The sequence below is a fragment of the Lissotriton helveticus genome, chromosome 10 (assembly GCF_964261635.1).
Source record: "Lissotriton helveticus chromosome 10, aLisHel1.1, whole genome shotgun sequence".
Lineage (NCBI taxonomy): Eukaryota > Metazoa > Chordata > Amphibia > Caudata > Salamandridae > Lissotriton > Lissotriton helveticus.
In genome coordinates this window covers 313,435,593-313,579,771 of record NC_136071.1, presented here as the reverse complement: position 1 = coordinate 313,579,771, position 144,179 = coordinate 313,435,593, and positions in this window count along the sequence as shown.

Here is a 144,179-nt window from a genome sequence, read left to right as displayed (position 1 = left end):
CACACACCCACTGCCTAATATGTCCTACCTCGCCTCCTACGCCTCCTCCAAGATTCACTCTGACTAACCCACCCTGTGACTTTGTATGCTGAGAGGTGCTGGGCATAACACACAACATGCTCCCAACCCAATCTACCCCCACATTTCCCCCTTGGAGGGTATTGCCACTACTATCTACCACATGACACCACTACACATACACCACAACACTACAATCAACCCTGAAACAGTACCCCCAGCACGACCCCCTACACTACAAAAATACACTACATCCCCCTTACCTCACTCTCCTCGTGGTTCCTCTCTCCTCCTGGGACCTTCTTGAAGTCATCTCCGAACAGCGGTGCACATCGTTGTGAGGAATCAGCCTCAGTTTCCTCACAATGACATGGATCGTTTTAAAAAATAGTTCTTTAGCGCATACCATTACAATGTATGCATTGTAACAACGCTTGCGATGTAACAACTTGCGTACTAATCGTACATGTTGTAACATCGCAAGCGTAGTAATGCTTGCGAAGTAATGGTTTGCACAGTAGCAGCCGCGCACTAAATGCTGTTTACCATTTATAATCAATGATCATGAGTCCACCTTATACTTGTCACAATCCTTGTGGCAATTGTTTCTGCTTGTTACTTTCAGGATTTCCTGGGGTAGATCTGTTTAGTTGGGAGGAGAAGCTATACTTAAAATAGAGAAAGTTTTAGAATTAAAGACAAAAGGTATATTTCTCAGGGGATTTCTCAACCTCATTTAAATGTACCAGTACGATATTTGGCATTAGTATACATCTATCTGGTAAAGTACTTTTGTATACCCAGGGAATTGAAACTAAAAAGATAATAGTGCTTAAAACTAATATTCATAATCCAGCCACGCTGTTGGATTATTTAGAGTGAGCATAATATGGGCCAGTGAAGAACAAGCTGAAAAGTGACCTTATGAACAGAGGATGGGGACAGGCCTAACAACTATGATGTGCCATGTGCACGTCTAATAACCATGCATTAATATACTGTCAGAAAAACACTGGAAGGTACTGAAGACTTCAGTTACCATAGGCAGGAATTAAAAAACATATTGTTAAACGTACAATAAGCTGCTTTATAGAAATTGAACACAAAAAGTTATATTACCTCATGACAACTGCAGAAATATCACACAAATGTACAAGAATACCTAAGACCTGACTTGAAGTTTGGCAGACAGGGCACTCCACCACTCCACCACAAATGTGGCTGTGAACCCTGTCCACCAAACTGATGATCCTCCAGCTCTAGCTAGAGTAGGGAAGATCCTCATGTTTCTGACAGCAGTGCCGCTAAAACCCTACCTTGACGCACTGTGGAGTTGAGGCTGTTAATGTAGGTGCATCAGACCATCCAAACTGTTTAGAGCAGGTGGCCCGATGTACTAGGCCCCCTTTCACGCTATGGTTAGCATGAAAGGGGTGGGCAGTGGGTGTTGCGGTGGGTGTTCCACCGCAACACCCATTGATTTTGGCGCTGCCCCCTAAGTACAAGTGCAGCGTTCATGGGAGGCAGTGCCAAAATTAAGGCTAGGAAAAACCTGGGCTTAAATTGGCGAAACGAGGAGAAATGCATTATTTCCCAGGCTGGAGCTCTAAATAGGTTTTATAAGATCTGTGGGAGACATCATTTTATTCACGTTCTGTCAATATTCAAGGTTCAAATCCCCCCAACACTAACGTATGCTGCAGAAGTTTTGTATATGAATTACTGGCTCTCTTTTGATAAAGCTGAAGGCTGGTTTTTCCGTCAAATTTGTAATTTGAATTCTTTGGCTGCCCCACATGTCCTTCGCTTGGAATTCCATTTAGTTTCTTCTTATATTTCTTCTTTGGCAGCGGTCCTGAGGTGGGGGAACTCCCTCTTTTGGGGGGATGAGGGCACTTTAAGGGCCGCCTTGAAGTTGGAAATGTTTGCAAAATTAAAAGATAAATCAGCCTTTTTTAGATCATTCACTCATGCTAACCATTCATTTGGGCTTAATTTAAATTGTAATTTACCCATGCCAAAGCCTGTATTGAAGTCATTTCTAAAGAAGTCAGTAAGCACGACTAGTACAGCAAGAGATATAGCTTTAAGTCACCTTAAAACCCTCAATGAGGTGATCTGTGTGAGTGCGACGGGGAGTAGACCCCAGCACTATCTTTCATGGAATGTCCCACACGGAATCAGAAGGCCAATACTACTTTTAAGAACTAACATGTTGCCCCTGAGGGAAGTAACGGGCATTTGGGAAAAAACTCCTAGAGAGGAGAGATTTTGTGAACTGTGCTGTTCCCAAATACAGGATCTCAATCATGTGCTATTTGTGTGTCCAGAACTTCTAAGGGAAAGGCAAATGTTTTTGAGACCTTTATTTATCAAATTTAATATTCATTCTGCTCAGGAGGCCCGATCTTTTGTGTTGTCCCCTCCAAATGAAATGACTTGCCATAGAATATTTAAATTTTTTAAAACATTCCTGGCTATTTATTAGAATTTCTTTTTTTAGTTTAGTTGTTATGTGTATAGTTATGCTGACTGTTTAAGGTAGAATTTAGTATTTGTTATAAGGCATGTTTCTTTTCTTTTATTGTATTGGTGTATTTTTGTGGACCTCCGCAGGAGTTCCGTAACAAATAAACTAATTGAATTGAATTGCATTATTTCTCCTCATTTTAGCCTTTTCCATGTGTGCTGCCTTGTGCAGCACACATCGAAAAAGCAAAATGCCATGGATTGTTGATGTACAGGAAGGTCCCCCTGCCTGAAACAATCTATAAAAAAATGTGCAGCACACATGAAAGTGACAAAATGGCATTCCAGGATTGTTTATGTTCAGGAAGGGACACCTTCCTACACATAACCAATCCTCCCCTGCACACAGACACCCTTGCACTATGGTGCATGGGTGACTGCGTTGGCTCTACACTGCTAAGTGTAGCGCCATCGCAGGGTGACACGCAAGGCTGCACCATATCGTTGTAAATATGGTGCAGCCTTGCGTTTCTGAAGTGGCAGAGTGAGTTGGGCAGAAGTGTTTGTTGTGTATAAGATTGTAAATAATGGTTATTATATTTTAGTGTACTTTGGCCCTTCTGTCCTGAGGATGCCCATAGATACGTGTTGCTGAAACGCGACCGCGACTGCGTCAACATTCAGTGGAGGAGTCCGTTTCAAATGTGAATTTGTGCTAGATTGTAGCATAAGGGCCGGTTGAAATAATTAATTTGGGGTAATTGGTTTCCCCTGGCGCTGTTACATAGGACTACCTGGGAGTGTAGCATTGAAACTCAGGAATGCACACATAGATATATGTGTTTTTGTGTAAAAAAAAAAATTTGGTTTTTATTTTTGTAGGGCTGTGTGTTGTGAAATTCGTGTGTAAATATGTATATGTGATGTATATGTTGTATATTGTATTATATGGAAAGATTGAGTACAAGTGAAGGTACTCTCGTTGTATATAATCATTTGTTGATTTTTTTGTGTGCTCCACCTAGTTGTTTGATATATTTATGCGACTGTAATTTGTGTATTCATTACTTAAAAAAATCATTTTTGGATATATCAGGGTTTTTAATTTAACCTTGATTATAAATAAATACTGAATCGATCCCTCTGTGCTTCTTTGGATTTGTATACATCTTTTTGATGTCATGTGCTCATGTACAGGAGGGTAATTTGGGCACAACCCCCCCTTTTTTTCCTAGAGTGAGATGTTAAGCCATGATGTCTAACGCCTAATCCGCCACTTCATTGTACATTTCCCCCTCAGTGTCTTCATGGGTGCCACCATGGTGACGGCTCCTCTGAAGATATATAGATCTCTGCAGGGCCAGCAGAGATATGGAAATATGGTGGGCGGTAGTCCAGCCAGGGTAGAGGAGCTAACTAATTCTGACAGAGGCGGGTCACCCACCACACTCAAAATGGGTCATGCATCCGTTAACAACAGCAAACAATTTGTAAAATGAATTTATATGATGTATCTGCACCTAGTTCCCCACTGAAAACTTATTTTGTGGTTATGTCATGATTATTATGTGTGGTAATCAATTTATCGATTTTAAGTATTACTGCAAAAAAATCGGCCAACTGCGAACGTGCCTCTGCAGATTTGCTATCAGCGCATATTCACATACACATTTTGTTTCACTTCTATTTATTGATACATTGAAATACTCACGTGTGCAAATGTTTAAATATGTATTCCTGTTTTCATGCAGCATGTTTATTTTGTATACTCTTGTAGTAAGTTGCCATGATGTCTGCTTTGCACAATGTCAGTGATGAAATAGAGGAGAAAAAGGCTAGTATTTCTAGTATTATGTGTTATCCTCGGTAAAAAAACACAACAAAAAAAAACATTTGAGGTTGACAACGACGCATCTAAGAAAAGGCCTGTTGTATTTACTGATTGCCTGTTGACTTCTTAAGGCCTTGCACTGCAATTTGAGGTTCAAGAGCTGTGACCCCAATCACAGCCCCGACTGCTGATATGTTATTAGGGAGTTGAATCCTACGGAGAGTAATCTCTGAAGTGCCACGCGATGAACGAGGAGCAGCATGGCAGGCATTACAAATACAGTTTTGCTGTGGCTTTGTAATCAATCAGGTCTCCGCAGCCAGCATTATCTTGTCAGGCCTGGTGATTGTTGATCAAGAAAATTGGCAGCATAAGAACAAATGCTCTGTTTAGTGCACATGACTTTAATAATGAAGGCTATAATTAGCCTCTAAATTTTGAGTCGCAAGGTTTTTTGGTATTACCAGCTATTTTGTTCTCGATTTCCCTTAAAATGTATTGAATGAATTCAAGTCCTTAAAGAAACGGAGATATAAATACAATCTTTAAACTGCGCGCTGTATTATTAAACGATAAAATAGAAATTACTATTAAGAGCCTATGTTGGCAAAAAAAAGGGTTATTTAAGGGTTTGTAACCATACAATTTATACTATGCTCTGCTGGGTGGTGGTGGTATGTTGCGTAGTGTCAAGCACTGAGCGGTGTGTTATTGTGAAATGTCTCGGGGTAAGAGTTTGGAGGATGTAGTGTGCTTGATTGGTGTTTAGTGTGACTGTGTATAGGCTGCCGGTGCCGTGGTGCCCATGCCCCGTTTTGCTCTTGGATTACAAATAGTGGTATAGCATCGCGTGGAAAGTTGTGAGGACTATTGTGGGATATTATAAGGTGTTTTCTTATTATTTTGCTTGTTTGATTCTCCGGTGAAGTATTCTGTTGGATGTGTTAGGTGTTGATTATCCTCTGTGTGTGCCTGTGTTCAGTGTGCTGTGTCATGTATATGAATTTGGCTTGCAAACCTCATGGCCCTGTACTGCTGTTATTTCCTTTTTACTTCTCTTGCTATTTGGTGTAAACAACTAATTAATTATGTTGACAAATGTTTTTTCAGAGCATTGGGCATTAGCTATTTACATTTTTGGGGTGAGCCAATGCCAAAGCCCCAAAGATGTTTTTTCAATAAAGCTTATTAAGAAGACAAGAAATGGGTGGGGATCTGTAGAAATGAGTTTGAAAACTTTTTGGAGCAGAATAAAGACTCCCCCTCTGTGACCGTGGTCTAGGAAGCCATGGAAGCTTGTTTACCAACTTCCCAGATCTCTAGATAGATATTTCAGTTCAAATCTTTAACCCTTTCGCTGCTAGGTCTCCCCCTGTGCTAAGCATTTTTTGGGCTATTTGGTGTAGTTTGCCCATAGGCCCCTGTAACATTTCTAAAAAATAGACACCCGTGAGAGTCCAGGAAGGTGTGGCTTGCACTGATCCCCTAACATTTTCCTTTGAGGAATCCCCTGCAAACCTCAAATCTAGCTAAAAAGTACAATTTTGCTTTAATATCTGTGTGGGAAAGTTGTAGGATCACAGCACGGCCCAAATTTCCTACCACTCAGCGTTCCCCTCAGTCTCCCGGTAAAAATGATACCTTACTTGTGTGGATAGGCCAAGTGCCTATAACATAGAAGGAGTATCGCCTGGAAAAGCTCAAGAAGCGATCTGAGTGGGAAGATTGAATGAGAAGCAAGTCCTTCTTGGATTATAATAAACCCCTCACTCACCAACCTAGTTGGTGACATGCTTCATCATCGGGGTCCACCCTGATAGCCGAATGCCATCAGGGTGTGATTCGACACCTGAATTACAGTGGAGCGGGTTTATTTGTGTGTGAATAGTGCAAAAAAAGGGTGTTAAAAATTGTCCTGGTATGACTATTGTTAATAAAGTTTATTTCTAGACTACTGGACAATATTAAAAATGTGTGAGCGATACAATTACAGTTTGTTATGACCATATGTATCTATGTGTTGGAGGTCTACATGTTTCAACCCGCTAAAGCAAGTTGCCGGGTTTTCTTCAGGACCAACGGAAAATGGGTGGTCAGAGTGCACTAACGCTCTGCCAATCCTAGATTCCTTCGAACTACTGACAAAAATCTGCAGTAGAACAGTCTCTCAAGCACAGATGGGTGAGAGAGACAGAATAAAAAAGACTCCTGTGTTAGGGTCTCTGAGCTTCACGGGGTAGGGTGGGAGTTGGCCTCTGGTAGGGACATATTAGTTTACCAGAAAAGAGCGTAACCGATTACCTACATGCCTATATGTCCCTACCAGAGGCCAACTCTCACCCTACCCCGTGAAGCTCAGAGACCCTAACACATGAGTCTTTTTTATTCTGTCTCTCTCACCCATCTGTGCTTGAGAGACTGTTCTACTGCAGATTTTTGTCAGTAGTTCGAAGGAATCTAGGATTGGCAGAGCGTTAGTGCACTCTGACCACCCATTTTCCGTTGGTCCTGAAGAAAACCCGGCAACTTCCTTTAGCGGGTTGAAACATGTAGACCTCCAACACATAGATACATATGGTCATAACAAACTGTAATTGTATCGCTCACACATTTTTAATATTGTCCAGTAGTCTAGAAATACACTTTATTAACAATAGTCATACCAGGACAATTTTTAACACCCTTTTTTTGCACTATTCACACACAAATAAACCCGCTCCACTGTAATTCAGGTGTCGAAGCACACCCTGATGGCATTCGGCTATCAGGGTGGACCCCGATGATGAAGCATGTCACCAACTAGGTTGGTGAGTGAGGGGTTTATTATAATCCAAGAAGGACTTGCTTCTCATCCAATCTTCCCACTCAGATCGCTCCTTGAGCTTTTCCAGGCGATACTCCTCTTATGTTTATTGATAGTTAGTCTTGGGGACTAGGAGTACTCCCCGTTCACAGTTTCTGTGAACAAATTCCCTTACTCTCTCTTGTGGTTATTTATATAACATAGAAGGGCCAAGATTGAGATTGAGGGGGGACCAAAGCATATCCTAAAGAGCAGTTTGTTTATACGTTTTTGGGCTGAAGTTACTTTGGGAACCCACACAAGGGAGGTGTCATTTTTCTCAGGAGACCAAGAGGAATGCTGGTTAGTAGGAAATTTGTGTCTGCATGGTGATCCTACAACTTGCTCACACAGACATGTGAGGAAAATGTGACTTTTTAAGGAAATTCCAGGTTTGCGGGGGATTCTGGGTAAGAAAACACTGGGGTTCCATGCAAGACACACGACCAGCCAAGAGTCAGTAGACGCACACCACCAGTCAAGCACCATCCACGCACACCGCCAGCCAATCACCATCCACACATACCGCCAGCCAAGTGCCATCCATCAGCCAAGCGCAATCCATGTACACCGCCAGCCAAATGCTATCAATGCACATAGTCAGCCAGGCAATATCCATGCACACCGTCAGCCAAGCCCTACCAACGCACTCTGCCAGCCAAGCGCCATCCCCGCACACAGCCAGCTAAGCAGGGCTGGATTGGGAACAGCAACCAGCCCTGGCAGATTGCTGCTCAACCCACCATAGAGGGTGGGGGGGAGTGCTAGTAAAAAGTAGGACTTCTGCCTTCGTTACTTTGGCCCAATATTGCAGCACTGCTGCAAAACCAACCCCCAGTGACAAAACTGCCCCCAACGGCCAGAAAACCGACCCACACCCCTCCGGCCCACCAGGAAAACACCTGGTGCTTGCTACGGCCAGTCCAGCTATGCATCATAAATTTACACAGTCAGCAAAGCACCAGTTCACATACACGACCAGCCAAGCGCCACTCTATGCACACCACCAGGCAAGCGCCAATCTACCTATACTGTCATCAAGCCCGAGTCCACGCAAACCATAAGCCAAGTGCAGGTCCACACACACCGCCAGCATAATGCCAGCCTAGGTCAGTACACGCAGACCTTCAGCCAAACTCCAGTTTACACACACACAAACTCTCCCTGGTTTCTAGTGGTGTTCTGCCCCTGCTTGGGTGCAGATGAGATTCTCCCCTTTCTAACAATACCTCGCCTGACTTTCTACTTGCTCAGTGGGCTGAGATAGCCTCCTGAGCATGTAGAAAGTGAAACTGAAATGAGCCAAAAGGCTCATTTCAGTTTCGGTTTTACTGAACTGACATCAGTGCAACATGTGCGCAAATCGTCATTTCAGGGAAACAACAGGATCAGCCTCGGGAGCTGAGGAAGCTCCCCGAGGCTGCTGGGGGGAAAATAAATCGCTCAGGTGCCCGCACCAGAGGGATTTCACGTGCCATGTGCGAGGACAGCAGCAAGTGGTCCTGCGCTCACAAGCACTGTGGAGCAGAACGGCTCCCAGATGTCTTGCACATGGAAGAGGTTAAAAGAAGAGAAATGTTACCTTGAGAATCAATTTGATAACAAGATCTGTGTTCTACTTGTGAGCATTTCAACTCTCACAAGGTCAAACTTTAGCAACCCACCAAGCACTTCAAAGAGACACATCCTTGCGGGATCATGAGAGATTGGGAGGTAGGTTTTTAAAGATGAACTAGATGTTGATTGGATACCCATTAGTGACCAACATCTCCCTAAAGATGGGAGTATTTTGAGCATGCTTGAGTTGCCTAAGTGGTAAGGAAAGTCAGATCCCCTAGGTGTGCAGACAAGGTGGGGTACATTTTCATAACTGACACAGGACCAGGACAATAATCCACAAAATTAGAAGTAAAATCTTTAGTGGCCATACATGGATGATCACATGTTCATGCATGTTAAGTTGTCCATACTGTATCCGTGTGCCCAGCTGTGCGTCCAACATGTAGCCGTGTGTCCAGCCTGTAGCCATGCGTTAATCCTGCAGCCATGCGTCCTTCCTGTAGCCGTGCGTCCATCCTGTAGCCATGCGTCCATCCTTGAGCCGGGTACCAAGCCGTGCGTCCAACCTGTATCCGTGTGTCCAGCCTGTAGCCGCGTGTCCAGCCTGTAGCCGTGTATATAACCGTGCATCCATCCTGTAGCCGTGCATCCAGCCTGAAGCTGTCACGTGCAAGTTAGCTCCTGCTTCTTCAGACGTGTGCACGTGCTGCACGCGCACCGCTGCCGAGCTTCTAATGTGAATGCGGCACCGGAGATGTACGTGAGCCAAGTCTTTCACGTGTATATCTCTAGGCCAGCATGTTCTTTGACTCTCAAAATCCTACCACCAGCAACAGCGCAGAGCCGTGAGGGAAACAGCTGGGCATTTATTTCAGCTTCCATCGTGCCGTGAGGGAAACGGCCAGGGAGACCCGGTGGTGATACTACAGATCCCAGCAACCCGGGACACTAGGTGCACCCGTGATGCCACAGCCTGCGCCCAGAGGCGCTTGAAATTCGGCAAATGCGCCCCGCAGCACAGGACGCTCAAAATCCTACCGCCAGCAACAGCGCAGAGCAGTGAGGGAAACGGCTGGGCATTTCTTTCAGCTTCCATCTTGCTATGAGGGAAACGGGCAGCGTGACCCGGTGGTGATACTACAGGTCCCAGCAACCCTGGGACACTAGGCGCACCCGTGATGCTGCAGCCTGTGCCCGGAGGCGCTTGAAATTCGGCGAACGTGCCCCGCAGCGCGGGACGCGCGCGGGACGCGCCCGGGCAAAGCCCGGGCCAAGGGCCAGCCCGTCCTTGCACGTCACTGGCTGGAGGTGGCTGGGCTGGGCCACCCCTCTTGGCTTCTACCTTTGGGAGTAAGGAAACTTTTTATAATGCCTACAACTAGTGCTCCCCACTCGTACCCAAAGAAAGCGTGCATGTACTGCTACAAGGCCTCGTACTAACCCAGACACTTCCTCAGTAACCTTGCCTACAGCAATTGACTTAATGTTATAAAAGGCGATTGGGGTAGTTACTACGGAAATTGAACTTACGGAAAGACATTTATCTATTACTCCTGACTTCTCCCCCTTGGTAACATCGACTTCAGCCAATGTTCTAAACCCCTCTGAATCATCTGTACTTGAATGTCCCCCTTTGCAAGACTCTGTGCTAACGTCCTCATCTAAAGCAGAACCTGCTAGAGAGGCTACTGTCAAAACACTTAAGAGAAAAGGATAACGTAGCAGCGTTTGCACTCAGTAAGCTAATTCAGTTGATTATAACAGGTTATTCTGAGCGTGACGACTTAACAGTTGCGTGCAACAGTCTAAGGGGTTCTGCTAGGACCCTAAATTTGTAAATATCAATGAAGTTCCTGGAGTCAGTCCAGGCTACTGTTGCACTGCTATGATCACTCAAAAACGAGTGTAATTCCAAAATATCAAAAAAGTTTCCAAGCTTATTTCATATAAATTCATTGCTTTTACACATTGTATTCATGCATAAGTTCACAATTTAACTCATTATCATTTTATTCAATTAGTAGTTTCATATGTATATTTACAAGAGAGCACAATATGTAACGTTGTTGCGAATTCACAAGCATCTACATATAACCAACAAATTGATTATGCGCATCCCAATGCATTTCGGGCAGATACCAATGCCCTTCTTCAGGGGAATCTGTGAAATGATATAGCGTAATGTGAGTATCTGTAGGCGGCAGTATATACAAGGAGACATCAAAATCAATTTTCTGTACCAAAGTGACTGAACCAATGTTAACAAGCATAAACAAACGAAATGTGATTTGACCTATACATTATGTAGATAGTGATTACTTCAACGCAAGAGCTTAGTGACTGTCATTACACCGAAAAAGGTGTGTTGTGTCCAATCTTAGTGTGCGTGATGCAATAATTATTGTGTGCCAATACTGTTTCATGCTTCGAGTGACTCAAGTTTGGTGACATGTGAATATAGACTTTAAAAAGACGGTGTTAAGCAACGGAGTTAAACAGTTGTGGTGGCCCACGGTGAGCATGCAAACAGTATAACTTGGACGTTTATGCTAAGCCTTACTTCAGTGCGCTAATTCGGGGTCCGGATATCAGTAGATATCCTTCTGCGATTCCAACTCTATTAGGGAAAGAAACCCGACGAATATTAGCTAGTAGCCTTAAAATGTGTTCCCGTAGTCCAAAACAAACAAGCAAGCAAGCGCATTTACCGTTAAGGTGAAGGTTCTCAATCCTCTGTAAACAGAACGAACAAAACGGGTCAGTTAGTTACCGTGTGCTGTTGGAACAGTGCTCGACATATGCCGTGTGCCATTGTGAAGCTTACCGTTAATGTTAACCGCGGGTGCTCATCAGTGTGAACGCCGGTGCCGGTATGGTAAAAAAATACTGACAGGAAGTGCCTATTTGAGTGGTGTATCATAGAAATGGATGACGGACCATGGTGACGCCATGTTGAAGGAATGAATGAAACTGCGATGTTAGTCTAACATGTAAACTGTGTGAAATGTAGGAGCCCGATAATACACCCTGTGTTGAACAATGTCCACTTCGTTAAAATGAGCCCTGCGAATAATGTCTGCCACTCGAGCGTGTGCACAATCTACATCACTAAATTGAATACTGGGCTGTCTGTCATGCACAAGTGAACACTAAAGACAGACTATTAAAAATTGAACGAATGGATGGAAACATTTTGCCTTTTAAAGCATTGTATTACTATTGAAAAAAAGAAGGAAAAGGGGAAAAAACAGAGAGAAATTGGTCAGCCATTTAAGTGGTACAGAGACTTAAGGAATGAATAAGTTAAAGAAGTCACAGCAGAAAACACGAGATTACTAGTATGCCACTAAACAGTGTTGGTATGTCAACATGGATCTACAAGGTTTGACATTTCAGGAAAAATACATTACAAGCCACTTTCTGATTAAATGTGAAAGAAACTGCCACTGTTGGTGTGCACAGTCTAAATATTAGAGTACGACAAGTCAAACTTGTCATTATAAGGTTACATGAAACACGACAATTCAAACTTGTCATTAAGCCCTGTCGGTGTCAGTGTTTGTAAGAACCATATCCAGTGTGTTTCGCGTTGCGACAATAATTTCGCTCTGTCGTGTTCTGGACTAGATTCAATGGTTTGAAGGACCCCGAATCTGAGTTGAGATATGTTGTGCTTAGCTGTAACCCAATGCATAGCCAGAGGGGAAGTGATGTTCTGAGTGCGTATGCGGCTTTTATGCTCAGTGATTCTTGTTCGCACACTTCGTTCTGTTTTGCCAACATAATATAAGTCGCACGGACATTTGATATAGTACACTACGAAGTCACTATTACAGTTTGTAGTGTGTGAAAACGTGATGGTTTTGCCCGATCTTGGGTGGTTCATGGCCTTGCCAGTCACTGCGTTGTTGCAATTAGAACAATTGTAACATTTATTGAACCCTCTGTGCGCAACTTTAGATTGTGGTTGTTTTTTGTTCAAAATCTCCTTCAGATTACTTGCCCTTTTATATGCAAATAATGGAGGAGTATTGAATAATCCAGCAAAATCAGGTTCCGATTGCATCAAACTCCATCGATTAAGAATAATCGTTTTGACTTGTCGTGATTGGGTTGAGTATGTGGATACAAAAACTTCTCTAGATGAGGTCTTTATCATTCGTTTCTTTTCAAGAAGTGACTCCCGGGTCACTGTTGCTATTCTGTCAGTGGCTTGTGCTAAAACAGGATCAGGGTAACCTCTCTGCCTGTATTTACTTTTGGCGACTTCAACCATCTGCAAGCCCTCACTATTTTCTGAGTGGATCCTTTTGATTCGGAGAAACTGGGAATACGGCAGATGTTTTTTCAAAGGCCAAGGGTGAAAGCTATGGTACTGTAAAGCATTATTCCTGTCAGTAGGTTTAGTATAAACGGAAGTGGTTACCTTGGAGTCTGATAATTTGACCATTACGTCTAGGAATGCTATTTGTTCGTTTGAAATATGGTGAGTGAACTGGATACGAGGGTTGATGCTGTTGAGGTGCAAAATATTTTGTTCCAACTCATTTTTGGTGCCCTGCCACATGATGAAGATATCATCAATGTAGCGCTTATAAATAAGCAAATTGGTGTTCCACTGTGGTCGGGAGAGAATATTCTCCGACTCGTACTTCATCATGAAGATGTTCGCGTAGCTGGGGGCTCCGGAAAACCCCATTGAGGTGCCATTGGACTGGAGGAAATAACATTCCTTCCACTTGAAATAACTATGAAACAAACAAAACTGTAAGATTTCCATCAAAAAAATTTTGTTTGCTTTCAAAGCGTCTGATTTCAAAAGTGCCCATTCTACCGCCTCCATACCCTCTGAATGTGGGATGGAGGTGTAGAGGGCAACAACATCAATGGTGCACAAGAGGATATTTCTGTGATCAGTGATGTCGATGTTTTTCAGAATATTCAAAAAATGAGTTGTGTCCTGTATGTACGTGTCTCCTGCTTGGACAATGGGTTGTAAAAACGTATCCAAGTACCGTCCCAATGAGTCGTGAATCGAACCGCACCCTGAGACAATGGGTCTCAGAGGGGGGTCCTGTAAAGATTTGTGAATCTTTGGCACCATATACAGCCTAGGCCGTCGTGGAAATGTGGTGTGTAAATACTCCTTGGTCTTAGGACTTATCCACTCCATTTCTAATGCATGCTCTAAGATGGTATTCAGAACAATCTGAAATTCATGGGTAGGATCTTTGGTTAATGGTAAGTATGTGTTGGTGTCAGCTATCATGGTCTCAACTTTGGTTTCATATCTGTCTTTGTCCATGATCACAAGTGCCCCTCCTTTATCTGCCTTGGTGAAATGTAAAGTATGGTTGTTCTGTAGTGAGCGTAAAGCTGACTTTTCACCTAGAGTCATGTTAGGTGAAGATTTAGTTTCTTTAGGTAATTTAGTGATGTCTTGTTTAACAAGAGACTCAAACATATCGATGGTCTTATGTGAAATGGGAGAGATAAACGTGCTTTTAGGTTTGAATTCTTGGTATTCTGTCACTTTCTCACTAACATTGGTAGTGTCAATGGTGGAGAAGAAATGTCTTAATCTCAGTTTTCTAGTAAATTTAAACACATCTATCTGTGCCTCCAAGCTCTTTGCTTGATTTGTGGGTACAAATGAACAACCTTTTTCTAACACCTGTATTTGGAGTGGTGTGAGTGATTTAGACGAGATGTTTACTACTAACGATTCTTTTTTCTGCTGGGCTTTCCTGAACCTACCGCCTCTCCTTGTTTGGTGTTTGGCCCTTGTGGTGGTTCGTTTGAGGCTGGGCTTTTCGCCAAAAAAGCCGGTTGGGCTGTAGTTGAGGTTGTCGGAGGATCCTTAGTTACGTTAGGTCCTACTTTGGGTGGTGGGCGTGTCATGCGGGTGTCACTATCTGATGCTACACTTTCCTCTGATGAAGTTTTTTCCGGTTGATTCCAAGTTCTTTTTTGCGCGTAGACCTCAGCCCACGAGTATACCTCGTCCAACTTATAGTCGATGGTGTCTCGACGAAATTTTCGGACTTTACGTTCGTGAATGTCTTTAGCGTACCCATCTAACCTGTTGTTGATCTCTTCTAATGTGGTTTTTAAATCGTCACTTTCCATGCGCTGTGAGATTATGTTTTGTAAATCTTTAATTTCAGTCTCTAATCCTGCTAATACTTGGGATAACTCCTCAACTATTAAAAGGATCAGGTCAAGTGAACACTTGTTCAAAATGGCGTACCATTTATCCATGAATTTCTTGTTCATTTTGAACAGCATGGGCTTAATGGCCAGGCGTAATCCTCTGGGGATGCGACTGGCTCGATGATATTGAATTAATGTGGTGGCGTGCAGACGTTGGTTGATTTCGCGTCTCATAAGATATTCCAGTTGTTTTAACTGTTGTTGAATTGGACCTGCTGTGACATCAAATTTCCTGACCTCTTTGATGAGACCATATATATCTGTCGCCTCTTCTGTTGAGTATACTTTAGTTTGTGCTTTATTTTCTGTGAGATGTAAAATATCCTCAAAAGTAGCCATGTTAAAACTCTATGCGGGGTGGTGCAGATGCTGTCTACTAGGCAGTATGCGTGAAACTGAAAAGGATAACGTAGCAGCGTTTGCACTCAGTAAGCTAATTCAGTTGATTATAACAGGTTATTCTGAGCGTGACGACTTAACAGTTGCGTGCAACAGTCTAAGGGGTTCTGCTAGGACCCTAAATTTGTAAATATCAATGAAGTTCCTGGAGTCAGTCCAGGCTACTGTTGCACTGCTATGATCACTCAAAAACGAGTGTAATTCCAAAATATCAAAAAAGTTTCCAAGCTTATTTCATATAAATTCATTGCTTTTACACATTGTATTCATGCATAAGTTCACAATTTAACTCATTATCATTTTATTCAATTAGTAGTTTCATATGTATATTTACAAGAGAGCACAATATGTAACGTTGTTGCGAATTCACAAGCATCTACATATAACCAACAAATTGATTATGCGCATCCCAATGCATTTCGGGCAGATACCAATGCCCTTCTTCAGGGGAATCTGTGAAATGATATAGCGTAATGTGAGTATCTGTAGGCGGCAGTATATACAAGGAGACATCAAAATCAATTTTCTGTACCAAAGTGACTGAACCAATGTTAACAAGCATAAACAAACGAAATGTGATTTGACCTATACATTATGTAGATAGTGATTACTTCAACGCAAGAGCTTAGTGACTGTCATTACACCGAAAAAGGTGTGTTGTGTCCAATCTTAGTGTGCGTGATGCAATAATTATTGTGTGCCAATACTGTTTAATGCTTCGAGTGACTCAAGTTTGGTGACATGTGAATATAGACTTTAAAAAGACGGTGTTAAGCAACGGAGTTAAACAGTTGTGGTGGCCCACGGTGAGCATGCAAACAGTATAACTTGGACGTTTATGCTAAGCCTTACTTCAGTGCGCTAATTCGGGGTCCGGATATCAGTAGATATCCTTCTGCGATTCCAACTCTATTAGGGAAAGAAACCCGACGAATATTAGCTAGTAGCCTTAAAATGTGTTCCCGTAGTCCAAAACAAACAAGCAAGCAAGCGCATTTACCGTTAAGGTGAAGGTTCTCAATCCTCTGTAAACAGAACGAACAAAACGGGTCAGTTAGTTACCGTGTGCTGTTGGAACAGTGCTCGACATATGCCGTGTGCCATTGTGAAGCTTACCGTTAATGTTAACCGCGGGTGCTCATCAGTGTGAACGCCGGTGCCGGTATGGTAAAAAAATACTGACAGGAAGTGCCTATTTGAGTGGTGTATCATAGAAATGGATGACGGACCATGGTGACGCCATGTTGAAGGAATGAATGAAACTGCGATGTTAGTCTAACATGTAAACTGTGTGAAATGTAGGAGCCCGATAATACACCCTGTGTTGAACAATGTCCACTTCGTTAAAATGAGCCCTGCGAATAATGTCTGCCACTCGAGCGTGTGCACAATCTACATCACTAAATTGAATACTGGGCTGTCTGTCATGCACAAGTGAACACTAAAGACAGACTATTAAAAATTGAACGAATGGATGGAAACATTTTGCCTTTTAAAGCATTGTATTACTATTGAAAAAAAGAAGGAAAAGGGGAAAAAACAGAGAGAAATTGGTCAGCCATTTAAGTGGTACAGAGACTTAAGGAATGAATAAGTTAAAGAAGTCACAGCAGAAAACACGAGATTACTAGTATGCCACTAAACAGTGTTGGTATGTCAACATGGATCTACAAGGTTTGACATTTCAGGAAAAATACATTACAAGCCACTTTCTGATTAAATGTGAAAGAAACTGCCACTGTTGGTGTGCACAGTCTAAATATTAGAGTACGACAAGTCAAACTTGTCATTATAAGGTTACATGAAACACGACAATTCAAACTTGTCATTAAGCCCTGTCGGTGTCAGTGTTTGTAAGAACCATATCCAGTGTGTTTCGCGTTGCGACAATAATTTCGCTCTGTCGTGTTCTGGACTAGATTCAATGGTTTGAAGGACCCCGAATCTGAGTTGAGATATGTTGTGCTTAGCTGTAACCCAATGCATAGCCAGAGGGGAAGTGATGTTCTGAGTGCGTATGCGGCTTTTATGCTCAGTGATTCTTGTTCGCACACTTCGTTCTGTTTTGCCAACATAATATAAGTCGCACGGACATTTGATATAGTACACTACGAAGTCACTATTACAGTTTGTAGTGTGTGAAAACGTGATGGTTTTGCCCGATCTTGGGTGGTTCATGGCCTTGCCAGTCACTGCGTTGTTGCAATTAGAACAATTGTAACATTTATTGAACCCTCTGTGCGCAACTTTAGATTGTGGTTATTTTTTGTTCAAAATCTCCTTCAGATTACTTGCCCTTTTATATGCAAATAATGGAGGAGTATTGAATAATCCAGCAAAATCAGGTTCCGATTGCATCAAACTCCATCGATTAAGAATAATCGTTTTGACTTGTCGTGATTGGGTTGAGTATGTGGATACAAAAACTTCTCTAGATGAGGTCTTTATCATTCGTTTCTTTTCAAGAAGTGACTCCCGGGTCACTGTTGCTATTCTGTCAGTGGCTTGTGCTAAAACAGGATCAGGGTAACCTCTCTGCCTGTATTTACTTTTGGCGACTTCAACCATCTGCAAGCCCTCACTATTTTCTGAGTGGATCCTTTTGATTCGGAGAAACTGGGAATACGGCAGATGTTTTTTCAAAGGCCAAGGGTGAAAGCTATGGTACTGTAAAGCATTATTCCTGTCAGTAGGTTTAGTATAAACGGAAGTGGTTACCTTGGAGTCTGATAATTTGACCATTACGTCTAGGAATGCTATTTGTTCGTTTGAAATATGGTGAGTGAACTGGATACGAGGGTTGATGCTGTTGAGGTGCAAAATATTTTGTTCCAACTCATTTTTGGTGCCCTGCCACATGATGAAGATATCATCAATGTAGCGCTTATAAATAAGCAAATTGGTGTTCCACTGTGGTCGGGAGAGAATATTCTCCGACTCGTACTTCATCATGAAGATGTTCGCGTAGCTGGGGGCTCCGGAAAACCCCATTGAGGTGCCATTGGACTGGAGGAAATAACATTCCTTCCACTTGAAATAACTATGAAACAAACAAAACTGTAAGATTTCCATCCAAAAAATTTTGTTTGCTTTCAAAGCGTCTGATTTCAAAAGTGCCCATTCTACCGCCTCCATACCCTCTGAATGTGGGATGGAGGTGTAGAGGGCAACAACATCAATGGTGCACAAGAGGATATTTCTGTGATCAGTGATGTCGATGTTTTTCAGAATATTCAAAAAATGAGTTGTGTCCTGTATGTACGTGTCTCCTGCTTGGACAATGGGTTGTAAAAACGTATCCAAGTACCGTCCCAATGAGTCGTGAATCGAACCGCACCCTGAGACAATGGGTCTCAGAGGGGGGTCCTGTAAAGATTTGTGAATCTTTGGCACCATATACAGCCTAGGCCGTCGTGGAAATGTGGTGTGTAAATACTCCTTGGTCTTAGGACTTATCCACTCTTTTTAAAGTCTATATTCACATGTCACCAAACTTGAGTCACTCGAAGCATGAAACAGTATTGGCACACAATAATTATTGCATCACGCACACTAAGATTGGACACAACACACCTTTTTCGGTGTAATGACAGTCACTAAGCTCTTGCGTTGAAGTAATCACTATCTACATAATGTATAGGTCAAATCACATTTCGTTTGTTTATGCTTGTTAACATTGGTTCAGTCACTTTGGTACAGAAAATTGATTTTGATGTCTCCTTGTATATACTGCCGCCTACAGATACTCACATTACGCTATATCATTTCACAGATTTCCCTGAAGAAGGGCATTGGTATCTGCCCGAAATGCATTGGGATGCGCATAATCAATTTGTTGGTTATATGTAGATGCTTGTGAATTCGCAACAACGTTACATATTGTGCTCTCTTGTAAATATACATATGAAACTACTAATTGAATAAAATGATAATGAGTTAAATTGTGAACTTATGCATGAATACAATGTGTAAAAGCAATGAATTTATATGAAATAAGCTTGGAAACTTTTTTGATATTTTGGAATTACACTCGTTTTTGAGTGATCATAGCAGTGCAACAGTAGCCTGGACTGACTCCAGGAACTTCATTGATAAAACACTTAAGAGAGACAGGAAGAGAAAACAGCGCAAAGTTAGGGGGTCTAAGGGGAAAAAGGCAGCGGGGGGCAATGCAGAAGGTACTTCAAATGGTCCCAGACCCGAGAATCGTTTGGGCAATAACAATGTGTCTCTGGCATCTCAACTATATCCATCTTGGGCCCAAGCATTATTATCGGATCTCCTCACTCAATGTAGGACCATTGTGAAGGAAGAGATTGTCCCACTTTATGACCATGTTCAAAACCTAGTGGCTGGTGTGGGTAAAATTCAGGCTACCAGGCAACAGAGCACTAATAGCAACTCACTATCTAGACACCAAATAAGGGCTGAGATCCACCAGAATCCTTCTGAGACCCAACAAATTCAATTCTGTCCAGAAATTACTCCGGCCCCGGCTCCAGTCATCTCTAAAGAGGTAGCTTCTATTACTGAAAGGGTAGATAAGACTATCCCTCAATTGGCTGGGCAAGCCTCGATAGAGACCCATTCCAAAGCAAGGAGGGAGAACCCAAAACAAAATCAGTGTATTGGGGCAAACCCAACTTATAATGTGGAAATGGGTAATATATCCACAGAGGGTAATAGAGATTGGGTCTCCCCACATAGGAAAACACAAAAACTGTCTCTTCCAACTATCAATCTACCTCCAGCGGAAGCATCTTATGTACTTATTCGTGCTGGAATTCCCGAATTTAAATATGGCCAAAATGAGTCTCAACTAGACCTTAGAATTAAGATATTGTTCTGGTTGGCTACATACAAACAATTCCCCTATATTAGGGCTGGTGAGATCTTAATGGTGCGTAGGGTGGCTTGGGTGGGTCCCACAAAAAAGTGTGGTTATTAATTTCAAGTAACGGTGGGCGTAGTGGGAGTAGTGGGGCTTCGCGAAGCTACGCGAAGTGGGCGAGACACTACGTCCACCTACGCACTTCACGGAGCCCCACTACGCGCCACCCACCTCCCTCCCGCCCTCCCTAAATTCCTAAATTACATTATAGAAATGATTAAAAACCACTTACCTTCTCCGCCGCGTCCCCGGGGCTCCCTCTCGCCATCGCGCGATTCGCGCCGCCGTCTTGGAAAGTAATGCGCAAGGCCGCCCGCGCATGCGCATTTCTCGGGCCAACACACTGCCATCAGAGCCCTTTCTTTAGACTCTTTTTATCCCTCTTCTCGAAATTTCGGTGACGTTTATTTCCCCCAGGACTGTGGCAGCTGGTGCGTGGATTCTTATATGATGCCCCCAGATGTCCCGTCTTTATTCAATATACGGGTGTCAACTAAGTTTGCCCCTTTAGAGAATGTGGACTGACTGAGAGGCCCGGAAGTTTTTAATAATTATAAATCTGGAGTGCGGACGTTTGAATCTTTTTTTGATTCAACCCAGGCCCAGAGACAGGCTATAGCTCAAATGGGAGAGGGTATGGAGCTACAAAAACAGGATACTTCCCTCTGTGAGAGGTCACACAAATCTGGTGGTTCCCACATGCCTATCTATGCTGCCTTAGCCCCTGTCCCTTTGTATTCTCCGGGGGAGGAAATTTCGCAGATGAATAAAGTTAAAATTCTGTCCTGGAATGTAACAGGCCTAACTAACAAAATTACTTGCCCTGATTGGGGGTCTTTTATAGATCAACATGATATATGCCATACTTCAGGAGACGTGGGCAAGGGAGGAGACAGTAAGACTGGGTTTTGCTTCATTTAACCATCTGGCATTGATGGGGGAAAGGGGTAGACCCTATGGGGGTTATCTATATTGGTAGCATCACACTTGGGCTGCACGGTGACACAACTACCCACTCCAACTATAGATCTTCAATATGTCACACTTAAGTTTCCATCCAATCTCAGGGTGACTTTTATTAATGTGTATTCTCGTCCTGTAAGTATAGGGAAAGAATCTGTAACATTGGCCCTGCTTGATACTTTTATACCCACCGTTTCTGGTAATAGCCAACTGATTATTGCTGGTGAATTTAATTGTCAATACGAGCCCTTACCTGCCATTGGAAACTCTATTAATATAGAAGAAGACGAGCAATGGTCTAAACCCGAGCTCCAAATTACCCCAATTAAGGCTTGGTCACCACTGGCTATCCAATTGAATTATGGCCCATTCTATCAGAGCCTGCAATGGCCGTACCCAGTCCGATTGTGAAGGAAAGGCCACGTTTAATCACATTGGCCAAACATCCCGGATAGATTATATCCTGGTCGAGACAAGGTCATGGCCTATGGTCACCGATTTTGAGATTCTATCCCGATATGATACTGATCATAACGCTTTGGTTTTAAATTTGAGAGGACCTGACACTGGCATCTCCGATGGGAGTAAACCAAGCCAGAATAGTGAATTGAATCTCTCAAATAATAGGAGAAGGCTTAAATGGCCTGCGGTAAAACACTCTTTAGATACAATTAGTGCCTTATATTCAGCTGTTTGTAAGACCTTTATGGAGATTAGTGGCTGTATTGAGCTTGGACAAGAAGAGGTGGCAAATAAAATCGCTAAACTACATCTGAGGTTGGTGGCAGCATAGGCCGATCTACTCAATCCGGGAGTCACTAGACATAGGACAAATCAGAAGACTCAGTCATGGTTTAATGATAACTGTAAAATGGCGAAGTCTCTTTTATTTGAGTCAATTAAAGCCCCATCCAGGAGTCTAGTCAAATTGAGGAGGCAGGAATATAAGCAGGCTATTGCAGAGGCCAAGCAGCAATGGGAAAACAATAGATGGGATAGTTTAAAAAGTGCCCTGGGTAATAGGAATATGCGGGAGTTTTGGGCAATCGTGAGAACTGGCAGCAGTTATGGATATGTTGCAGATGAGCCAAGTATTGCACCCGAAAGATGGATGGAGCACTTTGGGGTGCTGTATTCGAGGAAAGCAGGCTCTTCTATGAGCATGGGAACCACCCAGAATACTCACAATGATTTTCAACGTAGATACGAAGATGCCCCCACACTGATTACGCTTAAACCAGCTCTAGACATAAAAATTACACTGTTGGAGGTGGAGGGTGCGATAAGAAGACTACCAGCAGGAAAAGCCCCTGGCATTGATAAAATCCCTGGGGACTTTGATAAGGATCAACCTGAGATTTGGACCGCGTATTTCTGTCTGATGTTTAATGCCATACTTCAGGGTTCCCCTATACCTGAAAGTTGGCTGGGGCGGAAATTGTCCCAGTATTCAAAAAGAGCTCCCCACTAATCCCTGCAAACTACCGCCCAATCAGTTTGATGGACGTGAATCAAAACTGTTTGCACAGATTATTCTTGATCGCCTCCAGGCTTGGATGGAGGAATCGGAGATACTGAGCCCTTACCAAGCCGGATTTAGGGAAATAACATCTACCGTTGACCAACTTTTAAGATTGCAACTCTTATATTGGAAAACGGTTAAAGTAGAGGGTGGCAGCTTCTACTTAATTTTCGTTGACCTTAAGACGGCATTCGATCTGGTACCCCGGAATACCTTGTGGGATGTTTTGGCGGATATGGGGATTCCAACTTACCTCCTTAATATTCTTAGGAGACTCCATTATAACAACTTTGCGCAGGTCAGAAGCGGCACAAGGGGTGCCTTAACTCCTAGGCTTGTGGTCAACAGAGGAGTGAGGCAGGGATGCGTCCTGGCACCCACCCTTTTTTGTCTTTTTGTTAAGGCCTTAATTGCCCATCTCAAAGGGGTCAAAGACATTGATGCACCTAAGATACGTGGTGAGCAGGTAGTGGCACGTATGTTTGCTGATTACACCCTCCTTTTATCCAAATCCCTATTGGGAATACAACGTGCCCTAGATAGTTTTGCCAGTTTTTGTGAGAAAAGGGGGTTGGAGATTAACATCTCAAAAACAAAGTACATGATCTGTAATCCACCAAAGATCACTAGCTCCAATCCTTCTCTAAATGGCACTGCCCTGGATAGGGTCACTGTATTCGAGTATTTGGGCATTACCCTCAACAACACTATGGAGTGGCCCTCAGATAGTCAAGGCCAAACTTAGGCTGGTGCAGTTGACAGGGGGTGTTCTAAAATTGCACCGGGATTCAAACCATTTGCCTCCGTCCTGGAAATTTATAAAGCGCAAGCCCGAGGAGTAAGCATGGGCGGATTTTGCGGATCCACGATTCACGAATTTGCGGATTCACGGATCGTGGATCCGCAAAATCCGCGGATTTTGCGGATCGGCGGATTTGGGGGCGGGGCTTCCTCGAGTGTGTGGGCGGGGCCAAACGGACGGGGCTTCCATGCGAGCGCACATGCCTCTTGTGTATACAAAAGGTCAGAGACCGATCAGAGCAGCAGATTAAGAGACAGAAGCCCCTGGTCACAGGAAAGGCACGGGGATTGCACTCGTGAAAGTCAAAGATGCAAATGCCTCTGGCCAGCATCACGATTTTTTTTTGCCTGATGAATGAGTCACTGCATTTGCGCTTCAACTAGTTCCAGCGACCAAGTGTGTGTTGCTATGCAATCGCGCCGAAGTGCGCAGGGGTCCCTTGATTGAAATGTCCATCATAGTGGGTAATGGCGGGAAGACGGTGCACACCTCGAGTGTGTGGGCGGGGCCAAACGGACGGGGCTTCCATGCGAGCGCACATGCCTCTTGTGTGTATAAAAGGTCAGAGTCAGAGACCAGCATCACAGCGGATTTTCGATGGTATATTTGGGAACAAGGCACACCTGCCCAGCCTCCACAACGCTCACGATTATTTTTTGGCTGATGAATGAGTCACTGAATTTAAGCTGCAACTAGGGCACATGCGTCGTGCCAGAATGAACCCTGCCCTTCAGACACCATGTAAATAATTTACGATGGCGCCGGCAAGCTGCCAGCGCCATCCTGCAAAAGTTACTTAATTAGCTTCAACAGGAAGCTCCAACTGATAAAATAAAGCAGGCGCTCGAGCCCCTGCTTTATCTTATCTGTTAGAGCTTCCTGTCGAAGCTAATTAAGTAACCATTTGAGGATGGCGCTGGCAGCTTGCCGGCGCCATCGTAAATTATGCAGGCTTGAACTTTTGACCGCAAAATCCGCTCCGATCGCGGATTGCGGATTCTCGGTAAATCCGCGAGAGTTCGCGGATCGCGGATTTACCGAAAATCCGCAAAATCCGCGATCGGAGCGGATTTTACGCTCATGCTTACCGAGGAGCCATTTTGTACAGGGCAGAACTGTGGGGTCATTGCCCAACTGAACATATCCTCAAGGCGGAAAACTGCTTTCTTGGACCTCAGCTGTCCCTTCCAGCTAGTACTCCCCTTATCCCTCTAAAATGGACCTAGATATCAGACCCATAGACGAGGTAATTGGTCTTCGCCCTTTAGTATATTGGCGTAGACTATGGGTAACCCTGAATTGAGGTACTTCAGAGAGGAAGTCAAAGAACCTATGAGACTCCCTGGAACAGACAAAATCCAATGGTTTGCTCATCAAAGAAAGTAAGAGGTTGGGCTTCCCGGATCTCTGGAGCAAGCCTGAGGTAGCGTGTATGAAGGTGTCCCGTGCAGACTTGGTGAAATTCCATCGTAACCAACAACTGGAGGATGTTGTCACCAACTCTGCGCTGGGATCCCTAACCTTAGACTTTCTGAGACACAAAGATGAGCACAAACTTGAGCCTTTTTTGGATGAGATTGTCCCTAGCCAAGCAAGGAAACTCTACGTTCAATTCAGGCATGGCACACTACCAAATTATGGTTTTCTCGCATAAATGGTCTGATAACAAATCGCTAGAATGCCCAGGGTGTGGTGCAAAAGAGGAGTCTGTGCCCCATGTCCTTTTTTTTTGCCCATCTTATAAGAATCTTAGGCAGCGATGGCTCACTCAATTATGTAGACATTTGGGACTCCAGCAGTACCACCAGGCACTCAGGATCTTAAAATGTGATACTTCCCAACAAGTTGTATTCTCCTTTTCTTGTTATTTATATGCCATGTGGCGAAGGCGCTGGTCATTTATTAACAACTAGTCTCGTGGTCAATGTTCTGCCTAGTCCCGCCCGCTGTGTGATATCGTTGTTCTGATTATATAATATTCTTAACATGTACATATCCTTTTTATCTTTTTAATTCCTTTTTATCCTTTTAGCTTTCGTGAAATGTAATTTGTGTACTTTTGCAATTAATGGAGTAACACATATTATTTGTCATGATGCTTTTTACTGAGTGTATTTTGTATTTTGCATCTTTAAAGGTCTGACCGAAATAAAGATTACTTGACTGACTGTTAAGTGGGATGAAGGTAGTAATATCATGAGTGTGGAAGATTAGGTTAAATTGAAGAAACCAAAATGATGTAAAAAAGGTGAATCATGTTTTCTATACCCTTAGAGTGATCAAAGCTGGGCTCATATAAGTGTAGCTAACAACAATTCGTGGTGGCTTCTAAGAAGAGTGGTAAGATTTCAAATCATGAAGAATTGGCTGAAGATGAGATTGATGGGGGTGTTCCAGATTCTTTAAGAATGAAGAATGATATCTTCTTGCAGCCTGGCACTACCAGATAGACCAGCTTGAAAGAACAAATGGAAGCTCTTTCTCTTCTAGGAACTTCAGAGATGGAAATGATAACTTTCTAAAAATGACTTTTTAGTCATATGAATTAAAAACCTGACTTGCCATTAGATGAGATTTCTAAGAACTATTAATAATAGTTGTTTCTTTATATTTTCCAGCTGTTTCCAAACTCAAGCTAGCAGAATGAATACTTTCTAGTTTTCTAATATAACAGCCAGGGTCTTCAACTGTGAAAATAGCTTTTGGGGGCTGGTCTATGCAGGCACACGGTGCCATAAAATATCTACCTGTCCTTTTTTAAATAGTATGCACCCTCCCTTGAGGGCTACAAAGCCTAGATATGGGTGATTCATAAATGTTTCAAAGAAAGTGTTTTCTCTGCCAAAAGTGTTATTTTGACAGGTTAGGCTGCAGGTTAAATTGCAGCAGTGTGGCTATATTTGAAGGCTGAATCTATTTTTTCCTTGTCTCACTAATGGATGGTACTATAACTGCTCTATACCACTGGTGACATTTACATTTCTACGCCATAGGTGTATTTTCATCAGCATATAAAATGGCCTTATAAGTTAAAAGAGGCAATTAGGAGTTAGACAATTTAACCATGTTTAAGCAGTTAGATCTCATGCACTGGGGTCTGGACAGCAGTGTCCCAGCACTCAAAGTAAAATAAACAGCAGCACCAGCCCAGAAAAAATGGGGATGTGCATGTTAGAAGGGATACTTCCTCACATGGATATACTTGTCATTTAGGGAAAACTCTGCCTTGAAGAAAATATGGTATAAATGTGCAGCACCCTTGATTGATAACTAGATTGCTTGTTGATATTAGAATAATGCTATACATTACCATGTTATGCACTATACATCCTTTTTTTTATGATAAACATGTTGATCACTAGATAATGCTGCAAGTGTGGACAACTGTTTGTTGTGGAACTAATTGCAGTTTTAGCCGTAAGAGGAGGGCAATTGTGTAAAATTAAATATAATAGATTAGCATAGATTGTGGTTGTGACAAATTAAAGTGCAGGCAGGGACTTTAAATCGTTGATGGTGATGTAAGATGTCAGTGGTGTTATAAAAGGAAGAGTGTGGCCAGTGCTATAGGTTGTAATTTGCAACATGGAGTGTAGGCAAAGGTGTAGATTATAGGTGATGGCTTAGGTAAAATATAGGTGCACATTTAAGGTGGTGCAGTGTGAGGTACAGTGATTTTCTCACTCTTTTGTAGAGGTAGAAAGTATGCTCTTAATTCTTGCCCAATGAGCCACAACTGTATTACAAATGACACATTGTTCCTTTTTACCACTGTAATACAGGTAATGTGCTGTCATTCCTCAATGAAATCCATTCTTTGTATTTTTCCAAAAGGTGCAAAAAATGATCTTGTAATCTGGCTGCAATTACATCTTTATTAAACTCACCACTTGTAGACTGCATCAGCGCCTGCTGATACAACATCGCCAGTGCATCCTTGACTCATTGAAACCTCAAGGCCAGCATCAAGTTGGTCAACTTCTACCCTTCCTTCTAAGCCCTACCTAGAAATGACAAATGTAAGCAACATCAGCCCCACAACAACTATATCCTACTTCAAAAGATAATTGTAAGATAGAAATAACACAAAACCATAATCATTTTGGGCAGAACAAATCTAGATTCCAACCTACGTGCAGTCCATAGTTGACTGTATTGCAAATCATCGACAATCCACTTAAAGAAATAAGCAGAGGAGAAACATTCTGTTATATACTAAGTATTACATTTACATGTAATCAGCCTAGGTCCTCCTAGCTGCTCAACCAGAGTGAGAGATGGTGACAGAATTGGTATGACTGTGATAAATGGAATGCCTGGGTGCCTGTGTGGATGAGTGGTGACAGTAGAGATGGGCTGAGCAGCTAGGCAGGCAGCTCCTTGTGGGGCTGGTGTAGGAGATGTAAGAGCTGGTACATGGCTGAACTGAGATTGATACTACCCTGAACTGGAACCAATAAAGAAGACTTTGAATAATGCTACAAGGCTACCAGTGTCTCTATGTACAGGGTACAACACTTATTTTGGCGACGAGCGGACCTGGACCCAAGCGTACTTAAGGACAGTACAGAAACCATGAGACTACTATGGGATTCAAGTAACCAGCGCAACTACAAGAAAAAAAGCAAGTACATGAAGCAGTATGGAGTTTCGGGCAAGCCAGCCCCACCAGTGTCCATCGCATCGGACGGCTCCAACAATTGAGTGTGTCCTGCCTGATCTTGCTCCATGGACTTGACCACAGGTATGGTCTTTATGTTAGGGTATGAATGTTCTAACTTTCACCCTACCACTTCCTCTTGTATCTGCCGTATGGATGTATCTACAGCCGTAAAGGAGCTGTGGCTGTTCAAGATGTGAGTTATGGACTAACTCAGTGAAACTAATTCACGGGTGCCACACAGGAGTGGTGTGGCTCTGCTAAGATTGGTGCTTTTATGTAGGGGTGGGCAAAATTTGCGAAATTGACTATCGCAAACTGTCGCGAAACTGAGCAAAATCTCCGTGAGCATGCAAAACGTTCGCGGAGATTGCTTTTCACGCCCGTTCGCGATGTGTTTTTGCGTGCTCGCGGGGAAATGTACCTCTAACTTGCCCATGAGGTTGCTAATGGGCACGGCCATCTTGCTCGCGTTGCTTATTTCCTCTTTCGGGTCGAATGACGTGTTCGCGATCGCAAACTCACGCGGGATAGCGCGACCGGTTACCAACAATCCAACATCTCGTGGCGCTCGCAATCGGATAGGAAAACTCATCAGCGAACGCAGGGACACGGTAAGTCGCTACAGTGCGCGCAAGAACACATTTTTAAAGCACGAACAAGAAAAAACTTCAGTTTAACAGCAGATTGTGAATGTTTTCACATTTTCGCGGTCTCCGCGGAACGCAAAATGTCAAAATATCGCAAATTCCGCAAGTGTAACAAAATTTACTGCCCAAGCCTACTTTTATGGCACATAGAAAGTACAAGCATGGTGATTGAACAATGTGGAAATAATGTGCCTGGAAGTTATTATACAAAGCAACATTTTCCACACATCTGGATACTATTTCTACAATTTGTTTACGCTCCAAATTGGAAAGTCAAATCTTTTAAAATGTCTTTCTAATTGAGTATACACAGCTCACCAAATAGAAAAGCAGTCATCTAGCTTACAACATTTATGCACATTCAGTTGTTTGGCACGTGTTTGGGCACTATGATGTGAAACTGCTCAGAAGGATATAGTATTGGTGATTGACTTCACATTGTTGCAGATAGTTCTCTCTGCAAGTCATGCATGTTTTGGCTTATACACAGTAATGAGATGTTCCATGCTCTGTGAAGAAGGTGTGTACATTAAGTTTGGGAGTATGTACTTTGCCCACACTTGATCGTCTGGGCACTGTTTCCAACAGTTTGTTTTGGCAACGTTTGCAAGTTATGAGTTACGAGTCAAGAAAGGCCAGAATTATTTTTTTGTCGCTCATTGTTGGTCTCTGCTGAGACATCGAGGCTCTGAACATTTTTTTTTAAACTACTGTGTTGCTGTTAAAAATAATGAGGCGCATGTCACTTCTAGCGTGCGCACTCCTACCTTCATGATGACGCAGACCTTCTGACTTCAAGCTCTTCATGAAGCTCTGTGACGCCTGTCTTCGCCCAACTTTTTCTCTTCTTTGGAAGTTTTGGTGCATGCACGCACCGTGAACCACTCTGCACCAGCGTGATACTGCATGCCACCATATTGGGATTGGTGTATCTCACCAAGCCTGTATGCTGTGTCTATTCTGCTTCGCCAATCACGTTGTTCATTCTACATAAAGCTAATTCAAACTTCAGCAGATTTGCAGCATTAACATCAGCGATATTGGCTCCTGATTTCATGGTTTGTCGGTTGACACTAGACAATCCAGATACTTTTCTTTCTTTGGGTTTGTCGAAACGTGTCTGCACAGTTGGGGGGATAATATATACCTTTCTTGGTCACAATGCCCCGAAGACTTCCATTGCTGTCTCGCCTCTGCTGAAGGTTCTGGGTTTGCAGTGACTTCCGCTGATACCATCCCATCCTGATGACAATGCCCTGAGACTTTCATTGCCTTTATGCCTTTGCAGAGGTTTTTGTCTTTGTTGTGACTTTTGAATGCACATATTTAGTTTTATGCTGTAACGTGTGCTGCCATAGTACTATGTATTGAGTCTGTTTTTTGCACATTTTGGGAGACCTCGCTCACAGGAGGAATATATGCATTGCATTTAGTTACCGTGTGTTTAATGTCAGTATTTTTTTTGAAAATATTAATATTTATTGTGTAACAAGTAGTCATCTTGTACAGGATATTTGTCGTTAAATTTGTTGTGAGCACAGGGAATTTCTGAGTCCTCTCGGGGGAGAGATCGCTCACCTGCGTGGGGCACAGTTCACCAGTGTGCTACACTTAATCGTATTGTATTTCTAATATCTATGGTACAGTTCCATTAGTATTTCGTGATGCCACAGTTTTAAGTTGCTTTATGGTTGGGATGTCCTAGTCTCCTGGTGGGTGGACATCACAGGTTCTCTCTTACATGTGGGTGGTTCTAGTTTTGGTGGGTGGATTCCCACATCTATGTGTTGTGGTTACATTACACTTGAGATTGTGTGTCATGATCAATGTGTGTAAGTCGTCTTTTGTTGCACATTTGGTCTGATGTGTTGGTAAGTCGCCTTGCGCTGCACGTCTTGTCTGTTTGTATGTGTGTAAGTCATCCTGCGCATCTTCTGCTGTCCTGTGTAAGTCACCCCATGCTTCAGATGTTGTCGTGTGTAAGTCGTCTTATGCATCACTGGTTAGTGTTGTCCTGTGTAAGTCGCCCCGCGCTTCAGATGTTGTCGTGTGTAAGTTGCCCTGCACCTCACTGTGTGTACACTCTATGCGGTCCATATTGTGGTACACGTGTATTTTGGTGTTGGTTCACCCTTGTCTGTTTTTAGCCTAGAGCGTTAGTCGTGAGGGGTATCCACCCTTTACTACATTATTTTCTAATGTTTGTTTGGGAAGAATGGGTTTATTGCTAGTTTGATATTTATTGATCATTTCTTGACAATTTTTATTGTTTCCCAAAAGTACGCAGTGTTAGTTTGCTCCTCTGCATTTTAACATTGTTTGTGGTTTAATACCTAAATGTCTTAATAATTTTCATGAGGGAGGGTGGGGAATTTTGATGCACATTTTATGTCATTTTGCCCATCTTTTCTTGATTTGCATTGTTTACTCTCTGGTGATGTTTTGTTTTTATTTGCATCTCTGAGTTAAGAACATTACTTCTTTCTTGTGTATAGTTTTCTTCTTTGCAATTGTAATTTTATAGTTTTCTTCTTTGCAATTGTAATATTTATTTTCATTTTAAAAGGAAAGGGATAATGTTATATCCTAAGTATTACATTTACATGTAATCAACCATGGCCCTCCTAGCTGCTCAGCCAGAGTGAGAGATGTTAAAAGAATATTGGTGTGACTGTGATGAATGGAATGCCTGGGTGCCTGTGTGGATGAGTGATGACAGGTGATGACAGTTGGAGATGGGCTGAGCATCTAGGCAAACTGCTCCTGGTGGGGCTGGTGTAGGAGATGTAGGAGATGGTACATGGCTGAACTGAGATTGATACTACCCTGAACTGGAACCAATAAAAAAGACTTTGAATAATACTACAAGGCTACCAGTGTCTCTATTTACAGGGTACAACACATTCCTCCTTGTCTTTCTCCTCGTTCAACAGCATTTTGAAACTGTGACCACACGCATGTCAAAATCGTCCTTGAATCTTTCATTAGCATTGACTGTAAAGGCCCTCAAAGCACCCCAATACCCCCTCTCCCATTCTATTCAATATGATAAAGAACCAGCCACCTTGCTGTTTGATAGCCTGGTTACTATAGCCAAGCATTACCCTGATAGCAATCACAGGCTTGAAAAGAGGGACATGCTCATGTTAGAAAATGCTTGCCAGTTATGAATGGTTAAATGAGTTACACATTTCCTCGAACTCTGCCACCCAAGAAAAGTGTTCCAAGTATAAATCACTGACCTCCCCACATCCTGAGTCCTGTGCTGGGATTCTACCTGCCCATGGAATCTCACTTTCCATCTTATCAAATACAAAATCTAACTTCATGCTAGATTGCAAACTACACCATGACTTCCATATCTCGAACACTTGTCTGATATCCACATCACTATGCTTTGAAAGATAAAGAAATGCATCTTTAAAAATGAATTTTACTCAGGTCTCTAATACTAGCCCTTTCGAGGCTTATGGAAATTCACCAGGATGTGGAACTCGAACAACAGAATGGCACAAACCAAAGTGATTCAAAATTCTGCAGTATAATTGCTATCTGGGTCCTGCTGCGCAGACCACATTATGCCTATTCTTTTATTCTTCCATTGACTTGGTTGTTTTGTCTATAAAACCCTACATTATAACCTGCCACAGTCATGTACTGAGCAACAGACATTATATGGAATGTGAAATTTCATACACATCAATGACTCGTTCTGAATAGAGATTTCAATATTCCATACATTTCAAATATTGAAGCAATCATTCTAAGTCAGTCTACTTAGATTCGGTCCTGATATCCCATTAATCAAGTAAAGCAACACGCGCAAGGTAACTGGTTTGATTTATTTTTTTACTTTGCTTTCCCTATCCTGTTGTCTGTTTACCTCCCCCCCACCAGCCTGCCCACCCACCCCACCTCACTGCCCACCGCTGTTACCTGTGCTAGACACACCTGGAAAGAAGAAAGAAGCTGACAAATTTAGTTTACAACAGCAATCATGCATATATAAGCTGCGTGCACTGGTAAACTCCGCCGGCAGTTGGCAGAGTTGTTGCCAAACTCTGCTCTCCAAGCAGAGCACTGAGTTTCAAAACTCCACAAATTATGCTGGTGGAATGGAGTTTGCCGCCCACCCCTAGCTGTCATGTTCAGAGGTTGTGTTAATATTTAAAAAGTCAATTTCAATGACCAATGATGCATTCAGGTAATAAAACAAAATTGTATATTTATTAACTAATTGGTCCGTTGTGAACTCTACACCAATCCGAATCAGAAATACATAGTTTGGCAGGCCCTGAGACCCAGGGCTGACTAACATTGGTATCTGAAAGAAGTGAGACGTGTTGGTCGCTTAGACCACTGGGAGTAACACAGATGGTACGCTTTTTCCGCTGGGAGAGACACAGTTGGCATGTTTGGACCACTGTGCCTGACACAGATGGCATACTTAGCCCCTAGGTGTAATGCAGGGTGCGATTGAGACATTTACTGAAAAATATTTGGACCTGGTAGATTAGGTGTAACTTGTGAGTGGTCAAGAAGGGCCTGTGGTTCTGGAGATTTTCCTTTTTTGCACAAAATATTGTTATTATCTTTGTCCTGGAGCCAATAGTGACACACTATCAGCTCACTTAGTCACATATAAAGCACAGATCTTATCCTGTTCACAGGACTGCATGTGCTAGGAGCAGGCTAAGGGCGTTTTTGACAAACTCATCATGTTTTCTCTGTCAGTTTTTTGGGTGTTGGTTGCTTGGACTGCTGGGCATGACACAGATGGCATGCTTAGCACTTGGGTGTGATACAAGGTGTGGTTGTTGATGTGACTAATATGTTTGATGCTGTGGTGCTGCTAAATTACTGCAAATTGTGCTTTTTCCTAAGTATTGTGTTTTTGATGATGACCCAATGTTTCATATGAAGATGCTGCTATTTCTCACCAACCGTAATTGATGCAGGAAGTCAATTTCGTTCAGATACTCTTTCATTGACAATTTGAACTTTTTTCTTGTTGCAACGTGTTAGACCTGGCACCATTGGCGTGGGTCTCCCTTCCATTTTTGCTGTTGCCTTATGTGTTTTTGCTGGGGTTAGATGGTTTGGACACTGTGCCACTACTGTCCAGTGCCACAGTGCAAGTGCTCCCTACTGTAAATTAATGTATTATTCAGTGGTTCCATGATTGGCTGGTTTGGTTTACCTGTCACACCCTAGTACAGTGCACCAGGAGTGCCCAGGGCTTGTAAACCAAATGCTGCTGGTAGGTTTGCAGCACTGGTTGTGCCACCCACAGAAGCAGCCTGTAAAAGTGTGTCTAAGGTCTGCCATTGCAGAACCTGTGTGCAGTCTGGTACTCCCATGCTGACTGGGCAAGTGCACCCACTTGCTAGTCCCTAAACCTTCCCTTTTCTTCATATCAGACACCGCTATGGTAGGCCCAAGGGCAGGGTGCATTGTAAGTATAAGGTAGGACATACCCTGGTGTGTGTGGCATGTCCTACTAGTGAATTATGGCCATTTTCGTTTTTAACTATCGCAAGGTGTACTGTTCTCCATAGGCCACAATGGGCAGTTAGATTATTACATTCTTATAATCCTAACTCACTCAGAGAATATGGTAGAAATTCGAGTTTAGTCTGCCTGGAATGATAAAATACATCTTTTAGTGAAGTTGGTTTTACAATTCTGTGTTTGAAAATACCACTTTTAGAAAGTAGGTATTTTCTTGCCTAACCTTTCAAGCCTGCCTCAGCTAGGTAGTGTATTCCTTGTCTGGAGTTTGTGAGTAACGGGGCTAGGGGATTCCAGGATGAAAAGAACTGAACTAAGCTAAAACTACCATTTTTAAGTATTGTATTGTGGATTTATGTCGTTTATGGTCTTGTGTTAAGTCTATTTAAAGAATACTTATTTTTTATATAAATCTGGTGTGGTGCCCATTTGTAGTGTTGTCACTGGGTTACCGGATTTGTGGTCACAAATGCTTTACACACTGCCTCTGAGATAAGCCTGTCTGCTCATGCCGAGCTACCAAGGGGGTGAGCAGGGGTTATTTTAGGAGTGTACCCTTTCCCCTGACTAGAGGTAAGGGTCCCTCTTTGTCACAAGTACCTACCTGTGCCAACTAGAGACCCCCAAATCTAACACAACCCTTCATATGCATTGCTATTTTTCTTTATGAAATGTTCATGTTGATTTGTTTATGCATCTTTATATCGCGCTGCACTCGTAATTACGTAATTAGAAGCAGTAAAACGCATGTATATTTTCCTATACAATTCAGATCGAAACCAGAGTCCCTAAAACAAAGAACTTAAGGTATCTTGTCCTCTAAAGCTACCAAATTTATCATGGAGGCACCATAAAATACGTAAAAAGGTTTGCCAAGAATGGCATGCACACACAGTCACTTACATTTCCCTGGCCAAATGAGGGGACATCCAACACTAACATACTTGAACACATGAGAATATACATACAAACCAAATACACAGGTCAAAAGAAAGATAAAAGATAGGAATCATTAGAACTATGGACCATCTTCGAGGAGGCCCAGACTGACAGTCTTTCACTACAGATAGCAAACACGGCATCAGCACCTCCCCCACCATGTGCAGGTATGGGGGAGGTATTACTCTTGTCACTTTCCCCACATTTGGATACTCTAATCCGCCAGCGAGGCCCCCACCAAACATTGAGTAGTTAGGCCCAAACATGAGAGACTAATAGGTCAGCAGTACCAGGCAGTCACAGAAACACTCCAATCAGGAGCAAGGGCTCCCAGATGTTCAACCCCCCATGTATCACACTCAACACAGAGAACCCCATCAGCGCAGAGAACACACACCCTTACTGATTTAGATGACCACACATGAGTGACAGGGAGGTTTGTAGCAGCTCCCCCAGGATCCAGTGCCAACAGTGGAGCTACAGGACTTGCCCAAGTAGCCAAGGAAACAACAGAGAATGAATTTGAGGGCAAAGCTCAACCGAAAAGAACAGTGCATAGCTTAAATCGAAGAAGGCAACCTAGATAAGATGTAGAAGAAAGGCGCGAGCTAAGGAGGGAAAGAGAGTAAGAGCTCACCCCCTACATGAGAAGAGCAGGGGTAGGCACAGGGCACCGACCAGGAAAGAGTCTGAGGTGGATTTATATAAGAGACTTTTGGCTGAGACATGAGCTTTGCCAAATTTTCAATGAAGAAAAGGGGTGAGCTGGAAATCAGGGGCCAAGGTAGCCTGATGCTGACCAAACCAGGACATATGAAAAACATGGTGGTACATGATCTATAGCTGCAGAGGCCAGGGAGGTTGGCAGCAAGCAGACCTTGGTGAATGTTACTATTGCCACAGGATGGCCCACCTCGCAGAGTAATGCCGGTTAAAAGCATACCGCAAACAGAGATCGATGGGTAAGGGTCAGCCACCACAAAATCTGAATCAACAAAACCAAGTCCAGGAAAATCCAAATACACTTTAGATTCAGCAGCAGGGAAGCTGAATTGGATGGTGTTGTCCCAGGGGAAGGGCAGGTTGACGAGGGGTTGAGGGGGCTCCTAGACTAAGTACTTTAAAATCAGGCACCCAGGTTGCCCCATCCAAAGTCAATGGGATGGGTTCCAATAACCAGGTCAAAAGGCACCCATTCTTGGACAATCGGCCTGGGACCCATGTTTCCTGTATGGTTGTAGATCCAACAGCACCCCCTAAAACTAGATGCCTCTGCCCAGATGGAGGCCCCTTTTCAGTTTTAAAACAAAGCTGTCCTCAAGTGGCGGGATCCAATATTCCTGTACGCCTGGGATAGTGAGAATCCCACAACCTTCACAGCACATGCACATGAGTCAGTAACTTACAAGGAGCCCCCATAGCATCCATAGTTGCGAGGCAGTCACGGTCCAGTCATCAACCCTAGGCAAGTTCAGCAAGGTTCCTGGCCTTAGCCCCAGGCTCCCCAAATTCTCATGATCTTAGCGATGTTTTTTCTCTTTCCATTGAGTTTTTTCGAATATTCTAAGTCCCGTCACTATGCCATACCCCCTCCAAAATAAGATACAGGAGCACATCCGCTAGTTGGACATCTCTAGCCACAAGTCAGGAACTGCAGATCTAAACATGACTGTGATGACGAGGTCTGAGGTAGGGGTGGGCGAAATTTGCGAAATTCACTTTCGCAAACGCAATAATTTAAAAAATCTCACGGAAATATCGCGAAGACGCAGAAGTTTTTTCCCTGCACGTTCGCGGTATTTTCTGCGTGATCGCGTTGAAAAATGTCTCGCTAACTTATCCATGCGGTCGCTCATGGGCATGTCCATCTTGTTTTCACTTGTCCTGTCCGCTCGCGCTGCTTACTTCCTGTTATGGGTCGCGCAATACATGCTCACGCCTGTTCGCGTTACGTAGTTCCTGTTCGAGAACGCTTTTTCGTGTTTGCGCCGCTTTTTGCGTGCTCGGGGAGAAAATATCGTGCGAACTTGCGCACCTGGTCGCAATGGGCGCGGCCATCTTGTTTTTCACTCTATGATATGGTTCTGGGGCCTGCTTTTGAATCCTCCCTTTATCTTTTCAATCCATACTTTCTAGAAACATTTTTTTGATCTTTTTTACATATTATTATTCAGACCATTTTCCTGCTTCTATATTTTTAGTTTTTGTCTACTTTTTTTGTGTTTTGTAGCTACTTTTTCACTCTTTTTCTATTGCCTGCTATTTTCATTTCTTTTACTTACTTTTTTAATTTTATTACCTTCTTTCCTGCCCCGTCTCACTCTCCCAAGAACCATGTCGAAGGGTAGGGCTCGCCGCAGCCAGAGCTGCGACGGCCTTACCAGTGGAAGGCGGCGCCCACAAGGGGTGCAGGCACGGGCCTTATTTGGGGAGGTGGAGTTGGCTGCACTCATTTTCTTTATGCAGCGCCACCTCCCCTCATCCCTGGCAGCAGGTGGCAGGCCTGGGTCCGGGTACGGGCTTGGGGAGCATCGGCAGTGGTGGGGGAAGGTGCGCCGTGCAGTGTTCCGCTGCTCTGGGGTGCGGCGCACCCAGGCCCAGCTGACGCACCATTGGTCCGACATCCTGGACAGGGAGCAGGACCTGCTGGAACTGCTAGGAGTGGAGGTACCGGGTCTTGGCGAGTAAATATTTAATTATTACTACTTTGTGTCTGTTCTTCTGCTCTGTGTTATATATTGCGAATATCTTTTTTTTCCAACCAGGTAGAATGCTGCTGCTTACATTACAGGTAAATTACGTTTAAAAGTCTTCTGTGATTGTTATGACACAGGTCCTCTTCTGCACTACTAATCTTACTTGCTTGCAACATTGCATTTGCGCTCGCTTAGCGTGATTATGTAAGAGTTTATTTTAGAGAAATTAAGTAACGTAATGCTATAGAGACTCTAGTCCTTACTTTGTCCTGTCACTAAGAGATAGGGGCGGATTGCTACTTAGGTTTAGTTACTTTGTATGAGTTTGTAATTTTTTTGTGGTATGCGTGATGCCCCCTCTGTTACGTCACGTGCTGCTAGTACCCCAGTCTTTATTAGAACCTGTTCTAGTTTGTTCAATGAGTGGTAATAGGCTTAGCAGCACTAGCAGAACATCAGAATCAATCAATCAACCAAAAATTTGGTGTATGCTAAAATGTAGTAATGTGACCTCCATTTGACCATGTGCATTGTTGAGGACTAAATGAAGTGGAAATGCATACTTTAATGTACAATTGGCACGCCTGGAATAGGTGGGCTAGTTCAGGTGGTATGTCTTACTTAGGCTTAGTTAGTATTCTGGAATCAGAATGGAAGAGTGGATTAGTGTTGATAAATAGTAAGTAGTCGATCTGCGAATCCCCCTATACTACTTGTTGACCAGATAAGATGGGTCAATTTAGTTATTGCAATTGTTGTTCACATAAGTTTTGACCGTTCTTTAAAAATATTTTATTTGTTTGACACCATTCATCAATGTTTGTCTCTTTCTTATATCTTTCCTGTTCAGCACCCAGGGGCAGGCGTGCAGGGGCGAAGTTGGCGGGAGAACACCATCAACAGGAGGAGGACACCAACGCGCTAACGGGCTAATTCTTATTCCATAACTTTTACTCCACCATATTTTTCCCGAACTATTGTTTCCGTTTCCTAATGCTATTTTGTACCAACAATTATCCTTCAATCTGTACTGTTTCAAAAATCTTGTTATACCTGCCTCTGCTATAATGACTCTCTGTACTAATACTACTATTAGTCTGTCTGTACTGTAGTAGCTAAGCTTGCCCAGTTGGCCACTCTTTATGTAAAAGATTTTAAATAAAACTCAGATTCACGAGTAACTCTAGCTATTGAGTCCAGTCCTTTGGGTCGTCCTCTTATAGTACTTCTAGTCTTATTGATCTTGAGTCTTTGTTAATCTTGAGGCTTTGACAATTCACACCAACAAATGCCCAACCAGATTTATTACTATTTTGATATGATAGGACATACTACTACTGTTGTAGGGATCTTGCACATACAGAACTTTGCACAAGAAAATAGGATGTTGGTGATGGGAGGTTGGGCCCTCCTCACACACCTCAATCAGAAGTTCAGCAGCCACCACAATCCCCTGCCTGACTAGTTATAGTAGTGTCTTGTCATAACTATTAGCTCTCCGGACCCGCCCCCCAAGATATCCAACAAGTAGACAACCCAGAACAGAACACACCCAACCTCTCAGTCGTGGAAGCAATGCACATGCACACCCTTCCTTTCGCTTGCTCACTTGTGTAAGTCCACACCAAATACCACCAAGTTTATGTAAGTTCAAATTTTTTATTTTGAATTGTCAAGCTCTGTACATTGTTCTATAATGCGGCACCAGCAGGAAAATCAATAACATTAAAACAATAAACATTGTTACACTTACTTACAGTTGGGAAATAAATCATGATAACTGAACAGTGGGGAAGCACCGCCATCCCCTAGGTAGGAATATAGTTTATATAAATTTATAAATGAAGATCTCTGAGTCAATTCTGGGGACCCCTCACCTTAGAAGAACCTAGTACTGGTAGTTGTTGCATCATAAGCTCTGCAAATCTCTGGTTCGGTGAAGGGAATCTTCTGTCTGTAATGCATAAAATGAAATGGTGCGCATTAGTATATTGAAAGCATTTCTCAGCCGTGCCAAAAAGTGTAGCATTTATAGATAAGCAATATGGACTAAGAGTACACCAGAACTTCGTAAAAAAGTGGCTTGTTAATGTTTTGGTTGACTGCTTGTATGCAGCGCTTAGACAGTAGGAGTATGAGGTCATGTTGGCTCAAAGGTGTCTTATACAACAAGCTGCAAGGTAACGTCACATGTGCAAAAATAAAAGACACAAAGGTAAAATGGTTGCATGGCTCCGGCTAACTAAGCAAAGGCTAGAAGGACCCTAGGGACCATAAATAACTACTAGTGTCTACTCTACTACTACCTGATTTGTACTAGTGGTGTATGTTGTATACTATTAACTAATTTTTCAATTTTGCTACTGACCAATAGGTGGCGGTGTACATGATGCCTAAAAAATCTGTAAAGTTTTCTAGGCGCACTACCGACTACCATTGCCTGGGCCAGCGGCGGTGAAGGCGACGTGGAGGGGTAGCGGTCCCCCTACCAATGGAGCGGTAGTGGGAGTGCCAGCCCCAGTGGCGGCCAGCAGTAATTTAGATTCATAATCCTTAACAATTGACATTACACTCACTGCAAGGGTGTACTGTATGTATGTATACTGTACTGTTGAGACTTAGAGCTCCATTAGGATGTCGGGCGGATTGCCCCCGCCATCCCTATAGAAACCGTCCTCTGATTTTCCGCACACTCGACATGTCCACCGGACGGAAAAGGGTTCAATATGGTGGCGGTGTCTGAAACACACCGCCAAGTCATATAATCTGAATTTTGGAATGCCTTTCCCGCCACGGAAAGGCATGTGGAGTATGCTTGGGGTGCCTGTTGTGAGCCCCCATGGAGAGTACCACTACCTACTACCTATGGTACCCCCCTGCCTTTCAAAGCACAACGTGGCAGGCTCCGCGCGGGGCCTGTCACATTGTGCCTGGAAAAGCACAACTTGTATTTTCAGCATTGCGGCGGGCGTTGCTTTCAGCACCGCCCGCCACAATGTTAAAAATATGGGATGCGCCCGCCACTGTGACGGGTGCATCCGAATTGCCCCCACGGGACCCCCGCCCTTATGGCGGGTGGTCCCTTTTAACGTGAGGATGGCGGGCGGACAAAGTCCGCCCACCATCCTAATGATGCCCGAAGAAAGTAAGAGTTGTTATGAACGTTTGAAGAGTGAAGACACCCTTTAATTGGCATTATTAAAGGCATTAGGGGCGGGAGTATTGAGTAACCAATGGTCTCATCTATCTGTGATTTCAACTCTGCTTTGAAAGTTTTATAGAGAAAACTAAAAGTCAGATCAGATCAACTGGTGTTGAACAAAAAAAAAGTGAAAGACGGGTGGGAGGGAGAAGGACGGGCAAGATTTGTATTTATGACTGACAGAGAGAAGGATACGTGTGATGCAAGCATGCAAATTGCAAAGGTGGCTGATAGTAAAGAATCTGATGCATGGTTGGTTGAATGCCTGAAAAAAATCATGCAAATGTTAAAGCCCTAGCAAGTGGGAGGGTAGATACATACCACAAATGTTATGTACTGTGCTTTATAGTGCTACCATGCCACACTATGTGTATAATTAACTTGTCTTACTGTTTTTCTAAGAGTATATTTTACAATTGTCTTGTTTTTTCTTTTTGATATACAGCTACTCCTTCCAGTTCCAAACCTGACCGGCATGGCGCCGCAAGCTGGAGGCAATCTAGAAAGAGGAGGAGGAGAAGACTGCAGCCCTTGAAGCTTGCTCCAGGGCCACGGGCCACAGCCACCGCCCACCAGCGGTACCGCGCCACCGTCTGGTGGCCGCGCGCCGCCGCCTTACCATCTCTGGTGCCCCCCACTGTGGCTGCAACTGCCACGCCTTAAAGCACTGCGTCGCAAAACTAGAAGATCAAATGCGACGTGTCCTCCAGAGACCATTCCGCCACGCATAGACCCTGTCTTTTTCCCCTTTTTTCATTCTTGTTTTGGTGGGTGGGAATTGGGCGTTGGGGTTGGACATTTTGGTCTCTCATTATGGTTACGGACATTGGTTGGGGTTAGGGAAGGGGGTGAGTCAGCTTTTAAGTTTTTCTTTTACATAGTTTATTTTTGTTAGGGTTATATTAAATCTATATATTTCTACTTTACATACAATGTTGTTCATGTTTTGTAGGTGGGGTTACTGTTTTACATCACCCTGTTTCCTTGCTGGTGCAGGTCCGCTCATAGCCAGTGTTTGATTTAAATAATTGGCTGACTGTGTAAGATACGAACAGATAGATATGACACCCCTCACTGATTGAGTTGTCCTACTAGTACTATCAGTCTCTCTCTTCTAGTCTATGCATTATTTATCTGTACTCAAAGGGGTGTGTGAATTGATTGAAAACATGTCCATTATTAATTATGCCTCCCCCAAACTTCTCTTACCTTTGCTTGATGTTTAACTTAGGCACAGCAATGGCTGCACGATGGTATCCTTTTTCTAACATGCCACGATTGTGGTGGTGGTGGTGGTAGTAGTAGTATTAGACACTGGCAGGGCAGCAGCATTTGCAAAAAAAGAAAATGAGACAGTCAGTCGCCCCGTGAGAGACTGTTCGAGGAGTAGTAGAATGAAGTACAGTACAGAACTTACCGAGCAACAATAAAATGCAAAAATATTGTACAACAAAACTTAATGGTAGTGGAGATATTCTACTAGACAGAGTTACAAACTATTGTTGTGTCGAGTCACTTGACGAGGCCTACAGCGTAACAGTTAGTGCTGTGTATGAGGATGATCATGACAACAAATCCAATCAATGCTGGCTAATAATGCTGAGGTATATGTTCCTTTGTTAAAAATCACCTCTCAAATATACTGCTCATGGGTGGGCAAGCAGCGTGTGATTAATTATTGGTGTACATTTAATTTAGTCACACCTCAATAAGTCACACAGCCCGGGGGAAAGGGGGTTAGGGTTTGTTTGACTGGATGGGAAGGGGGTTTGGGGAAAGGTATGACAGTGAAAAACAGTACGCATGGACAAACAACAAATGACAATCTTCGTAGACTACCATATCCATATCAATATGTTAAGGGAGAAAAAGGAAATGCATGCATGATGATGATTGATAAGGAGACCCGGATTACATACACTTCTTGTTCAGTTGTTTCGGGCCTAATACTTTTACAGATAGCAAATACAATTTTTAAATATTGGTAGGGATGAAACATAAACAGAGAGCATACCTAATGATAATAACAACAACAAGAAGAACACACTGTTGTAAAGATTGTAGACAAAAAAATTAATCAAATTATTTAAAAGAAGATGAAAGTTGATACTGTTACTGTGTTATCCTGGTCAAAAATGTGGACTGAATGTGCATGTCGGCATTCCTCTTGGTCCTCTCGTCCAGCCATCTTGGGTGTCGCCACTTGCCAGTCGCTACTGCCCGCCTGGAAAAAAGAATTTTTTTTAGATTTATTGGTAAGGTAAGTGTGCATTGTGATGTTTTCCCAAGTATAGGGTAAATTCGGCCTGTAATTGTAGATGGAAAAACAAAGGGGATATTGAGAAACAAAGTTAAAACATATGCACAAGTTCTGGTGTAGTGCAACAAGAACACTTTCCGAGGCGGCATGTATGCATTATCTCTACTCTAGTCTGTTTCCAACATTGACCTTCCACAACAACAGGCCAGAGCAGGGCCACAGTGACGGCACTTTGCTTAGTACATCCTCCGCTTAGAGTACTTTTTTTAAAGAGTTGGACAAAGCACATATCCATTCCAAACATAGCATTTTATAATTTAAGTTAGTAAATAAATGCACCGCAGTCATCCCACCGCTACACTCGACTCCACTTCTACACAGACATTTGGGTCTGCTGTGGTTGTTGTTGACGTGTTTACCTTTAGGCTTTTTTTATGTCACTCATGAAACGTCCTCCCGACTTGTTATTATTCCATCAATCATCTCCGATACTTGTACTGACTGACTGTGAAGATCGGCCTGTAGTAGAAGTAAAATGTTGGTATTACACAACAAGAGTAGAAATATTATTGATTTGAGTCACTCTTTAGTGTGTGCAGTAAGACTACCAGTACACTTTGACTTCACCTTGTGCACAACAAACAAACAACAAAAATGGACGGTGCTGTTGTCATACTCAGTGTGCAGATTGAGTCCCCTCCCTGTGATTAGTGCACATTGACATAACTTCATGCACAACAAACAACAACAAAATCACTCAGTCTGCGACTCTGCGTACAATGCATTGCATCAATCATTACCTGTTCCATGTCCTTTTCAGTTACTGGGCAGTCTCTCTCGGGTCTGAAAGGAGGATAGCTATAGTAGTCATCATGCTCGAATTCTTTTGGCGGGACTAGGAAAGTTTTTATTTTTTCTTCTATTTTCCATCATCCAATCATCATGAGGGCAATGGATTTAGGCGCGAGATTCAGTATGATGGAGCGGAGGAGCTGGATTCGGAGGACTGTACTGTCAAATGCAGACACCTGAAACTTGTATATTGAAATAAGGCGAGTAGAAGACAGTGGTAATGGATTTGTTGTGATTCAAAGTTTGTAACTGGAACGACAGACACAAAAATAAAGGAAAAAAGGGAGGAAGACAGTAAGTGCAAGCCTAATTGTCTGGGAAGTATAGCTTGTCCTCAAACTCTGGGGGTTCAGCCAGTAGTAGGTAATCATGATGTGACACACTACTTCTGTCACCTGAGCCGCTGTCCTCATCTTCCTTGCTTGCTTAATGTATTGTGTAATTCGGTGGTATGAAGTGCTGATTCATTTTGATCATTGTTAACCTCTCCACGTTTTTGGGCGAGAGACTGGTCCTTCTCACTGTTACAATGGAACCAGCAGCACTGAAAACACGTTCGGAAGAGACACTTGCGACAAGGCAAGCCAGATAGCTTATCACCAGCCTGCTGAGGAGTGACCATTCAGCCCTTTTCCTATACCAATACTGAAATGGGTTTTGATCAATGTACACCTCTGTTGGGTCGTGCAGATAGGCCTGGACCATCTGCTCAATGTTCAGGGGTGGTGCTGTTAACCTTTCGGGCTCTTTTCTCTGTGCATCAGCACTGTGCTTATTAATGCCTAACTGTAAGTACCAATCGTGCAACGATTCTACTGGGCCTAATGATCCAGTTATTGTTGCTGTTGTCTATAGTGATGGTGAGTGTTGTGAGCCAAATGCACTGCCCTCAGCCTCCGAAGCTGCACTTGATGCCGCATGCCCTGCTGCAGTACTTCTTGTGGGTTGATCTGCCGGGCTTTTAAGTAGCAGCCTTTCATTTTCCAACTTACTCGCTGCCTCGGCTATCCAAGTTTTGTATCAGGCAACATCCATCTTTGAAAAAGGAATGAATGTCTTCAGTCCCAATTTTGCCAGTGGATCCAGAATTTTGGCAGAAATGAAATGTTCTTGTGACAAAATCTTATTGTGCACCCTTGTATTTTCAGCTAAGCGACGGGCTAAGCTCTCCACCAAGTCATTTGCTTCCTTTTTTTCCTCCACAAATTGGTATGATTCAGACACCTTCTTCAGCTGATGCTCTGGCATTTGCAATAATGGGATAGCTTGGCCCATTGTACAGTCCTCCTTGCTGACTTCACGTGTGAAGACCTCAAAAGGAAGAAGTTTCTCAGTCAGGCATTTAACTAGACCCCATTGGTCCATCTGAAGGATCATGCCTTTCACAGTAGCATGCCCTCTTCGCATGACATATTCATTTAGTGGCCTGTACTGCTCAAACAGACGATCAAGCATGTAATACCTAGAGTTCCAACGTGTTGCCACCTCCTGGATGAGTGCTTTGACTGGCATCTTATATTCATGTTGAATGATCCTCAGCTGCTTCTGAGCTTTAAAATAATGGCTGAAATTAGTGCATATTCTTTGGCAGGTGGTCAGTAAGTTGCTGACTATGGTTTCTTTTTTCAGAAAGTCTTAATAACAGGGAACCCTGAAATAGGAACCAAGGTCCATGGCCTTAAGTACATTACTGCCATTACCTGTGGCAACAAAACCAATACTAAGCCCTCTTGGGCGCATCCATTCAAAATTTTGCTGCGAAACTCATCCAAAATGTTTAGAGCAGTATGAGATTTCTCCATGGCGAACATGGCTACAGTTGCATGTTTCCGAGTAGCTTTAAAAATCTCAGCTGTGTCAACAACACCTCGTTCAGATAGCTTATCTCTAACCCCCACAAAAGAGACCCAGTGTGCAGTGATGCACATGTAATCTGTGGCTTGGCAACTGGTCGACATGTCTGTTGTCAGGTGGATATTGTGAACAGCACTCTGCTGCAAAGCTTGTCCAACCAATTCCAGCGCATCATGATGTAGTGCCGGAACAGCAATTCTTGCGAAATAGGAACGGCTGGGAATCTTCCATTTAGGGCAGATGGCTGACACAAATTCAAGGTAACCCACCCCTTCCACAAATGAAAAAGGGAGAAGATCCAGGGCTAACATTTTAGCCAGATTCGCACAACCGTACCATTGGGTGGTTGCGTTGGAACTGCCCCTCCAATCTAAGCATACTCTCAATGGTAGACTGGATTACTTTCCTTTGTGGGGCTGCTGTTGTTTTCATTAACCCACTTGGGCTGAAAGACACTGTTTGTCTCATTGCAGTACTCGGTCTCCTTGGTGTCTTAGGCTGACTCTGGATATGGCTCTTACTGCGGTGCCACTCAGATGTTACTGAGGAGGATGTGGGCGGTACCACTGGGACAGGGTTATAAATGCCTCCCTCTTCTTCACCTTCCACCACAATAATATCGTCCCCTGATTCTTCATGCCCAACTTCAATGAGTTGAGTTTTTTTACTCTGTTTTAAGCGAAGTAGGTGATTCTCCCACAAGATAGTGTGGTGTATTCAGAGATGACTTCCCTGGCCTCTAGTACCATAGTTTGTACCAAGCTTACAGCGCTGAACACCTGTGCGACAAATTGAGCACATAGCAATGTTCTCCTCCCTGGTGCTAACAGAAAAGAAGTCCCAAACTGGGGAGGAGAATTTTCTGGCACTGCTGGATGTGCCACTTTCAATATCAGATGAACTGGAGGGTGTGCTTGGAATGTGACTCTGTGCAGGTACACTGTGACTTTTACTACCACCACTACCTACTGAGAGGGTTGAACTGGATGTAGTAGGTCCCTGCCGGGCCTTTGAAAATATGGCAGCTGGAGGTCATGGTGGTTTAACCTGTGTTGGTGGTATCCGTACTACATCCCACTCAGTAGTAGCAGCCTTTCTGGATAGGATGAGAATGTTCGTCTCCATCCCCTTTGGGGCGGGAGTGATGTGCGTGATGACTGACTCCTCTGACTCTTCATCAACATCATCCCCCTCTTGTACATCTACCTCCATAACTGTAAGTTTTTCTGGAACCTTCCTTTTCAGAAGGATTGTCTTGTGGTGTGCCTCACTCTCAGGCTGAGCTGGTAGCTGCCAAGTGGCATCACGATCATCAGATGCGGGCTTGAAGAAGAAGATGATGGACTAAGCCTCCTTTTCCTTGCTGGGAGTCTGGAAGACAATAGATCTTCCAAAACAGTGGTTTGCTCCACTTTGTCTGCAGGAAGCTCAATTTCCTGAAATGCCCCTATTTCAGGAGCAACAAATACTATTGTGGGCTGTTCTTGCGACTGCTGCTGTTCTTCTTGTGGCTGCTGCTGTTCTTGTTGCAGCTGCTGCTGTTATTGTTGCGGCGGCTGCTGATGTTGTTGCGGAAGCTGCTGCTGTTGTTGCGGAGGCTGCTGCTCTTGTTGCGGCGGCTGCACACTTATCTGCTGAGTTTCTGCCTGCGTTGATTGTGTACTTCTTTGCGATAATGACATTTCAACATCGCTGCTCATTAGTAGACTGGCTATCTCTGCGACACTCAAGGGCTTGGGCCTAGGTTAGTGGGGGTGAGTAACTTTCGCCCCATTTCTCTTCTCACCTACCTCAGCAAAGTTCTCGAGTCCCATGTTACCAACATCTTGAGTACTTTTATTGAAGGCTCCAATTTTCTAGACCCCCAACAGGCCGGCTTCAGACCTAACCATTCTACGGAATCTGTTATACTCTCAGTTATGGAGGAACTGCGGAGAGGGGTGGACTCCAATATCAGTCAGGTTCTGGTGCTCCTGGATCTGTTGGCCGCCCGAAGGCAGCTGAGGCACTGGGGGGCATTATCATGGAAGCATCCCTGGTTGACTCCTGGAGGCTGTTACACCCGAATACGCGGGCGGGAACTTGCATTACGGCACACAGGGCCGCATGGTCGAGACTTGACTACTGGCTGCTGTCCAGGGACCTTCATGCTTCGGTCTTAGAAGCTGTACACTTGCCAAGATCGCTGTCTGACCACGCTCCGGTGGGAGTGACAATTGCTACCCCCTCACAATACATACAGCCTTTCAGCTGGAGATTCCCGTCGCAGGCCTTACTAGATCAGGTCTTTAAGGAAGAGCTGAGAGATAAACTAGAGGAGTTCTTTACACTCAGCGAAGGGACTGTAGAATCGCATGGAACGCTTTGGGAGGCCTGCAAGGTGGTAACCAGGGGGCACTGTATGGCGCTCAAAACGGGAGTGCTGCGGTCCATTAGAAACACGCTAGACATGCTTGAGAAAGAATTGGCAGCTCTGGAGGTTGTCTTAACCAGATCGCCCACTGCTGGGGTCCGGGCAGACTTCAGGGCAAAACTCACCCAATATCAAGAGGAAGCTGAGAGGGAAGTGAAATTCTTGCATAAATATGCTCAAGCTAGGCGCTATCGGGAGGGAGACCGCCCTGGAAGAACGCTGGCCGCTATGCTTCGGAAACCTAGAGGTGCGGAATATATTTTGGAACTGACCGCTGAGACTGGTGAATCTGTCCGGGCGCCGAGTGATATCTTGCACACTATGGAAGTTTATTACGAGAAGCTGTACACCTCCAGAGTGCAGCTTGAAGACAAAGTAATCACGGACTACCTGGACACGATAGCGCTAGCGTGGTTCAACAACGGGGCGCGTGAGTACATGGATCTTCCAATAACGCAGGAAGACATACGTGGGACCATAGCTGGCATGCCCTCGGGTAAGGCGCCTGGACCTGATGGTCTCACAGCATCATTCTATAAGGAATACGCAGACATCCTTGTCCCCAGGTTACACAAAGTGTACATGGAAGCGATTGAGGCTGGGAGCCTACCCTCGTCGCTTCGTGAAGCCCTGATCATTACACTCCTAAAACCAAACAAGGACCCTACGTGTCTGGACTCGTACTGGCCGCTGTCCCTGATAAATCTCGACGCCAAGATTTATGCTAAGCTTCTGGCGGAACGACTGAAACCAATGCTGCCCCAAATAGCACTGTCGGATCAGTCGGGATTTGTGACGGGCAGATCCACCTCGCACAACCTGCGCACCCTGTTTGGCTTACTACATTACCTAGACCCTGAGGTCCAGGCCGCAGCTGCCTGGTTGGATGCCACTAAGGCTTTCGACTCTCTTGAATGGAAGTTTCTACAGGCGCTGTTCACAAGAATGAGGTTCAGCAAGTTATTCATTCAGAAAATTTGCATCCTTTACAACTGCCCTACGGCAAGAGTAATGGTCAATGGGCAGGTTTCGCGGCCAATACAAATCACTAGGTGGACCAGGCAGGGCTGCCCCTTATCGCCGCTGTTATTTGCCATCGCCACGGAACCGCTAGCGGCAAGACTACGACAACATAACACCCAACGTAGTATTGGCTTCACCTCCAGGGGGCTACTAGTGTCTCTCTACGCAGACGATATAACAATTTTTATGCAGAACCCAGCGGAAAATTTCGACCCTCTCATGAGAGAACTAGTGCGGTATAGTGGTTTGACGGGCATAAACATTAACTGGTCAAAATCCGCAATGCTACCCCTGACAGACGGCACGGCTAAATGTCACACCGAATTCCCCATCACTTGGGTAGAAGACGAGGTTAAATACCTAGGAATCCACGATAGTCGCTCGATACAGGACCTGTGGCTTTTAAATTATGGTGCTGCGGTGGAATGGCTCGAGACCAAGGTAAAGAAGTGGGTAACCCTACCGCTATCCCTGACGGGGCGAATAGCCATAACAAAAATGGTTATATTACCAAAATGACTATACTTGTTTGCGAACATACCCCTGCCACTTACACTTTCCTTCTTTAAACGCATACGCTCCGCACTTCTGGAACTGGTGTGGGCGGGCAAACAGCCTAGAGTTCAGTGGAAGGTGCTAACACTGCCTTTCCGTCAAGGAGGCCTAGCGGCCCCAGACTTTGAGCTATATGCCTACTGCGCCCAGCCCCAATACCTGCACTACTGGCAGCACCCAATTCCATATCAGCCACACGTGGCGATCGGGAAGGATGTATCGGCACCCACCCCCTTGACTACGACGCTCTATCGTAAATTCAGGCGTTCACCGGAGGATGTGGACACGGTGGAAACAGTGAGGTGGGCCTGGCAAAATATAGCGAAGCGGGCAGACATTACTGAATTATACGCCCCATCCATGCCGCTGGGCGGCAATCTGCTGCTAGGGCCTTTACAGGACACGGCAGTGACAGAGAGAGCGCGCAGATGTGGTCTGTCAGTTGCCAGTGACCTTTAGCCAGACGACACATGCGTGGCGCTGGAGGATATCTGCGAATCTGAAGTGCCTACGGCTTCTGAATTGCTCCTCTACTACCAACTGCGAGCGGCATGTAAGGCCAGATACCCGATGTTTCCAGCAGTGCCACCATCGCTTTCGGCGCTGGAGGACATATTAATTAATAGCTCCTCGAGCAAACCTGGATCTATAAAATAACACAGGACACGGCGCCGTGGATAAGACCTAGTTCGAAATCGCAATGGGAGGCGGAGGCGGGAATAAGCATATCAGACAAACAATGGATGTTCTGCTGCACTCAACTTGAAAACTTGTCGCCTAACTACAGGCTGAGATTAATTCACTTCAACTTCCTGCATAGAACGTACTGCACACCTGCGCAACTCTTTAAAATGGGGTTACTAGCTGAGTCTCGGTGTTGGAGATGTGGAGCTGAGGACGCAGATTTCTTTCACCTCACATGGCAATGCACGCCCATACAGCACTATTGGGTAGAGGTATTTTCGAAACTGGGACAAATAATAGGGGAACAGCTGGCTCCTGATCCGCTAATGGCCCTACTGGGGTTTGTGGCATGCATACCCAGTGCCTCAAGGAAATTAGCCGCATTGTTGCTCTTACTGGCGAAAAGGCAGATTGCACTGCATTGGAAGCGGGAGGCTCCTCCGAAGACTGTGGGCTGGATTAATTCCACGCTATACTGTCGAGATCAACTGACCACATATTGGGAACTCCTACCTCTGAGATCTAGACCTGCTGATATCTGGCAGCCCCTGACGACCTGGCTGACTGGGGAGGAGATGGACGAGTAAAGCGGCTGGTGCAGTGGCAAAAGAGCCTGAGGCTAGAAGAAAGACAGGATGCATGAAGGTTAAAACGCAGTGTGTGGTGGAACGAAGGGGAGGTGAATGGATGATATGGTGATTGCGGGAGGATGGGTGTTGGCCGTGAGACTGCGTGTGGACGGATGGGTGAGGTGAGTGATGCGGGGATGCCTGATGGACGGGTCTCCCCCCCCCTTGTTGAAAGATACCGAGAGACAATCTTGTGGTGGTGACATTTTACTCTTCGCATAGACGAATTGTTCATGAAAATGCACAAAGCGCTTTTGGTTTGGTTGTATAGGTTCTTATAAAACTCATGCTGAACGATATATACAAGTGTGTGAAAACGCGACCGCACGGTGTGGTCCCAATTATGCTACTAATGCTGCCTGCCTCCGGGTTGTTGGCTTAATAGCGGTGTAACAACTTGTATCACTCAATAAAGTTTTTTGAAAAAGAAAAAAAAAACTTTACGGACCAGTCCATCGATAACTTCCAATCTACTCTCTGTCACATTAGCGACTGGATGGGGGTGAATCACCTGAAACTCAACCCCGACAAGACAGAGCTGGTGCTTGTCGGGGGGGCTGCCAATCCCTGGAAATCCATCTTTTGGCCCATGAGGCTGGGTCCTCCCCCCAATCCTGTCAGTTCAGTAAAAAACCTTGGGGTCATCTTCAGTAATGACCTCACCATGAAACCCCAGATTAACGCGGTAGTTTCCTCTAGTTTCTTTCAGTTAAGAAAAATTCGAAAGATTGCCCGCTTCTTGACCACCGAAGCCCTCACCTTGGTCCTGTTGGCATTAGTCATCTCTAGGATAGACTATGCCAACTCCCTTTATGTTGGTATACCGGCATACCAACTAAAGAGGTTACAACTTGTCCAGAACCAGGCCGCACGGATGATCTACCATCAGCCCAAACGCCAACACGTCCGCTCGTTGTTAAAATCCCTCCACTGGCTCCCTGTCTCTGAGCGTTGCAAGTTCAAACTGGGTTGCATCATTTTTAAGTCCCTTGCTGGTATAGGCCCTTCGTTTATCTCTTCACTACTACACTTATATGTCCCCTCCCGCAATCTCCGCTCCTCCCATTTGGCCTTACTTCAGGTCCCGACCTTTAAACTAAAAAAACAGGGAGGACTGAGGTTCTCATTTCTCGACCCACCTTTCTGGAACGCCCTCCCTTTAGGTCTAAGATTAGCCTCCCCCCTCACCCATTTTAGGTCCCTCCTTAAAACCCACCTGTTTTGTAATGCCTATAACTAACGCCTCTGGCCCCTCGGACTGTTTGTTTTCCTTATGCTTTAGTGCCAAGAAACCGCTGGGTGTTAGTTGCGCTCTATAAGTTCCTTTTACATTACATTACATTACCCCCACAACAACAAGCAACAACCACTTACTTGTAAAATATCCAATTAAAAAATCCTCACATCCAATTGCAATGATGCAGCAGACAAAAAGAGTGATCTTTCCAGCTCAAAATCCAAAGGCAGAATGAGCAGGATGGACAAAGCACTCGGAGGAGCCTACTGGACAGGAACAGGAAGTTGGAGATTCTGTGGCACTTCCTCCCTCTCCCCACCTTTTGGAAATGGACTCCTTGCACCAAAAAGGACAGCCAAATGTCAATCTGAGAAGTTTTTTTCATCCAAATAATCATTGGCAGAAAGTTTCATGCTGCTAGAGCTGATATTCTTCTCCAAATTGAAAATTTTACATGTTCGAGGTCTCGAGCTTCACATTACTTCCGCCGGCGCTTCCAAAACGACGTGATCGTGTTCTCTCGCTCCCTGTTGCATTGGATTGGACGTGTTTGGGTTCTCTCACTCCTTGTCGCGTTTGGTATGACGTGTCCGCATCCTCACGCTCTCGCTCGTGGAGGAGAATGACGTGTTTGAGATCTCATACTCTCGTGGTGCATGATCGCAAGACGAATGATGTGATCGCGGGCGCCAACTCTCGCGAGATAGCGCAAAATGGCAACCAACAATCCAACATCTTGTGGAGAACGTGACCGGATTGGGAAAACTTGTCGGCGAACACGGGGATACAGGTAAAGCGAACGCGCGCACGAGAGTGTATTTTTACAGCGTGCGGATTGCGGAAATTTTGACATTTTCGCGCTCTCCGCGGAACGCAAAAATGTCAAATTATCGCAATTTCCGTGAGCGGAACGGAATTTGACGTCCAGAGGGAGAGGGTGCATGGGAGAGTGGAGGCCATGAAGTCCATCACATCGTAAGGCAAGAGTAGAATGCAGAATGTGATCACCCCCGTACAAGGCCTAACAATTGATCAATGCACCAGGCCTCACATACACCATCCAGACAAAACAGTAAGCCCTGAACTCAGACAGCACAAGATGGTGACCAGGGGTGCATTGGAGCCAAGGAACGAATTTCCAATCCCTCCAGCTCATGATAAGTGGAATAGAAGATTGCACAAGATCTAGGGAAGTGCCCAAAACCCATCAAAAGTATCCCAAAGTTATCCCAAAAATTGAAACCTTAAAGAATGGGTGGAACCGAGATATCTGGTGCCACAAGGGAGGGGCACATTGCACACTGCATGCCAAGACATGTGTTATCTTGAACTACGTTGCAACCACCAGCAACACTTAACAGCCACACCCCCCTCCTCGTACAGTCCCGTACATGTGTAGGTTGAAAGGGTATGCACCTGTTACAACGCATTCGTTACTCCGCACTACCATTACAACGCGACTTTTATAACGCATACCATTACAACGCATTGCGCTGGGGGGCGCTATAGGATAGGGAATGGTATAATTTACTATCCAACACCTTCCCTAGGGTCCACGGGGACTGGAGTTAGAATAGTAAATTATACTTACCACTATCCAGCACCCCAAAGCGCTATGCGTTGTAATGGTATGCGTTGTAATGGTCGCGTTGTAATGGTAGGTAGTTGTAACGGTATGCGGAGTAACGTCATACATCCGGTTGAAAGGTACCCACATTGATGGTGCCCCCAGGGAACACATCAGGAGAGACAGGGTCTCAGGAAACTGCAGACGCCCATAAAACCCTAGATAAAAACTGATAGATTTATCCCTATAATCACGAGAACACTCCATAAAACTCTAATCCATGGACTTAGTTAAGTACAAAGACTCGTAAAATAGATCAATTTACCTCAATATCCATAAGCCACCTTTTGGCTTTTAACCTTCAAAAAGATACCTCGACCTGGGCCACCATCCGGTGACCCATAACAACTAAAAATAGAGTAAATGTAGTACGGAGAAGATAAACCAAGGGAAATATAGGAATCCATAAGATTCCTCGACAGGGGTAAACTTCTGGTGGGTCAAAACAGCAAATAATTGAGTAAATGGTGTATGGAGAACACACCCCTGAGGGAAATATAGGAACACATATGAGACAATAATTAGCAACGGCAGGCACATATATGCAATGTTTTTCTGAAATAACAAATGAATCAAGGTCTTATCCAACAGGTCTGCAATCGAACCACCAAGTGCACCACCTTTCAACATCAAAATTGGTTTGAAGGCACGCTACCACGTACGCATAACAATGATAGACTAGGTCCTCTTTGCAATGAGGGAGCAACATGGCGAGACTTAGCCAGTTACATAGGATATCCAGATTTAGATCATTTTAGAGCTCCAGGACTATGTACATTATGCACAGATCTCCTTAAAACATATAGGGGCATATGTATCAAGAAACTGTTTTGCGATTTTTAGAGAATCGCAATTAAAGAATCGCAAAATGCAATGTATGTAGGATTTGCTAAAGATTTTGTAAATCCTACATATTCCTTATTTTCGAATCGCAAATTGAGATTCGCAATTAAGGAATACCTTGCCATTCATTCCTATGGGATAGGAGGCCCATAGGAATAAATGGGAAGACATTCTCAATTTGCGATTAGCAATTAGAGAATGGAAAATTTAGAATGCAATTTCAAGGGTGTCATAAGGACACCCTGATGCACCCCTGAAATTAGCATGTGTGCACACATGGACATGTATGTGTGACACATGGCATTTTGAAAAAAGCAAAGAAGTGCTTTTTTAAAGAATTCGTAAATTACCACCAACTGTTTGATTTCGTATGCCAAATTTGCACAATTTAGGTTCTCTCTCCATCGCATTTAAGGAATCGCAATGTGCGATTCCTTAAATGCAATCGCAAAATAGAGAATCGCAAATTTTGCAGCTCTTTAATTTGCTATGCCCTTTTGATACATCCCAAAAGGCCTTTTCCCCTTCGCAAACGGGCTGATTCTGAGTATCGGCCCGTTTGCGAATTGGAAAAGGGCTTGATGCATATGCCCCATAGATGTTAACACAATTTCTCATACAAACAATGACAATAAATATTGCAAGGACCGCCCAAGCTGTGCAACCACAATTGGCTGCATTAAGTAGTAGTCCAAATGCTATCGATCCTCTTATGGGTAAAATTTCCACCCGACAGACAGAAATGTCTTTCTGGGTTGCACAAAAATCAGGCCAGCTCGAAGCAGTCTTTTCCCATACGGGTTCCTAAGGAAAACCACAGAATTCTTACAGTATGCTGGCCAATGAGGATGACTCCCCCTGTGTAGGTCCGTACCCCACGGGGTACAGTCTTTGCTGCAGTACATAACTGAACTCATGGCCCACCCTCATTAGCTGTTTTGCCAGATGTGCTTAAATAGATTCAAAGTGAATACGGGACAGCCACTGCCCTGTATTTGGGGAAGAAACTGATGGACAATTTTGCTGCAGTGCCTGCCACTATGTTGAGTAACATTAAAGGGGTAGCAGCAGCATTGGCTATACACCAGGGACTAACTAATTTGGCTCCGGGACAACAGGAGTGCAAGTTATCAAAAAAGGGTAGAGATAATTTTGGAGCCAGACCTAGAAAACCACAAATTAAGAGAAATTCTGAAAAGGATAACTCTAAAAAAGCACCCAAATCTTACAAAAAGCACTGGGGAAATAAGAAACATGAAGAAAAGACTAAGACGTGGTAGATCTCCTCAACAGGAGGCAACTGCAAAATGCTATAATCTGCGTATCCGTTATAATAATAAATGCATGACAGGTATCAGGATACTAATATACGTTCATCTTTTCCTTTCAGGAGACATCCAAGAAATTATCAGAGAGAGGAGAACGGTCAGATCACAGATCAGAGAAGTAGATGAAACTGGCTGATGAAGCCACAAAAGCAAGCACTGCAAACTGCTCCTGTCACTGCAATTACTCATTCCAGTAGAAGAATGGATAGGGACATCTTGATGGCTGTCAACACTGCACATGAAGACATCCATATGCTGAAAGACTTTCCAGCAAAGTACTTCAAGTTAAGTGCGCAAAACATATCATGTGCTTGTATTTCCAGAGTGGGGGATAGAGTAGTACCAAATTCAGCTCGTAGGCTAGCAGCACATGAGGTTTTAGCATCTGCACATGCAGAAGTGGCGGTTGCAATTTCACTATTGCAGTGTCACTATTGGTGGCCTGGTCTTTACAAACATAGTAGGGATTTTGCCCTTAAATGTGTCATCTCCCAGCAAATGTACTGTTCAACCATGGCGCTGCCACCGAGGCAACTTCTTTTGATCTTAGATAAGCCTCTTGCTTGTACTTATCTGGAACAATACACTCCCTAACAATCAGATGGGGCTTACAAATACATCTTGGTTGCAGTGGATTCCTTCTCTTGATTGCTATGGATTTTGCCACAGCAATCGGCTGACACCCAAACTATTATCAAAGACTTGCAACTCTTCATCAGGACATACGCAGTTTACACATTCCAATTAGACCAGGGGCTCGTATTCGCCTCTAAGAATTACAAAGACGCCATTGGAAAATTGGGGGTGACCATCCGATACTCCTCCCCCTATCATCCTGATGGAAATTTGGTAGAGGAGAGGAAAAAACAGGATTTCAAGCAGTCTTTAACAGCAAGGTTAATAGGCTCAGGTCCTAGTTGGGCCCACCATCCACATGGATTCAAAAGAGCATTAAATAATCTGCCTAGAAAAATCCCTGGGTAGATGGACTCCCGACAAGTTCCTGCTTGGGGTTCAGATGTGGGTACCTGATGTCACCTGTCCCAGCACAGTCACTGCAGAAACACCCTTTGACATCAGTAAACGTTTGGCTGTTTTACAGGAACTGAACATTTTCCATGATGCTCAGAGACATGTTCAGGTAGAACGCACTGTTTGACTAGCTGGCAGTGGTATACACCCTGTCCAAGTTGGGACCCTTCCTTCTAGTCATGATAAGGAGATTACACACCTAGGATAACCCCTTGCTCACCCCCTTGGTAGCTTGGCACAAGCAGTCAGGCTTATCAGAGGCAGAGTATAAAGCATGTGTATATAACACATATAGTAACCCAGTGAAAACACTGCAAATGCACACCACAACTGTTTGGAAAATTAAATTATCTTTATCTAAACCAAATAAGGTTTCAAGCAATTCTGTCCATATAACTCTATGGATGGGGTGATTTTACACAAAGTACCTCAGTCAGGTGCACTCCACATGGCAAAATGCCGCAGAGGAGGAACACGTCAGAAAACATAGCGATGCATCATTTCCTGAGTCCATGGGGAGAAAATGCGTCAGTTCTGCCACACACAGAAGAAGTGTTACATTGAATCTGGACTGTAGACTAGAAGTGATGAACTGAAATGCAGGACGGTTCTGGTGTGCAGGTGTTGCATAAGAAAAAGGCGCACATGTGGATGCAGGAACTCCGGATGCATTGGAGGTCAATTAGGTCGCAGCAAGCAGGGGCTGCATTAATTCTTTCAGCTGCGGTCCCATGATGCATCAATTCTTTCAGCCACAGAGCAGGGCCTGCACTGAAATCAGTCCAGGGGTCTCAGACTTCAGAGACATGGTGCGTTGAACTTGGGCTGCATCGGTTTCTTCGATCGCTGACAGGCGCTGCATTGATTTCTTCGGCCACTCAGCGGCAGTGCGTGGAAATTTCTACCACACGGTGGTGCTGAAAAACAGGTGCTGAAAGGGTGATGCATCAGTTTTGATGGCTTCAAGCAGGTCGTTGCAGCTGGAACAACCTCCAAGGGCCCAGAACTGTTTGACACCAGAAGGCAGTTCCGAACTCCCAGCAGTGAAGTTCAGGGATGCTGCAGGTGAAGCCTTTGTTGTCCCTGAGACTTCTTAACAGGAGGCCAACACACACAAGTCCTCAGAGAAACTTCACATGCAGGATACACAGCAAAGGTCCAGTCCTTTTCCTCTCCAATGCAGAAGCAGCAATTGCAGGCCACCTCAGCAAGGCATCATACAGCGAAGGGGCAGTTCTCTTCCTCGTAGCTCTTCTCCTTGGAAGAGGTTCCTCTTGATCCTGAAGTTCTGGGGTCAGAATCCCTACTCATTATACGACTTTCAGCCTTATAAGTATGCAGACTTCAAAGAAAGTCTCTCTTGCTTAGTAGAACAAGTTCAGTCCCCCCTCATCCAACCGCACTACAGGGGGTGGAGACAGTATTGTGAAGAGCAGACACAGCCCTATTCATTTGCAGGTGACAGCTCTTCCCACTACTCTAGCTCAGGAAGACCCATCGTGATATGGAGAGCACATATCACCTCCCTTTGTGTGACTATCTAGAGTGAATGCACAAAACAGCCCCTGGCAGTCTAAACCAGATGTTGATTCCACAGTCAGTCTCAGGCACAGAATGGTTAAGTAAGAAATTGACCTCTTTCTAAAAGTGCCATTTTCAACCACACAATTTAAAATCCACTTCACTAAAATGTGTATTTTTAAATCCTGAGCTCAGGGAGCACAAACTCCAAATCTCTAGCTGTTACCAATTGAAAGTTACTATTGTAAAATGTAACAAGGCAGCTCCAATGACAGCCTGTAGGAGAGCTAGTTCTTGCAATAGTGAACAATGAAAGTGGCAGTATTTCAGGACATGTAAAACACAACAGTACATGTCCTACATGTCACATACTCTGAACCCTACCCACGGGGGTACCTTGGGCCTACTTTAGCAGTGCCTTATATGTAGTAAAAGGGAAGATTAGGGCCTGGCAAGTGGGTACACTTGTCAGGTCAACATGGCAGTTTAAACTGCACTTACAGACACTGAAACATATTTACAGGTCTACTTGTGGGTGGCACAACCAGTACTACAGGCCCAATAGTAGCATTTGATTTACAGGCCCTGGGCACACCTAGTGCACTTTACTAGGGGCTTACTTGTAACTCAAATATGCCACTAATGGATAGCCAATCAGAATCACAATTTATACAGGGAGAACTTGTACTTTGGCACTGATCAGCATTGGTAAAGGACACAAAGTAACTAAATGAGCAAAAACGAAGTCTATCTCACAGTCAAAAGTACAGGAGGTATAGGCTAAAAGACAGGGGAAACCATGCTAAGGATGCCAAGTCTAACATGCAAACCCCTGGAAAAATGAAGAAAGTACCGGCAACATCTGGCTGAATCCCCAAGACTGGTGAACTGGTCAGAGAGAAGATGGTGAACAAGCAGGAATTTGAGCTATCTTACAGAGCACTTGTGCTGGCTGTTGAAGGTCCCAGAACTGTACTTCTACCGCCCATTGCTGGTTAGAAAACCAACAGATTTGTGTCAATAGATCTCATCAAAAAGCCTCATGTGGCTGATTCTACACAGCAGGCCACTTGGGGTCATGATTAGTTACCTGCCTCCTCTCACTACTATCTAGCAAGTCCCATTGGAAGCCTTGGCCAGCAATGAAGCTTCTACTCCGTGGCCGGAAACAGCAAAAAATTAAGTATCTCTTCTACCTGCTAGATCAACGACAACTATAAAAACTACTTGTAAGGAAACACAGATTTCTAAATCGGAAATCCAACACGGATGGCGTCTATATTGATGTATCACAATGTGAGTCAACTCCAAGTTCCAAACAGCCTCAGGAGCTGCCAAAAAGTTAATCCAATGGCCTCCGGCTGCTTCATTGACTTTGATGACTTTTCATCAGATTAATCACAGCCGCTACCACCTCCAGTTCTACCTCTCCGAAGTAGAGTTGTGTGTATTCTACTTTTGGCTGAAGAAGACATACTTTGTTCCTCCATGGCTCTACCTGTGGATTACAATTTTATTACTTTTCCTCACACTGTGGATTGCTTTTCTGACTGTCTTTTTCTTGCTTCTGAATGGGCACTATCTCCTGGAACGCTATGCTGTACAATTGGTAAACCTAGTTTTAAACTAAGTTTTAAACCTCATTCTTCAACCACAGAAAGTGAGAAGAGACCTTTCCCTGGCACATCAAATCCAGAGGAAGTGGTTAGAAGCTGCTTCCACCAGTCGCTAGAGGGAGCCAGAGAGCAGTATTGTGAGAACGCCAGAACGCCATTGCCTCGAGGCGAGTGCAGTGCTGCTGCTGCCACAGAGGGAAGCGGAAAAACCTCCGTAGTGAGAAAGTAAAGGAAAGTGAAGGAAAGCAGGCTGCCGGTCTCACATCCGTCACTCGTCTCCATCTGCCGTCTCAACCATCATAAGGTAAACAAGGCAATTAACCAGCACAAACAGCGCAGCAGAGCACAGCACTATCGGCGCCTCAGCATCCTGTGGAGTCTTTAACCTCACAGCCTCGTAGCTTTACAGAACTTTGCTTTAGATAAATTCTCCCCGAGTGCACCACTGCCAGCCACCTGCCAGCACCTGCCACCGGGGTTGGGAACCCTCTGGCGGAACATCGAGTCTCCCCCTCTGCAACCTGTAATTTGGGACCCACCTGTTTGCTTGCTGGCTAGGCAGTAGAGTGTTGGAGGACTGCGTGCCGGACAGGCAAGTATTTTTGACCTAGCCCATTCTCTCTGGCCTCTTCGCCTCTCCCCCGGTGCGAGCGGCTCACAGGGTGGTGGCTTGGCTGTTCCCTGCCCCCCCTCTGCTGTGCAGAGCAGAGCGTGGGAGCGTGACCGCAGGTGGCCACCAGATCTCGCAGCCTTTGCAGCAGCGGCCGCGGGCAAAAATCGGGAGTGGCCCGGTAGCGGCGGGAGCCCTCGACAGGCAGCCGGCTGGGGGTCATGAGAGCTCTTGGTCAGCATAGGGGCCAGTCTGGAAAGCGGAGGAGGATTGCAGCAAGGTCCCCTACAGCGGCAGGAGCATTCCAGAATCCGCGGGAACATTCAGCAGCCCAGATATCAGTAGCAGCCAGGGCTACCCCTGAGTTGGCGGGAGTCGCAGGAGCCACTGAGACCAGCCTGTGCATCTGTGCACCTGTCGACGCGGGAGACAAGAGGTAAGAGGTGGAGGCAAGCGCGGCAGCCGTTAGAGGTCGCCGCTAAGTAAGAGCCAGAGGGAGAGGTCTGAGGGGCTGGCAGACTAGGTCTCCAGCTTGCAGCCCCCCTCGCGTGCACCGCTTGCTAACCCCTCCGTCCCCCCTCCACACCTCAGTGCCCTCAAAACAAAAAAACACAGCTCAACACAGGGGCCCACATCAGCACTAGTACTGGTATTCCCTCCCCTCCAGCACAATCAGGCACAAACAAGCCTAGCCCTAGCCCTAGCAAACGGCGCAAAAAGAGATGACGCCGAGGAAGACTAAATCCTGCACGGAGGAAGAGGGGGAAATGAACCCTGAGAGTCGAGCACAAAGAAGGGTAACCAGAAGCATAAGTACCCAAAAATCCCAGGACCTGGTCACTGGCAATTCCCTCCCCCAAGGCCTTATCACTCAATTCTTTCAGGCCTCAAACAGCCCCTCGCCTTTGGATGAAACGTCACAAGATCCCGCGACCAATGCCATACCTGGGTTCCCTAAGATCCACCTGGCCCCAGGGGACTCTCACTCCTGCGAGCCTGTTAACTTCGAGTCACCTGGGAGCCTTGAAGCTTGTTTTCAGCCTGAGGCCGATTAGGGTCACTGCCGACATTCATGACAGGCCAACTCTGGGGGCGAACGTGGATTCAGATACTGGGAGGACAAGCGAGGCTGTCGCATCCTCCTCCCCAAAGAGCACAGGCACAGGCAAGGGTCTGAATGCAATTGTGACACCTAGGGAAATACAGAGGCCAATCCCTCAGGGTACGGAGGTTCCAACAAGTTCGTTCTTACTAAAATTGGAACAGACCATTGAACGAACACTTGAAACTACTCCCATTAATTTAGGAAGAGCTAAGGCCCCGAGAACTGCACAAACGGAGGGTTGAGTCCGCTGAGTTTAACTCATCACCAAGACTTAACCGACCCAATTGATGAACCCACTTTCAAAGACCTTAACTTGTCTGCAATAAGAGAAGTCCAGGACACAATGGCTAGGGCACTGCTATGGCAGTCCGCAAAGATGGAACTCCAAATCGACCTTTTGCAGTCGATAGCCCAACATTTGGTGTGCCAAGATGATAAGCTGGCAAAGCTGGAAGTTCAACTTAACGCCCAACAAGCTCATGTCGCCAGCACCAATTCCTGTGACGTCTTAATTGATAAATGGGCAAGTCTTCCCGAAGTCTTAAAAGAGATGCTTGCATTAGCCAGGGGTCAGGGCGAGATAACCACGCAAGATCAAGCCGCACAAAAGCTACCATCACAGACGACAGAGCATGCCGAAACAGCAACCCTTTGCACAACGGGAAATAGCGCCACAAAGGTTCCCCTAGTAGGGCCCCGCATTAACTTTACTTCGGCTAATAAAGGGAATGGTGACCCCGAGGCCTCGGATCTCGAGACCGTTAGTGATGACCTGTCTGTTACTACCCCTCAAGTGGAGAGGGTCGAAGGAGCATTAGCAAGTGCCAAAGCTCCGTTATCAAGGAGAGCCAAAAAAAGACTTAAAAAACAACTTAAGAAGTCCAAAGCTAGAAGCAGAAACACATCCTCGGTGGTATTAACCCTGGGCGACACTGAAACTAAACGTATCCCCAAACCGCTCTTCCCCATTTTCATACCCAAGCAGGTGTCTAAAATGGGCAAGCCATGTGACGCACCTCTTGTTCGCGGTGAGGCCCAAAGTCAACAAATCCCTCTCATGGAGGGTCAAACTAATGAGGCTCTTCAACAAAGGCCTTTACAGGTGGCCGTCTCAGCACCTTTAAGTGCCCCCAGCCCTTCCGGTTGGGTTCTGAAACATGAGTCTGTAACAAATCCCAAACTACAACAGGGCGCACAACCAGTACTGTCAAGAGTGGTAGGTCTACCAACTGAGGGGCAAGGGAATCAGCAACCAGGTGTCGTACTCAAAAATTACCTACATTTAACATCAGACCAGGGGGAGTGGCAAGGATGTCCGAGTGTGGAAGGCCAATCAAGTGTGGGGCCCAACGGGCAGCAGCCTGAATCCACTCTCATAAACCCTTTAAATTTCAATAACCCGAGGCTAAAGCTCCAGGGAGAAGGGGTGAGTTTGTGCTCCATCACACAAAAAAAAAAACAATCCGCCTACGAGCTGCAGTTAACCCCAAGGTATACAGCAAAAGGCTCATTTGACATCTTGAACAGGTCCAATATTGTCCGCCTCTTTGGCCATATTGCCTCGCTGGCCCAAATCACCTCAGAAAATATTGAGTGGGTGATATTCAAGAGACTGGAGACAGACACTCATGACGATTCCACCATAATCGGACTTGCGAGTCAGCAAGTCCAACAGGCTGTCCTTAAGGAAGCAACACTGTTCGCTGAATGGGGCATTGAAGTCGTTGCGCCAAGAACACTGAAATATCCACACGTCCTGTTGCCGCAACAGGACACACACGAACCGTCATCCATTCTTAAAGGCATAAGGTACACCCGCCCAGAAATAGGGGCGAAATCAGGGTGGGCAAAAACCCCGCTAAAAATCAAAATCCAGCAAAATGACGGGCAACGGAGCGTGCAGCGGCATCTCCAGACATCGGATCACCTGGAGGCCACATGGAGACAGCGTCCCTAACCTAATAAACAGCTATGCAAATAACGCCTGTTCAAACCCACTCAGGGGCCTTGTCCGCGAGTTATCCATTATTTCATGGAACATTGCGGGGGTGAGCAACATCTTTAGGGACATAACTACATCTGAATACCTCGCACAGGGGGACATACTGTGTATTCAGGAAACCTGGGCAAGGGCAACGACCGCCATTGGTGGCTTTTACGAACATTTTAAACCAGCGACCAAAAGGACAATCTTTGGACGCCCGTCAGGGGGTCTTTCTATCTACGTAAGTCATGTGTGCAAAATTAACACAACTGAATTAAAGTTGGGGTCTCCTGATCTTCAAGCCATCATAATCAGTGGGTTGTCACCGGGTCAAAAATCTCGCCCCCTTCTACTAATTAATTGTTATTTCAATCCAAACAAGTATCAATCCTCCCAGGCCATGGAATCACTTATTTCAATTTTGGAAGATCTTTTAATAAATTGGAAGGACCAAGACGTAATAATCGCGGGCGACTTTAATCACAGAGGCTTGGGTTTAATTTCGGAGTCTCCATCAAGCAAGAAGTCAGCCCTACTGACTGAATTTCTCGCAAATTTTAAGCTGCACTCCACCCATAGAATACAAAAAAAGACCCAACCTGAATGGACCACCATCCCGACCTTTAGAAATGTCTCTACAATAGACTACATCTTTATCAACGAAGGGCTTGTCCACAATCTTTGCAACTTCACAGTGGACGACAGAGAGGAAAGTGATCATAGGCCCCTCCGCGCCACATTCAATCTGGCGCGGGTACAAGCAGAATTACAAGTAGTTATTGGAACTACCACGGGGGAGGAACATCACAAAGTGCTTAAAAGAATAAAATGGTCAATCAATCTCAGTCATAGCCTGCTAGACAATGTAGCTAGAAGGGAGGAAGAACCTAACCCAGTTCAAACTAAGAACCTCATTCACCTCTGGGAAACCCTGACCTCCGATTTATTGGACTGTCTGGGCAATAACCGTCACCCAAGAAGTCGCCAATTCCACTCTGATCCTCGCCGGGTAACATCGTGGTGCCTGTCACAGTGTAAGCGTGATCTAAATAAGGCAATCAGGGCACAAAAGAAAGGCACTCATCTGTCAGGGAGATACTCCATTGCTGCTCTGCGAACTGACTATAAAAAGAAAGTCTGGGCCCACAAAAAACGGCAGACTGAACAGAATTGGTTGACTGTGTTTTCCTTAATTAAAGGAAATGACAATAGCAAGCTTTGGCGTTTCATCAACAGTCTGACCCCCAGAGAAGAGCAAAAGGAAAATAGTGTTGCAGGGAAAGTGTGGGAACAGTATGCCAATGGGCTGTATACCTGCGAGTCAAATCAAGCCACTGCAGGAAGCCGTGCGTGGTCCAAGGTGGCGGCGGAAATTATCGAACCCGAAAGAGTTACGTCAGAAGGCGTAAATCCGACCTGCACCGGATTGTTCACAGAAATGGAGGTACTAAAGTGCATCAAGGCCATTAGAACTGATGGCGCTCCAGGCCCAAATGGGATTCCGGCCCAGGTTCTGAAAACTGCCTCAGCCTTTTTTGCATCCAGACTCACCCCTTTATTTAACCATTCTTTTGCCACGGCAATGTTGCCATCCTCTTGGAAAGGTTCTATTCTATTCCCCATCCATAAAAAGGGGGACCACACGAACCCGGCCAATTATAGGCTTATAGCTCTCCTCGACGTAGAAGCAAAGATATACGCCCGCCTTCTTCTCAGGGATCTGGAGGACTGGGTGGACAAGAACGGCATTCTTCCGCCCACACAGACCGGCTTTAGGGCTTACAGCTCCACCCTCGACAACATCTTAGCCCTTTCCTACCTTGCGAAGAAGGCCAATATGAGGAACAAACCGCCCCTGTTTTGCTGTTTCATAGACTACTCCACAGCCTTTGATCGAGTGAACAGGGGCCGGCTTTGGGCAAAACTCAACTCGTGGGGGCTACCTCAGGCTCTACTAAAAGCTATAAAAGCGCTCTATGAGGGCACCTGGGTTAAGGTGAAGCTAAGCCCTACAATAACAACTGCAAGAATTGAAACCAACTCGGGCCTCAAGCAGGGGTGCGTCTTGGCCCCCATGCTTTTCAACTTGTATACTGCGGACATGGGGACAGCTCTGAAAGATGCCAACTTAGCACCTCCAAAACTGGGGAGGCTCGTCTTGGGAACACTCCAGTATGCAGACGACACGGTGATCATGGACCACACTAGGGTGGGGCTCCAAAGAGCCTTAAGCAGTTTGGCATTATACAATAAGTCAAATGACTTACGGATCAACGTGGGCAAGACCAAAATTGTCATTTTTGGCAAATACCCCCTCAAAAAAGAAGTTTCATGGTCTCTGGGGGAGCACCGTATCGTCACTGCCCCATCCTACAACTATCTGGGCACATGGGTCTCTGAGAGTGCCTCTGCAGCCAAACATCTGAAGGAGCTTAAACCTAAAATTGACAAAACCATTCTGTCGCTAAGACGCTTATGCCACCGCTTGGACAGTCCCTCAGCAGAACCAATGTTGACAGTGCTCAGGGCAAAACTGATCCCTGCCATTGCATATGGGCACATAGCCTACCCTGGTGCATTTGACAAAGTGGTCAACGCAGCCCAGGCGAAAGCCTATAAACTAGTGCTACAGGCCCCTAGATACGCAAGGAACACTAGATTAAGGCTAGAAATAGGCCTTAAGCGACCAGAGCTGGTATTATTGGGGGACCTTTTAAAACTCTATATTAGAGTATTGAAAGCACCAGAACATTTGCTAAAGCACTCCCTAAAATCAATCTTTGATGAGGTGGGCTCCCCCTGGTACTCAAAGGTAGGACAAGCTATTGCAGCATTGAAAATCGAAAGAAGGAGTTTGCCCCTGCACGAAATTCCTTTCTCAGCCTGGGCCCAAGCTGTTAAGCGCCAAGTCCGGATCATCTCCTTTGGACTTGACCTTGCATCTCTTCGGCAAAATCCACTAATCCAGGCCCTGGACAAATCATATATTCCAGGTAAACCCCAACCTTACCTGCAAGATCCAGTATCCACTTACGCGAGAAAGAAAATTTTGTACTTTCGACTTTTGGCCCTCAGGATCATGGACTTCAACCCCAAATGGGCCCGTACGGATGGAACCTTGGCCTGACGTCTACGCAATTACCGTAGAGAATCCTGGCTACACTTGCTGTGCTGCTGCACAAAGCTGGCCAATGACCGCCATCGCTTGCTGCTTCCGATTTTACGGAACACGGCCTATAGAACTTGTAGAGAGGCCTCGGACTGGTGCCTCTCAGTCTCCACGACCTGTTTGATAGCCAGAGTTGGGAAATTTATACACCAGGTAAAAATGGCACTCGACTCCCACTTAACGGCATTGTCTGCAAAGTAACTGGAAGCCTTCTGCCCCAGTTATCTAACTTGGGCTGGTTTAAAGATCCACGAAGAATCCATCTTTCGTCAACAGCCCTTGGTACATGAATTGACTCTACCGAACTTTCATGTGCCCCCCTTTATCAGCTGGGAAACACTTGTACAACCTATTCATCACTCCTTTTAAAAGAACCATGTTTAGGACAGCTAATCAGGACTAATATGTTAGTATTTTAACTTAAAGTGACTCTCACTTTTATGTTTGGATGGGACTTGAGAGTGGGGGAGTCGGGACGTTCATAAAGCTTTTTATTCTTTTTTTTCACTTTTATACTGCAAAGATTTTAAGTAATCATGCAGTTTATTAATAAAATTGTCAAATTGTCAAATTGGTGAACATCTACTGTTCCAGTTCCTGATGGAATTGGTATTGTATGCTATATTTGGACCAACTGAACTTCTGTAAATACAATATGTATTTCACATTTCTTTAAATAATATTATCCCCCTAGTACTGTCTTTGATGATTGGGATATTGCTACAGTGCATGAAATACTAGAAGATCTAGAATATTCCACTGATTTCAGTTCTGATGTTATGTATGAAGAAACAACGTACCATGATGAAATGCTCTGGTTTCAACATGCTGGTCATCATTTTCTGCATATACCAAGTACTCCATATGCTGCTTGTAAATACATACAATGGAAACACTGCCCTACAATGGGTAGTTCATACACATTTGCAGAAAAGTTTGCATATTTTTACCTTGTCTTTAATACCACAGACCTGGGTTCATATTATCATAGGCTCACAGCAATGCCAGAAAAAAAACTATGCTTACTGATACAAGGCTGATATGTTATTATTATTATTATTATTATTAACCTTTATTCTTCCAGATGTCTACACAAGGGTTTGACTTTTGGAGGGACGTTGTTAATTTAAAATTGATTTGTGGTACGAAAGATTGGCAAGTTCAGAGAAACAAGGCTTTATTTAGATCACGCTAGATACCACATGAACTAATTTTCTTGAACAAAACGGTGCTGCAAACATCTAGTCTTGGCCTGGTTAATATAAAAGATTTAAATACATCAAAGATTTCCAGATATGCACGGTTTTTGGACAGGCAACAGTTCACAAATAACACAGAGGAAATATTAGAAACCATGCATCACAACGGTTCATACAGTTCTTCAGGACCCAATTAGGGGGGATGGTTAGTGTGTCCTTTAAATACTAATGGATGTCATGCACACTTTCTGGGTGACACCAAAGGGTTTAAGATTAGCAGGCCTGACCCACATAACGCGGAAACACAACACTCGCGGGTGGTAACAACTTACAGTGTTTGTAAGTTGGGCCTTGCTTAGCTAAAAACCTCAACATTGTCCCAGGTGAAGCAATACTTGTCCCTTCCTTATAACTACAGAGGACTACAAAACTTTCAATTTGATGCTCATAAACCACACCAAAAGCACTTCTAAAATGCAAATATATAATGAAGTTTCCCAGCAGGAGGTTGCTGAGAGATTGCATAAAATTGACAGAGCAAATATAGGAAGGCATCTTGTAGTGGTCGATGATGGTATGACTACATTGTCCACTAGGATATACTCCCTGAGTAACATTGTGTCATCTGCGATAGACAGCATACAGAATGAGATGCTCTCTTTACAACATGGACAGTCACAGCTTAGTTCGATTATGTTGTTAAGCTGGAATCTGCAGACACTTTGTTGCGGTCGCATACCATGGTGAGATCTTAATGCCACAATCTTGTTTTTACCTTAAAATCTCACAAAACAGCAGACGATAATAGCAAACATTGAGGATTTAGAGAAATAGCCATTCACTGGTGCAACACTACCTTCAGCTGATTACTTAATCCATTGGTTTATTCCTCTGCCAATCTTGGCATTCCACTCCTAATACTGTTGACTATGCCATAAAGCAGGCAGATATGAAGCTCTAGGAAAAGGATATGTGCACACGTCAGGTATCTTACCATTTAGATATGGCTGGAGGAATGGCAAGACTGAGATCTTTCTTATGCGGGTCACACTGCAAGAATATTTTAGGACATTCTTTGGTGTGCAGGAAGGTTTTGCTTCATGGCGCATGTAATGCGTGAATGATAAATTCCTCCTGCTATCTGAAGGGTTCTCCAGCTGCTCTGATCCACCTGGCTTGCTCTCGAATGGGAGTTATATGATGTTGAATGCTTAGAGCTGCTGTGGCATGGCTCGTCTGGTGACGGTTTCTGCAGTCGAGACTTGTAAATGTTAATGATATTTATACAGTGCAGCTGTTACCCGTAGGTGTCCTGGCGCTAGTTACATCGTCTAAGGCAAAAAAATGGAAGAAGTTTATTGGGCAAAAAGCCAGGTCTTTAGGCTTTTCCTGTAAGCTAGGAGGTTTGTGATATTTTTTTAATTGAAACAGCAGGTCGTTCCAGACTTTGTCCACACGTATAAAACTTCTGCCTCCCCAATGATCTTTTTTTATGCGTGGCACTGAGCCCAACCTGGCCCCTAATGAACGAAGTAGTCTTTTCGGTGTATACCAGTGGAAATGCTGTTTTAAGTAGACAGGTCCTGTACCTTGCAGCGCCTCGAAAAACCAGACAAAGGGCTTTGAAGCGAACTCGGTTCCTTATCAGAAGCCAGTACACTTTTTTTATTTCCTTGGCAATAGGCGCAAAGCGAGGTGTGCCAGAAAGCAATCTGGCTTCTGCATTCTGCAGTAATTGAAGATTATTCAGGAGCCTTTGTTGAACATTAAGATACAGACTGTTACAGTAGCCCAATCTCGACATTACGAGAGTCGCGACTATTGTTTACCGGCTGTTCGGAGGCAGGATTGGCAATATTTTCCTGATTCTTTTAATCACATAAAAGGTTTTTAACGCCACTGAATTAACCTGATGACTAAAGGTTAGACTATTGTCCATTGTCACACCCAGGTTTTTTACCTTTTTAGTGGGTGAGGGGAGAGAACCCTTCGAATCTGGCCACCAATTTGGAGTCCAAAAGTTAACATTGTTGCCAAACAATATAACCTCGGTTTTACCAGTGTTGAGTTTTAGGCAGTTCTCTGCCATCCAACTCACCACTGATATCATGCAGTCTTGGAATCAATGGTCTAAACCTGCCTATTCACTGGGTAGCAGAGACACCACAATTTGGGTGCCATCCGCATACGAGGTGAGGCCAAATCCAAATGCCCTAATAATAGGCACCAGGGAAGAAATTTACACATTAAAAAGCGTGGGGCTAAGGGATGGCCCCTGTGGAACCCCACAGGGCAGTGCAAAAGGTTTTGACTGATGATCTCCAAGTGGAACAATTTGTCTTCTGCCTTATAAAAAGGATCTTAAGAGGTCCCAGGCTGTCCCAAGAATCCTGCATGCCTTTAGACGGTCCATCAAGATGTCATGATGGACCCTATCAAAGGCAGCTGACAGCTCGAGCAAAACCAGAGTTGCCTTTTCACCCGATCCACAGCTCCCCAAATCTCCTCTGTGACCTTGATGAGAGCAGTCTCGGTACTGTTTCCACCTGCCTACACAGTTATGGAGGTGACTCATTGGCTTTCAGTAAAGCTTTCGAACATGCACTTTGATGGTTTGAGCATACTGAAGGCCATACTGTTCTAGAATGATGCATTTTTAACCTGTCAAGTATCATTGAAGCAGCACCCTATTTTAATAAAAATAGGCTTTGGCTTGATTAGTATCTTCCAGACAGTCTTCAGAGTTATTAAATCATTCATACACTCCATGCTGGTAAGCACTTTTAGAGATAATCAGCTGTAGTCCATATTCTACTTTCTTATGTGCACTTTTGAGTGTGCACTGGATGTATGCCTAGTAACGCAACTGGATCGGTCTTTGAACGTTGCCCTACCCGTGAGCCTCTTAACAGCCCAAATCTACTGTTGTTTGCTTGCACTTGCCATTGCTTCCAAATGCATTCTATGAGGCCTCCTGGGTTGCTTCTGCTTCTAGTGATCTGGATCTTGGGTCAGCTACTGCATATTGCTCATTGGCTGTTCCTCCTTTAGCAGCTGCTGAGGGGGATAAGTAGGAACATGTTTGCTCCATGTATCCGATGGATGGGGCTTCTGGGAGCTTCATCTGTGGTTGCTTGGAACAGCAATATTTCATCTAACTCTCAGAACACATAAATAACCTGCTAGTTTCAAGTCATGGGACAATATCTTTAATTTGACTTTCTTTTTAATGTAAATGTGCTTTTTTTAATGATTTAATTTTGATTTTATAATTTTTATGATTTTAATGACTTTCAGTATACTCTTTGCTATGAAAGAAGCATGATGCTTTTTTAGATTTTAGTAGTGTTCCTTTTATACTGACTGACCCTCACATTTTAGCATGTGTCTAAGGATAGCTTTTTCCACCTCACGTCCAAGAAATGGGTCTCACATGGTCAGAATAGGCCTAGCAAGTAACATTGCCATTTACGTTCTCATGTTTATTTAAGTGGCCTTCTCTTCTACGCACAATGGCTTATGACATACATTTGCATGAGTGACAATGCTACATAACATTCTCTGAATATGCATCGCTTGCATTTCTACTTCATGGGTACATCAGCACGACATCTTGAACATCTAGTACAAGGGATAAGGTTCACTGCACAAAATGCCATCATTATTGTCCGTAAGCCGACAATGTTATCCAACTAGAATAAACAATTGCGGCCTGACTGTGGCTGTGACATGACCACATGTCTGCTGTTATTATAAATACACAACCACTTCTATGTTTAGGCAGAGGAGCAGGCATCTGACACAGTGAGGGCACTTCATGTCAGAATTCCAGCTCCGCTAATTCCTGTTTACCGACATGAGGGATGTCCAGCTTTACACAAAAACAGACAGCCTGATAACACAAACCCACATGGTAATGGGGAGTTAGTCCAACCTGCAGGGATTTGGCAGATACCCCACCCTAGGCAAGAATAGGTTAGGGAGTGCTAGTTAGGAGTTCACTATTCCAGTATTAATCTGGCCTCATATATTCACTTTCTTAACATAATAGTGGAAATGTTGATCTTTTTCACTGTTCTTGTAATGCTAATGATGCTAATTTGTTTCATTCTACTAATTATCACAGCACACGTATTTTATACAAGAATCACAATGCTTCAATAAAAATTGAAACACCTTGCAGAATATTTTTTGTGTACTTCTTTGGGTATGCATGAGAGTCAAAATGAAAAAGTTCTAAGTCTGGTACTACAATTTACTTGGGGGATCATGTTAGTCATGTTCTAAGGCTGCATAAACATGTGTTACCCTGTAAGGTTAAGGGTTAGGATTGTGCACTGTTAGCTAGCAGGACTATGGGCCAACATATCCTGAGGGTATGCACGGAATCAGTCTGGCACAATCCTGATGATTTTGTTGTCCAACTAACGCACAGTTTGATTGAAGGAGTCACAAGCAATACGACACTCCTTGTTCATGTCTTTTGCAGTGCGCATATCAGAGCTTGTGGCAAGGTGGAGGCCAGTGGAGGAGTCACTTGACCTAGCAGGTGGAGATAACAGAGGACCCCCCTTAGTGATCTGTGGACCACAAGGACCTAAAGCAACTTCCGGCTGCAGCAACCATTACTGAACCCAGGAGGGCTGAAGTGCGGGCCCAGTGGAGACTCCTGATAAGGCCAGAAGGACCACCTTGAGACAAAACATAATTGAGACAAAAGAGGAAGTCGCCCACCCTCCCCAGAGACAACAAAGTCTCCCTCGGATCGCAACACAGACATGGCCGTTGAAGGGACAGGCACTGGCAGGTGGTGCTAGGAACTGGTGGCCACTGGTCAGATTGGCAGGGGGCCTCCTGTCTTGTGTGGCCCTATAAGGAGTGAGAAACTGAGCGAGGTGCAACAACTGGAGAAACTCTTTTGGAGAAGGTCCTCCTTGAGACCTGTCCAAGTGGCACTGGACAAAGATGTGCAAACCGAGAGCCAAGGCACTGGGACCACCCAGGAGATATGAGCAAAGCAGAATGACCCAGAAAAAGGGGGGAGAGATGACCATAGAAGCGCTGCCCCAACAATTCAATGTACTTCAGACAAACAACGTGATGCCATTGTAGACACAAAGACCACGCTCCAACAAGAGATTGGCTTGGTGTAGAAAAGTAGGATCTGATTTTTTGGTTACCCCCACTTTTTGCCTGGTGATATGCTGTTTCTGACTAATCTGACTAGGATCCTGCTAACCAGGACCCCAGTCTCTGTGCTTTCTCCCCTAAATTGGTTGTGGTAAGTACTTAGGTACATCCCAGATTAGATACTGGTGTGCCCTTATTATTGCCTAGTATATGGTACTGAGGTACCCAGGGCATAGACACACCAGGGGTCCCCCATGGACTGAAGCATGTATTGTGCCACCCATAGGAGACCACTGACACTGTAACTACAGGCCTGCCATTGCAGCCTGCGTAAGCTGGTGCTAGCACCACTTATGAAGTATATAGGTTTCCTTATATCTAGGGTCACTGCACTTAAAATCTATGTCACCCCTAAAGCAGGCCTTTCAATTCTAGAGGCACAGTGCTCGGATTTAAGTGTGAGGGTGCCCCTTCATGAGCAGGATACCCCTACAACCTTCGTAGCTCATTGTCCCGGGTTGTAAGTGCAGCAGCCATAAAGTGGCCATGCCATGACCATCTCTAAACTGGCTGTAATGAACCCTGTCATGTTTGGTATCAAACATGTTGGAATCATACCCCCATACCGTAAATGGTGTAGGAGGTATGATTCTGTACAATGTAAAGCTCCTCCAGGAGGCCCTCAGTGCTCCTGGTACCAGTCTTCTAGACTTGGCCAGCACAACATGGCTAATGCTGACCAGAGACATGATTCTGCCCTCCTGCTGCTCAGCCAAGCTTGAGCAGGGGAAGGCATAACAATAGGTATCCTGTCACAGGGAGGTGTGACCACCTCCCAGATAGGGTTTAGTGTATGGGAACTGGGTAGGGGCACTTGCTAGTGCCACTCAGTCTGCTTGAGGGGCACATTTGGCGCGCTCCTTGCATAGTCCAGTGCAAACTATCTCAGGGAGCCGTTGACTACTGCTCTGATGTGAAACTGGACAAAGGACATGGGAATATCCTCCCCACTGCTCAACCTCTCCCCTGTGAGGGAACCCTGAAACCTCCCAGCCCTTTCCTTAGGGTACTTAAGGGCTTATCTGTAGGTGGGTCCCTAGATTCATAATGGGACAAGATTCATTTCAAAACACCACTTCTTCCTTCAGGTCAGCTGCAGCGTCTGTGCCCATGCTCCATACAGGAACCTTCCAAGGCCTGTGGACATCCAAGTCACCTGAAGGAATCACCATTGAAGTGAAGGAGTCACTTCCCTGCATCTGCAGGCACAGCAATGAAGCTGACCCATCTGCTGATCTCGAGCTCTCACACACTCCTAAAGGCTCAGCAACACAGGTCATGGTTATTCACTTCCCACAAGGTCTGCCCAGTCTTCTCACCAAGTTTGAGGCCAATATCCCTCATCGGAGACACATGAACTGAACCCCTGTACACAGCATAGACTTGCCGTTACAAAGGTTTGTTGGATTCCTTCCTTCAAGATCTTTGGGCTCCAAGTAACCCCAACCTCAAGCATCTCCTGTGACCAAGATCTTTGTCCTCACCACATCATATGGACCTTGGACCTGCATCTCTGGTGAGCTGTTTGAGGTCCTCTTGCGACTCTAGTGCCTCCGGCCTGTAAATCCTCCTGAGGGTCTTCGGCGACCACTGTGTATTTTTGCTACTTACCTGTTTCTATTGCAAAGTATTGTGTGCATTGTGTATATTTATTGGTAGGAGATATCTGTATGTGTTAGTGAGTATCCTATAATAAATACATATTTTTATAAATACACTGTATGGTTCTTTTTCACTGAATCTATACCAATAAGATTATGCTCTGGTAAAACAAGCTTCTTTACACTCCTTCTGGACTACGCCTGAAGGTTGTTCTCCACAGCTACCACTTAGAGAACTTTCTATGATTGTCTAAGACCATCAAAATCACCATAAGGGTTGTCTGCATTGGTGCAGGGTGCCCACTTACAAGTGTGCACCATATACCATGTCAGTTTCTCACATTTGGTATCAGCTGAATTGGGCCTATTGCGAGCAGATCGCCATAAATTGGCAGATAGAGTCAAGGTTTCGGAGACCACCATAACCGAACTGCAACCCTAAAAGACAGCTCTGAGGGCACAACTGTTGGGCCTGAAAGACTGCATGGGCAAGCTTGAGCTCAGAGCGACAGATGCTGAAGGACCCACTAGTTGGACTAATGTGAGAATAGTGGGTCTGATCGAGGGCTCAGAGGGAATTAACATGGTGGCCTACCTGAAGATGTAGCTGCAGGCTGAAGTGTCCCGGTCCATCTGGTCCCCTTCTTCTGACTTGAAAGGGCACACAGGGCACCCACCCAGACCAGTGGTCACCAAATCGCTAAACTAAAAGGACAAACACACCCTTTTGCAGTGCACACAAGATGTTGGCCCATTCAGAGTGGGCAATGGCCAGGTAATACCTTTTCCTGCTACACAGCAGCTGTCCAGGCCAAAAGGGCCTTTTATCCTTGGAGGTCAAGAAGGTGCTGTGCGAGGAGGGCCTTCACTACTTTCCAGGCAAAAGGAAAAACCTGGAAGATTGCAAGTCACACTTCTGCCAGGAACTGGAGGCCGCGTGGTCCTGGATTGAGGTGTACAAGTGGGAGAGAGAGGCTTACTCTGGCCCCGGCAGATAAAGGGGAACGGCGAAGAAGCAGGCACCAGTTATGGTGCCTGTGCGCTAAGCATGGGCGGATCTAGCGGATCTCGCGTACGCGAAATTGCGGATTTACGGATTCGCAATCCGCGAAGATACGCGAACTCTAGCGGATTTGCGGATTTTCCCGTTTTTTTGTGTTGGCGCGCGTTCGCGCCGATTTTGGGACAAGTTCGCAATTGCGAACTTACTTTTCGGCTCGCAACGGCCGCGACTATGTTGTTTCTACGTCTGGTTTATCATCACAGGTTCACAGCACCCTCTGTTTCACCACTGCCACCCTCTGGGACACCCATGCCACCCTCTGGTACATCCTCACTGCCACCCATTAGGTTTATTTATCACTGTAGATTATGGTGGTTGAAAAAAGCAAGCACACCTGCCCTTCTTCAACTGCCATCAATTAATTTGTGGGTCATTAATGTGTCAGTAATTTTGAAAGTTCCAGTCTGGCTGGCACCTGCTTCCTTCCTTATCTGTAATTTGCTTTTTGTTGCAGTGAATTTTTTTTTCACAGGACCTTTATGGTCTACTTGTAGCTATTCTATGAGCCTGCTGTTTGGGTCATAGCAGGGTCATAGAATAGTTGCAAACTCTGGAGGGGCCCCTCAGGAAGCACTACCTTGAATGTTACTAATGTTAAGTTTGAACTTTTGCACCTGCTCATTGCTTTCAGTTTAGCTAAAATCGTTTTTTCTGCAATTTCGCATGTTTTTTGGGGCGCGAATCCGTACGAGATCGATTTCGGAAGCCGCGAATACGTGCGAATACAAAATTGTTTTTTTTGCGACGTGTATGTTCGCGTGATCTTGCGCGTGTTCGCGAGGCGCTTCTAGCTATACGTTTGCCAAGTTACCCTATCGGTCGTACACGGACGCGGCCATCTTGTTTGCGTGACGTAATTCCGTTTCCGGCCGCTATGTGTAATCTCGCAAAGTGTGCTGCTCGTTAGTACAATTTCGCGCGTGCTCGCGAGGAAAATCTTGCGCGAACTTACCCACGCGGTCGTGAACGGGCGTGGCCATCTTGTTTCTCATTCATTGCTATGGTTCTGGGCATGCTTTCTCTATCCTCTCTCAATCTCTGCCATCCTTTGCTTGTTTGAAGTTTATTTGATCTAATTTTACTTATTATCTATCCCTCTATTTTTCTAGCTCTATATTTTTGTGTTTTCTGCTGCTTTTAGTTACTTTTAAACTACTTTTTTAAACTCTTTTCTTTTCTTCTTCACTATTCTATTTCTTGTTTATCATTTAACTGTATTTCTGCCCAGACCATGGTAAAGGGAGCCGGGAAGCACCCTGAGAAGGGGAAGGGTCCCACACCCCGTGCCCGGCTCCTGTGCGGGCGTTTGAGGGGGGAGCAAGTGGTCCCGCGGGAGATCTTCAGCGCGGAGGAAGTGGCGGCACTCATCTTCCACGTCCAGCGCCGCCTCCCCAAGACGATCCTGGGAGGCGGCAAGATCGCGACTGGCTATGGCATCCGGGAGCGCCGCAAGCGGTGGGAGAAGGTGTGCCGGGCCATGTATAAGCTCTCTGGGGTCCGGCGCACATATAACCAGGCCACCCACCGCTGGACCGATGTCATGGACCGGGAACGGGACTTGCTGGACGCGCTCGGCGTAGAGGTCCCCGGGCTTGGTGAGTAGTAGTAGCTATTCATTTACTACTCTGTTTTATCCGGCTCTGTTATTTGCAAATCTTTGTTCTTTACCAAGAGCAATAATGCTGCCGATTACATTGAGGTAAATTATATTTCAAAATCTTCTATGCATTTCAGGTGCACTGCTCTCCTTCTCAGTAGCCTTGCTTGCTACTATGCTTCTTTGTTTTGTATGTTGTGTTCAGAAGCATTTCATTGGCCTGAGAAATTATGTATGAGTGTAGTGTAAAGATAAGAACTGCGTAATGCTAGACACTAAGGGTCATATTTTCAATTACCGGCGCATCCCTGCAAAGTAGCAGGGATGCGGCAGTAATTGTGTGCCATGCCACCACCACCCATTGGCCCAAAACGTCACAGAAGCCTTACGCATCTGTGCCGTAAAGGCAGCGCATTGCTGGAGTTGCGTGCCAACGATGGCGCAGCTCCAGCAATGCTCTGGGGTACCCTATCTCCCCAATGCTGCATCAAGCCGTACGTCGGCTTCAAGCGCGCAGGGTTTGAGTCATGCATCATTGTCCTAAAAGTGACTGATTGACATCTTGTAGATTTCCCTCAGCCACTTTTAGGATTCGTTCCTGCGCAGGTACGCCCTCCCTTGCGCCGGAACGCCCCCTGATGGCGCAGGGCTTTACAACGTGATGCATCGCCCATATGCCCATATGTGTTTTTTTTTAATATATACGCCGCACCAACACCATGGCGAGTCTTTTGTTCTGCCGCTGCGTCACAAAAGGCACGCAACAATGGAGGAAAATGAGCCGCAAGGGACTTCTAAATCAGCCCCAACAGACTGAAGTCCAGTCCTTCCTTTAGACACATGGCTATAAGAAGAAATAGTGGCGGTGGTGGGTGGATTGATAGTTTGAGTATTCACTGATCTGCAAGCAGGATGGACTTTGTCTGTCACTTCGCATGCTGCGGACTGCTGCCTGCAGTGCCAGGCCTAGGCAAACCTCTTTAGTAGTCTGTTTATTGAGTTGCATAGGAACTTTCTAAGTCAACGTTCCGCAAATCAGGCAATACGAATAACGTAGTATACCACATGAGATAGATCCCGTGGAATAGTTGTCTATCTATTTGCTATTTCTCCAAAATATTTTGTTATTGTTCTTTTGAAATGTTTGATTTGGTTGAAAAATCTCATCCATGTTTTCTGGTTTTTCTTTCTTTCATGTTGTACATCAGCTCCCCCCAAGGGCAAGAGGACACAGGAGGAGGGTGCTGAGGATGCAGGCCAGGATCGGGCAGGCGAGGGCTCCTTTGCTGGCCCCAGTAAGTTTACATTTTAATAAAGAGTAACTATTTTTTCCTAGCGTTCCTCATTCGATTTTTTCTAAATCGTCTTTGATCTTCTTGTAGACTGGATATAAATTCTTATCCTGCCTCGAATATGACTCCCTGTGGTATTACTAGACTATTCTTATTAGTCTGTCTGTGTAGCTAACTAAGATTGGACATTTGGCAATTCCATTGGACTCCCATTCTATTCAGCAATAGCTCTATGCACTGTCTCCTTACTGACTAGATAGTGTGGCAGAGTCATTCAGCTCCCGAAGTCACCGATTATTGATCCCCAATGATCTCTAGATTATCGTACGCAGGACAAGAGAGTGCGGAGTCACAGCACAGTCAAGAAGTGTCAGAGGCACTCATGCTTGCAAAAATTCCAAAACCTTTAGCTCATCCACTCTAGTCTGGAGGAACAAAAACCACAGAGTCTATTTAAGTTTAAAAGCTTTATTAAAAGTAAACACATTTATTAAAATCTACTTTGTCATAAAACTATTTAACTGAAAACGGAAAAGTGGTTAGTGCTAACGATTAATTGGACACATTTCTTGTGGTCGAGCCGAGCTCTCACCTGGTTTGAACTTGATCCTGGTCGTGTTCTTAGGAGTCAAGCTTCTGTCTGTTAGGAGAAAAAGTGGTGCGTGTTAAAAATCAAAAGCAAGCATTCATCAGTTGTGCATAAAAGTGCAGCAAGACAACAGCCTTCCCTGGAAAATGGGACATTTTTACTTTGGGGTAGACAGTCACAAATTATTACATTGTATTCAGTTTTTTTAACATTTCTCCTAGACCAAATATTATATAGTAGTGAGTGGTGTATTCTAACATTCTTAAATGTACTTTGTAGGTGTAACATCTGGTGACGGGGCCAGCGCGGAGGTGGCTGTGTTGGACGAGGACTCGGCGGACTCTGGGGAGGAGGCGGTGCAAGAGCCGGCGGACGGTGCTGTGGGGGTTCAAACGGTGGTGGCGGAAACAGGTAAGCTATATATTCCTTACTTATTGAGATTGAAGACTGCATAGTGTGCTTTCTGCACAGGTGTATTACAAATCAACCAGGTAGTAGCCTCCTCGAAATGTACTTCGACTTAGCTGTGAAGTTTTTGGTGAGAAGAATCCCAATAAGTTCTTAGACGAACGTGATGGATGGGATGAACGAAAAGCGAAAGAAGGGTGTAAGTAAGTGGGACGCGAACTTGTATGATGGCTGGCAAAGAAGAACGATATGTGTTTGCTTGGCCCCCGAGGTGGCTGGGAAGGAAAGAATATGGTATGGTGCATGGCTGGGTCAATGATGAAGCAAGGATGGGTGGAAGGACAGCAGCCTGGGTGGGTGAAACAGAAACTGTATGTGTGCGTATACTTTGACTGAATGGATGCCTGGAGCATGGTATTCTCTGACTCTTAGATAGCACATGTGTATCTAGAGAGAGTAGATGGTCGCCAGATGAAGTAAGTGTTACCTTGAAGAGCATGTACCACCGCACCCGCACGTCCGTTCCAGTGCAGGGAAGGCAAGGAAAAGAAATTGTAAATGTGTCCAATACTACCATGAATAGTAGCAGTACTTTGTATTGCGTCTGCAATCACAGCATATATCTGGTTATTACGGTGGACACTCCGTACCTCTCTTAATAACTTTAGTTTACTTGTAGTACGTCATTCATGTGTGGGTGTATCACTGTTCACTCAATATTAAGCAAAGCACCTAAAGTCATCCCATATGTCATCAAATACGTCCCATGTGAAGTGATAGATAATCAAATTAGTTAGCTTCTTCATTTTCCTTTTCTAGTACTCATTTGCACTGTAGGGTGAAAGGTAAATTAATTAAGCAGTAGCCCTTGTAACAGAGTATTCTCAGTGCCACCCGTAATAGAAAAGTAATAGCTTCACCACCTGCATGTACTGGACCGGTACAGTAACGCAAGTCTGTCTCACTCATCATGGTGTGCAACTTTTTTTCTCGGGTGCAAGTTCACTGTGCTGTCCATGTCATTCTGCCGGCTTGCATAAGATAACGTACCAATTTCCCTAAACAAGAGAGAAGAATAAGAATAAGACTGGTGTACTGTCATAGTCGACTGTAATGGAAGTCCATAGTGGTCGTAGAATTTGTTCATTAAACTACCACTAATGTTAGAGCAAGGATGCAGAAGTGGGAGGTTACATAGATACTGTCCTCAATAGTTATGTACTGTGCTTTCAATTTGCTACTTGTACTGTGACCCAACTTTCGGCTCAATCACTTTGTGTTATTAATGCTAAGGAGCATTGGTTACAGACTATGTCTTTCTTTCTTCATATAGTTGCTCCTTCCAAATCAACAACACGGAGGGAGCAGGCTAGAATGGCCCGGCAACGGAGGCTGGAGGCCACTGTCGCCGAATATCGGCGGCTGGTGGCCCTGGAGGAGGAGGAGGACACGCAGTCGAGCGGGGCAACAACAACATCCTCGACTGTGACCACTGCATCCTCCTCCGTGACTAAGCCAGCGGGACCGAGCCGGGCTAACAAAGACAACCGCCACCGCCAAGCAACAGAAATACCAGCTGCCCCCCACAGGAGCTGCAAGGAACGCCAACGCCGCCTACGAGTCCGAATGTCCAACCTGGAGCAGGAGGTCCTGAAGTATAAGAACTTGGTTAAGGGCCTCCGCTCCGAGCTTGCCACCCTCCGCAAGGAGTATGATGCCCATGCCGCAAAATGCACCAGCACCAGCACCCTCCAGTAGTGGAGTGTCCCTTGCCCTTTTTTTATAGACTTTTGGGGGGTGGGATTTGGGAGTTGGGATCGTTTTGGGACGTTTCAAAGACAATCGTTGGGGTTAGGGTGGGTGAGGGAGATTATTTTGTTAGGGCTACATAAATATATTTTTAAACTTTATCTGACCATACCTGTTTTTTACTGCTTTTCAGTCTGGTGGGTGGGGGGCGGGGGTGTAACAGTAACTTTGTTTTCCTGAACAGTCGTAGGACTTTAGTAGTACAACCGTCAATCTCTTGTCTACTCCGAAATAATACTCCATTATACTACCTCCCACCAAACGCTTATCTTACCTGTAATTTGTGTTAGAAATTAGGGCTAGGCCCAGGGCTGGCTCCACGTGAAATGGGGATTAACGTTGTCAATCCTGGGCGGGTGACATTTCCTCATTGCGGTGGTACTAGTGGTGTGACACAGTGGCAGTTGCATGCCTATGGAAAAAATGAAAACGAAACCTTGTTTGTCCTTACTGTAGCATTACAACGGTTACGGTACGATCGAGAATATAGCAGGTGACAGACAGAACAGTGCCATAATGTAGCCTAACAAATGGTAAAGTATTTGCTTGCAAGTATAACTAGTAATTGCGTTGAATTTATTTGACATTGGCTACTACTACTAGAAGATATAGTACTGAAGCTGAGTAAGTCTAGAAGATATCCTCGTATTCCTTCACCAGCCTGTTGCTATGACCTTATCCTCCCCAGCAAGTGTGTGGAATTATTGATGTCATTTTAGTCAGACATCAAGCAAAACAACACAGCCCGGGGGAAGAGGGTTAGGGTTTGTAAAATGGATGGGAATGGGGGTTTCTTTTTGGGTAGGTTTTGTTGAGAGAAGAAAAAAAAAGCAGAGCATGGACAAACAATAATTGAAGATAAAGACAATCTTTGGTTACAAAGTAAAGCTAAGCACATGCAGTCACACTCATAGAATAAAACAATGGATACTGTATCTGTATTGCGTATGTTGTTGGAGTTGTCCTTGAATTTGGTAAGTAAGTTGCATGCAGCAAACAATTCCTCTTATTGGCGGCACTCCTCCATTCCAGCTGACGCTTCGTCCATCAATGTTGGTGACCACTGACAGAAGACACCCTGTCCACTGCCTGCCTGGCGGATGTTGACTGAAACCCGGCCTGTAATTATTGAACGGAAAACAGGAAGTGCTATTACAATACCACTGATAAATAAATAAAAGGTATGTACGCTGTGTGGTTCAAAATGTGACACTTTGATTTCCCTAATAGACAGTACAATATTTTTGAAATTGCGTGCTCTGTCTGAGTCACCTTTTTAAGGATAAATAAGTATGGCCAAAATATTATAGCGGATCTTTCCCCTCAAGGTAGGTGTACTGTAAACTGTGTTTTAGAACAAAATTTGACCTTCCCAGCAATGCTCCCACCAAGACCCTTACTAAAGCCAGTCGCAAAAATGTAGAAGAATCCCAATCAGATCTCCAAAAACGATGCCTAGCAGAAAAATGGTTACAAAACGTACTTTGAAAGTAACAGTAGGCCCAAATACAGACCGTGGATTGTATTCAAACCACTTGCAAGCAAGCAAAAGTATCCATAGCCAGCATCGCTCCAACAGTGCTCTACAACACCAGAACTGCGTTGCAATAGAACCCCCCGAAACACATGCAATCCTGCTGCTAGGGCTAACCCTAACGAACCCTAACTTACAAAAAGTGCCAAAACTGGTGTTTCCTTCAGGATTTTGTCCAAAACACTTCTATCCGGTATTAGACCTTCCCAGGAATGCCCCAGGCAAGACCCGCCAACCCACCCGGAAAAAAACACCCGACAACACCCCCAAACAGCGAAAAAGCGAAATCTCATACTTACAATATCTCTCGGCCTTCGGTCCAAACGCGGCGCTGTGCAGCTAGGTCATCATCATCATCAATCATCATAACTCCTGTTTTCCACCACGGATTTCCTGAAAAGCAAATGCAATCAAGATTAGATTGTCGCAGCAGTGCTTCGACAGAGACCCCGGCCGCAACCCACCCACGAACAGCAGGAAGCCCCCCAAAACGCTACATTGAGCAAGATGACAGAAGAAATAGCAAAAAAAAGGCTGTTCCTTCAGGATTTTGTCCAAAACACTTCTATCCGGTATTAGACCTTCCCAGAAATGCCCCAGGCAAGACCCGCCAACCCACCCGGAAAAAACCACCCGACAACACCCCCAAACAGCAAAAAAGCTAAATCTCATACTTACAATATCTCTCGGCCTTCGGTCCAAACGCGGCGCTGTGCAGCTAGGTCATCATCATCATCAATCATCATAACTCCTGTTTTCCACCACGGATTTCCTGAAAAGCAAATGCAATCAAGATTAGATTGTCGCAGCAGTGCTTCGACAGAGACCCCGGCCGCAACCCACCCACGAACAGCAGGAAGCCCCCCAAAATGCTACATTGAGCAAGATGACAGAAGAAATAGCAAAAAAAAGGCTGTTCCTTCAGGATTTTGTCCAAAACACTTCTATCCGGTATTAGACCTTCCCAGGAATGCCCCAGGCAAGACCCGCCAACCCACCCGGAAAAAACCACCCGACAACACCCCCAAACAGCGAAAAAGCTAAATCTCATACTTACAATATCTCTCGGCCTTCGGTCCAAACGCGGCGCTGTGCAGCTAGGTCACTCATCATCATCATCAATCATCATAACTCCTGTTTTCCACCACGGATTTCCTGAAAAGCAAATGCAATCAAGATTAGACTGTCGCAGCAGTGCTCCCAGACACCAAAAATTACCCACAAACACCCGGAACCCCGCCAAAGAGCACCTCAAAGGCAAGCAAGTAAGCAAAAACGGCAAGAAATTTCCACCTCATATTTGGTCCAAAACACTTTTGTCCATTATTAGAGCTTCACAGCAATGGGCCCAAATCCGTCAACTCACCCGCAAAGAAGTACAACACCCCCACAAGTGCTGAGTCTTTCTTCATTGGGCGTAATCCAGCACTCTGCTTTGAGGGAAATCGCAGTCTGGAGGAGGAGGATAGAGGAGCATGTTCTTCAGAACTTGTGAACCTGAGGAATGTAGACTGCGGCACCTTCAAATCAATAAGCAAACAAGTGAAGACAGTTCTGATGATGGTCTTGTTTTTGGGATTAGGTGATTAAAGTTTGAATTAAATTAACTGTGCAAAACAAAGAAAGAGAGACACAAAGCACACAGGAATAAAAGTGAATAAGGACGAAAAAGAAAGTTCTTGATTGATGGTCTCATTTTCAGGGCTCGGTGTCAGGGAATAAGAACAAGATTTCATCATCATACTCTGCGAATTCAGGCTGGATGAGGTCAGTGCCACCGAACAGAGAACAAATCCCCTCATCTACGTTGCCGTCCTCCTCGTCTTCATGCGGCGTGCTTTCTCGTACTTTGTAATCTGGTGGTATGAGGTGCTGATTCATCTTGATCATTGTCAGCCGCTCCACATTTTTGGGCGAGAGGCGGCTCCGTTTGGGAGTTACAATGCCACCAGCAGCACTGAAAACACGTTCAGAAGACACACTTGCGAGTGGGCAAGACAAATAGTTTATAGCCAGGTTGAAGAGCTGTGGCCACAATTGTTTTTTGCCATGCCAATACTGCAATGGCTCATCATTAAGAAAGACCTCTGTTGAGTCATTCAGATAGTCCTGCACCATTGACTCAAGGTCATCAACTGTTCCTCCACTTTGCTTACTTTTTGCTGTGCCTGTGACATTTTTTCGAGAACCATACCCCATCAAACTTAGCCAATCCTCCTCCGCAGCCACTGTTAGTGTTGTCATTGTGTGTGGTGCAGATGATCCAGTTGCCGGTGTCTTTAACGGCTGAGAGGTCACTTGTGCCCCAGCCACAGGTGCAGAAGTGGATTCTTGTGACTGGGGATGGCCTGCTGATGCTGATGCTGATGTACTGGCTTCTCCTTCAATAACCTGCCGTTCTTTTTCAAACCTCTTGGCTGACCAGGCTAACCAATGTTTGTACTTTTGAACATCTGCATCAGCAAAAGGAAAGAATGCTTCGCCTGCCAGCGCCTTTTTGTAGCGTGGATCCAGAATAGTAGCACAAATGTAATGCTGTTCTGAGTTGATCATTTTAAGACGTTCATCACCACGTAGGCGCTCTAATAATTTCTCAGACAAAATAAAATGGTCTTTTTTTTTTTCATCTTTTTCAAACTCAGAAGACACCGCCATCAGTTGGTGCTCCAGCATGCACAACAATGGGATAGCTTTTCCCAAATTACAGTCCTCCTGGCTGACTGCACGCGTGAAGAACTCAAAAGGACGAAGCATGTCTGTCAGGCTTTTAACTATGTCCCATTGCGCCGCACCCATCCGCATGTCCTCCTTCTGAGATGTAGCCTCTGTGAAGAAATAGTGATCGAGTACCGTATACTGCTCATACAGACGCTCAAGCATGTAGAAGGTTGAGTTCCAACGTGTTGCCACCTCCTGGATGAGTGCTTTCACTGGCATTCCACGTTGAAGTAGCAGTCTCCGCAGATGCTTCCGGGCCTTAAAAGAATGGCTGAAATGGTTGCACATTTTGCGGCAGGTGGCCATTACCTCGAACGCTGGACTCTGTTTATCACTCAAGAATTTTTGAACTACCAGGTTGATACAGTGCGCCAAACACGGCACTCTAAAATGGTCACCCTTCAACATGGCCTTAACTACATTGGCGCCATTATCCGTGGAAACATAACCAATCTTGCGTTTTAGGGGGGATAGAATTTACAAGACCTTTTTGTTAAACTCTTCCAAAAGGTTTTCTGCTGTGTGACTTTTCTCCAAGCCAAACATGGCTAGTGTTGCATGTTTCCGAGCAGCTTTGAAAACTTTGTCCGGGTCAACACCTGCGTTTAGCTTTGCTTTAACACCTGAAAAAGAGACCCAGTGTGCAGTGATGCACATGTAATCAGCGCCTGCGCCACTGGTCCACATGTCTGTTGTCAGATGTATTGTGTGAACAGCACTCTTCTGCAAAGCTGCCCCAATCGCCTCCAGCACATCTTCATGTAGTGCTGGAACCGCAACTCTGGCAAAATAGAACCGGCTCGGAACCTTCCATTTAGGGCAGAGCGTTGCCACTAATTCAAGAAAACCTACCGCTTCTACAAAAGAAAAAGGTAGAAGGTCCACAGCTAGCATTTTAGCCAGCTTAGTGTTATACAGACGCGTCAGTGGGTGGTTGCGTTCATATGGCACGTCTGAAGTAAGCATTGTTCTAATGTTGCCCTGGACCAAGCATTTACGGGCTGATAATGACTTCGTTGACCCAATTTTGCTCGCTGGTGAACTTTTGTGCGTTGGTGTCTCACTCGCTCCAACACTCTTAGTGTGCCTCACATTGGGTGTGCTGCTGACAGGGGTACTGGGTGTAAGGGAAGTGTTTGACACGTCTTCTTCCTGCTCGTCATCATCAGATGAAACATCAACGTTTCCTTGAATTTGGCCTTTCTTGATCGCATCTAGGTGCGCAAACCATTTGACAGTGTGCTTTCTCTCAAGATGACCTCTCTGGCCGCCGGTACCATAGTTGGTACCTGACTTACCACGACTAACTGCAAGCTTACAAAGTGTACAAATGGCAAACTTTGGATTTTTGGGACAAACAGTAAAGAAGTCCCAAACTGGGGACTTGAAGTGTCTGTGGGACCTGGAGGAGGCGGCGATACTGGTGGTGGTGGTCATGAAGCTAATGCCAGATGAAGTGGAGGATCTGGATTGCCCAACTTTTGTACGTTTTGCACTTTCACAGCCACTAATTAAGGTCGAGGTTGACGGAGGTCTCTTCTTGCCAGAAAGAAATATGGAAGCGGGACGAGTTGGTGTACTACTTAACTCCAATGATTGTGGTGTTTCCACTGCCTCCTCATCGACAACATCATCATCATCATCACGCTCAGCAGCTCTTCGGGCTAGGGTCAAAATGTCTTTTTGCTGCATGCCCGCTGGGGCTGCAGTGACCTTTATGATGACTGGGTCGTCGTTGGCAGAGTCTTCATCAGCAGCAGTATCCGCCACTTCTTGTTGAGCCTCATCACACTCCATAACTCTGAGACTTTGGACGAGCTTCCTTTTACGCTTAACTACCTTTGTTGGATCATGGTGTGCCTCACTCTCAGACGGCTGTGGTGCTGGTTCCCAAGTTTGATCCGTATCATCAGAAGGAGGTGTGCTTGAAGAGGATGTAGACACCACCCTTGATCTCTTCCTTGCTAGGGGTGTGGAAGACAATGAAGGATCATCAGGAGGAGTGGCTTCCTCAAATGATACCTCGCCTTGATTGTCGATTTCCTGATGTGCCCCTACTTCGGGAGGAACAACTATTGTGGGCACTTGTGACCCTCCATGCACCTCTGCTTGCGCATCTCCTTGCGCTGCCTCTCCTTCCACATGTACTTGGGCTTGTACTTGCACATGTGATTGTTGTTGCGGCTGTGGTTGTTCAACACTCGTCAGATGAGCTACAACAACCTGTGTTGATTGAGGGACATTGCTGCTGCTTTCTTGCGATGAGCCAACATCACTGGTCGATGGTGATTGAAGAACTATACTGGCTGCCTCTGCAGCACTCAAGGGCTTGGACTTAAGTTGGCGTGGTGGTGGTGGTGGCACTGAGCCCAATGGAGCGGGGGTGCTGCTGCCAGCTTGGTCCCCAGCAGATCCCGCTGCTGCTGCTGCAGGCATACTTTTTTTTTTACTCCCAAAAAAAGGGGCGGGCGGCACACCAGTGTCCTTGGTAACTTGCTTCTTCTGCTCCTTACTGGCACCTTTCTTGCTAGAGGAGCTACGGGTTACTTTTTTTGGGGCCATCTTCTTCAGAGCAGGTCAGCAGGCAGCAGTTGCACGAGTTGCAGAGGGTTCTGTGTCCAGACGTGACGTCGCGTGACGTTATGCTGCACACACACACCGCTGCAGGACTTCTTCCTGGCACTGGTGGTTCTCTTGAGTCTTCTTGTGCACCTAAAAGCAATGGAAGACAGAGGAACATCAGTTCAGTTATACACCTCAAAAAATCGACAAAACACAGAAAAATTAGCACAATCCCATGCCATCCATGATGTTTACATTGAAGACACCCCACAGAAAGACTAGGGACATGCAAGTATGCAACACTCACTACCCCTGGGCATAATGGATGAAAAGTAGGCAAAATAAGTGCATGCCTCAGACACTGCCTCTCTTCAAAATGGCCCCTTACACCCCAAGCACATGTTGCCTGTACCAGCCAGCACTCAAGATGGCCACCACCACCACCCACATGGCCAGTCCACATCAACAGTACACCCCCAAAAAACAGAAAAACAGCCAGAAATCACCACAATCCAATGCCATCCATGATGTTTACATTAAAGAGAGTGAGACCACACCACAGGCACACTCAGTCCATGCACCACCACCCCTGGGCAAAAGGCCACACCAGCAGCCCCCAAAAACGACAAAAAACAATAAAATAAGCACAATCCCAGTCCATCCATGGCCTCAATTATGTTTAAATTCAAGAAGACACCCCACAGAAAGACTAGGCCCATGCAACACTCACCACCCCTGGGCAAAGGGCCCCACCAGCAGGCCCAAAAAAAGGACAAAAATCAGCACAATCCCAGCCCATCCATGGCCTTTAAATTCAACAAAACAGTTGTATCATGCACCCCTAACCAACCCTGGTCCTACTGGATACTGTGGCTACCCACAATATAATTTATTTAATGTTCTGAAAAAGTTCCAAAATTTTACTTGCAGCAACTGTAATGCCCCAAACAAACTTACTTGTGAAAGTTGATTTCTAATCCAAAAGTGATCCAAAGACAGTCAAAAAGGCCTCAAATCCAAATATCCAGCAGCACCCACAAAAAGTAATCCTTCCAGCTCCAGATCCAAATGAAAGTGACCGGGAGATGGACAAAGCACTGGGAGGAGCCTGCTGGACAGGAACAGGAAGATGGAGACTGTGGGGCACTTCCTTCCTCCCCCCCCCCCCAAAATGGACTCCTTGCAAAAAAAAAGGCCATGCAAATGTCAACCTGAGGAGTGATTCTGATAAAAATCATAATTTTCTGAAGGTTTATCCTGTTTGCTGGTGATTTTCTTGTGCGAAATTGCAAAATCTCTATTTCGCAAGTGCGAGATTGTTCCTTTCCGCCGCAACTACGTGTTTGCAATTGCGAACTCTCGCGAGGTGTGCTGTGCAAGGTGGCAAGCCGCGATTACGTATTCGCAGGCGCCAAACTCCCGCGGGAACACGCAGCAAGATCTAAAATGGCGCGTCACTCGCAAAGAAAAACAACTCGGCAAACGCTAAATGACGGAAAGTGAACGCCGTGCACCACGCCGCACGCCGCAACCAAGCAAAAAATCCGCCGCGAGCGGATTCACGGATTTTCGACAAATTCGCGAGCGTTTGCGGATTGCGAATTTGCCGAAAATCCGAAAAATCCGCAAGCGGAGCGGATTTTACGCCCATGCTTACTGTGCGCCTGCTGGATCTGTTCTGGGATGGAGTCCAGCAGAGAGCCTCGCTTGCAACCCTTCACCACCCACCTCTGGAGGGGGACTCAGAATTCCTGATTTTGAACTATACCACATGGTGAAACAACTTCATTGGAACACAAAGTGGCTGGATGGGTTGGGACTACAGGAGCTAGTATTGGTTGACTCTGAACCAAACCAGGGTAGACTGGCTCAGACTCCTCCTGGCAATGGCCTTGAGCTGTTGCTATCGCTGTCTTAAGCAAACGGGTGGCACAGTACTTTAAGCTTCAGAGCTACCACTGGTATGGCTGATACACAGGGACCAACTCACATACATTAGGGCAGGGCAGATGAGTATTTGGAAAAAGGCAGGGATAGTAACAGTGAGCAACTGTTACCACTGGGCCACCCTCATCCCATTGCCAGATCTGATGGAGCAAACTGACATATTGGCAGGCCAATTTTTACCAATGAGGCACTATCACGCATAAAGAAGTGTGCACAGATCACACATCCACGGACCACTTACGACTGGCAGATAGACCTAGCACACACCAGTCATGGCAGTAATGAACAAGTTACTTACCTTTGGTAACAATATATCTGTAAGAGAAATAGATTAGTGATAGATTCCTTCCATTTAGAATTACCCCCAGGTGTCAGACTGGATTCAGAGAATTTTCTAATCAGCAGTACCCCTAAGCGTCATTAAGTGGCTTTGGTCGACTCCGCGTTCGTCGTTGGCTTTGTGTCACCGTAATGACGTTGTGTATCTACCTATACGCCCCCCTCATGCTCTGACATCAGTTCTTTCTACAATAGGATGATTGCCCGACACCACTGCCTGGCTCTGGGTGACCCCCCTTTCCTCTCCCAACACCCCACCCCGGAGGGCTTGGTGGTCCAAGCCTATATGTCCAAAGGCGCATTCCCTAATGCACCACCTGATAGGGAATCCAAGAAGCTGCACCATCTTGGGAAGAAGATGTTTTCTTCCTCCTGCTTGGGACTGCGGTCCGTAAACACTGCATGTTTGGTGGGCTGTTACACCCACTCTGTGTGGGATACGGTAGTGTAGGTGCTGCCACAGTGCCTGGAGGAGGCCTGGGCCGTGCCCTCACGTGCAGTCGATGAGGGGAGAGATGCAGCCATATTTCCCATAAGATGCGGACTGGACACCGCCGACTCGCTAGGCAGGAGGATGTCAACGTCGGTAGCCATTTTACGCTACTCCTGGCTGACGTTGACTGCTTTTTCTGGGGATGTCCAGGCTACCTTGCTGGACATGCCTTTTGATGGCCATCGCCTGTTCAGCGACAAAGCAAACAACGCGCTAGAGCGCTTCAAGGACTCCTGGGCTACAGCCAAGTCCTTGGGCCTCTCCAACATCTGTCCTGTGCAGTCTGCTTTTTGCCCCTTTTGTGGCTACGGAAAGGGTGCCCCGCCACGTTCCACCCAGAGCCACAGGCTAGCGCGAGCTGTCCAGCCCCTGTGCAGCCGGGGACGTGGGACCCACCGTCGTGGATCTGGGGGCCAGTGAGCGGGCCAGTCCATTAGCGCCTCCTCTGCAGCAGTCTCCAAACCCTCCTAGTCTGACCTTTCAGGGCCACCGATCGCCATTGGGCAGCGGTATTCACCATCACCTCCCCACTGGTGCACCATCACGTCGGACAGGTGTGTTTTGCAGATAGTCCGAAGGTGCTACACCCTCCCCTTCAAGACTACCCCTCCATCCATGTCACTGCAGCACCATCACATGTCGGAGGATCATCTGGCCCTTCTCTAACAGGAAGTTACGGCTCTCTTGGCCAAGGGAGCCATCGAGCGAATTCCTGCCCCAGAACTAGGTTGTGGTTGCTATTCCCATGACTTTCTGGTGCCCAAGAAGGACGAAGGCTTGCATCCTACCTTGGATCTCATGAATGTCAACCGCTTCCTCCAGAAGGAGAAGTTCAAAATGTTGACATTTGCTCAGGTCCTGTCTGCTGTCTACCCTGGAGACTGGATGGTAGCGTTGGATTTGCAGGATGCTTACTTTCACATCCCGGTCCTGCCTGCCCACCGTCGTAACCTGTGGTTCACGGTAGGCCATGAGCACTTTCAGTTTACCATGCTCCCCTTTGGCCTTACCAGCACCCCTCAGGTGTTCACGAAAGTGATGGCGATGATCGCAGTTCATCTGTGCAGATTAGCGGTTCCAGTCTTCCCCTATCTCGACAACTGACTGTTGAAGGCAGGCTTGCCCCAAGCAGTCATCTCCCACCTCCAGACTACAGCAGATCTCCTGCATTTGCTGGGGTTCACTATAAAGATGGCAAAGTCATACCTGATTCCCTCACAGGAGCTCCTTTAAATCGGAGCTGTTCTGGACACAACACAGTTTTGGGCGTATCCTCCTGATCAGCGAGTCCAGTGTATGCATGCTATAATTCCGATTTTTCAGCCTCTATCCCTGGTTTCAGTCAGAATTACCCTGAGGCTGCTGGGCATCATGGCCTCCTGCATCCTGCTGGTGGATCATGCCAAGTGGGATAAGCAGGCTCTGCAGTGGAACCTGAAGTTCCATTGGGCACAGCATCAGGGGAATCTGTGCGATTGTTTTCAGATCTCAGAGGGCACTGCGTGACAATTTCAGTGGTGGCTAACAAATCAGAATTGGGTCAATAGCAGATGCCTCTTCCAACCAGAGTTCACAGTGGTGATGGATGCATCACTTCTGGGGTCAGGCAGCCACATGGGAGAGGCAGACATCAGAGGCCTCTGGGCTCCGGCCAAGTCCAGGCTCCACATCAACCTTCTGGAGCTCCGGGCAATCCGTCTTGCACTAAAAGCATTCCTTTCCTCTGTCCAGGGAAGAGAAGTGCAGATGTTCATGGACAACACCACCGCCGTGTGGTACGGCAACAAACATGGCGGGGTGGTGTTGTGGACCCTATATCAAAAGGCTCTCTGTCTCAGGACATGGCTATAACATCAGGGAATATCCTTGGTGGTTCAACACCTGGCAGGTTCTCTGAACACCAGGGCGGAAAAACTCTGCTGCAGTTGCATGATGGATCACAAATGGCATCTTTAGTCGGAGGTGGTGCAAGTACTCTTTCAGCAGTGGGGAGAGCCTTGCTTAGATTTATTTGCCACCGAAGAGAACAAGCAATGTCAGCAATTCTGTGTGTTGGAATTTACAAGGAAGTTCTCGCTCTGCGACGCTTTTCGTCACGAGTGGAGTTGTGGTCTTCTATACGCCTATACCACTTCTGCCCAGAGTGCTGAAGAAGATCAAGCACAATCGGGCCAAGTCATTCTTGTGGCTCCGGATTGGGCGTGAAGAATCTGGTATCCTGAGCTGTTACACATGGCCACCGATCATCTGATCAGACTGCCTCTTCGGGAGGATCTTCTGTGGCAGCAGCAGGGGGTGGTCCTCCACCCGAACCTGTTCAGAATTCCCCTCCTTGCATAGAGATTGAACGGTTGACAGCCTTTGACCTTCCTCCCGAAGTCTGTAATGTTATCTTGGCAGCCAGGCGTCCCTCCACTAAGTTGGTATACGCCTGCAGATGGAAACAATTTGTGGCATGGTGCATAGAAAAGGCTGATGATCTCCTTTCTGCCCCTCTTTCTGAGGTTCTCTTGTTCCTCCTTTCTTTGGCCCAGCAGGGCTCTGCTCTGGGCACTCTAAAGTGCTATTTCCCGCCATTTCACCCTTTCTTAGGCTTCCTGATCAGCCTTCTATTTTCGAGTCCCATGTTGTAAATCGCATCCTTAAGGGTATTACTCGTCTTTTTCCTCCTATTCCTTTCGCAATGCCCCAGTGGGACTTGAAATTAGGGGCATAGTATCAAGACAGGAGATAAAATTATCGCCGCTTTATCAGCAGAAAACGGCCGGTAACGTGGCGATAATGGTCTTGATAATATGCTCTATGGAATTCCAATCGAAGGCCATGTTAGATGTCTTGACATCTAACCTGGCCTACGATTGGAATTACATTTAACTTCTAAGTTCTAACTTATCTTATGTGCGCTCCCTTTGAGCCACTGCCTAACTGTCCTCTCAGACATTTGACTTTAAAGACTGCCTTTCTGGTTGCCATCACCTCTGCTCACAGGGTGAATGAGCTTCAATCTCTTTCTTCAAAACCTCCTTTTTTGTCTTTTCTGGCTGTTCATCCGGACAAGGATGTCCTTCGAACTCGACCTTATTTTCTTCCCAAAGTGGTTACTTCTTTCCACATTGGTCAAACCAAAACTTTGCCCACCTTCTTTCCGCCTCCACATCCTTCTAAGGAGAAAGAGAGGCTCCCCTGCCTGGATCCAAAATGTGCGCTTTCATTTTATATGGATTGCACAAAGCAATTCCCGGTGGATGACCAGCTCTTTGTTGGGTATGTGGGTGCCAAAAAAGGTTGGGCCTTGCACAAACAGACCATCTGTAGGTGAGTAGTTTTGTGCATAAATGCTTGCTATTCTTTTGCAAAGAAAGAGCCTCCAGTGGGACTGCGCACCCATTCCACCAGGACGACGGCAACTACCACTGCTTTGGGAAGTGGTGTCCCCCTCAATGACATCTGTCCGGCAACTACGTGGGCATTGTAGGAGAGTAGGATCTGCTTCCTATGGTTACCCCAACTTTTTGTTGTGTTTCACTGATTTTTCGACTTTAGTCTGGTTGTGGCCCCGCTAATCAGGACCACAGCCTAGCTTTTCTCTCTCTAAATTGATTGCATGTACTTTAGGTACATACCAGATTGGTTACTGAGTACCTTGTGAGCCACTAGTAAATGGAACCTTAGGTACCAAGGGCATAGGTACCCCAGAGGCCTACCAGGGGCTGAAGCATGTATGATGCCACCCCTGGGAAGCCTTCCAAAATGGCACCACAGGTCTGCACTTGCAGCCTGGGTAAGGTGGTGTAAGCACCCCTTACTTAGAAATAGTTTACCTATATCTCCCTATATTTATAGACACATATTAACCTATAAGTCACTCCTATGGCAGGCCTTGACAATCCTGAGTGCTTGGTTTTGGTTTTGTGTGAGAGAGTGCCCTAGCAGGAGCTGAGCCCCTCTGCAGCTTTCGCAAACCCTTCCTTATAGCTGTTCTATGATGTAGCCATACCATATACTCTTAAGTGCATTATAGTGCATTATAATCCTCGCGGTTAATGCTAAGTTTGGTTTGGCTTTATCAAAACATGTTGTGTTTGGTGTCAACACTTTGGAGTACTACCCCCCCGGCCAGTTCTGGTGGTGGGGGTAGCATTCCACCCTTCTAGAGGGAGAAGAAATGTGCACACTTATTTTCCCGGTAAATGTTTAAAAGAGCCTCAGAATCACAAAATGGATGCTGGTGCCACAGACACGAGTCTGGCCTCCTGTTGCTGGACAAAACTCTGGCAGGGGAGACCTGGACAGGCTTTAGTGTATTGGGGCAGGGTGGGTTGCATTTAGTGAATGCTTTTCAGACACTGCCTGGGGCACAAAAGGTGCTCCATGCATTTCCCAGTTCAAACCGGTTGCTGGGGCACTCAGCCCCAGCTCTGTTGCAAAACTGGACAAAGGGGAAGGGGTGTAACCACCGCCTCCCCAGGTCCTCCCATAGGTGGCACCCTAGAGTTAGTCCAACCCCTAAACTTGGTATAAGTATAGGAACCCAGTCACTAGGACTTTAGCTTACCCTGGACAAAACTCGACTGGAAGATGGAAGAAATCTTCCTTTGGGTCAAGGAGTGACTCTCCTCCTCAAACAGGCACAGAAGAGGCATCTTGCCGGTCTGCATTTTTAACGTTCCCGATGGATCCCGAAGAATCTGTGACACAGGACACGGACTTCAAGACATCGCCGAGGCTGACACGAGTCCCCAGCGAAGCTGAGACCTGTAGCTATCACGAGAGACGTGGGACCGGAACTCCTGGACATCCTGCAAGTTTGCAAGTGCACCTACTTCCCGAAGTTTCCCGAAGTGGTGCATTGGGCTATTTGTTGCCTTTGCCCCCTAGCCCCTTTTGCACTGAGGATGAGGCCTACACTCCATGAGTTTTCCGTGGGCCTGCTTTCTTCACCGCAGCTCAAGGCTCCTTAACAATCTCTAGTTTGTTGGTTAGTGGGTCTCCAAGATGGACAATCCTTTATTAGTTGAGTTTTCCTGGTTGCTCTAGATGTGCCCTGACTCCCCTCCAAAGGGTGAGTCCCTCACACCTTGCTGGTCTGCACCGAAGCCAATCTTGTCATCCTGCGTGGGTTGCTGTGGCCAAGGCTTGTTGGGTCCAATCCGGATACCAAAGCCGCAGCACTCGACATCCAATGTGTGACAGCTTGAATCCAGCTCCTGATTGTCATCGATGCCTCCTGGACCTTGTGGCTGAAGAGTCAAGCTTCACCTACTTCACCTTAGAGCACCCGACATCGGCTGGCATCTTCCTGCACCATCTTGGTCACAGGCTAGTGACCCAGACCCTTTCCCCTCTGCTTTCAGGTTCTTCAGATCTCTGATACACCCTTGGATACATCCGGACACTTTTCTCCTGGTCGGCTGCAGCACTTCTTTGCAACTCTCCATAGGAATAGACGACAAAACCCGACACGAAAAGCCACCTATGCACCCGGCTTCCCTGGGTGAGGTAACATGAGTACTTTGGTGCTCCTGTGGGTCTTGACTCTCGAAGTGTCTAGTACTGAAGGGGTTCCCTCACATTCCACTCCTAAGTGTCCTAAATCTTTAACTTTGTACCTTTAACGTTCCTCATAGAAGTCTATGGTGATTTGCGGCTGTGTTTATACACTGCATGCGTCCCACGTGGGTCTCCTGCGTCCCTACCTTGGGTGGTTCCTGGTTGCCCCAGCGGTTCTACAGGCCCTAGGCCTCACTTCTAACTCTCACGTGGTTCCTATACCACTATTTTAGTATATGGTTTGTGAGGCCCCTAGGGCAAAACATATACTGTGATATTTACTGTGTGCTATTTAAGTCCTGTTATTGTACTTTGGCCTCTAGCCTCATAAAGAGACTAGAGGGGTTATGTTTAGAATCAATACATATAGTTTATGTATATCCCTGTGTGGTGTACTTTCATTTGATCATTCAAGAGATTATAGCCTGGTAAAACAAGCTGCTTTACATTCCTTCAAGACTTAGCCTGAAGGCTGCCCTCCACAGCTACCACTAGGATAGCTTTATATAAAGGTTGTCTTAAACCTACCATCAATAAGAGTCATTTGGACTGGTGCAAGGTGCCCAATAGAATAGTGGACATCATATGCCAGGCCAGGCTCTGCGCTTCTGACATGGAATGTCATGTAAAGAACTGACAACAGTGCTCAAGGGCGGCGTCTAAGGAGATACCGCGATGTCATTACGGCGACCACGACGCCAACGATGAACGTGGAGTCGACCCACACCACCCATCGACACGCAGGGGTACTGCTGATGAAAACATTCTCCAGATCTAGTGTGATGCCTGGGGGTTATTCTAAAGGTAAGGAATCTATAACTAATTGTCTCTTTCAGATACCAGAATACAAACATATGGGATCGGAACACAGGGTATGGACGCCATTTTAGGGAAATTATGGTCGCACTGTGGTCTATACCTTGATCCCTGTTACTCCTGGCACTTCCTTTGCAACCCCTGGCCTCAGAGGGCACTAAAAGTTTGCCTCCTCTAAGTCCAGGGGTCGCACAGAAAGTGCCAGAAGTAGCGGGGAGCAAGAAAGAGGACACAGCTGTGACCCCTGGCTACTCCGTAATGACATCAATGATACAGTAGACGAGCGGATCTGCCACAACTCAAAGAGTGGGAGCTAAGACATTCATGTACTGCATTGTAAAATGCTGATTTTTGTGATTCTGTGCCAAATGCTAATAAAAATATGTTTATAAAAAAAAGTGGGCACCTTGCACTTGGCTTTGTAGTCAAAAATTAAGCGTTACACCTTGCGATCTCGTCTTAATGGTCTAAATAAGTATTTCAGCCAAACTACTTGCTGCATGCCTTTAGCTGTATCCAGTGGCTAATTTGTGCTGGTGATTGCTGGTGGGGTCCACCGGCAATTATTTTTGTGGACCAGCATGTATTTCACCTCTACAAATGCTGATCCAGAGCACGAGAGAGAGAAACACAAAAGGCAGAAAAGGCAGAGGATGAGAAAGATGGAAATCCAGGAAAAGAAAGAAAAGAATCAAAAAGAATCTGAAAAAGTGAAATAAAGGGGCAGAGTCTGTGTGGTGCAAAATTAAAGAGGAATGAGTTAGAATCAAGTGCACACAGCCTTGGAATTCAGCAGCAAGATCTTTGATAGCGCATGCTGCTGACTTTTGAGCTAAACTTTGGGCCCGCCACTTATTTCTATTCTCACAATCTACGACAGTATCTCTTCTCTGCAGTGTCTAAACAAGTGAATGCTTCTTTCTTATCTATTGTACAGTATTCAAACTCAAGAAATGGCATGGATCACCTTTAATAAAGATAGGAAAATAAAAGCTAAAATTTTAGCTTGATGGCTTTCGAAATCACAAATGTCTCATCCAGGGGCATTTACAGTATCATCGGAAACAGACCATCGTTTAGGGGTAAGAGCAGGCCAAAATAAATGTTTTTGGGCATGAAAAGCGCCATATGTAAAGGCAGAAGACAGGCATTTTGTGAGCAATAAATTATGGGGCATATTTAACAAATAATCATGCAGCACAGCGCCGCAAGTCACCTTGCCGCACTGCTGCGTGATAGGGAAAGGGCAGGTATTAACAATATACAGCGCATTCCTGTCATTTTCCATTGCTGGCACACAATCTGATGCCTAATGCCCAGCACACCTTTCTGCACTAAAACAATCCTCAGAGGCAATTTCCTCTTTCTATGTATGTGTGCTGCACAACAACATAGAAGTAACAAGGGGAAATAAAGATATTTCTCCTTGTTATACCTCATCTGGGGAGGCGTAGCATTTCAATGGATTACCAGGTCTACCACTGATGACAAATCTGGGAATGCGCCAATGTCCATGAGTGGATAGGTGGGAATATCCTTGCTCCACCCATGGAACACGTCCCTGGGTCAGATAATGCAATACATCTCTTTGCGCTGTATTGCGTTACTTTGGACTTTTTAAGCCTTGCAAGGTGGCCTTGTGTGACTTGATAAATCAAACTTAAGAGTAGCGTCACTCCTGCATCCCGTTGTGTGGCACTAGGGTGACACAAATCTTCAATAAATATGTCCCGTTATATACATTTTACGGGGAACATCATTTACAACGCGGTGAAAACACCGCGATGCCTTTACAACGATGCCATTACAACGCAAGTCGTTACTATGACTTGCGCTGGATGGCGCTGTTGTATAAGGAATATTGCAATTTTATATTCCAACACCTTCCCTACTGTTACGTGGACTGGTGTTGGAATATAAAATTATAATATTCCACAATCCACGCCCTACAACGCAAGTCGTTGTAACAACTTGCGTTGTAATGGCAGCGATGTCATGTACCGCGATCTAAAAGATTGCGTTGCACTGACATACATCCCATTTTACAGGTTTGAAGAGAAGAAGGTACCAATGCATTGATTTCTAGGTGTTGCACAGTCTTAGCTCTCCTTGAAAGCGATTGCCTTGCTTGCCTTGGATGCAAGCAGGTGGAAGGTCTGCAATAGAAGGTTTGTGCCAAGAGTAGATGATCATAAAAAAAAGTCACCTGCGCTGGAGAAAATCCCTGGATGAATCAAGCTTTAACTGCCCTGCAGCAACGACCCACACACCCAAACTATGGCTCTGACCAGTCAACTGAGCTGCATGAACTGAGATATTTTCTAACATAAAAGCCTCACCTGCATGCCGTTCCTGCACCACTCATTTAAGAACTACTGTGAAATCGTCACATTGTTAATTAAACTCCGGAATGAATGTTGGCTCAAGGTGTACAATAATTACTTTTTAGTTTTCCCAGCTGCATTTTCCTTCAGCAGGTGTAAATAGATGTGGTAGTAAAGTACCTAATAAGGCTGGAGTAAACAAATCAACCATATGGCGTGCTTCACTTTTGTACTGCACACCAATTAGGCCAAATCGCTCTACAGAATATTAAGGTATCATGGATAACATGTTATTACCAATGCAATAGAGGAGACTCCTTGTAAAATAAAATTTTCAGTGCCTTAAGTATAAGTTGTAGAAACTGATAAAATGCAACAGCAAAGAATCTAAGTTATGTTTATAAAAGTGTGGATATAACAGGGTATTTCATAATGGTGCCGACTTATTCTTGCATAAGGTTTGCAATGATTTGACCATGTAATGTATCCCCCCGCCCCAAGATTGTTTTTATTTATTTATATTTCCTTGACAATTCATTCTAATTTCGAATCAAGATTACAAATCGAGAGCATTTGTGCAATTTTGTGGGGGGCTACAACAACCAACATCCTCAGGGCCCCAGAAGGTGGTCCCTGAGTACCCCACAATCTGCCGCTGATCGTAGCGCTATAAAGTGTGCTTGCTCCTCTCACTGCACAGGACCATAGAGAGCATTTCTGTACTTTTCTGTGGGGACTCAACCCAATAAGCATCTTCAAGGCCCGAGGAGGCAGTCCCTAAGTACAGGGCCATGGCCAGGAACATAGGTTTTGTGGGGCACAGCCCGTGGAAATAACCACACAAATGAAAGGGATTATGGACAATGTTGATCGTGGTCATGGGTCAGAGTTTTCAAATTCAAAAAATGATTTTGAAAAATGTTGCTAATCGTAATTGTGTTAAATTGACCAACTAAGTGTTGTCTATTCATATTTTTATGATGGGATTATTCTGCCCTTGTGCAATTTAAACCCTTTCTATGCCAAAGATGTTACGGGTACATTCTCCACTGTGGTGGCCATGGCCGGAAGTCGTAACCATTCCGTCCTCTGCACACAATCCAGGAAATCCCTCTGCTGTTAACAGCAGAAGGGTTTATTTTGTATTTTTTACTTTTCAGTCTTGGTAGCAGGGGAAGAGCTTCCCTTGCCACCGAGGCATTTTTTCATTCTTTCAGTGTAATGACGATTGGCACCTATGTTGTGCTGCCGTAATTACATTAAAAGTCAAATGAGTCGATTGGCTCATTGGGAAAAAAATGGGTCTGGTTTCAGTGGAAAAAAGCATTGCATCTATGCTGGGTTTTCAGACGTTTTCTGTCACGGGAACTACGTCTACCCACACAAGTGAGGTATCATTTGTATTGGGAGATTTGGCAGAATGCTGGGTGGAAGGAAGTCTGTGGCTCCCTGCGGATTCCAGAAGTGTCCATCACACAAATGTGAGGAAAGAGTGTTTTTATAATCAATGTTTTATGTGTGCAAGGGATTCTGGGTAATAAAATGTGGTGGAAACCAGGCACTTCAGCCCACTCTGGATAAACCTAGGTTGGCTACCTTTTCCTAGGTGCTGGATGAGCTAGGGTCCAAAATCACGGGGAACAAAAATGGTAGTGATATCACCAATTGTCTGGGACCAGGGAGGCTTCCCGTGTGTGGCCGGGTACAGGAGCTCCGATCAGGCCTGCTGCTCTTCCAAGGGCTCAGGACGGGTGTCCTGGGGACTGGGCCCTTGGTCCTGGGTCTTGGCGCCTGGGTCCTTGCGCCTGGTGCTTTGTTCCTGGGTCCTTGCTCCTGGTTCACGTGGCTTCGTCTTGGGTTCTGGTGCCAGGGTTTTAGGGCCTGGGTGCTGGGACTTTGTCTTGGGCCATCTACTCCCCCACTTCACCTGTGCATTAGGGTTCCCGATGACCATGGGTCAGAGCTCGTTCAGGGCCTCTCTCACACCCCTGTGCCTGAGGCCCAGCTAGGGCTCCGAGCACCCAGGTGGCAGTGTTCTCTGAGTCTGGCCATCTGGTCCCATGCCATACTTTCCAATGGGGTGACCAGATGGCCGGGTTGCCATGGAAGTATCGATGAGGGCTTACTTCTTTCCTCAAGTCAGGGCTCCAGGAGGGTGGGTGAAATTGCGCCTTCGGTCCCCCCTTTCACTCGATGCGCACAGATTACAAAAGGATTGAGTAGTGGACTCCTTGAAATCAACAGGTTAACAGAGCTCACCTGCACCATCACCCCCAATAATTCCCCAGCCTGGAGTGTGTCAAGTGGACTTTTAAGGATTTGGACATTTGGATTGTGGGAATTGAAGTCCTGAACTTCCAAGGACAGTCTCAGAGAAGCTCCGGATTTCTGTTTTTGACACCTTGAATCCTAAAGAGGAACTTCAGGAAGAAGTTCCAAAAGTTTTGAGAAGTTTGGAGCAACTTTTAGAAAAAGCTTCTTATGGGGACCTACCCGCTGATAGAAGCTCAATGATTCCAGGATTTCACTCAGGCCTCGCGCTGACAGAGGCAGCCGTTGTTGACTCGAATGCCAGCCTCAAGAGGAGCCTCGCTGGACGACAAGAGAAAACTCTACAGAAAGGTTTCTGAGCGCGAAGATAAAATTTTGACCTGGGTCTCCTGCTCAGAGTATCCAACAAGGGCTCCATCGAGGTCAGCATCAAACTTTGACTTTGTCCCAGTCAAGCGCCACCAGATGTCCCAAGGTGGCAGTATATTTTTTTAAGCACCAGAAATAGTTTATTCTTTAAACATTCATATCTCTGGTTCCACATATTGGATTTTTATTGCTTTGCTGTAATTTTAATTACAAAAATACTTCAATTTGTATAAATTGTTTGTGGATTTTGATTGTGTGTTGTGTCTTACTTATTTAATGCATTTTTGCTTTTATATGCTTTACACATCTGTCCTCTAAGTTTAGCCTGCCTGCTCGCAGCCAGCTATCAAAAGTTGAGCATGGGGCTCATTTTTATTAATTTATTTATTAATAAGTTTTGTGTAGCACAAACATGACCCAAGCGGGTATCAGAGCACTTCACATGGGGGTTGAGGAGGATACAGGTCGATAAGGCACTTAGGCAATATACATCAGGAGCAACATTGACATGAATACGGGCAAAAGTGAGCCGTGACAGAGGTCAGGTAGTAGTTACGACAAATTACATTGGGAATCGCAATAACACAATAGCAGGAGATACAGGGCTGTAGCATAGGGCAGTTGGTAACACATTACGGTAAAACAGGCCGGGCGTTGAGGGAGAGAGGCTACTAGTTCAGTGAATTGTCCATCAGTTGAGCCTTCACTTCCCTTTTGAATGCAAAAGTTGATTTAATCAGTCTTGTTTCAACAGGTAGGAAGTTCCAGATTCTCAGGGCAGAGCAGGAGAAAGTAAATTTGTAGGTTTTCAGTTTTTTAAATTTCTTTGGCTTAAGGAGCAGAGTGCTGGTGCTCCTTGAGGCTCGAGCACTACCAGATAGTTTGAGCTTATTTCTCAGGTATAGAGGGGTGTTAAAGTGAAGTGCTCTATGGGTCATACAGGGAATTTTTAACTGTATCCTTGCCTCGAATGGGAGCCAGTTGAGTGATTTCAGGTCTGACGTAATGTGGTTGGATTTCTTGGAGCCAGTGATAAGTCTAGTTGCAGCATTCAGAGATGCTCTGGGTGGGGCTAGGCTGAGTTTAGGGAGACTGCATAGAGTGGCACCGCCGTATTCGAGTCTTGAAATGACAAGTGCTTGCACTGCTGATTTGAAGTCATCTTGTGGGAGGTAAGGTTTGAGTTTTCTTAGGTTGCTAAGATGGTAATTCGCTCCTTTGGTCTATGCTCTAATGTGGTCTTGCATGTTTAGATTCTTATCTAAAACAACACCCAATGATTTAGCGGAGTCAATGATGTGTGGTGTGCAGTTGAGAGCAGTGAGGTTTGTGAGGAAGTTCACTACAGTGGGGGTTTGCCTAGTGGATGAAGTGCGGAGGAATTCAGTTTTAAGAGCATTACGTTTGAGGTGGTTGGAGGTTAACCAGTTTAAGGTTTTGTGCAGGGTTCCATTAAGAGACTTGATATCTTCTGGTGAAAATTATTTCATGTACAGTTGGGTATCATCCGCATTCATGTGGTATTGGTTGTTGGAATTCTTTAGGATTACAGTCAGTGGTTCCATGAAAAGGTTGAAGAGTGTAGGGGAGAGTGAGGAACCTTGTGGAACACCCAGTGTGCAGGGACTGGAGTTGGACAGAGTATGATTGGATTTAACTCTTTGTGTTCTGTTGTTAAGGAAGGAGGCAAACCATTTAAGGACAGAGCCTGAGAGTCCCATCATATATTCCAAGAGGTTAAGTAGGTTGTCATGTTTGACCGTGTCAAAAGCAGAAGAGAGGGGGCGTGGCTAAATGGCGGCCTGAACGGACGTGCCTCGTGTGGCTCCCCGGCCCTGAACCCCACTGCACGGCACTAACAGCTGAATCCCCCCTCTAATTTGCTCTAATCTCTCCCAGGAACACCTTGCCGACACGGAGCAACCTCCACCGTGTCCCTTCAGAGTAGCGACCGCCTGCAGCCCTCTGTGCCTGTAGCTAACATGAGCGGAGCAATGGCGGAGGGGCACTGATCCTGCCTACCGGAGCTTCCCAGCGGAGAGGCAGCCTGTTGACCGGTGCACTGAGCGCAGAGAGGGGAGTGACGAGTCTGACCCCCTCTTCGCCCTGCTGGAATCTCTCCCCGGAGCGGGTGACAGGTGTGGAATCCCCCCGCCGGAGCAGCAACCACCCACGACCCGCTGTGCCTGCCGCCGGCGTGGACGGAGAGATGGCGGCGGGGGCCTGACACTGCCCGGCGGAGGTCCCTGGCGGAGCAGCAGCCTACGACTCTACTGCGCCGAGCGCAACTGGAGGTGAGAGGCGCCTGGCTCCCGGCGGGGGCCGACCAGCGGACACTGAACGGGCGCACCCTTACACCCAGCGCGCCGCCGGGGACCTCCACCTACTTTAGTCCCCGGCTTGGGCCTATGCGGGAGGCGGACCCGGCCGGAGAGACGAAGACCGGTGCACCGGCCGACAGCAACCCACATCCTGCCCCAACTCCTAGCTGAGGGCAACATCGCCGGTACTACTTACCCCGGAACCAGAGTGTGACCCGCAGCAGCCTGCTCTCCCACCCACAGACACTATCCCTAAGGCCCCGGCGTGGGGCCTGCTGCTACCTCACGGCGCCGAATCATATCAGGGGCCCCAGGCGCCCCAGGCTCGAGCAGGGGACACACACAGCCTGCGCCCGCGGTGGGGACCTCCTGAGCCTCTCCCATCACTGAGGCCGGGGAGCCGTCCCGCCGCGGCCGGTGCTCGGCCCATTTCGACGGGGGCGGCGCCAACACAGGATCGAGATTGGACTCGCCGGTCCGTGGTGGCAACAATTACGCCGCTTCAGGAGATTACTTGTCCCCAGGATCAGGACGCCTGACGGGTGACCGGCCTTATACGCTACCCCATGACCTGCGGCCTGACCGGGAATCTGGGGGTGCGCTAACATTTTTGGCGCTCACGATCATTGCTGTACCCTGGGGGCTCCGCCGGGCGGGACTCCCGGACCCCTGCCGGGCATGTTCATCCCAGGACTGGCGACCTAAAGCCCCCCTTCTTGCCTTGCTGCGCTGCAGAGACCGGGCCCTGACGCCCAGAGCGACCCACCCTTACTCACAGAAGCGCCTGCCCAGGGGTCCCTGCACAGCCCCCCAAGGATTCTCCATCCATCCTCGGCCCTACGCCTGGAGTTCCTGGCCGCCCCACTGCCTGACCGCCGTCTCTCACCCCCAGCGCCAGCCCCACGAAGATCCCGGAATGCCCGCTGGTGGTTAAAGACTCTACGCCTACCCACCGCCGAGAAGGCGCTTGCTGGCCCCTGCAGCTCCCCAGACCCGGATCCGCAGCACCCTGCCCGGGCGCCATGGCTCACTCCGATCGTAAGGGGACCCGGAACATCGTGGACCTCATGCACAAAAACGCACCGAAGGGGGATAAAACGCAGACAACGGCATCACCGAAGCCCCCAACCAGCCCCCAGACACCGGAAGACGAAAACGCCCCTATCACCAAGGCCTTCTTAGCCTCCCTCTTCAACACCCTGAGGGAGGACTTTCAAACCCTGAAACAAGAGCTGGCCGGGGAACAGCGGGAAATGCGCCGCGACATAGACGGCCTGGGCGAACGGGTGGCATCACTGGAGGAGGCGGAACAGTCCCGCAGCATGGAGGTGGAGAGGCTGCAGCAGGAAATCCTTAGACTTCAAGATCAGCAAGTGGACCTACAATCACACTCGGAAGACTTGGAGAACCGTTCCAGGCGGAATAACATACGGGTCCGCGGAGTGCCACTGCAAGCCGAGAAGGACAATCTGGTCGGATACCTACAGGACTTGTTCCGGGAAATCTTGGGGGAACCCTGAGACTTTGCGATTCGAATTGACCGAGCTCACAGGGTTGACATGGCGCGCCGAGCGCCGGCGCCCCCGCCGGACATCCTGGCCTTTCTCCCAGACTTTCCTCTGAAAGAACGCATTCTCCGGGAGGCCCGGAGAGTACAACCAATCCGCTTACGAGACCAGCCTGTGGCTCTTTTTCAAGACCTTTCCACTATCACCTTGCAGAAACGCAAATCCTTCCGGATAGCTACGACCTATTTGAGAGACAATGGAATACCCTACTCCTGGGGTCACCCATTCCGCTTGATCTTTAGATGGAAAGGCTCTCTCCAACAGCTCAGGTCGCTCCGTGACACCTGCACCCTGCTGGGCATTGATTTACTGGAGGGATCTGGCTCTAGAGACACCTCCCCGCACAGGTCACAGAATGATCCGTCCCTAAACACGGGGGATGGCTGGCAAACAGTACGTCGGAGGCGGCCTCTGCGACACATCCCGAAACCAGACCCGGCGACAGTTGCTCAAGAACGTGAAGCGGCGGTGCAGGAAGTGGCGGACAACACGGCGACTGATCTGTAAGACAATGTCATCTTGGGGTTTTTTTTCTTTCTTCTAAATATGTCTCCCTGGGGTGACAGGCCGGGGGGCCGCTGATTCGACCACTGCCATGGTACCCTTTCCATTGACTTACTACGGACCTGTGTCCTACACGAGTAGGCCCGAGACTTTGAACTGCTCTAGTTGGGGGGGGGTGTTCTGGGGGGAGGGGGGAGGGCCACGTGAGGGTGGATGGGTATCTTGTTCGATTTGGGAAGGACCAATCTGTTGGGGTTAGGGTGGCCCCCGGGGAATGGTTGGGGATGGGAGTTGCGGGGGGGAACTGTGTTGTGAATGGAGGGGGGTGGGGATTGAGGGTGGGGACCAGTATGCCTTGGGATTTCTACAGTGTTCAAATGCTTCCTATACTCTTCCACGCGCAACAGCGCCCATCACTGTCATGCTCGGTTGCTTCCACACTATGTTTCCTTTTTCATATGCTGTTGCGTCCAGCGCTGTCTTACTCGCCTATTCCCGTCCCATCCTTTGATGACTGACACACTTAAAGTATTATCCCTCAATGTCAAGGGCCTCAACAATCCGATTAAACGGAGAGCGGTTATCTCTTATTTGGAGGACTCGGAGGCTGACATCTGCTTGCTGCAGGAAACTCACCTCTTGCCCAAAGACTGGCATAGGATGCGCTCCCGAGCCTTCCCCCAGCAATTCTTTTCATCTCTCCCGTCCAAGAAAGCAGGGGTTGCCATTCTAGTGTCCCGACGTTTCCGGGGTAGGGTGGGAGCCAAAACTGGGGAGATAAAGGGGCGCCTCCTGACGTACACGTTCCACGTGGGGGCTACCATGTTCGCGATAGGTTCCATCTATGCTCCCAATACAAGTCAGGAGACGTTCCTTAAAGCTGCACATTCTGAAGCTCTGCAATCACCTCGTTCCCAGCTGCTCATAGGGGGGGCCTCAACCTCGTTATGGACACGAATATGGACAGATCGGGGCGCTGTTATGGCGACACCGGCGCGCTTTCAGTGGCAGGCAAACTATGGTTACAAGAAAGAGACCTCGTGGATCTCTGGAGAGCGGCGCACCCCAACACGACCCGCTACACCTACTACTCCCACGTTCACCACACATATTCCCGTCTGGATCATATCTTGGGCCCTTCGGAACTAATTCCCCACATGGCCGATATTTCTATTGTCCCAGCTGCCCTCTCTGACCACGATGCGGTGGAGCTGATGCTCAAAGTGCCTAGGTCTCCATGCACCCCTGGCTCCTGGAGGCTCAATGAGCCCCTTTTACAGCGTCCAGCTGTGCTCAAGCAACTCCGTAAATGCATCTCGGATTCCCTTGTCACTAACGACTCCCCAGCGGTCTCGATTTCCTCTCTTTGGGGAGCCCTGAAAGCTGTGGTTAGGGGGGAACTGATAGCAATCGCTGCCGCCGACGCCAAGATCCGCAAGGAAAAAAGAGCTGACCTCACGGCGCAGGTAGCTGAACTGGAGAGGGCTCATGGCCGCACGTGCGCTCCGAGAATCTGGCGTCAGCTGTAAGCCGCTAGGGCACAAATGGCCAGTCTCGATACTGACAGAGCGGAATTCGCTGCTCTTCGTCTCCGCCACACCTACTACGTGGGAGGCAATCGTACCGGACGCCTCCTGGCGAGCGCCTTGAAAGCTAAGACTCAACGCTCGAAGATAACCAAGCTGCGAGACGACTCCGGTAATAATCTTACGGATGAGTCGCAGATAGCCTCCGCCTTTCGCTCCTTCTACGCCTCTCTGTATAGCGCGGATGACGTATCCCCTGATGCTGTTAACGAGTATTTGCTGTCGGCCAATATCACACCACTTTGTCCGTCGAGATCGGAGGCCCTGGACGCCCCCATTCATCCGGACGAAGTCCTTGCCGCCATCTCGCGTCTCCGCCCGCTTAAATCGCCGGGCCCTGATGGGTTCTCGTCCGGCTTTTATAAAACTTTTGGCCACACTCTAGCTCCTATACTTGCGAGGTTGTTCAATTCCTTTGAAGGCCCGAGCTCCATACCACCGGACATGCTGGCGGCTGATATAGTGGTACTAACCAAGCCGGGTAAACCCCCGACACACTGTTCCGCGTTCCGCCCCATCTCTTTACTCAACCTAGATTTGAAATTGTTCACGGGGGTGCTAGCAGCCTGTCTGGGTCCCTGTCTTCCAGGAATCCTGGAACCAGACCAGTCGGGCTTTGTCCCGAATCGCCAGTGTAGCGATAATACCAAACGTCTGCTGCACCTCGTAGACAAGGCCCACTTCCAGGACTCGAAATCGGTGTTGTTGTCCATTGACGCGGAGAAGGCGTTCGACCGCGTTGACTGGACCTACCTGCGGGCAGTCCTGCAGCGATATCGTCTGGGCGACCGATTCCAGGCTTGGATCCCCAGCTGTTACCACTGTCCTGCGGCTCGAGTCAGGCTGGGCTGTCTAAAATCAGATCCCTTTGAGATACAAAGGGGCACCCGCCAGGGGTGCCCTCTATCGCCCCTTTTATTCGCGCTTTATGTGGAACCCCTGGCACAGAAGATTCGAGACAATCCCCGCATCAGTGGCGTCTCCTTCGGCCACGAACCCCATGTAGTGGGACTCTATGCTGACGACATTATAGCCGCACTGGACCGACCGTCCGCCTCAGTGCCAGCTTTCCTGGAGGAATTGGAAAACTTTGGAGTGGTATCCGGCTTCAAGATTAACCGGGGGAAATCCCTGATATTGCCCTTAGGTAGCTATGCCCATCCTAACACCCCAGCGCCTGATTTTGGCTGCGATTTGCAAACATCCACGCAGCTCCCGTACTTGGGAATCACCCTTACTCCTTCCACGGATTCTCCGGTCACCCTCAATTACACCACGCTGTCCTCCCAGATCCGAGCCGACCTTGCACGCTGGTCGAAACAACCTCTCTCTCTGCTAGGCCGTGTAGCGGCAGTGAAAATGTCTGCTCTACCTAAAATTCTGTATGTTTTTCAGACTCTTCCGGTAATGCTGCCACCTGGTGTGCTCGCCGACTTACAACAGGCTATTCACCAGTTCATCTGGAAACAGAAACGCGCACGGTTGAACAAACAAGTGGCGCATAGAAATGTCGACGAGGGGGGTCTCGGAATCCCTAACCTCCTACAATACTTCTGGGCCTCACAGCTTCGATACTTAGTGGAATGGTATAGGCCCGAGTCCGAAAAGAGATGGTTGTTCCAGGACAGGGCAATGGCTCAGACCTCGCTGTGGAAGATCCCGTTCCTTCCTCGCCAACATAGACCGCGATACCTCCTCCGCTCCCCAATCACGCGTACTGTTATGAAGGTCTGGGACTCGGTGGCCGTCCGGAGGGGACTAACAACCTTCCCTTCCCCACTTACTCCACTCTTTGATAACCCTGAGTTCCCGCCAGGAAACGACCCCCGTGCCTTTCTGCAATGGCGATCCACAGACTGTCGCTCGGCCGGCCATCTCTTTGACGTGGAGGGGTTTCTCCCTCTCGCCGACATTGCACAGGGCTATGGCATCAATAAACCTCACATGTACCAATATTTCCAACTCCGCCATTGGCTCCTAGACCCGGAGCGTGACCCCCTGGTTGGCCGGCGGATGACACCGTTCGAACGATGGCTCATATCAAAGAACTCGGACAAACACCTCATATCGGAGATCTACAAAATGCTCTCCCCCGAAGCAACCTTGGCTACAATGGCAGGGCAGAGACGCTGGGAGTCGGAATTTGGGAGGGCCCTTTCACCCAAAGAATGGGGTCTGATATACTACAGAGCAGCACACACCACTCGCAACACTACTGCCAGGGAATCTGCAGTGAAACTAGCCCTCTACTGGCATCTTACTCCGGCACGACTCCATCAGGGCAACCCTCTCCGAAGCGCGCTGTGTTGGAGGGGCTGTGGTGAAAGGGGGACTTTGACCCATCTCCTGTGGGAATGTAGCATGCTGCAGGGATACTGGAAAGCAGTCCTAGACGACATAGACTCCACATTCACAACAGAAATCCCACGCTTCCCTGCATACACTATCTTAGGTCTGCCCAACGCTCTCACGTTTCCCTTGCGCTCGCCTCGTGGCAAACAGATGGGTATTGCCATGCAAGCAGCGTCACAGCATATCCTGTCGCTATGGGGCTCCACGACGCTACCTACCCACACTGGCTGGCTACACAAATTGTGGTTCACGCTGGGAATGGAACGCATCCAAGCCACGCTTACTCACACTGCTGATACATTCCAGAAGACCTGGCAACCACTCCTGTCACTCTTGTCCAGGGAATTTCATGAAATCACCTGCCCAAAGTATCTTCGCATCATGCGACTCACGCACCACTTTAGGGACCCAGCGTGAGCTTGCACGTCTTGAGGCACGCGCTTCTGTAGGTGCCACTAAAGCAGCTTTGGATTGCAGGCATACTGGTCGGGGTGGAGGGAGGGAAGGGAAAGTGAAGTTTGGGAGGGAGGTGGGGTGTTTCTTATTGTTCTGTTTGTTCTTTACTCTCGAAAGCCCACTTTCTCGGGCTATGGGCACTGCATTCCCGCTTGGGCATGATTTATCTGCTTATTTGCTGACTCGTAGAGAAGACATGTCTGTCTGTCTCGTTCGCCATAGATGCCTGATGTACGCCTACTACATTGTGTTGCCCATTCTTTGTGCTCTTAAAAACACAATGAAAACACATTTGAAATTGAAAGCAGAAGAGAGATCGAGTGGTATTAGAAGGCAAGCTTCGTTCTGGTCAAACATAGAGAGGGTATTGTCCACTATATGAGTAATGACCGTCTCCATGCTGTGGCCACAATGGAAGCCCGATTGGTATTGGTCGAGGAGTTGGAATTGGTCAATGTCTTTGCACAGTTGATCATGTACACATTTCTCGAGGAGTTTAGCCAGGGTAGGGATGTTTGTGATTTGTCGATAGTTATTGAGGTAATCAGGGTCAGCCATGGTTTTTTTGAGACTAGGGAGAACTAGGCCCGCCTTCAGGCAGTCCAGGATCTCCCCATGGAAATGCGAAGCGTTGATGATCTTAGACCAGGCTAATGTATTGAGACCATGAATGGACCTTATATTACATTGGTAGCCTTGTAGGTGCATACTTACCCCTGCTAATAGTCTACCTTCCAACATTTTGTGGCAGCGGTGGGATAAGTGCTTGTGTTTAAATTGCACCATACAGTAAAGTAAATAAAATCTTTAAAAATCTGCTACATTAACATAGAATAAAACTTTTGATTTTTGAATTTTTGAAATTTGGACTAAACTCATTTTCAATCCCTTATTTAGATTTTTCTAAATTTGTTCTATTTCTGTTTTGTAAAGTTTTTGCGACCCAAAACTAGGGTTACCATTGAGCGAGATCTGGTTAAACTGAACAAACTCACAGGGGCTGAACTTAGGGTTCAATGTAGGTCCAAGTTGCTACCTAATGGCAGCAATATCAGGAAGACAGAGTGGATTAGGTCCCTTAAGGCTTGGGCATATGTAGCTCCAGGGAGAGAAAAGAAGGGTGCTTCCTGCAACCATATCCAGGAAGGGGGGGGGCTCTTCCACAGACGGCCCAGATAGGGCCCTCCAAAGACTTGAGGCCCAGTTAGCTCACCTAGCCCTTGAAGGGAAAAAGTTAGAACTATCTAAAGAGCAGTGGGAGGAGGCAAAAGTAAAATGAAATGGTGGTAGCAACAATTAAGAAGATGCTGAGATACCCGGAGGTGATGAGTTTAATCACTGGCTTCCCAAGGGAATAGTTCCTATGTACATCAAGAGGGATGATATTGACACATAGCTGACTGCATTTGAAAGGGCCCTTGAGATGAGAGGCATCTACTCTACGTATTTGCGTTTACTCCTGTGGGAACTGATCCCAGTACCTGGGAGGGAAAGGCTCCTGACCCTGCAGGGGGATGAAGCAAAAGTTTACTCCCACGTGAGATGATGTTTAGTCAGGAAATTTGGTCTGACCCCAGAGCAGTGCAGTGTACAGCTCAGGGATACCCAGAAAGTTAATACACAGTCCTGGATGGACTTTGTGGACATCTCAGTCAAGGCACTAGAGGGATGGATTAGTACTGACCAAGTGAGTACTTATGAGGGGCTGTACGTCTTGTTGCTGAACAAGCACTTCCTGACACATCATGTGCAAGATAAGTTGTATCAGTAGCTAGTGGACTCTAAGCTGACTAGCCCCAGAGAGCTGAGGTAGCTAGCTGATGATTGTCTGAGAACCTGGGTTTCAAATTAGCACCAGAGGGGTAAATAGAACAAGGGAGTACAGCCCACTCTCCCCCCCCCAGGGGAATGACACAGGAAACAATGTCACAAACAGAAAGAGTCCTCACAGGACCCACAAAAAACTGTGCAGGTGGGATGGACCTCAAGCCAATCGACTTTAAATAGGAAGGGGTATCAGAGATAGACCTTTGACCCTGCAAAGATAGGATAGTTCCATGACCTTATGAAGGCAGGTCAGTGTTTGACTGTTATCAGTCAGGACACAAGAGAGGAGATGTGTCTACATACAGAGGCTCCCGCTGGTGGGCAGTCCCAGTGGATTGTCAGCAACGGTCTGGGGATTGTCCCACAGATAGGAAAGGGGCTCACAGAGCAACCTTAGAGTACTTGTGTGAGGAGGAAATTGCAGCTCTGGAGCCTTGCCTCCCAACATGAAGAGGTATAGTCAGAGGCCTTAAACCCATGGAACTGAAGTTGAGGCTCTGAGAGATATAGGAGACAGTGTGACTATGGTCACAGAGAAACTGTTTTCCCTAGGGGAGCTCATACCAGGTGTGTATCACTAGGTAACCTATGCAGACAGCAGAGCCAAACTCATCCCAAAGCAATGGTGAGTTTGGAATGGGTAAGTATGGCAGGCACTAAGAAGGTAGTTGTTTCTGCTGCACTCCCAGTAGACTGTCCACTGGGAAATGATTTTGAAGTGTCTGACTGGTCAGGGGTGGAGAGAATGTTCCATGCAAGGATGCTGGATCTCTCTGAGTGGGTATGTGCTGTCACTATTTCACTAACCGCACAGACTAGACACTTGTACCCTGAAGCAATGGGCCAAGCATCCAATTGCAAGAGAAGGATCACAGGGTCTGATGAGTCAGCCCAAAGAACTCCAGAGGTGAAGAAGGACTGAGGGGAGGGTCTGATCTCTGAAGTAGGGATTCCACCCCTGCAAGATCTGTCCGACTTAATAGAATTGCAAGGCGAAGGTAGACCCTCCAGAGAGTTGTATCAGAGACAGATAGAGTGTCCAACACTTGAGGGCTTGAGGCAGACTGCCTCCAGGTACGAAAAGGGTGATATCAGTGGCTTCCACAAAGCCTACTGAGAGGATGAAGTTCTCTACACTGAGGCTAGAGACCTCAAAGTAGTGGCTACCAATAGGTTGGTGGCACCCCAAAGGTACAGAGAGTTCCTCCTGTCTTTAAGCCGTGATATCCCCCTGGCAAGTTTTTGGGGGAAGAGTAAGAAGTAGAAAAGGCTGTTTAACCATTTCTATTGGCCCAATACAACTGTCAAGGGAAGGAGTTTTGCAGCTTCAATGCAACTTTTTAAGCTAGTGGCAAGCCAAAGGCTCCCTTGATACGACTGCCATTGTTTGGGACTCCCTGTGACAGGGTGGGGTGGACATTGTTGGTCCTCTAGATCCACCAACGGCATCAGGGAAGTAGTGGACCCTGCCACAAGATACTATGATGCAATACCTCTCAGAGCAGTCACTGCTCATTCGGTGGCTAGGGCCCTACTTGGTGAATTCACCAGTGTGGGTTTCCCAAAGGAGGTTGTTACAGATAGAGGCACACATTTTATGTCATGCTATCTGAAGGTGATGTGAGAATAATGCAGTGTTATTTACAAGTTCACCACCCAATATCATCCCCAAATGTACGGTCTGGTGGAGAGCTTCAATAAGACCCTGAAGGGCAAGATCAATGTTTTGTCTGCCAAACTCAGTAGGAGATGGAATGTTCTTCTCCCATGCCCAATGTTTGCATACAGGGAAGTCCCAGAAAAAAGACATTGACTTTAGCTCCTTTGAGTTGTTATTTGGGCTCCCAGTAAGAGGGTCATTGTGCCTGGTGAGATAGTCTTGGGGAAAGCCTCTCAAGGAAGCCAGAACAATATGTGCTAGGCCTGTGATTTAGTATGGCAGAGTACATGTGGAAGGCAAGTAGAAAACTGGAGCCCAGCCAGGAGCTCATAAGGCACTGGCATGACCAAAAAGTTACAATATCTGAGTAAACTCCAGGACAAGTGATGTGTGTGCTGTAACCTGTGTTGGAGCCTGTGGCTCCTAGGGCCCTCTAAGTCAAGTGGAGTGGGCCCTGTCCAATCCTAGAGAAGAACGGTGAGGTTACCTACACGGTAGACCTGAACACCCCCAGGAACCCTCACAGAGTCCTGCATGTCAATAGGTCAAAACCCCATCAATACAGAGCAGACAAGACCATGTCGATGGTCGCAGATGAGTGAGGAAAGGAGGAAACTGAGCCAGTGCCAGACTTCATCTTCATCAATGTGCAAGATGTGTCAGTGGAGGGAGTTGTAGTCTATCCCAAATTGACAGTCCACCAGCACAGAGACTGCAAGCAGGTGCTGGAGAAGATTGCTGGTCTGTTACGTGTGACCCCGGGTATCACCAGCTGATGTGTGCATGACATTGACACCGGTGACAGCCTACCTGTCAAGAACAAGTTGGGAAGGTTGTCTGACATTGTCAGTGCCACCATCAAGGCTCAAGTAGCTCCGATTCCCGAGTTGGGGGTAATTGAACCCTCTGCCAGTCAGCGTGCAGACAGAATATCGAGTTTAAAATATCAAGTTGCACAAATATAGAGTCAGAAATATCGTGGTTCAGAAATATCGACAGCAAGAATATTGTGGTCAAAAATATCGACTTAAGGTATGTAATATCGATTGTAAAAATATAGTTGTTAAAAATATCGATTTTTTAAATAATGTCACGCATTTTAGTATATGTTTTAAATGTCTGTGATGTATGTTTTATCTATAAGAATTATTTGTATTTTTAATATGTGTGTTAAATGTTTAGTAGTTATTAATTTTTTTGTATTTGAATTTTGCGTTTTTAGTTCTGTAGTGGGTTGTGGGGTTATAGGAGAATAGAGTGGGAAGTAATTTAATTATAATAAATTAATTGATTATTTTTTGTTTATTCATATTTGTTTAATTGAGAAGTAATTTATTATTAAATAATTTATAATTTTTTTGTTCATTAATTCTTCTTTGCCGCAACTCTTGCGACGCTGCAAGTGCTGCCAACGACGCCTTTTCCAGGACCTTGCCCCGCACCTTGGCAGCCATATTGCCGTGGACTGCCACCAGACAGGACTACAAGTCCCAGGGGGAAGAGCGGTATGGCGGGCGGAGTCCTGCACCATCTTCCCTCCAAATCCGTCGCTTAAAACAACAGAAGGGCTCCCATGGCGCGGGAATTCCTTGATTCTTCTTCTTTGCCGCAACTTTTGCAACGCTGCAAGTGCAGCCAACGACGCCTTGCCCAGGACCTTGCCATGCACCTTGGGAGCCACATCGCCGCAGACCACCACCAGACAGGACTACAATTCCCAGGGGGCAGAGCGGTATCGTGGGCAGAGTCCTGCACCATCTCTGCGCCAAATCCGGCGCTTAAAACAATGGCCACTCCATTGACAATTGAACTGTAAGTCTGTGTTATATATCTTACATCCTGCTTGTGTGTTGAAGATAAGTTATATTTGTGTACCCTGGCAGGCTGAGGTTCTGCAAACATGAGCAAACGGAAGTTGGGTGGTGGCGTTGTAGGTACCCTTGATGCTTTTTTAAGTAGAGCTGAATCTCCTTTAATGCATGAAATCCAGTTGACGGAGCGAAGGCTTTCACTTGACTCTGTGTTATCATTAGGTAGCTGCAGTTCCACAGGGCAGTCCTCCCAACATTCCATAGGAAGTGCAACTGATTCTGAAACACACAGCATTCAGCCTCATACGACCAGCATCGATCCAGTGCCCATATTCCCAGGCATCCCACAAGGACAGGAAAGCCCTTTAATTACATCAATGAACACCACATGGGGAAAGAAGGTTAATGGGGGAACAGGCGGAGAACAGCCACTAAAAAAAAGGGAAGGCCATGGTCTAACAAAGCCAACCCACCAGCCCCTAGAACCGACAAACGTAAAGTAGCCACTGTCGGGAAAACGGGTGGTCTCGAACCTGTAGTAAACTATACCGACAGCACTGCAGAGCAAGCCACAAGCCCAGCCCACTTAGCTCACAAATCCCCTCAGTTCAATTTAGATGAGCTATGCTCTCTAATAGGAGTGAAAATCTCAGCTATGATCGACCCCCTACTTAAAAGATTGATCTGAGTAGATGACAGATTAAAGATGATTGAACAGGGTATCTTCGGTACTAACCAAACAAACCCTTTCCAATCCAATGTACAGGAGAGCGGGGGGTAACTAACCACCAGGCGGGGGCGTTAGACATAGCGCAAAAGGAATTCCGGTTAATGTTTGCAATAGCTCAGCTCCCATTGTAACAGCCACATGTACTGAGCCCAACCACTCCGCTAATACAACTAATGGTATTTCTATGAAGATGAAGCCGCAACAAAGGGAAAATGGCACTAGGAGTAGGCCTCTAGAGATACGTGAAGCATGCAATAAAAACCCACACGCCTCGCTGCATCTTCAACCAGAGGCCACGCCGTACACAATGGTACTCTCTAACGTCCCAAAGCTCCCAACCAGTGCTCGGGAACATTGATCGACGCTCAAAAATAAGGCATTACATTTATTGGGCAACAGGACAGGCATAAGAGACCATCTGTTTTTGGACTTTAAAACGGTTTGTAGAGTCAATTGGATTGGCAAGTCATCTAAGTCCCTGCTAGGTGACTGTGTGGTCCTTAGTTTTAGTTCACCAACACTGGTTCAGCACATATTGGAAACGGCTGGACACTCCTTTACTGAAGCAGATGACATAAAAATTCTTCCTCTAGGTTTTTTTTATAAACCACAGAATATATTTAGGCTTAATGAGTGGCGGGGACTCCGTAGAGCACACAATCAATTCGACTCCCCAGTCCACACAAGTAATCGATTTGAAATTCTTACTTCATGGGAAGAAGTCGATTGACCGGGAACATTTAACATCCCCCACCACCGGTTTTAAAGGAACATATGGGTGAAGTTGAGGTCGATAGGAGCTTGGGTTCTTCCACTTCTGTTGCGTTGACTAAACTGGAGGAAGTCTTCTAGGGTAAACAGGTCTGCAGTTCAAGTAGTGTAGGTGTGGGGTGCTCACCCCCACTGAAAATAAGTCTTAGTGGTACAGTGAATACATTTTCGTCAAGATCAGTAGCTTGCCCCCACAATATAACTAGTATTCCTAGTTACGGCTCACTGGAACATGACAAGGCACATGATGTTGAGGAACCTAGCAGACATGATAATTTTAGTAATGGTCTTTTAAAAACCTATATGACCATAGCTTCCTGGAACATCGCGGGATTATCATCTAAAACCACATCGACAGACTGGACATCATTTATTGATGGTTTTGATGTCTGGATGTTCCAGGAGACCTGGTCCATGGACAGAGTCTACCATCCAGACTTTTGAAACTTTTCAAAGCTGCAATAGGAGGACAGAGAGGAAGACCGATTGGCGGGTTGACCTGCTGGGTTAGACAGCATGAGGGAATAAGGGTGGAAGAAATATCAATAGATAGCCTGGATATTATGGCCATACGAGTTAGATCGACTAAAGGCCTTGATATAAAGAATATTAATGTTTATTCACGAGGGCAGCTGGGTGGCAGGGATCCAGTGTGGTCACTGCTCTCGATGGCTCCTTGGACAACGCTCGGGGTATCTGCAATTTGATCATAGCTGGTGACTTCAATTGTAGCTTTGAGCCCCTTGATCAGGAGGATGGAAAGTTTAGCGAAGACCAGGATGCACAATGGAACATCCCCCAACTAGCATTAAGACCTATTAAAAAATGGACTAAGGCTGCACTACAACTGACAGGCTTTTGTCTGGAAAGGGGAACGAGGGCAGCAAATGGGAGGACGCAGTCAGATAGGCTGGGTGTAAACACTTTTGACAACGGATCAAGAAGTAGTCGGATAGACTATATCCTTATTAGGTAGAATTCTGGTCATTTGTCTTGGATATGGAGGTCCAGAGGCGGACCGAAAGTGACCGCAATCCATTGGTTTTAAAACTAAATGATGTCAGTTTTTGCTGTGTAAACACCAGGAAAGTTGAGTATAGCACAGAAGAGGTCACTTTAACCAATGACTTGAGGAGAGTTCAGTGGGCAAGGATTGCAAATAATAAGGGAGAATTGGCTCAGATGATGGACCTTGTAATGGGTTAAATGTCCAAACTTCTTTATTGTGACTCACAGGAGGATGCTAATCTCATTATTCTCCAAGTCCATAAAGAGTTATTTAAGACACTAAAACAGTTATTTATTAAAAGTAGTATTCCCAGGAAGAATAGGACTGTGAAGGCAGGCTCCTGGTATAACAGCTCCTGTCAAAATGCTTATGAATCCATATCGAGGGCTATTAGATCCAAGGATCAGAGAACTATCAGAAAGACCAGAGCGAATTATAAGGAAGTGCAATTGCAGGCGAAGAAGGAATGAGACAAAGACCGATGGCAGGAATTTCTTTTGGCATGCAAAGGGAGGAACATGACTCAATTTTGGCAGCTAGTTAAATGAGGTAGTGGTGAACTGAAGCAGGCACCAAACAACCATGTCACACCTGTAGAGTGGAATGCACACTATGAGGCGCAGTTCCAGTTCACAAACTGTAATGAAGAGATCCACCAGTGGCAAATACCCAAGACTCCATACCTGCCGATCTGTTCATAAAGAAAAAGAGCTCTGGGTACCCTACATAAAGTTTTTGGCGAATGCCATAGCTAACGGTGCCCCAATTCCAGATACCTGCTCTGGCGCCGAAATTCTGCCGATATATAAGAAGGGCAACCGCTCACAACCGGGGAATTACAGACCAATTAGCATGATAGATTATGTTCAGAAGATTGTAGCCAGATTAGTGCTTGGCAGAATTCAGGCTTGGATAATTGAAACAGACATTTTAACACCCCTACAGGCAGGGTTTCGGCCACACACAAGTACCCTTGACCAGGTTTTCAGGTTTGTGCTAATATACTGGCGGGTGGTTATCATAGGAGGGGGCACAATTTACGTGGCTTTCGTGGATTTAAAATCCGCATTCGACCTTGTTCCCGCGTGAAAATGTGGAATGCTTTGTTGGAAATGGGGATGCCTTCGGAATTGGTGGCCATCTTAGTAAAATACATGACTCAACTTATGCGCAGGTTCGCTGGGGTAAACCGGGGGAATTACAGAGAGGTTTCCAGTGTCCAAGGGGGTACGACAGGGGTGTGTGCTAACCCCTACCCTGTTTTCTTTATTCATAAACAGGGTTGTCCAGTATTTTATAAACTACCCCAGTGATGCTCCAACATTAGCTGGTATGAAAATACCCTTCCTTGTGTTCGCGGACGACACTTGCTAATATCCAAGACAAGACAGGGGTTGCAGGCCGCCCTGTCACGGTTTAAGGTTTTTTGCCGCGAACATGAGCTAAGGGTTAATGTGGAGAAAACAAAGTTCATCGTACTCCATAAATCCAAAACCATCAAAGGGTGAGTATACATGAATGATGTGCCCTTGGACCAGACTGATGTGTTTACCTATTTGGGTATCCCATTAAGGTCATGATTCTGATGCGGTTAGGAAAGCATTCCCACCTGGGGCCTGATTCTGATGCAGTTAAGAAAACATGCTAATGGCATTTGCTTCTTCCAGATCGGATCGGGAACATGTCCTACCGACCGATGGCCCAATTGTGATGCGGTTAGGAACATATGCTCCCATTGAAGTCAATGGGAGTCCAACCAAATCGTATTGGGAAGCATCCGCATGCATCGTACTCCGTCGGTCGGACTCTCCTAATCCGAGTGGGTCGGAAACCATTTCCAAACCAATTAGGTTGGGAAGCTTTCCAACCCGCATCAGAAGCGGACCCTAAGTAGAAAGCTAAGTTGGAAGCCCCAAGTTGACATGCTGGCCCTAAAGCATGCACAATTAGCCTTGGTAAAGGAGCACAGGCTCTCACAAACTAGGCCTTTTGCCCCCGTTCTGCAAATATACAATACTAAAATCAGCCCAGCAATATTATATGGCACCGAATTGTGGGGGTTTGATAATCTAACCCCCCTTGCATTAGCACAAATCAAGTTTGTCAGATCATTAGTTGGCCTTCCGCAATCTTCTCCTCTTATACCTCTTTATTTAGATCTGGGTTGTCATAACATCGAGGATGTAGCACGTTTCAGACCGCTGGCGACTTTGGACTTCTCCAGAGCTCTCCTTTTATGCCAAGGCTTTACTAGAAGTAAGGAGGCTGGGTCGACTACATGGGATCCAATGGCTGTACAACATTAGAATTATATTGTCCGACATGGGGATGAGCATTTTGTGGGAGAACCCCAACGCTACAGGATTTCCCTCTATGAAGATCTACAAAGCAGCTTACAGGGATATGGTTAAAATTAAGAAGTTTTCATCCCTTACAAGGACGACATTGTCTAGGGAATTCCTAGAAGTAAATGATGAAGTCAAACTGGAAGCTTATTGGGTCCTCATTTCCAGGCCAACTGATCTGAAACTTTACCACCAATTCAGAATAGGCTCCCTACCAACAAGATCTTTCACAAGTAGATGGATCTCATCAGCATGTGATAAATGTATCTTTTGCCATGTCCATAGTGAGACCGTAGCCCACATTTTATTTATCTGTCCAGCTTACCATCTCCCAAGGACAAACTGGCTCAAACCCATTTGTATGGCCTTGGGTATAAGGACCGCAAGCTATAAGGATCCTGAGGTCAGATACCACAGACTTTATTGTAATTGGTATGGCAAACTTTTTGAGATGGGTGTGGGCCATTCGAGCCAAGAAAATGGGGGTCGAGTAACCTTTATTGTAAAGAGGGACCATATAACAGTGTAAGAAATTGACTTTCAGATGAATTAAGGCTTTTGTATAAATGGTGGTATCTTGGTTTTTAGTTTACCTGATATGTTAACTCTTGAATGTCATATTGTATTCTAATATCAAATTTTATTTTTTTACTAGGTATAACCATGTTTTAAAAGTGGACATATACTTATTAATTATTCTATGAAGAATTGTGACAATTGTAGTTCTCATTGAAGAATGTTTTAAGGGAATTTGTTATGAGATGAAATACGTTTATATATATTTTAATATTGAATGATCTTCTCTTTTATGATTGAACAATCGAAATAAAGACTATATTGAATTGAATTGAATTGAAATATTTAATTTATAATTAATTTTGGTAATTGTGTAATTAATTTTAGGGGGGTGTTTTGGTGTTTACAGATGTAAAGTAATGTATATTTAATTGATGAATTAATAATTGGTTGTAAATAAATTTTTAATTAATTAATTGGTAATTAATTATAGTAATTGTGTAATTAATTTTAGATCTGTGTTTAGGTGTTCATAGGTGTAAAGGGTGGGGAGTAATCTGTTTGTTAATTGATTAATTAATAGCTGGTTGTAAATTAATTATATTGAATTATTTGGACATTAATTAAGGTAAATGTGTAATTAATTTTAGGTTCTTATCTTGGGGTTTATAGAGGTAAAGGGGGTTAAGTAGTTTTTTTTTATTTTATTTTTATTAATAATTATTTGTTAATTGGTATTAATTAAATTATTTAAAAATGTAATATGGCAATTGTGTAATTAATTTTAGGTGTGTGTTGTGGTGTTTATAGGGGTACTAGAAGGGCAATAATTTGTGTTTAACTAATTAATATATAGTTGTTAATGAATGGTAATTATTTGACATTTATTTTGGGTAATTGTTTATTTTTTGTGTGTAGGTTTTACTTTTAAAGGAGTAAAGAGTGGGGATTAAATAAATTTTAATTACGTTATAATTAGTTGTTTTTACTAATAATTTTTAATTTAAAAATAAGTTTTAATTATGTTTTATTATTTTATAGTTTAATTTATGTGTGGGTTGTGGACATTATAGTGTTACAATTATGTAGTTAAGTAATGTTTATTAGTATTTTTATTAATACTATTTTTTAATTGATTCTTAATTATGTTAATTATGGAATTCATTCTAATTTAAAATGTTGAAGTGCGTTGTTATTGGAGTGGTGTTATAGGGTAGGAATTAAAATAAATACATTTATGTATTAATTAATGTTTTTGTTTGTAAATATTTTCTAGTTTCAAAGAATTGTTTTTTTAAATGTAAGATATGTTTTCTTTTTATATATTTAATATATCCGATTTTTAGTTTTTTAAAGATGTATTATTTATTTATATCTTTTTTTATTTTTTATATATATATATAAGCACTATAAAAGAATGAAAATTGGTACTTTTACCTTGAATTCGACCAACACTTGAAAATAACATTTAAAAAGACTGCCTCTTTTAATTAATGGACTGTTGTCCCTCTTCAGTGTTCTAGCCACGTTTGAAAAGACTAACGAACCCACCCCAGAAACCATTGCATATTATTAAGAGGTAACTGACCTCGAAACGCGTTATGCTATCCTGCTTGTAAATAATTTCTTGCCTGGAAATAAAGAACCTGGAACATGCTGGTGTGGCCGGTTATTGCGCTGCTGACGGCTGTGCGTAATTCCTGTTGAATTTATTTGGCTGTCTGACACATCCCGAAACTGACCCCGACTCGCAAGGTTGTAGCGCTTTTCTTGTCAGATTCTTGGCTCTTGTGTGAAACAAATTAAAAAAGCGCCCGCCGGCTGAAACATGGATAATGGAAAAGGCTGAGAGGAGTGGCCACATTGAGAGGCCCGCCTCACCATGGAAATAATTTCTGCGACAGCTAGAGTTTGCCTAAAGGACTTCCTTAAGCACAGCATGCACGGGCAATTATCTCCACGAAGGCAAACAAGTTGAATTGGAATGACGGAGTGGTTGTAATCTGTTCCAGTGTTGCTCCGGCCATCGGGGAAAAGGATGAAAAACCGATCAAAGCGTCTAGCAATTGGCTGTGAATACACTGTGGATTGTTTACCCAAATCGACACTGAAGAAATGATTAACACTGCGAATGCGGAAAGAGGCATTGTGTAACCTGGTAGTCTGAATGAAGGAGTACATTGGGAGTTAAAAGAATCAAGGTAAACCGAATAACATTTTAAGTGACTGTTCGCATTAAAGCACTATAAAAGAATGAAAATTGGTACTTTTACCTTGAATTCGACCAACACTTGAAAATAACATTTAAAAAGACTGCCTCTTTTAATTAATGGACTGTTGTCCCTCTTCAGTGTTCTAGCCACGTTTGAAAAGACTAACGAACCCACCCCAGAAACCATTGCATATGATTAAGAGGTAACTGACCTCGAAACGCGTTATGCTATCCTGCTTGTAAATAATTTCTTGCCTGGAAATAAAGAACCTGGAACATGCTGGTGCGGCCGGTTATTGCGCTGCTGACGGCTGTGCGTAATTCCTGTTGAATATATATATATATATATATATATATATATATATATATATATATATATATATATATATATATATATATATATATATATATATATATTCACTGAAAAAACCATAGGTTATACACCATATATAGTTAGGAATTAGCATTTAAAAACCTTATTTTACTCACACAAAACCATTGAAATTCCATATATAGTTAGTTGAACTAACTATATATCACGCACCCGCAATCCACTGCTGATCATGTCACATATTACATCAGTCATGACATGGTCAGTGACATCACTGATGACATCACTGATGACATCTCAAATGAAATCACTGATGACATCACTGATGACAACATCCAGTGACTGTATTTTTCTGTAAAGTTAAAATATGTCTTACATATTGAAGAATGAGTGGATGTATAAGTGTCTGGATGAAGGATTTAGTAGGTGCATGACTGACTGTATGAGTGAGTGGTTAAATGTGTCTCACTGAGTGCATGGGTTAGTGACTAAACTGTCTTAATTTGTGCATCATTATGTCTGTTGTTCTGTAAACTGCTGCATGTGTTGATCAGTAGCTATATGAGTAACTATATGGGTTATTGATTGGTTGCCCAAGCATTTGTATGGGAGACTGAGAGTGTGTGTGGGTGGCTGGGAGGTGTATGACTCTGTGCATAGATGTATGGGTTCAAAAGTGCATGTGGAAACAGCTGTATGGGTGGTTGACTGTGTGCATGACTGTATTGGTGAGTGAATAGATATCTCAGTGCTACATGTCAAAGTAAGTACATATGTAAAATACAGTACATGTGAGAGTTGACATATATAAATAACTGTGCATAAGAGCCAGTGAATGTGTGAGTGGCTGTATGGATCATTGTGCTCTTGTATCCAGGATTGTATAAGTGAGTAAATATGTTTTAGTATATGTTTGAATAAGTAAGGTGTGTATAACTGTATAGTTGTGAAAATGGAGCTGTGATTGATTCTTTGCATGACTGACTAGGTGTGTAAGTAACTCCATGGATGAGTGACAGTCTGTGAGTGTCTGTTTACACTGAGTGTATCTAAGGTTATATTAGAGTCTGAAGAGGTTCATCGTATTATCACATGAATTATGTCATCAGTGATGTGATCAGTAATGTCAAATGAGATTTTATCAGTGATGTCATCAGTGATGTCATTTGAGATGTCATCAGTGATGTCATCAGTGATGTCATTTGAGATGTCATCAGTGATGTCATCAGTGATGTCACTGACCATGTCATGAATGATGTAATATGTGACATGATCAGCAGTGGATTGCGGGTGCGTGATATATAGTTAGTACAACTAACTATATATGGAATTTCAATGGTTTTGTGTGAGTAAAATAAGGTTTTTAAATGCTAATTCCTAACTATATATGGTGTATAACCTATGGTTTTTTCAGTGAATTTTCAAGGTTTTGTAAATGCAAATTCCTAACTATATATGGTCTATAACCTATGGTTTTTTCAGTGAATTTCATTGGTTTTTTAAAAGCTAATATCTATAGCTGTAAAATGTATTCTTCTTTAAATACAAAAATATATTTTATATGTTTATTAATAATTTTTTTTAAATATTTTTTTTGTTTCGCTCCCGGTCCGCGAACCGGGAAGCTTTCCGTTAGCTCAAATTGATGCCGCGACCCGGTCCGCGAACCGGTAAGAAATCAACATAGTGACGGTATCGCGTTGCCGCGTAATGCGTCTTATGACGTACTGCGTTAGCGCACCCGGAAGTGCCCCGGGGCGCGGACCGAGGCGCGAAACGCAGCTCCCCGGAAGCGATCCGCGGCGCGTCGCGAAAGCGCGACGTATCGCGTTGCCGCGAAATGCGTCTTGTGACGTATCGCGTTAGCGCACCCGGAAGTGTCCCGGGGCACGGACCGAGGCGCGAAGCGGAGCGACCCGGAAGCTAACCGGGGAGCGTTCCGCAGCGCGTAACATGAGCGTGAGAGGTCATGTGACTTGTTAATAAAACTTTTCATTGGTTCATTTCACTTTTGGTTTCATAATGATGGAAGGCTAGGTCAGGTGACCTAAAAATAACACTTTTCATTGGTTGAGAAGTATTGTTTTTCCCAAATGATGAAAACCCCTCCTTCTTTCCTCACTCTGACTTTCATCATTGTGAGAGGAAGACCTATTTTGCTTGTTGGAAAATGGCTTCATTGGTTGCTTCAGCTGGTGCACCCCCACCACCACCTCCACCTCCTCATGGGAAGAGAGGACCACCTCCCCAGGTCATTACCAACACTGAGGAGGAAGATGAAGAAATGGATGAGGAGGGAGAAGAACCACAGTTCTTAGAAGAGTTGCCCCGGGTTTCCAGAAAGAAAGCCAGTTTCATCTGGCAGTTTTATTCGATCCCTCCTGGCCAAAAAAAAGTCAATGCGAGGTATGTCACCTGCCTCATATGCAAAGAACAATTGTCCAGAGGGACGGACAAAAAATATAGCTATGGAAATCACACAATGCACAGGCACATGACAAGGAAGCATCCACTAAATTACAGCCGGGCGGAAATAAGGGATATGCAGGACAATCCAAGACCAACTCCTGTGGCCAGACCAACAATACCGATTTCTCTAACACCAGAAGAGGCACGGGAAACTGTGCCAAATATTCAAGAAAATTTTGGGCACATGATTCACTTATGTATGCACTGTCGTGCATTATTAGCTTGTGGCAACATGAGCATCAATGCACTCAACCTGGCGTATGAACACCATGATTGCCCTAACCGCCCCCAGTAATTTTTTTTTGCTCCTGTTGAGCCCTTTTCAACGCCTGTTTTTTGTTGTTTCCCCCCCCAAAAAAAACCCCAAAAAATATAAAATCGTTCAAAAAATACAAAAAAAACAAAAAATGTTCAAAAAATAAAAAGAAAATATAAAACAACAAAAATATAAAAAAAAAGTTCTTTTCAGAACTACCTTCCCTTTCAAAAAAAATTGCTAGAATGTTTAGCACTCTGGCAAGCTCTATTTCTTTTGGTTCGCTCCCGGGTTAGCTTCCCGGTACGCGGACCGGGAGCTAACCAAAAAAAAAAAAAGTGTAAGTATAAGGAAAGTAAACAGAGAGTGATGTTAAAAGAAAGACAGCTATAGGGAGTAAAGAAGAGATACTGTTTAATAGATCTATTTACCGAAGAAAAGACAGAAGAGGGTATAATTGTGAAAAACAAAATAGATAACGAAGTGAAAGAAAAAAAAGAGAGTATAACATTAACAAAGAAGAGTTTCTTGGAGAATGTGAGTGAATGTTCAAAATAAGATTAAAACATGAGTAATAACAGAGAGAAAAAATAGAAAACAGAAAACAAAAAATAACAGAAAAAGATTAATTGAAACAGCAAAGAAATGTAAGTAACATAGAGCCATATCATCAATATAGGCAATAAAAGTTTTGCAGCTTTTATTGGCAGAAATGTGTCACTAAAGCTGCTTTTGTGGCAGAAAACTGCCGCTAAAACCACTTTTGCACCAGTTTTCTGCCAATAAAAAGAGCAATAATTGTATTGGCTGTGTTCATAATATTCCCCTTAGTGTGCTTCAACTACACAGAGAAAGCATTATGAACAAGTAGTGATAGAGTGATCAGTCAAAGACACTAAGAGTAATAGAGACGGAGTGAGTGAACAAGAGTGAGGAACTATGAGAAGAGAGGGACTGAGAAAAAAAGTGGAAGGAGTTGAGTAAGTAGGTAATAGAGAAAGGAATGAGGGAAGTAGCAAAGGCAGGAAACTGAGGGTTAAAGAAATGAAGCAGTGGAACTAATAGTAGTTAAATGTGATAGAAATGTAACGAAAAGAGTACAAAATATTTACCTTATAATTGTCGTTAAATTACTCACTTTTTGTTTTTATACTTTCAATCTGTGAAAGAGAGAACAAACATTTGAAAAATATTAAAACATGTATTTAAAAATTAGAAAAGACAAGGGAAAAGATTGAAGGACAAACAGTTTTTCAACAACTTTGACACTTACAGAAGCTTCTGCTTCTCCAGGCCCCCTACACAGTCCTAAAGATATACATTTTAAACTAACAGTATCTTGATGCAGATGAAGTGAGGCCTATCTTAAAACATGGTGCATCTTTTGCATGGATGTATGACGTTAAAACGCATACTTTTACAACGCATACCGTTACAACGGGACTTTTACAACGCAAATACTATTACAACGCATGTATTTACAACGCATTTTTTTACAACGCAGGTACCTTTACAACGCATACCATTACAACGTAAGTATTGGTAAGTATATATAATTTTTTTAATTGTATATTATATAAAATTATTTTTATTTAATGTAATTGTATTTAATGTAATTTAATTTAATTTAATTTTATTTAATTAATTTAATTTATATTTATTTTTATTTTATTTTTTTCTTGTACCCCTTTATCTAAAATTCCCAAAACTGACCCTGAACCCTAAAAATACCCCTTTACCCAAAAACCCAAAACTGACCCTGAACCCTAAAAATACCCTTTTACCCAAAAACCCAAAACTGACCCTGAACCCCAAAAATACCCCTTTACCCAAAAACTGAAAACTGACCCTAAACCCTAAAAATACCCCTTTACCCAAAAACTGAAAACTGACCCTGAACCCTAAAAATACCCCTTTACCCAAAAACTGAAAACTGACCCTAAACCCTAAAAATACCCCTTTACCCAAAAACTGAAAACTGACCCTGAACCCTAAAAATACCCCTTTACCCAAAAACTGAAAACTGACCATAAACCCTAAAAATACCCCTTTACCCAAAAACTGAAAACTGACCCTGAACCCTAAAAATACCCCTTTACCCAAAAACCCAAAACTGACCCTGAACCCTAAAAATACCCCTTTACCCAAAAACCCAAAACTGACCCTGAACCCTAAAAATACCCCTTTAAAAAAAACTAACATATAACATTTTAAATATAATTATATACTTACCAATACTTACGTTGTAATGGTATGCGTTGTAAAAGTACCTGCGTTGTAAAAACATGCGTTGTAAATAAATGCGTTGTAATAGTATTTGCGTTGTAAAAGTTCCGTTGTAATGGTAGTGCGTTGTAAAAAATGCGTTGTAATGGGTGTTTACCCTTTTGCATTGCTGTTGTTTCAGAAAAGTGTCGCAAGACACTAAAATTTTAAATAATTGCTTCAGGATGCCAATAAGATGTCTACTATCCAGAGGTTTGTTTGAGGTGAGGCCTACTCAGGGTTGCAGATGAGATTTACACTTGTTGAAGAGTACAGAGGAGATAATACATGTGAAGGTCTACCAATGAAGTGAGTCATGTCCACTGCACTCTTCAACAAAGTCCAAACCTCCTATGTTTCCCTGGACAGACCTAAACTTGATCTGCACAATGTGATTCGTAATGATAGGAAACACAGGTGATGTAATTGAAATACGTGCAATTTATTTTGCTCATTTCACAATCACATCACTTGTGTTTCCTTTGCTTAGGTATCTCATTGTGCAGATGTAGTCTAGCATATGAAAGAATACGCAGAAGTGCAGCACTGCATGCAACAACTTTGACACTTACAGAAGCCTCACCTTCTCCATGCCTCCTACACAGTTCTACATATACATCATAAATGCAAACAGTACAGAATTAATTATACATGTTAAATGGTTTATTTTTGCTGTTCTCAGAATGTATCAAAATTCACTAAAAACAGTGACTTGAAGGTATTCATCATATAACAGCGGGGAAAAAAAAACACAATCAAAATGATTGTGTTTAAAAAACCCATACAACATAAGAAATCAAAATTCAGAACTCCTTAAAGTTAACTTACTTTCCATGACGTCCAAGGATGTCCTATGAACAGCTTACACTCTTTTGTGCTGTTATTACTTTCAGCCCGCCACTTTCTGAAAGAAAATCTCCATCGTTTTTAAAAACACGTTACATGCAATAAATGACTTCTTGCTCTCTACCACAAGTTTCCACAAGGCCAAATCTGGTCAGAGCCATTTATAACTCTTGGATTTCTTGTAAGCCAATCCCGTCATTTGGCATTTCCGCAACTTTCAGAATTAAAATGTTGAAGATCATTTTCACAATCCTGGAATAGTAATATCTTCCCCTTCTTGCTCAGTCATGTTCTACATTTCCTATGACACTGATACTGCTTACTATGAAGCAGACTTACACTACCTCTATGACTACTACAATTATTTAATTCTCTACTTCACTTTTAATCACAAAGCAATGTAAAACAGTAGACAGCATTGCAGACTTACATTCCCTCTACTCCATGTTTTGATTGGCTGCTTCAATTAGCTTATAAAAAGAAACAGTTTTTCTGAACTCATTCAAAGTGCACGTATTTCTCCATGACGTCCAGTCCTATGGTTAGAAGTTATGTCTCTGAACTACACTTATCCTCAAGGCCAAATTGTGTAGGAGCCATTAGAACTTCTTGAAATTCCACAGAGCACATCCCGAGATTATTTCCCTAAAATTTTGGTTTTAAAAACACCAGGTAAGAGTTTTTAAGGTCATACGTCAATTTTTTTTTGAAAATTAAAACAGAATCATTGCAGAATGACCAGCCATTTCTAGACTTTAAATAAGCTGTGTAATGTCCTGATGTTATTGAAGGGCCGTCATGATATATAATTGCTGCAGTTACAAAAGTCCTTCCTGATATTGACAACTGCGAAGCTACAAAATTTTTAATTAAAGTTGTCAATTTTGTTCCATCAGGCCTACATCGTTGGAACATTAAAATGACATACTGGCCATATGTTCGTATAAATAATGTGGACATCATTTCAGATTTACATTGGCTACACTCCATGTTGTGATCAGCTGCTTTTACTAGCTTATTAAAGGAGACTGATTTACTGTCTGGCAAAGTTAAATATATAAATCTTTCTGAGTCTACACTAGTAGTACTTGATACCATACAGTTCTCGCAGTCATGCTGCTATTGATAAGAAAGCCCAAACAGCTGATCTACATCTACACCTTCAGCATGTAATACATCAAGCATATACATTAAAAACTCCTGACAATCTTGCTGAATATTTTGAGAGAATTGTGTTTGGCCTGAACATCTGTCTAACAGATTTCGAATTTCAGACACACTTTCTATGTTTCTTCTATCAGTGCTACATTTCTCTAACACAGAATTTAACAAACTGCAAAATCTTTGATCAGAATTGACCACAATCTCTTCTTTTACATTTTCTAGAGAAAACAAAACATTAACCACTACATTAGCATAGCAGTTGACACCAGAACTGTTTTCAAATTGAAAACCAACAACATCTTCAACAGAATCCTTTTTGTTTCTGCTTGTAATTTTAGGTTCATCGACTTTTCGTCTTTTTGCTACAACCTCCCCAGTATTGGTCACATTTCTTCGTTTCCGGCCTACCACACGTTTCTCAAACAAAGGATACTGAGGCAAATGTGGCGCATACTCTCTTCTTAACCTATTGTATTCCTTAACACAATCTAGATCAGCACAAATGTTTGTGACATCACACTCAATCAAGTACAATCCCGATAAAGTTCTAACTCGTGACAATGCCACATATGCCATACCCTCCTTGAACACAGAACTGCCAATATTCACCAATGCACTGTCTACACTTAAACCTTGCGATTTATGGATTGTCACCGCATATGCCAAGCAAACAGGAAACTGCTTACGGCGAACATATAAGTCTTTTACAAGCAAAAATCTAGCAGAACAACGAGCAATTAGCTGTACTTCCTCAATGCCATCAAATTTAATTTTTAAAAATTCAATTGCATCTCTATTTCTGTATTTCACAAAATCAACAACATTACCCATTGATCCATTTACCAGACCTCTTTCAACATGTAAATTCCTTCTTAAAATTATACGGCAGTTCAAGCACACATTCAGAGTCTTTTCAAAACCTGCAGTTTTAGATATACTCTTCTCTAATGAATCCAATTTTGTTTTCAGATTCTCAGACAAAATAATTGTTGATACCATATGCTCTACTCTGTCAATAGCTTCCAGTTTCACAATCTCTTGCTTTTCTAAATGCAACATTTTGTTGTTAAATTTGGCACATTCTGCAAGAGTTGGCATCAAACATATTCCAGATTTCTTCTCAGTAATTTTCTGAAAAATATTCTCAGGCACAACATCTTGTTCTGGATATAAATTTGACAGTAATCGTGCATGTAAAGCTTCTTTCCCATGCTCGGTCACTTTTCCAATTCTAACATCTTGTAGAATAGTCTTGTAAACTTCATCCTTCGCCTGACGCATATTTTCATGCAGTTCAGCATAATTGAAGTTTAACCATATTTTGACGTTGCCAATGCTGCCTAGGCACTTCCTGGTATCTTCATGTGTGAGCATTTTGAACACAGGTTGCCCTTTCACTGGTGTCAGCTGCAGAAGATCTCCAAAAACAATGATGTGTTTGCCACCAAATAACACATCATACTCTGTTTTGAGAACTTCTTGCATTCTCAAATGCACAAAGGCAAGCATGACATTGGAAACCATGCTTACTTCGTCAATGATAAGAAGTTTCATTTTTCTCAAGATTCTTGAAACTTCAAAACAAGCATCTCCAGATAGCTTGTGATATTGTAATTTGTTGTCATGCTCCACTGGCAGCATCAGTAAACGATGTAAAGTAATCCCTTTAATATTATGTGCTGCCAGTCCAGTTGGTGCAGTGACAACACAAGACAGCGATGACTCTGTCCTTTCCTGCAAATAGCATGAAATTGCTTTAATGAGGAAACTTTTTCCAGTTCCCGCTTCTCCACTCACGTACAGTCGGACAGGCTTCAACGACGTACATGAGCACTCTTTCTTATCATGACTTAATCCATGATCAATTTGCATGGTAACTTCGTCATATATTTTCCTCTGCTCAACGTTGAGTTGTCTTTCCAACTCTTCTAAGTTAACCGCATCCTCCTGAGCATGTGCCATGGCTCTTTCCACTTCATTCATAGCAGTGGCAGCTTCATTTTCGATAACAGGTCCTCCTAGTGGATCCTGACTCAATGAAGCAGAACTCTGACTGTCCTGAGAACTGTCTCTGGCAATCTCGGCTGCAATCGTTGCTTCCTGCTCAATTTCCGCATTCAACATTTCTACATATTTGGGAAAAGCAGGACATTCTATGGTCTCCTTGGCGGCATTGAAAGAGTCTTCGTAACAGAGAAAATCTCCAAGCAGTTCCTCTTCTGCACGCCAAGGCTTGAAAAGTTGCAAAAGTGCTAAATAGAAAAACTCCTTTTTTTCAGGAGATTCGCCACTCAATTTTCGATGGTTTACCAAGTGGCATTTTCTTTGCTTGACCAGACATCCCTCACTTCCTATTACAGCATACACTCCTTTCTCAGTATCTTCTTTGATGTTCCTCTTGAATATGTAATTTTGAAGAACCTCATACAGACAAACATTCTCAAGGTGAATGCTTCGATTTGGATAATATGTATCCAACATGTTGGTCTTCAAAATGTCGGTACTGTTTGGCTCCTTTTCCGCCAAATACTCCACCTTCAATTCTGTCTTCTCTTTTTTGGTGATGTAAGACGTCACATACCGAGCCACAGCCATACAGTTATCAGCCACAAACTGTATATCCATGTTAGCATTCCACATGGACAAAATCACCGGGTTGTAGTCGTTGATGTACTTGGACTCTTCGTTCCTCTTCAAATTGTATGTGTTTTTAGGTGATTTCTTCATGACATTATGTCGCAGCGAAGACATCAAACTGTTTACTCTTACTTTAGAAATCACCGGTCGTGGAAAGCCGAAACGACATTTGGTGTAGAACTTGTCCTTGTTTCGGAATTTACGACGGCAGTACTTTCCACATCGATGGCTTTGGAAACGCAGAACTTTTTCTCTTAGGCTTTTCTTCTCCTTTGCGTTTGGAACAGCACACGTAGAATACTGTTGGATGAAACTCATCACTGAGTCTTCTGGATCCGTTCCAAATTTAGGTGCATCCTTGATCCACAGCAACATATGTATATGAGGAGCACCTCTTGCTTGGTACTCCTTTCTCCAGAAGAAATCCAACACCTCTCCAAGAGGTGGATTCTTCTTATTCATGATGAAAGACATCATAGCTTCAAATCTATGATTGAAGTACCTACATACATTGACTGGATCCAAAGAGCACAGTTCTCCGGGTGTCTTGAATTCGATGTTATCTACGTTAGCATTTGCCTCTCGTAGAAATTCAAGTAAGTCTTCCCAGCCATACTCGGCACAGCTCAGAGTGAGGAACCATGTGGGAGTTCCTAAGTTCCTCAGCATACATTTTATATCACCATGACGACGGTACCAGTACTCATTAGTACCACGCTGACACGCCATGAGATTAATCAGGTGAGAATTCAAAATACTGTCTTGGACATTGACTTTATCCATAAAGTCACTTGCCGAGATGTTTTGCATGTGTATACCACTTTTCAAGATGTGGTTCACTGCATATGACAGTCCAGACAGATCGCTTTCAAACAGGAGATGAAACAAATAAGGAATGCATTGTCGAAACCTAGCATCTCCTGCATACAATCGCAAAGTCCGGTATTCAGAAGCAGGAATTTGATGAGGTCGCTCATCATATCTTCCTCCCTGACCTGTTGGAAAAAGCTGTGGGAAACACCGAGCTTCCAAACTTTCCTCCCAAACACTAATGGGACTCCCTTTGGCTTGTTTCATTTGAAACAACTCAATAGCATTCCCCATGACTTCCTTGGAATGCAAAGGATGAACACTATAATGTTCATATATTTCTTCACTAGTAGAGGGTTCTACTTTCTCAATTTGACCAGCACACAAATCGCTATCCTCTTCCTCACTTACTTCCTCTTCTGCAACATATACATTCTTATAGTATTTATTATTTTTTTTCAAATACAATGTTGCCTTTTTAACTTTCCTAATTTACAACAAGGGGTGGTGATGGACAGAGTCTCTGAATTAAGCAGAAATCTCTCACCCAGTCAAGAGATCAGGGCTAGATCCAACACCGTTTTTTAGCTCACTGCATCATCCCAGTTTCAGAACCTGGCTGTATGCAAATTAGTCTGTACCTGTCCCAGTGCATGATGGGAACAGGGCAAACCAAACTACAAAGCCAATTCTTACACTGGAAAGGAAACAAGCTACCGGGGACCGGTTTCTGGCATTTCAGCCTCTTCGGCCCGGCTTGCTTGAATCCTGATGGTGCAGTGAGCAACTTTCCTAACATCTACTAAATCTTGCCATATTTTCTTATTCTTTGTCGGAACCCCATTAACTAAGATAACCAGAGGTTCCTCTTCCACTTTTTCTACTCCAATTGTGTTAATGTTTTTCTTCAAATCTAGAGGCAAATAAACAACTCTTCCCTTTAATCCTCTCTGTAAATCTGATGGAGGCAATTTCCCTGTCTTTGGCTCCATTCTTACAATAGCCTGAAAGGGATGGATACTTTGAATCAAAATAGATTCATAAGTATTTAAATCCTTCAATTCAGAAGGAATCTCAACCAATTCCAGATTATTATGAACTGCTCTAGCAGGCATCTGGTTTTGATTTAATTTGCAACAACAATAAGTACACACACGTTGATCCAATCCCAAATCAAAACAATTTTCTACCATCAAGTATGTTGCGAAATCCTTCCATTCACTATTATTTTCCCTTTCACTTTTTGCATATAAATCCACTAACTTAGTCTGATTCTTATAATAAGTGCGTCGACAACACACACAAGTGAAATTTGGCCTCTCACTTGATTTCACCTCAAACGTGGCAATTTCCCTCTGGAAATTATCTGTACTGGAAACCTGTACACTATCTTCCACATTACCCTCTTCTTCTTGGTCAATTTCAACATTCTCCTCTTTACTTCCAAAGTAACAAAACTCAATTTCTTCACAAATATTCTTCACATCTACTTCAGAACCATGCAAAAGAGCAGCGCATAATTGTTTAAGCATAATTGCTGGACTCTTAGCATAATACAACATTCTAACTAATTTCCTCACTTTATTATGATGCACTGCTAGCATCCTGAAATGATGAAAAACACTCTGGCATACTCTCCTGGAAAGACAAGCCAGTGAATGACCATGCAAACCTGTCACTTCTCTCACTCTGCAAGGATCTAATTCTTGCAACAACCTTATTTTCTGCTTCAAACTTTTCTTATTAAATGACCGTTCAAAATCACAAAGCAAATTGATGGAATCCTGTCGCACACTACAAATACTACTACACTTCCAGGTGTAGACAGGACCCTTAGCACGTCTTCCTAAAACCTCATTACCTAACACCTCTTCTGTCTCTGTTGTCACAAGTTTTTCTTTTTCAACTGGACAACCATCTTTCACTTCATAAGCACGACCACTGGTGTCAACTGCATGCACCAAATCATTATCCTGGAAATAACTCTCCTCATTAAAAAATGCCTCACAGCTTGAACTATGCATCCATTCTCCAGAAAAAACTTCACAAAAATTACTACGATTAACTATTCTCTTCCATCTACTATTTCTTTTGAAATCATAAATTGCCTTGTTTAGCTTCCTAATTCTATTGATTATCAAAATAAATAACTTACGTTTAATTTCAAATGCCTGATCAATAAGATTCTCAACTTTTTTTTTTCTCTTATAAAAAACCAGTTTCTGTTGACCTTTCTTAATATTTTTTAACAAATTGCCAATTATCCTTGTTGCGGAACATTCGTTTACGAATCTCCCTAAACTGTTGTTTCCTTCTACTATCATGCACAGAGTTATCTCTTGCTCTAGCAGTAACATTTTTGATTGGCCTTTCCTTTCCATTTGAATTCCTTCTCGTTTTATGGACTGAAACATTTTCTGTAGTAATATTTTTTTTACTACACATATTTCTTATGAAATATTTTGTGCTCTTACCCGGTGCTTTCTTCGTGACTTGACAAATCTTTTTGTTAGAGGACTGCTGCTTATTTTCTTTCACCTGCTGTCTTTGACGTTTTGCAGCCTTTCTCTGTCTTTCTATTGTTGGCATGGTGAAATCTTGAAATGATCTGCAGTTGAATCTGTGGTAAAATATAATAAAAAATGTTATTAACCATTATTACCAAACAGTAAATCAATAACAGTGATCAAAAACTTAACACACTACTTGACATTTTAATTAGAAGATTTTTTAGTCGTTGGCAAATTTACAATACAGAAATAGCAGAAAAGAAATGACATTTATATTTATGTTACCTGTGCTATTTTTTATGTGAATCTGATCTAATTTTATGAGCATATTTTAATATTTTATTGAAGACACTACACATAACCTGTTTTTGAAGGTGTCTTTATTTTTAAATTAAACGGTTTACATTTTTACTTTTTATTAATTATACATTTTAAAAATAAATGTTTATATTTCCATAGGCTCAAGCAGGTCAGCTTCCCACCCTATGTCATATAATTCGGACAAATCTGCATCCTCATCACGCTCTTCTTCATCCTCAGGATTTAAATCATCCACAGGATCAACATCCACTGATGTTTCAATTACAAGTTCAATGATGAGGTCAAAATCAACTGATTGCAGATTGTCGCTCATGTTGATGTTGTCTTTATCTTTAAAGAAAGATAACAACAATGAGATGTTGCAGAGTAAGAGACAAATCTCAGAGATTATAATAGTAAAATTGTTTAACAAGAGTAATATTTTGCAGCTATTATTTAGCCATGTCCAGCAATGCTGAGCAGGTGAAGACTATGTCTAAATTTTCAGTGAACAGGACTCATCTCTTCTTAACCTTGGATAAGCCTCACCGACTCTGTGTGTCCTGCACATACTTAAATGTAAAGGGGCAGATTTATGTTAAATGGCACATCCCCAGGCATGCACCAGTTAACGTGCACCACTACTCTGCCACCCATGTTGTGCCGTATTTACAATTAGATAGGAGAAAGCTTCGTCAAAACCCTGCGCCTGCTTTAAGCAGGCATAGGTCTTGACGCAACATTGTGGAGATGGGGCACCCCTGAGCCTTGCTTGAGCTGCATCGCACTTGCGATACAACTCCAGCAATCACTACCTTTACAGCACAGATACGTCACGCATCTGTGCCATTTTTGCCCCATGATGCCCCGCATTGTAAATGCAGCACACCATGGGTGGCGGAACAGCGGCGCAGGATGACTGACACATCCCTGGTGATGCACCAGTCATCATAAATCTATCCCTAAGCTTCTTATCTTGTTGGAGATGAACCGCCATATGTATCATCAAAGTTTTTTCCATTTCCTAAATAGCGAACTTTAAGGAATAAATAGCGATTCATTACCATTCCTAGTTTGCGATGACCTATTTGCTAATTACAAATTACCCATTCATTTCCATGCAGCAGGAGGCCCATAGGAATGAAGCTGCAATTTGCGATTAGCAATTTGCTCATCGCAAATTAGGAATTTTTCCAGGGGTGTCTCAAGAACACCCTGCTGCACCCCCTGAAAAAGAAATTTGGGGGCATATGGCGCACATACATGCCCTAAGGGCATGTATGGGCGTCATATGGGACCTTTTGTTTTTTGGAAAAAAAGCTTTTTGAAAAGAATTCACAAATTACCACCAACTAGAAGTTGGTGGTAGTTTCCAAATCCTTAACGTCATTTTTTTACATATTTTTTTGTTTGATACATTGCATTTAAGTAATCACAAAATTTGCAAATCCTTCAGTGCAATTGCAAAATAAGGAATAGCAAATTTTGCTACTCCTTATTTTGCATCAAACTTGTTTGATACATACCATTTGTCTAATTAACATTCGCAAAGGCCGAAATTCGTAGAATTTTGATCTTTGCGAATGCTAATTAGCTTGATACATATGGCCCCAAGTGAGGCCTGTCTTGCGACATGGTGCATCTTTTGCATCACTGCTGCATCGGTTTCATGTGGTACGTTTTTTTTACACCATGACATATCTGCCTAAATGCATCAATTTGTAATTTTGTCGCCTCATAGCAAATCTTTTGCACCGCTGCTGCATCATAAAAGTGACGCACAGTGGCACAAAAGAAGCATACACCTATCATAAATCTGTCCCTAGCATTTTAAATGATTAATCCAGGATGACGATAAGGTGTGGCCTATCCAGAGGTTTGTTTAAGGTGAGGCCTACTCAGGATTGCAGATTAAAGTTACGCTTGATGAAGAATACAGAGGAGATAATACATGTAAAGGCCTACCAATGAAGTAAGTAATGTGCACTTTATTGCGCCAGTCATCATAAATGTATCCCTAAGCTTCTTATCTTGTTACAGATGAACCACCATATGTACCATCAAACTATTTTGCATTTCCTAAATAGCAAATTTTAAGGAATAAATAGCAATTCTTTACCATTCCTAATTTGCAATGAGCAAATTGCTAATTGCAAATTACCCATTCATTTCCATGGGCTAGGAGGCTCATAGGAATGAAGGTTGCAATTTGCGATTAGCAATTAGCTCATCACAAAATAGGAATTTTTTCAAGCGTGCAGGGGTATCTCAAGAACACCCTGCTGCACCCCTGAAAAAGAAATTTGGGGGCATATGGCACACATACATGCCCTAAGGGCATGTATGGGCGTCATATGGGACCTTTTGTTTTTTGGAAAAAAATGCTTTTTGAAAAGAATTCGCAAATTACCACACTAGAAGTTGGTGGTAGTTTCCAAATCCTTAATATCATTTTTTACATATTTTTTGTTTGATACATTGCATTTAAGGAATCGCAAAATTTGCAAATCCTTCAGTGCAATCGCAAAATAAGGAATAGCAAATTTTGAATTAAGGACATTTTAAGTCATTTCCACATGTGCAGTGTTTTCAAATTATGATTTGAAAATCGTTTTTGGGGAAAAGTAATGGTTTGCAAATTTATGACAAGGACATAATGGTGTATGCTTCTCTATAAGGCATTTCAGTGTCTCTGATGTCATTTTTCCCATATTACATTATAAGACCTTTCCCCATGGAGCACATTCCTTGTAAATATGCTCCCACCTGTGCATGGCGAATTTAGATTTTGACTGTTTGAGTCACATAGCCATGTTAAAAGTGACCCAAAAAAATTGCAAACGCTTTAAAAAAACACATTCATGTGTCTTAAGGACATTTTAAGTCATTTCCCCATGGACAGTGTTTTCTAAGTGGCGCAAAAGAGGCATACACCTATCATAAATCTGTCCCTAGCATTTTAAATGATGAATTCAGGATGACAATAAGATGTGGCCTATCCAGAGGTTTGTTTAAGGTGAGGCCTACTCAGGATTGCAGATTAAAGTTACGCTTGATGAAGAATACAGAGGACATAATACATGTAAAGCTCTACCAATGAAGTAAGTGATGTCCACTTCATTGCGCCAGTCATCATAAATGTATCCCTAAGCTTCTTATCTTGTTAGACATCAACCGCCATATGTATCATATAACTATTTTGCATTTCCAAAATAGCGAATTTTAAGGAATAAATAGCGATTCTTTACCATTCCAAATTTGCGATGAGCAAATTGCTAATTGCAAATTACCCATTCATTTCCATGGGCTAGGAGGCTCATATAAATGAAGGTGCAATTTGCGATTAACAATTTGCTCATCGCAAATTAGGAATTTTTCCAAAGGTGCAGGGGTGTCTCAATAACACCCTGCTGCACCCTTGAAAAAGAAATTTGGGGGCATATGGCGCACATAAATTTTAACAACATTCCTTTACCTCAAAAACGATTTTCAATTCATAATTTCAAAACACTGCACATGGGAAAATTACTTAAAATGTCCTTAAGACACATAAAAGCGTTTTTTGATTGCCTTTGCAGCATGTTTGTATCACTTTTAACATGGCTATGTAACACAAACATTCAAAATCTAAATTTGCCATGCACAGGTGGGAGCATATTTACAAGCAATTTGCGCCACAGAGAAAGGTCTTACATTAAAATGGGAAAAATAACATCAGGGGCAGTCAATTGCCTTATAAAGAAGCATACACCATTATGTCCTTGTCATAAATTTAAAAACAATTCCTTTTCCCCAAAAACGATTTTCAAATCATAATTTCAAAACACTGCACATGGGAAAATGACTTAAAATGTCCTTGAGACACATGAAAGCGTTTTTTGATTGCCTTTCCAGCATGGTTGGGTCACTTTTAACATGGCTATGTAACACAAACATTTAAAATCTAAATTTACCATGCACAGGTGGGAGCATATTTACAAGCAATTTGCGCCACAGAGAAAGGTCTTACATTAAAATGGGAAAAATAACATCAGGGACAGTCAATTGCCTTATAAAGAAGCATACACCATTATGTCCTTGTCATAAATTTAAAAACAATTCCTTTTCCCCAAAAACGATTTTCAAATCATAATTTCAAAACACTGCACATGGGAAAATTACTTAAAATGTCCTTAAGACACATAAAAGCGTTTTTTGATTGCCTTTGCAGCATGTTTGTATCACTTTTAACATGGCTATGTAACACAAACATTCAAAATCTAAATTTTCCATGCACAGGTGGGAGCATATTTACAAGCAATTTGCGCCACATAATTCATAATTTTCTCCTTAAAGCACACTATTCTCTATCTAAATTAAAGAAATATTTTCTCACCTTAGCAAATACTTTGAGTTTGAAAACAGTCTCAGAAACACACCAATTTGTCTTCAGCAGAGCAAAAGGTATGCACTCCAGAGTCTGCAGCTATCAAAGGCACAGAAATGCTGTAATTCTTCACACATATCTCTCATGTCACCCAATCAAAACTCTTCCCTCACTTTTTTTCAAATGAAAACCCTTCCCCCCTCTGCCCTTTCTGCCTTTTCTGCATGGCAACCACCTCTTGGAAGACCTCTGTTGTTTGCAAGTTCACACAACAATGTTGCAATTGAACTCTGAACTCTCAGTGCACCTGCATATCCAGTGCATTCTTTCATTTAATGATTTTTTATTGACCACTCAAAATACATCTTTCAAAGAACACATCCGTGCACCCTAACTTTCTGTTTTCAGCAATCAAAATCCACCAATCACTGTTACTGCTTCATGAACACAGAAACTCCACAGTTTTTTTTCATTTTACACTCTCATTTTTTCAACTGCCATTTCATTGCCACACTTCATCTGACTGCAGGAGAACCTTCTCTCACCATGTTTTCTGTCTGGATTGTTGGACATAGTTATATTCACTGGGCTCAAAGGTACGTTGAAAACAGGAATTTACCTAACCTCAATTTACAAGATGTGGAAATTAAGTGGTTTGGCCACAGAGGATTAAAATGTCACCAATTGATACCATTGGTGAAAACCTTTATGCATTTGCCCAAACCTGACCTGTTAATTGTGCACTGTGGAGGTAATGACTTGGGCACTTTGACTGGTGTAGGTCTGGAAATGCTTTTAAAGGACACCTTTGAGCAATTAATGGCACTTTTTCCTCAGACTGCCTTGGTATATTCAAATATATGCCAAAGACAGAAATGGAGGTGGTCAAACCAATTTTGTCCACAAATTGAGAAGTCGAGGAAGCATGTAAACAAATCTGTTTCAGCTTACATGAGAGACCATGGAATGGGCTCCCTGTACAACAATAACTTGCGTTACTACATGCAAGATATCTACAGAGGAGATGGAGTTCACTTCTCAGATGAGGGCAACAGAATTTTCACTCTGAATTTAAGAATGTGCATTGGTACCTACTTATAAGTACCTAAATGTACCATAAACCCAAAAGCTCTTCTCAGAGCTACCCTACATCTAATCACTCACAATTATTATTTTACTCTAACATTTTTCACTAATTTTCAACAAAGTACGCTCCCTGGGGCGCTACCCGGTACGCGAACTGGGAGCTAACCTCGCGAAATTTTAAAAAAAAATGTTTTTTTTTCGCACATATAAGCCTCCTCAGCCACCCTCACAAAACCTAGGGGGTCAAGATAACTCTACCGTGCCCCCTTCTACCCATTCTGAACATTATT